General features: G+C 41.7%; 1 protein-coding gene across 5 annotated transcripts; it reads left to right on the top strand.

Moving 5' to 3' along the window:
* The first annotated feature begins 62,428 nt into the window (after positions 1-62,428).
* AK4 (adenylate kinase 4) lies at positions 62,429-140,957 on the top strand. 5 transcript variants are annotated; one of them, XM_074265738.1, is made up of 7 exons: positions 62,429-62,579; positions 64,540-64,663; positions 66,097-66,370; positions 107,798-107,917; positions 133,686-133,858; positions 136,613-136,731; positions 139,145-140,957. In XM_074265738.1, the coding sequence occupies exons 3-7, from the start codon at positions 66,226-66,228 to the stop codon at positions 139,254-139,256; spliced, it is 669 nt and encodes a 222-aa protein (XP_074121839.1). In that variant the 5' UTR covers positions 62,429-62,579; positions 64,540-64,663; positions 66,097-66,225; the 3' UTR covers positions 139,257-140,957. The 5 variants fall into 5 exon arrangements, with proteins under 5 accessions (XP_074121839.1, XP_074121838.1, XP_074121837.1 ...); XM_074265737.1 differs by lacking the exon at positions 62,429-62,579 and adding an exon at positions 63,917-64,013; XM_074265736.1 differs by lacking the exon at positions 62,429-62,579 and adding an exon at positions 64,208-64,240.
* Positions 140,958-144,179: the final 3,222 nt, after the last annotated feature.

The following is a 144,179-nucleotide window of genomic DNA, read 5'->3' as shown; positions in this document are numbered from 1 at the left end:
TATTGTAACACATGTAAAATGTATGGTATTGCCTGTCGTCGGGGGGAGGGAATAGAGGGAGGGGAGTAATTTGGAAAAATGAATACAAGGGATAATATTATAAAATATATATATATATATATATATATATATATATATATATATATATATATAATAAAAAAAAAAAGAAAAAAAAAAATAAAATGACTGTGTCCAGAACACTATCTTAGGCACTGAGGGGGATAATAGAGTATAGAGAAGCCTTCTTAGAGTTAACCATCTCAACCATCAGCAGAGAAATGGTTGCTGTATTTGACAGTGAAAGACATTTATATGGCACTTGCTATAGGAAGACCCAGTGTTGGAAGGGGAAGGAAGATGAAAAGATAAAAATTTAGATACCCTAATAAGCTAAACCATAAATATGGAGAGTCACAATGCAGTCCTAGTAAATGGGTCTGGCTTTTATGAAACTGAGGACAGTGTGAGGTCCAAGGAATAGAGAAATACAAGAGAAGCCAGAGTTTTCTTTCTTGAATAATAACAGTATTAATGGAGCATCTATTATGTGCTTTAGTGTTGCTAAATCACTGGATCTCCACAAGTTCCCTGGGAAGGAGGTGCTATTATTTGTTCTTATTTTATAGTTGAGGAAACTGAGGTAGACAGAGATTAAGTGTTCAGGGCCAAACAGTAAGTATGTGAGGTGAGATTTAAACTCTTATCTTTCCAACTCCACGCTCAGGCCTCTTTCCACTGAGCCACCTATCTGTCTGAGTCTCTCAGGGCATTCTGTTTAACCTTTCCTTCAGGCCCTCTTATCATTTTCTATTATATTCCAGTGGGAATTAAATCTATTATCTGAAGGGGAGCGATTTTGTGAAATTTCCAGCTTTGTATCCCTAGCCACCAGCCCAACACTTTGCACATAGCTAACATGGTGAACTTCCTCTATCAATGTAGGTCATCATTTTCTCTGGACTTTATAACTACCCTCCCCCCCAAAATAGGCTGTACTTTTTTTTTTTTGCTGAGGCAATTGGGGTTAAGTGACTTGCCCAAAGTCACACAGCTAGGAAGTGTTAAGTGCCTGAGAGTAGATTTGAACTTAGGTCCTTCTAACTTCAGGGCTGATGCTTTATCCACTGTGCCACCCAGCTGCTGGGCTGTACTCTTAAAATACATTTACCTATGCCAAGAACATCTGTGGCAAAGGGACAGCTCCCAAGGATGGCTGGCTCTTTTTCTTCCTTCATGGAGTCCTCCTGAAGCTCCCCATTTGGTATTGTCCTCTGCTGACTGTGAGAATCAGCCTCTCTAGACTTCACAGCTGTTCCTTCTCTCTGCCAACCTTGTGACATCAGGTCCCAATCCCTGAAACTACCGTTGTGTTCATTTGACCATTGTCCCAAGTTTCCACGTGATGGCTTGAAGTTAGGAAGATTGAGGTTAAAATCCTGCTTCAGATAATTGCTAGTTGCATGATTCTGGGAAAGCCACTTGATCTCTCTTAGTGTCTTCTTTATAAAACTAGATGTAAAACAACTAAAATTTTTTTAAAAACTAGATTAAAATAGAGTTCTTGTGAGGATCCAAAGAGATCATATTTATGAAGTGCTTAGCAAACATTCATGCACTATACAAATGCTATCATCCTCATCGTCATAGGTATGTTACATCTACATGGACTTCAAAAACTGGTCCCCCAAAGCCAGTCTTATTACCCTTATTATGCCTTTCCTTCCACCTTCAAAGAAAGATAATTGTCAGCAATTCAGTTTGCTCTGAGAAGAACACAACCAATGTCAGAGGAAAATAAGATTTAAATCTGGCAGACACCCGCTGGAGCTGGGGACCCAGAATCCTCTATGGCCATAGCATTTGGCCTCCGGGCCAGTTTCATGAGATCTGAAACAGAAAAGTGCCTCCCCGCTGCTGTCAGGCCACGCCGTCTAGTTCCTTCTTCCCCAGCAGCATCGCCTCCTGCTTTCTACCCTTGGGTTTGTGTACATTGTCCACAGTACAACTTCTTTCCCCAGCCTCTTCTCTCAGACACATGTCTTTTCCCAAGCCTTTCCAGCCTTGATATCTTGGAAGGGATGTTTCTGTGATGCACTGGGAATAGGACATGGAAACCAGTAGAGCCTGATTCTGCCCTTCCCAAAACTAGATTGCATTCATCTTGCATATATATGGTCTGCCTATACTTATATGGGTTCATATTGCTTCCCATTTAAGGCAAGGGCTGTTTTGATTTTGTCTGTGGATCCCCAGTGTTTAGCATAGTGCTTGATGTAGAATAACTGCTTCATTGATTGATTGAATCTCACCCCTGTTACTAACTGTGTGACACTGGGTAAGTCATTTCTCTCTGCTTGCCTCAGTTTCCTCTTCTATAAAAAGGGGACAATAACAGCACCTTCTTCCCTGCATTATCATAAAGATCAAATGAGATTCTGTGTATGTAGTAGGAACTATGTAAATGCTAGTTATTTGTTATTATTATTGTTGTTATAATTTTTATTATTACGAGACAGTAGGATCAAAACTCTGACTAGTTCCTGCATAGCATTGGTCCTACCAAGTTTACATTCAAAAGTGACATTTCTGAGAGGTGATTTTTGTCTCAGGCAAGTCCCCGAGATCCCCAGGAAAATCACTTTTGCTCTTCGGAACATCAACGATGGGCTGACTGGACAACTTGGCCTGAATTTCAAGTCACTGAGCGACTTTTCTCCCCAGTCTTTTGAAGCTCCCAAAGTCAGATACTTCCATCTCCTTTGCTTAGAATGGAAAAGACCAAATAAAAAGGCTAATACCAAAGTCTATTTTTCAGACCCACGTGGCCTTGAAGAGGTGAAGACTCCTTAAAGAACAATCTCTTATTGGGTACTATGAACAAAAAAGTCACTAAGATAAAAAACAAAAGCAAACCAAAAACCAATCAGAAAATGAAAATCAAATGGAGCAAAGTATTAGCTTGGATTTTGAACAGGGAGCAACCCTCCTTTGGATAGTCCAACCCCATCCTCTGAAATCTGAATGAGAAATCTGAGATTTTGCTTAACATTTTGTGTTAAAATTCAAGGTTTTTTTGTTGACACTTCTGTTCATTGATTATAAAGGTATTCCTAGTAGTACTCTGCCCCATTATTGGCCCTCCTATCCTAGCAATCAGCATCATTCTGCTGAAAAAAGAAGCCTGGAGAGAAATTGGGATGATCTCCGACCTCTGCCCTTTCCCTCTCTGACTTTTGTCATCTCTAGGGTTTTTTCCAACCCCCTGCATCTACCCCCTCTTGTTTTTGATCTATCCTATACACAATTGCTTTCCCCCAAACAAGTTGCTCCTCTGACGTTTCAGAGTCTTCAGCAGCTCCCTAGTGCCTCTGCCTGGCATTTAGAGCCTTCACAGTCTGCTTCCATTTCTCTTTCCACATTGACAACACATTACTTCCCATCATGCTCTCTGTGCTTCAGACAAGCTGGTCGATCTGGCTGCGTTGTAAATAGATGTAATATATATTAAATTTTAAAAGGCAGTAACAACATTACTCTCAGGGTGTCCCTTTTGTATTTCATTTTCTACTGTTCTTTTAAAAATATATATTTTGGTGATTTTGGGGGGAGGGATGAGTGCTGGATTCTGTGTGTCACTCTACCTTTTGACTTCCCACTCTGATCCCTGCAGATGGAAGCCATCTCTTGAAATGGATAAGTCCAGCTGAGCAAAACATGTCTGAGGATAGTGCCGGGTACACATTGTGCCCTCCTGGTACAATCTGAAGTCCTTGAGGACAATTTATCTTCAGCTCTTAATGTAGTGCCTGGCACAGGACATGTCTGAAGTGGCTGCCTGGTGAGCTGAAGGTAGATTCACAATCCCCTCTGTCACTTATAAAGATAATATATTATAATTGTTACTCTGATCAATGGGTTGAGCAGCCCTGATTCCAGAAGGCTGATGAGAAAGTCTGCAAGGGGGGCTGGGTGAAACTGATTATATGTAATAGATTATGCATGTATTATAAATTTTAAACATTTCTTTATACTGTATTATATGTTTATTACATTTTACTTATTTATTTACATATTATAATGTTATTGATTTATTATAGTCTAGACACTTATTACATTATACAGTTCTGTTGCATCTTTATTGTAGTCTACATACTTATTTTATTATAATAGTTTTTTCTGCTTATTATGTTGTGTAGGTTTGTTATTTAAAATATATTTATCATAGATGATTATTATAATTTATTATTTATGTATACATAGCAAGCTGAATATAATAGAGATTCATAGTTTTTCATATTTTATTCTTTTTTTTTGTTTTCTTTGGGATATAGAAATGGCTATGTTTGGATATCGATTAAGTTCACAATAGATCTACATAAGACACCCATACTACGTGTATACATATATAGTGTCCCCAGGGCTGGCGAGGGCACATAGGTAGGGATAGTCTCTCAGTTGAAGATATCACAAAGCCAGAGCTTGGTGAGTTAGAAAGTCAGACTAAATATATGGCTAAGAGGGAACCAGCTAAAACAAAGGAGATGGTCCATTGAGAAGCAGGCAGGGAATTTTGGTCTTGGAGTCAAGAAAGGTCTCCACACTTTGTAATTGTGGGACCTTTGAAGAGTCTTTGCTTCTCTGAGGCTTAATTGTTATTGCTGTCCATCTCCAAAATGAGAAATAATAATGCAGGCACTCACTACCTGCCTCTCAGGGTTCTAGTGCAGAAAACTCTCAGACCGTCCTTGTCAGTGTTCTCCAAAGCTGTGTTCTGGCTCTTCTTGCTCTTCTCTCTGTAATCTCTTTCTTGAAGATCTCATCAGTTCCCGTGGATTCAATTATCATCATCATCATCATATATATATATATGATGATATATATATATATATATATACATATATATATATATGTGATACCCAAACCATCTTCACTTTCTCTTTGAAGAGTGAGCCTCCTATAATCTCTGCCTAGCCGTCCTACTGTGTCTTGAATTTGTGTCCAAAATGGAGCTCATTTTCCTGGAACCAGAAAGTTCAAAATTTGGAGTCTATTTCCATTTACTAGTTCTGCAACTCTGGGAATTCAATCTCCCTGGACCCTGGTTTTCTTATCTGGAAGGTAGTAATTATGATGTTGAACTTATTATTTGATCATGGCAGCAAATAAAACAAACAAACAAAAAAAGCAAGCTGGTCCTCCATCCTGTAGCCCAGTCCTATCTCTCCAGTGATCATGGCATAATGACAGAAAATACTTGATGGCAAAACTCTGTGGATCATCATCAAGATTCCCTCTCTCACTAATTGACTTCTTATTCTAATCCCTTTCAACTTTCTCACTTCAAAATTTCTTTTTTTTTTTTTTTAATACACATTGCTTTATGAATTATGTTGGGAGAAAAATCTCTCCTCCCCCCACTCAATAAACTCCAGTGCTCTCACCTCCAGGATCAAACACAAAATTCTCTCCTACCTTTTCAGTCTCACTCCCCAACCCAGATTCTTCAATGCAGTGACAGTGATCTTTTGGCTTTTCCACAAACGAGCCCCTCCATCTCCTGGCTCCTGGCACTTTCTCCGACTGTTTCCCTTGGCTGGAATGCTCTCCCTCTTCATCCCTTCTTCCTGACCTCCCCAGCTTCTTTTAAATTCCAAGCAAAATCCCACCTTCTATAAGAATCCTTCCCAATCCCTTTTAATTCGAATGCCTTTCCTGTAAAGGGCTAGAACTGAGCAATGCACTTGGATAATGAAGCATGGGAGACTAATTGCCAATTGGACGGTTCCCTATTAACTTGTTTGAAGGTTGACCCTCCCCAGCTGTTCTGTGCTGACTTGATTGGTGGGACAAAGAGGGGGAAATGACTTGTGTGGGAGAAGTAGGAGGAAGAGAAAAAACTTGGGTCGTGGAACTCACGCTCTTTTCAACTTGTGGCCTGGCATTGGAGGGGACAGTAAAAGATCTAGAATAAAGACATTTAGTGATCCTGACTCTGGCTGATTTCTGGGAAGATAGAGTTCCAGCATTTGGCGCCCCACGTTGGGCGTCATTTTCCTCTTTTAACTATTTCCTATTTATCTTTATCTATCTATCTATCTATCTATCTATCTATCTATCTATCTATCTATCTATCTATATTTATATGTCTGTCTATATATGTTGGCTTTTTATCTCCCCCATTTTTAAGAGTAGGGACTGCCTTTTGCCTCTTTTTGTGTCCCCTGTGCTGGATCCATCACTTGGTAAATGCTTGTTGACTGGCTGACGGAAGTTACCCAGCCAGCAAGTATCGGAGAAGAATCTGGCCATGGGTTTTCATGACTGTAGCCAGCATTCTGTCCAGCAAGGCACGACTGCCTCTCAGGTGGGTTCCACAATGGATCCAGGCCATTTTTACAAGTGATCTGGAAATCAGTCTCTGGTCTTGGCTCTTAGGTTACTGTGGCCTAAGTAAGGGCCAGAGCACAAATCCTTTCAGAGGGTTCCCAAGAACCAGCTAGAGGAAGCTCATACCAACCGTGAGCTGCAGTGCAATTTCCTCCAGCCGGCTCCCGGTTCTTTGTGGTTTCTAGGCTACAGGAAGAGACAAGGAACCAGATATTATCTGCATTGTTTTCATTGGTCTGACTGTCATGGAATGATGGTCATAGATCAGATCTGCGTCTGAATGATAACCACTCTCTTTAGTGCCATTAACTTGGAAGCATCATGGATCCAAAAATGACAATGACAATAGTAATAAGAAAAATCAATCAGTGATTATAACCCCAACAATCACAGTCAACTTAATTATTTAGGGACTGATTATCCAGGGGGAAAATCCTATATTTATTCAAATCCCAGTGATTCAACATATGTGATAGTTCCAAAGGGGCTAGCCTGACGTCTGCTGCTGAGTTATCTATTATGATATAAGAGTGGACGTTCACTGATTTCCCCACCTCCCTTAAAAGCAATACACTTTGCTAGGTAAGCACACTTTTTAACTGAATAAATCAGAGCGAGGTGTGAACAAAGCCTGGAAAACACCTTCTGTCAAAAACATTTCAATTAGATAGAAGAAGTTTGTTCTGCTGGATGAGAAATTTGGCAATACTTTGAATACCTTGTAATTATTTTGTCTGTTTCATATATATGAATGTTTCTCTCGACTGCAAATAATGTACGTTTTTTGAGGGGAGGGAATGTTATCTACCTCAATCCCTAGCATAGTTATCAGTCAGATGCATAGGTAATTTAAAAATGCTTGTTGATTAATTGATTAAAGAATCTATTATTGTCCAAAGAAATAAAGTGAATTGCCCAATGTCAAACAAAATATAGAACTCTAACATATTATTATGCTAATTAGATTCTCTTCAGCTGAGGAGCTTCTAAAGCACATGGAATTTCTTTCTCTTTTGCTTAAGAAATTATATTTTATTTTTAAAAGCTTTTTCTTTTTTTTTTTCTTTTTTTCTTTCTTTCTTTTTTTTTTTTCCTGAGGCTGGGGTTAAGTGACTTGCCCAGGGTCACACAGCTAGGAAGTGTTAAGTGTCTGAGACCAAATTTAAATTCGGCTCCTCCTGAATTCAAGGCTGGTGCTCTATCCACTGCGCCACTTAGCTGCCCCAAAAGCTTTTTATTTTTAAAATATATGCACAAATAGTTTTCAGCATTCACCCTTGAAAAACCTTGTGTTCCAAATTTTTCTCTCTCCCTTCTCCCCCCCTCCCTTAGATAATAAGTAATCCAACGTTAAACATGTGCAATTCTTCTATACATATTTCCACAATTATGTTGCATGAGAAAAATCAGAACAAAAAAGAAAAAAATGAGAAAGAAAACAAAACGCAAGCAAACAGCAATGAGAAATGTGAAGATAGTATGTTGTGATCCACACTCAGTCCCTACAGTCCCTTCTCTGTGTGTAGATGGTTCTCTCCATCACAAAGACCATTGGAATTGGCCTGAATCACCTCCCTGTTAAAGAGTCATTTATCAGAATTGATCATTGTATAATCTTGTTGATGTGTACAATGATCTCCTGGTTCTGCTCACTTCACTGAGCATTCATTCATGTAAGTCTCTCCAGGTCTCTCTGAAATCATCCTGCTGATTGTTTCTGATAGAACAATAATATTCTGTAACATTCATATACCATAATGTATTTAGCCATCTCCCAGCTGATGGGCACCCACTCAGTTTCCAGTTTCTTGCCACTACACAAAGGGCTGCTAGAAACATTTTTGCACATGTGGGTCCCTTTCCCTTTTTTATAATAAGGGATTATATTTTAGACAAAATATTATGAGATCAATCACAGTTGCTCTGAGCACCCAGATAAGGAACGTAGTATTTAATCAAAGATTGGACTCGATATCTCAATTTATATTTGGCTGTCTTTCCATCTAAGTATCTATGTGTATAGTTATGGATATATAGACATATGGATATGTAAATTCTAAATATACAAATATGTACATATACTCAGATCTTCCCCCAATCTATCTTAATTCTACCATCTTCTCCCTGGTAATTATATTATATTTTTCTTGTATATGAGTCTATTTGTAAATAGTCCTTACTTTTCTCTTTTCCATTAGATTGCAAACTTGAGAGCAGATTTTTTGCCTCTTTTTATTCCTAGTTCTTAGCACAGTGCCTGGCGCTTTGTAGGCACTTAATAAATGTTCATGGTCTTCCCTATTCCTTAACCTGTATCTTAGTTCTGCCACAACTCACTTTATTCTTCCTCCTACTGGTTGTCCTAGAGCTACTGGTTGCAATTCTTTGACTGGTACAACCTCCTTGCTCTCCATTTGTAGTCCCTAAAATCTTTAACCCTTTTCTTGAGAGTGCTTCTCCCTTTCATAGAAACTTTTTAAAGCACAGAATGGCTTTGGGTACTTCAGTGAGGCTCAGAAGCTCAGTTCTGCTTGATTAATCCAATCAAGGAATATTCTCATCCAAAAAAGATTACTTTTAAGCAAATAGGATAAGAAATGGAACCCCGAGTCCTTTATGCAAGATTAGAGTAATGATTAAACATAGATGAGAGAGAAGAGTGAGTCATCCCTTATAAGAAAGGAAAAGAAAAGGAGGGGGAACAGTTCAGCAACCAAAATCAGCACATTAATCAAGTTTGATGGAATATACAATATTCCACACTCAGAGTCCCCCACCTCTGCAGAGGAAAAAAAAGGAGGTGAATTCTCTACAACCTTTTTAAAGGCCCTTTCTTGACTTTTATAATTAAACAGCACCATAATTCCACTTTTTGCTGTTTGTTATTCTTTCTTGTAGTATTACAACAACTAGTTGGCCCAGTGGAGAGAGTGTTAGAATTGGATCTTTTTAGAGGCCCTTTCTTGATTTTTATAATTAAACAGCACCATAATTCCCCTTTTTTGCTATTATTCTTTCTTGTAATATTACAACAACTAGTTGGTTCAGTGGAAGGAATGTTAGAATTGGATCTTTTTTAAGGCCTTTCTTGATTTTTATAATTAAACAGCACCATAATTCTACTTTTTTTGCTATTATTCTTTCTTGTAGTATTTACAACAACTAGTTGGCCCAGTGGAGTGAGTGTTAGAATAGGATCTTTTTAGAGGCCCTTTCTTGATTTTTATAATTAAACAGCACCATAATTCCCCTTTTTTGCTATTATTCTTTCTTGTAATATTACAACAACTAGTTGGTTCAGTGGAAGGAATGTTAGAATTGGATCTTTTTTAAGGCCTTTCTTGATTTTTATAATTAAACAGCACCATAATTCTACTTTTTTTGCTATTATTCTTTCTTGTAGTATTACAACAACTAGTTGGCCCAGTGGAGAGAGTGTTAGAATTGGATCCAGGAAGACCTGAAACCTTCCTCAGACATTGCCGTACCTGGGTGACCTTGGAGGGCTTGAGGAGGGAGAAAACATTTGAAACAGACATTAGGGAATGAGATAGTCCACGGATTAGGGAGCTATGAAAACATTACCTTGTTGCATCGAGAGCCCAGGTAACATGAAATTATGTAACCGAAATTTCTAATATATTTCATGTTGTTCTCCATCTTCATGTAAAGAGGAGTGAAGACTTCATATGGTGGAATAAATCTATGACTGGATTTGATAAAGAATCCATACCTTTGATTTGGAGATTCTACTGGTAAGCATGGACACTCATTTTTTAAAAGGCTCTATATACATCCAAAGGTTGAGATAGTGACCTTTGTCCATTGGCTGGAGAATGGCTAAACAAATTCTGGTACAACAATTAGAAAATTAGGAAAAATCGAAGTTGAAAAACTGTAAAGCATCAATTTGGACTCAAAATAAGAGACAGAAAAAAAAACAAACACCCTACTCTTTTACAGCTGCTTTGACCATCTATGTTCCCCATATACTTAGTCAATGCTTGTCTTGTTGCAGGAATACTTCAATAACTGAGTATTCTAAGCTAGGACCCACTCTTCCTAATGATATTGTGCATGTTTATGGGCGCATATACCTCCAAGTTTGAAAAGGAAATGTTTTCTAGCCATGATATTTACCATGACACCTTAATAAAACACTTTTACTTTGAACTAATTATGCTTTTTGGTTTTGTTTTTGTTTTTTTTCCTGAGGAAATTGGGGATAAGTGACTTGCCCAGGGTCACACACTAGGACAGTGTTAAGTGTCTGAGACCAGTTTTGAACTCAGGTCCTCCTGACTTCAGGGCTGGTGCTCTATCCACTGCCACTACCTAGCTGGCACGAACTAATTGTTTTGATTACTCCCTATCACAGACAAGCCCCAGCACCGTCCCCATAGGAGCTTGGGAGCTAAAGTTGGAGGAGTTGATTTACTAATCATATTATTATTAAATAAATAGGAACTGAAATAATAGCTTCCATTTTAGGGACCCAAGACCTGAGTTCAAGTGAAAGAGAGCCAGAAAGGGCAACTTTAGATATCTCACAAATGCTTTTTTTTTCAAGTATTAAACATCAAGCATGATGATTACTGAATAGCATCACAAGAATGAAATTGATTATATTTGAACAGATAGGCGGAGATGGAAATCATTACTGGATGAGCTCTCTGTAGATATTCAGAACACTGACTTGTTAGAATAAGGTCAAAATCAAGCCAAAGTTGGAAGGAAGAAAAAGATGGCGGGCAATGAAGGCAACTCCATCCTGATCATTCATATAGATTATTGATAATGAAAAATGTGATGGATGGACAAAATGATATCTTGTGAAATGGAGTTATAATAAAGTGAAGAACTTACAGGAATGTTTAAATTCTTTTTTTGTATATTTTTTAAATTATTTCTATGTCTCTGTGACCTACATAAGTATGGTGTGTGCTAGCCAACATTTACTTAAACTTTAGATACAATTACTCAACCAGAGATGACAAAGTTTGTCCTTGTTCAATGTTATCAATATTTAGAAATGGCATTAGCTCAGCAATCTGAAGTTTGAAGGTCTGATGGATGATTCCTCTCAGAATCAAGGAAACTGAAAATGTTCTGTTCTAATTTGCTTTTGGCATCTATTTCTCAATGCTCCCCAATTTATGATGGAATCATAAATTTGTAACATAAACCTTCCATTCCAATCTCGCCAAATAGCAACAACCAATCAGATGCCTTCCCCTCCCCTTCTCAATGCTCTCTTATTTGTGATGTAATCTCTTGTATAAAAGCTATGTATCTTTATTACTTCTTTAGCCCTCCTACTTCTAGATTTCTCTTTCTTATCTCCCGATGGGAGGGAACCACTTTTCTGCTTTCTACTGAGTGATCTCTGAGTAGTCATTTTGGGTAATATCAACATTGATAAAAGCATTTCATAAAGATGTCTAACTGAGGTATCCTTTGCCTTTCCTGCTAAGGAGAAAACCATGGTTAGTTAGACAATAAATTCAATTGCAAAATCTGGTAGAGACTCAACTAGGGAATGACTAAATAAGTTGTCCTAAAAAATAAGTTGCAATAGTGTTGCGATGTAAGCAATGACAGATTTGAAGAACTTGGAACAGCCTTCTGAGAAGATGAGTAAACTGATGCAGAATGAAATACAGAGAACCAGAAAAACAACATGCAATGAATTCTACTCTATAAATGGAAAGAACAATAAAAGAAACTGGAAGGTTTTGTATATTCATCGCCTATCACAATAACTGCCACATAGTAGGCACTTAATAAATGTTGATTGACTGACTGGTTGTATAATTTTAGTAACCAGTATAATTTAGTTATATATTATATTATATTATTATATTATATATTATAGATATGTTATATTATATAATTTAGTATAATTTATCTAGCAAGCTTTGTCCTGGAGGAAGGTTCAGAAAATACACTTTCTTCCCTACTCTGCGAGGTGGGCAACTATGAAATGTGTGGAATATTGAATGTACTGGTACTTAAGGAGCGTATTAGTTTGGCTAAATTGCTTTTTAAATCTCTTTTGAAAAGTCTGTTATAAAGGACAGTTTGCTGGATAAAGGAGGTGGGCAGGAACAAAATTGGAAATGGTGGTAATGTAAATCCAAAATATATCAATAAAATAAAATAAAGGTAAACAAAAATTATGTCAGCAACAAGACAGGAGAAAATAAATGTCCTACTCTTAAGCTAGGTGAAAAACAAAAATGGTGTTAATAAACAGAGTTCAGTGCTCTAAATCCAAATGCAAAAATGATTTCCCAGCATAATTACTATTCTAAATTAAGTTGCCACAGAATTTTAGAAGGAAAATCTTATGGCGCAGGATGGTAGAAAAGTATAATCAGTGCTATCTCATAAAACACACCCAGGGTGGAAAGGTTTTTAAGTTGTCCATCTTCTTGCTAGCGTCAGACAATAGACTTTTGGGGCAGCTAGGTGGCGCAGTGGAGAGAGCACCAGCCCTGAATTCAGGAGGACCTGAGTTCAAATTTGGTCTCAGACACTTAACACTTCCTAGCTGTGTGACCCTGGGCAAGTCACTTAACCCCAGCCTCAAGGGGAAAATAAAATAGACTTTTAAATGCCTAAGGATCAACAATCACTCAACAAACATTTACAAGGGTAATAGCTAAAACCTGTTTAAAGAAAACTTAACAAAACCCAATTAAATAAGCTTATCCTGAGGGCATTTTATGATTAATCTGGAAGGAAGAAAGTAGATTAAAGATAGAGAGCTTCTGCAAAATCTTTCAGAGCACTCTTTTTACCATCAAAGACAATGAAAGCCATCCAGTGTGGATTCCATCATCACCAGCATCCTAGATTTACTTATATAGAAGATAGGGTTGGTGCTGGAAGGGGTCAGAAGGAAAAGTAACTGGATTAGAACAAATACACACAAAGATACCTGTGCTGGAGGAAACAAATTAGGGTACTGAGGGATGAATTCCTAAATTAAATGAAGGAAGAGAAGATACCAAAGACATGGAAAAAATCTTAGTGATTACTACTCTCAAAAAGCCATCAACCATAACACATCAAGTACCCAAATGCTTACTTTCCCCTCCAAGATGGGAATGATAGAAGCCTGAATTGAGGGCATCCTTGAGGAGAGGATTAAAAAGAAACAGGAAGGATTTCATAAATGATATTCTATAGTAAATCACATATTTGCTATTATTTAACTGACTGAAAGGTAGAGAGAATAGATTCTCATTGTGTTTATTACATATTATTATATTTATATAATATACAATATAAATATATTTATATTTATTATATGTTGATTACAAAAATCATAAATTATAAAATATAAATATAAAATATAAATTATAAAAAATTTATTTAAAAATCAGGAAATCAAAATGATATCTTAAAACCTTTGCTCCAACATCTTATCTTTTAAAAAAATCAAATAAAACAAGAATTCTTTTTTTTTCACTTAAAGTTTTTTTTTTAATAGTTTTTATTTACCAGATATTTGCATGGGTAATTTTATAACGTTGACAATTGCCAAATCTTTTGTTCCAAATTTTTTCCCTCTCCCCCCCCCCAACCCAGATGGCAGGTCAACCAATACATGTTAAATATGTAAAACAAGATATCAAGAAAAATAGCCTTGTTTGATGATTCTTTGATCATTATTCATTCAAATAAGGTATAAAAATAAACATGTATTTTTGCCAAGATGTTTGACATTGTCATGGAAGAGATTCAGCATAGAATTTAAATTGAGGGATTCCCTGTGGATAGTGAGACCCTCAAAATGTTCTTGTTTATGGATAACCTCATGCTGATCGCAACAAGACCCAGAATTCTGTATAAACTCCTGATTATGTTCTGTACTACTATTTTTAAAAAAGGCTCTTGAAATCAAGAACTAATTTTTTTTTGGTTCTGGATCTTCACCCCTGTTTCTGGAACCCACTCAATAGGCACTTAAAGGATGATAGAATTGAAGTGAAAAATTGAAAAAGTCAGAAAATCAAGGATCCATCAGAGTGGATTCTCCCCCCAGCATGGTAGCCTAGATGGCCACCTCTGGGACTCCTTCCATCTTTGAAAATTTATGATTTTAAGGTTCTATGACGAGGACCAGAACTGAGATGGAGGGAAATCTAAGAAATATGGCTACTTTATGATTATAAGGTTTTAACATGAGGGCCTAGACATGGAAATATAGAGAGTGGCTCTGAGAGAGGAAAGGGGAAAAGGCCATTTACTGCCTCCTTTGCCTTCAATTCTGAGCACAGAAAGAAGCTTCTCTAAAGTACCTCTCCAGCAGGGGGCACCCAAAACCCATGTGTACTGGGAGTTCTCGAAGTTCATTGTCCAAAGTCATTGGGAAGTGGGGCAGATCAGAGTCTGGTGTTATGAGGACGGCTGGACTAAAACAGGACAAATGCCTTCCCTCCCCTACTTTCCTTCACTGCCTAAAGATGAGATCAGGCTAGGACTTGGCCACAGGCTCCAGGAAGGGATTTGGTATAGAAAAGCAAAGTAGAGGAAGCCAATCTTTCCTTCCTTCCTTCCTTCCTTCCTTCCTTCCTTCCTTCCTTCCTTCCTTCCTTCCTTCCTTCCTTCCTTCCTTCCTTCCTTCCTTCCTTCCTCCCTTCCTCCCTTCCTTCCTTCCTTCCTTCCTTCCTTCCTTCCTTCCTTCCTTCCTTCCTTCCTTCCTTCCTCCCTTCCTCCCTTCCTCCCTTCCTCCCTTCCTCCCTTCCTCCCTTCCTCCCTTCCTCCCTTCCTCCCTTCCTCCCTTCCTCCCTTCCTCCCTTCCTCCCTTCCTCCCTTCCTTCCTTCCTTCCTTCCTCCCTCCCTCCCTCCCTCCCTCCCTTCCTTCCTTCCTCCCTTCCTTCCTTCCTTCCTTCCTTCCTTCCTTCCTTCCTTCCTTCCTTCCTTCCTTCCTTCCTTCCTTCCTTCCTTCCTTCCTTCCTTCCTTCCTTCCTTCCTTCCTTCCTTCCTTCCTTCTCTGTCTCTCTTATTTTAAAAATTCTCCTTTCTCCTTCCTCTCACCCTCCCCAAAGTTCTTTCTGGTGTAGAAGCAAGGCTGTCTTATTACCTGGATTATTCTGGGTTATAGACCAGGGAGGATTTGCAGTCCTATCTTTTATACCTAGATTCTTCACTCTTCCTTTCTCCAAGTATACTCCAGAGATGTTTGATCTGGGTGAAAATAATAATAATTAAAAGCATTTTCCTCAACTACCTCCTTTTTATGCCTACACAATCAGGCATATTTTAACAACTTTTAGATTATAAATTCCTTGAATATATGGACTATTTTTGCTCCAACCTGGCACATAGTAAACTGTTTATTTATTGGATGATTGATTACTTTAACATATAATATATAACAAGGATTTGTGAGCTCATGGAAGTAAATACAAACTTCAGTATTTGTTCAGAATTGACTCTCTGTGCTTTATCATCCTGTGTATTATTAGTCCATGTCCTCTTGTATATACTCAACTGGGGGCCTTCCTCTACCACTGTTGATATTCCATGGAGTTTGATTGCTATCTGTCGATTTTTCTTCATTCTTGGTCTTGGTCCACCTCATTTTCAGATCATGTACTTCTATGATGATATTCTTTATGCCATCTTTCTGAGTAATCCTTTCTTGATCATACCATCTACCAGGTGTTTCTCCATAGCTTTTTGGATGACCTGCAACTGTAGCTCTTCAATGATTGTGATAGTCCACAGCTTTCATCTGTGCAGAATAACAAAGTAGCATGTTATGTTAAATGAAAGAACTCATTTTAAAGAGAAACTTGGGAACGTTTGCCACCACAATGGAGAAAGATCAGAACAGAATTTCAATGGGACAGAAATGTGCTGTAGTCATAGAACAAGACAGAAAATACTGGAGCTATTAGAGAAGAAACCTACTATGTGTCTGTGATGCCTTTTCTGCTCTAGGTCAAGTATCTTTAGATAGTGTGACCTGAAGGCTTTTAGTTTGCTATTATATTTTGGATGCCGGAAATTTGTCAGAGATGTTTGATGCTTGATACAAAGATTTTTTGGCATTCAACTTCTTCCTTTCTTGTCCTATTTGTATTATTTTTATGTAGAAGGTTTTCAATTTCATGTAACTAAAATTACCTGTCATAATTAATTACCTTTGTCACTGGTTAAGAATTCATCTCCTTCCCAGAGTTATGAGAGGTCTATGATTTATTTTTGTCTATTTGCTAATGATGTTGTCTTCAATATTCAGGTAACACTTATTTTTAATTTAATTTAATTAATTTAATAATTTAAATTATTGTGGAATGTGGTGTAAAATATTGGTCTAAACTTGATTTCTGCCAGACTGCATTCTAGTTTTCTCAACACTACTTTATCAGACAGAACTATTTCCTAGTGACTTATATTTTGGGTTTTATCAGACACTGAATTCCCTTATTCCAGTTTTATTCTTCATTCCTTTGGCAATTTGAATGGACAGCATTAGATCAATAATTTAATTATGATAGCACTATCATTTATAGTATATTGGCATGGCCCAGCCATGAACACTGAATGTTCCTCTAGCTAATTAAAATTTAAAAATATTCTTAAGGGCATTTTGTAATTGGATTGATACAAATATTAACTGTATTTTGGGAGATTCTCTCTTAAATATTGTATAAAATGTGTAGTTATTTTGAGTGGATATACCTTCCTATTATTGCTTTCAGGATTTTTACATTATTATATAGGAATGCTATGGATTTTTGTGAGTTTATTATGCAGTCTGCAAATTTGTTGAAGCTGTTATGGGACTCGGTTTCTTTGCTGATTTTGTAGGATATTATGAGAAGATCATTATGTCATTAACAGAAGAAATAATTTTGCTCCCACATTGTTTTTCTTTATTTTAATTTCTTCCTCATGTTTTATTTCTTTTAACAGAATTTCTAGAATTATATCAAATAATATCGATGAAAAGGGACATTCTTGTTTTATTCATATATGTATCTTAGTATATTACCCTTGGACATAACATTTGCTTTTTGTTTTTTGGAGATTTTCTCATAATTAATTCTTCCTAAAATTACTTTTATTCATAGGATCAAGATGGCATCTTCTTCTAGGCAGTCATTTTTGCAAGTGTTTATTGCCTTAAGCTCAGAAATATAGCAGAACCTCCAGAATGAGATCCCATAGCTCCAAAGCGTTTGACTTAGTTTACCATACAATAAAAACTGATTATGTGAAGAATACTTTTGGTTGAAAACAGCTATTCTGAACAACCCAACAGAGCTCTTCAATTGGAACATATATCTTGGGCAAAGCTTTGAGTGGACAGTGCATCAGGTCCAGACTTATATGAGAGGAGAAGTTGCAGAGGACTGCTAATCATAATGATGATTCCTCCATAAGTTGTCATCACAAAATTGTCCAAAACTTAGAGGTGCCCAGAGACACAAGAAGCTGTGCATCAGAAACAGAACTCAAGCCTCGTTCTTCTTGGCTAATTTTATTTCAAGATTTGTGAGATTGCAACATTAAGTTCACTGCTTATCTATTTTCAGTCTTCTTATTTGTTGTTTGTGGTTCCTGCTAACAAGCTTTTTGAAAATTAGAAGGAACATTGCCTGGAAGTATGAATAATGAGGTTTCCTAAATAGTTTGGGGGAAAATAAAATTTCAAATTACTGGTGGAGGCTGGGGTTGGGGAACATTTCCAGCAGTATCCTGTCTGGGCTTTAAACTCTGTCCAGAGGGTCACAGGATTCTAGATCAGAAGCCTTTGTAGTTCAACCCTCTTATTTTAATCATGAGGTAACTCAGTCAGCAGAAGGCTAAATGACTTACCCACAGTCATACGGCTCATCCAGAAGCAGTTTTTTTGGGGGGACGTTGTTTATATCTTAGTCACTTCAGCTTTGCCCAAATCTGAGGCTACCAAAGATCAGAAATGGGCCTGGGCCTGCATAGACTTCTGGGATTTGGTTTTTTGCTTATAGTCTGAGGTAAGGAAACATTGTGTTATTTGATACTAGGATGGGATTTAAGTGAAAGGCCTTGAAGGAGGAGAAAGATCACTTGGAGAGGAGGGAACACCACAGACAGTATCAGCATCACCATGGAAACAGCACTGTCCACTCAGAGGTGGCCACCATCAAAACTGGGAGCCTCTTCCCTGGATTCTGGAGAGAGAAAAGCTGGAGTGGCAAGTGGCAAAGTGCTGGTTTACAAATTTTTAATTCCTAAACTAGGTGCTCACTCAGGTGCACGGAATGCTGAGGATCCTGACTCATCCTCCTGACTTACTTCAGCTGGCTAGGCTGGACATCATTTATGAATGCGACCTAGTGGTCAAGTCCATTGGCCAAACAACTCAAGATTCTACAGGGGGTAGAACTGGTGAGAATTGGAAAGGAGACACAATTGTCCTCTGGCCTCCACCTCTGAGAAAACCCTGCCCCTCCAGCTCATCCTTGCTCCTCAGTAATTGTACTAGAGACTTTAGGGAATTTTCCTTCAAGTGAGATCCAGGTCTATTGTCTCTTCCATTCCCTCCTGTCATGGATCAGGGAACACAGTTATCATTCTCCACCAATGAGGAGAATCTTATACAAATTAAGTGTATCCTTTTTTTCATGAATCTATCATGGTAAAAGGGATCACCCAGAATTTACCCTATTATTATCTATGTGCATTATGTTTATATTTACTATATTGTTATTTTTCTACATTGCCATATAATTGCCATATTTTGCTATAATTATATACATATACATACATATATGTATATATGCATATATATACATATACACATGTATATATATGTGTGTGTATATATATATATACACATGTATATATATATGAGTATATATATATATTTTATATATATATATATATATATATATATATATATATATATATACACAGCATTACAGCATTAGTGTGGCTTGGAAGGAGTACATCAAAGCAGAGGAAAGGGATATAGCTAATATTTATTACATTTCTAATACATATGTTAACAGAACTGTGGCAGGCAGTGGGGGGAGACACCAAGTATAGATTAAGTCCATGGCCTCTTGGAATTCACTCTGGCTCAAAGGGATAAAACATAAAGACCTCGATCAGGATCGGGATCATAAAGCTAAGCTGAAAGGGATTGGAGTGATCGTCTAATTCAATTTACTAAGTGTATAATGCTGGGCAAGTCACCTCTGTCTGCCTCAGTTTCCTCCTCTGTAAAATGGAAATAATAATAGCACCTCAGGTTGTTGTGAGGATAAAATGAGATAATAGTTGTATAGTGCTTAGCACAGTGCCAGGCACATAGTAAGTGCTTAATAAATGCTTATTTCCTTCTTTCAACCACCTAATTTTACAAATAATGGAACTGAAGTGAAGTGACTTATACAGGGTCACCCAAGTAGGGAACATCAAAGGCAGGCAGAAACATGAATCACAGAAATACAAAGCTGAGTGCTAGGGGCATTTCGAGAGGGAGCATCATTATCATGAGGGGCAATGGGGTAAGGCTTTCTGTCTATGGCAGGGAGTAGAATGGGGGATGGGGTGTTTGAGCTGAGCTTTCAAGGAGAAAGTAGGAATTCAACAGATTCTAAATCTATGCTCCTCTGGGCAAGTTCCTTAACCTCAGTTTCCTCATCTATAAAATGGGGGAAGGGGAACTCAATGGTCTCCAGGATTCTTTTCAGTTTTAGATCGAAGTTCCTAGAATGCCATGAGAAGTAGATTATAAGACTGAAGAGGGAAGGTCTTGAATGTCAGGCAAGAGAGTTTGAATTTTCTTCTCTAGGCCGGAGGGAGCCCCTAAATGTTTTGAGCAGAGGAATAATATGATTCTGTCTGTGCTTAAGAAACATTATTTTGACCATGGTATATTACAAATAGATTGGAAGGAGGAGATTATGGAGTATAGCATTCATTGTTTGAAGGATGGTAGAGGTAGAAGGCAAAAAAAAGGAGAGAAAAGAGGGAAGTGGGGACTGCTAACAAACTGCCTACACAGCTTGGCACTTGGTCATCAGCTTGGTCCCCAGCTTAGGTCAAGGAGCATCCAGGATAGGCTGGGACAGTGGCTAGCATCAAGGAGTCTAGACTAGCCTGCCCCGAGATAAAGGTTCCTTTACATATATATGGCAATGATAGTAACAAGCCCAACTCTCCCCAGTCCAGTGCAGGTACCTCTGGATGATTCATTAATTCATCCATCTCACCCCTCAGCCCCACCCCATCTGTCCCAAGGACCTATTAAGTAAATCATAATCTATTGCCCTGAAAGAATTAGAATGGAAACGGAAACAAGAAAGAACCTTAGAGATCACATAGTGTGATCTTTCTACTTTACAATGGGAGGTCCATTTGGGGTTAACCATTTTGGCCAGGGCCACGCAATCAGTTAATCTCAGACCTGCACATGGTACCCAGGGTTCCTGGCTGACATAGTCCAGTGCTCTCGGGAAGTTACCAAGATCATTTACTGTACAAATAAATGGGGTGAGAAAGGGGGGGGCTGAGCACTTCAGGCCAGTGGATTTGACTTTGATTCCTGGCAAAATTCTGGAATGCATTAGTGGAAGAATGCTTAATGAATATGGAGAGGGCATAAGGAAAATGGGTCACCTCAAGCTAACTTCTTTTCTTTTTTCTTTTTTTTTTTTTTTAACAGAATCTCTAGACCAGTAGATCAGGAGAATGTCATAGGTTTTTAATAAGCATTTTTAAATTTTTAATAAGCATTTAATAAAGTTTCTCAAGTTATTCTAGTGGGGGAAAATGGGGATCAGTGAGATCGAATCTACCACTTATATCAGAGAGATTAAACTTGTGGCCCTCAAAACTCCCTGGTACGGTCAAACAGGATTAAAATGTAATTGAGAAATATTTAACAAAATAAGTAAAAGCTCAATAAAATATAATTCACATTGCATTATAAGACTAAGTCAGTATGTGGCCACAGGAATCCTTAGATGTGGATTTTTGCTGTTCAGTCATTTCGGGGTTTTTTCAGCAAAGATATCAGAGTGGTTTGCCATTTCCTTCTCTTACTCATTTTACAGATGAGGAGACTGAGGCAGATGGGTTTAAGTGATTTGCCAGTGGTAGGAAGAGTCTGAGGCTGGATTTGAACTGAGGAAAATGAGGCTCCCTGACTGAGGCCTGGCACTCTATACATTCTGGTTCTCCCTAGTGGCCTGTATGGCTTGATTAGTAGCCCTGTTTCTAGTGGACACCCAACTAATCCCTATACTCCGAAATGGTAATGGGTCAATGTCAGCTTGGAAGGAAGTATTAATGGAGCTCCCCAGGGCATCCTCTTGGCTTCGGGCCATTTTTATTAATGACTTAAAGGCATAGATGGCACCTTAACCAATTGGAAGGTCATTTCTGTTGAGAAATGGCAGACTGTGAGCAGAATAATTTAAGCAGGCCATTGCATTGATTGCCAGATGCTGCCTTTCTGTTGGTCATTTTAGTAAAATGGTCGTTCCTGGTAAAAGGGAGTGTACAGATGGGTTGGAGAAGTATATCGGAAAATAACTGTGGCTTTGAAAACAGTCATCAAGAAAACAAATAAACCAAACCCCACAAACCCCAATCTGCAATTGGTGGATGCCCAGATTCAAAATACCAAAATATCTCAACTGGGTATAATACTGGTTGTGTTAAATTACGTGAGATTCAACAAGGAGAGACCCAAAAATCATCAGATCCAGATCCAGAACTGGACGGGACCCTAGGGATCCTCTTGTCCAAACCTCTCATTTTACAGATGGGAAAACTGAGGCCCCAAGAGTTTAAGTGCCTCAACCCAAGGTCATAAAGACAGCAAGGAGAAGTACCAGAATCCAAGGCTTCTGTCTCCTAGCTAGTCCTCTTCCCACTGTACAAACTGTATTAACAGGTTCTATGTGTCAGGTACCATGGGATGCTTACAGACAGGAAGACAAAAAGTGACCCCAAAAGGAGGGCAGATAAGCTGTCTGACCTGTATGTACTGAATCTGTGCCATGTACACCCAGGGGGCACTCAGATCAGAGGAGATAAAAGAACCTCATGTAGAAGACAGGGCCCGGGCCAAGTTCTGAAGGAATCTGGGATCCCAAGAGGCAGAGGCAAGAAGAGAGAGCATCTTAAGTGTGGGGAGAGCCTTTACAAAGGGTAGAGATGAGAGATGACTGGTCATGTATGTATATGGCTGCTCCAACCAAGCTACTCTACTGTATGGGGGATGGAGGAGTTCATATTAGATGAGGCAAGCCTGTGAAAAGGTGTACTACCTGTTTTAACTAATCATTTTTCTGATTCATTTGTTTGAACACTGTTGAGCAAGTAGAAGTGCTGGCAATCCCTGCTAAATCGGGACATCTTGGTTCAAAACCCCTGTTGCCCAATCTTGGTTACAGCTGTACTTCTCTCCAAAGTTCTATGGCATCAGAAACTCTGACGAGCCAATAGATGGAACAGTGGGTCTCTAGATCCAAGCTCAGATATGGGCTTTAACATGTCTTAGCTATTTGATGTTGGGAAATCTATTTAATCCTTCAAAACCTCAGTTTCTTCTTTTGTAAAAATGGAAATATTGCTATCTGTAGTGTTAGATATCTTGTGATATCACGATGATCATCACAATCTTGGGAGATTGAATAAGACAGTGTATGGAATGTTCCCAAAGTCTCAGTGCAAGTAAGTAGCTTTTATAAAGTGACTATTGAATATATATTACTAATATCTTGTAATAAATACTATTCTGCACAATATATAAGATAATCAAATAGCTCCATTAGCTCAAACTCATGTTAAGACTTTGGGGATCCCCAGGCTTGTTCACTGGTTTGTTAACTTCAAAGAACCCTTCAGTTTGGGTGGAAAAATTGGCCTTGGAATTTGGAAGGCCTGGATTGCTGCTGTGTCTCGGGCGTGGGTGGCCCCAATACAACCCTCCTAATAAGTCATTTCCCATTCATTTCCTGTCGTCATCTACTGAGGGAAATGTGTGACTGCACAAATCACTTGAACTGTTCTCAGGGCTCTAAGCAACTCCCAAAGACGAGACATTACAGAGGGGATGCCAGCCTATGTTGATATCTAATAGTGCCCTGTGCTAATTTAACCACAGGCTCAGTTCCACCCCAAATGTCAGCTCTTATTGCTTTCAATTTTATTAATCTCACCTTTTATTTTTAGAATTTCAAGTTTTGTGTTTGTCTGGGGGTTTTTAATTTGTTCCTTTTCTAGAAATTTTAGTTGTAAGCCCAATTCGTTGGCCTTCTCTTTCTCTATTTTATGCAAGTAGGCCTGTAGAGATATAAAACTTCCCCTTATTACTGCTTTGTCTGGATCCCACACATTTTGGTATGACGTCTCATTATTGTCATTTTCTTGGGTGAAGTTATTAATTATGTCTATGATTTGCTGTTTTACCCAATCATTCTTTAGTATAAGATTATTTAGTTTCCAATTATTTTTTGGTCTATTTTCCCTTGGCTTTTTATTAAATGTAATTTTGATTGCATTGTGGTCTGAAAAGGATGCATTTACTATTTCTGCCTTACTGCATTTGATTTTGAGGTTTTTATAGGTTCCATGAACTTCTGAGAAGAAAGTATACTCCTTTCTATCTCCATTTAGCTTTCGCCAGAGAGCTATCATATCAAACTTTTCTAGTATTCTATTTACTTCTTTGACTTCTTTCTTATTTATTTTGTGGTTTGATTTATCTAATTCTGAGAGTGCAAGGTTGAGATCTCCCACTATTATAGTTTTGCTGTCTATTTCTTCTTGCAGCTCTCTTAATTTCTCTTTTAAGGATTTAGATGCTGCACCACTTGGTTCAGCTCTTATTGCTATCTCAAGATCCCTGACCCTCAGTTTTTTCATCTACAAAATGGGTGTGATAAGAGCTTGTATTATGTAACTTTGGACAAATCATTTAAGTAACCTCTCCAGACTTATTTTTTTCTTCTATAAAATGAAGAGTTGGGGCAGCTAGGTGTTATGGTGGATGCTTACAGACAGGAAGACAAAAAGTGACCCCAAAAGGAGGGCAGATAAGATGAAGTCAGCCCTGAAGTCAGGAGGACCTGAATTCAAATTTGGCTTCAGACATTTAACACTTCCTAGCTGTGTGACCCTGGGCAAGTCACTTAACGCCAATTGCCTCATCAAAAACAAAACAAAACAAAAAACCAAACCAAAACAAAACAAAACAATCCAAGTATTTGGAGGTGGAATTTAGGAAAGGATTCTGCTAGGGAAGGGCACTTGAAAGGGAGTCTTAAAGTGAAAGGCATTTGATGAATGGGAAGTCTACACAGACTCATGCTAGAAGGAGAAAGAGAAAATGTGTCCTGTGATCAGTGACTAGGCTCTTTGGGTGGGAATATTCATAGCATGAAGGCTGTCATATAAAATCAGTCTACAAAGGTGGCTTGGAGTGAGTACAAAAGGAATGGAAATCCAAGCAGAGCCATTTGTATTTAATCTGAGGGAAGGGGGCAGGGGCCGGGACTAAACTGGGGTTGAAGGGGAATATCACTGTGGCAGCCACGTGGTGGGAAAAGGCAAGAGGGGGGAGTCTGGATGCAAGGAGGCCAATCAGGAGACTATTGCAGTACTCCAGGTGAAAGGGGGTGAGGATTTGCACAAGGGTTGCAGGCCTGTCAGTGGAGAGAAGAGGAGGGCCTGCAGAGAGAAGCTGTAGAAATAGATTTGGTGGGATAATCTACTGGGGTTAGCCCATCATCCTTCCCTAATGTCAAAGTTAAGAATGATTCTGATGTTGAGAATCAGGGTGCTTGGAAGAACGTGGAGGAGGGGAGGGAGGGAGGGAGGGAAGCAATAAATTCTGTTATAAATTTCTTGGGTTTGAAATGTCGTCAGGACACCACAGAGCTGTCCAGCAGATAGGTGATAATGTGGGATTCAGCACCTAGAGAAGGGCTGGAGGCAAAGGTGTGTCTGGAAATGATGGGAGCTGAGGAGGTCCCAAAAAGAACTGCCCAAGACAGGAGGAGAGCCTTACCGTAACTCAAAACCTGAGGTGATGATTCGAAAAAGGGTTTGAGAAGGAGCAAAATGAGGACCACAAATACCTAGGATCATTTCTGAGTGGGGGATGTGTTATTGGGAGTCCACATCTCTAAAAAACCTATATGAAACAAAGCTAATGATGGTGCTTCCTGGCCATGAACTCTATTTGGGGGGTGTAAATGCAGAAAACCTGGTGGAAGGCCAGGTGAGAATTCTCAGGAGAGGGAGAAGAAACAAGATTTACAGAACTCTGGAAGAAGGAGAAGATAATGTTTTCATGGGTCCAGGAAGATCCCCTTAAGATCCTCCAATTCCTGCCCAAACTAGCACAGCTTCCCTCTTTCATACTGGGAAGCTGTGACCTAGATAGTTTCCTAGCTGAGCTTCTCCTGAGAAGCCAGACGTGTAAAATTCCAGCCTCTTACAGATCTGGTGCTGAGATGAAAAACTTTCTCTACTTTCAAGTTCTTGGATTGAATTTTTGGCAAAGTCCCCTCTGTCGTCCCCTAACACAGCAGATGGAAGTATGTACCGAGACTGCAAGGGCTAGCTTACTTTCCCAGTTCTGTTAACATTAATATGCTTGATTCAAATTAATTAAAATACCTATTAATTAGATATCTGTTATGTTAAGGCATTAAGAGTTTACATTCCTCTCAAAGGGGGATAAAAATGGAAAATCAAACCAAAGGGACTTCCAGTCTATGTGTCCTGTATTGAGAAGTTGGGGAAATGCAGGATGAGATTAGATGTCGGTTAATTTATATTTCTTGCCATATGCCCTTCATCCTATTATAATTGCACAAACTTTTACACAGACATAATCTTGTCTTATTAGGGGAGGTTTATATGGAAGCAGGCAGTGATTGGCTAGCTGGCAAATCTGAATACAGTGGTGGGGACTTCAGTGATATTCGTCTAGCAATGGTGTACCTTATAGACATTTTCAGTTTCTTCGACAGCCTCTGCACAACATGGGACAACTCCGACAAATGTTTTGAAGAGTGGAGACTTCTTGAAGGCAGACATCTTTCCTTGAAAATTTATATGGCTCTCAGATTCCAGTACTAAGTTCTGCATTCATTAGTCACATAACAAATGTTTGTCATACTGAAGAGGAAATATTTGGGTAAAAAGACAGTTTCTTGGGTGGAAATGTGAATGAGTCCAGCCATTCTGGAGAGCAATTTGGAACCAGGCTCACCAACTGTCCGTGTGATCCAACGATGTCTTTCCCGGGCTTATATCCCAAAGAGACCTTAAAGGAGGGAAAGGGACCCTCATGTGCAAAAATGTTTGTGGCGGCCCTCTTTGTAGTGGCGAGGAACTAAAAACTCAATTGGGGAATGGCTGAATACGTTATGGCATATGAATGTTATGGAATATTACTGTTCTATAAGAAACAATCAGCAAGATAATTTCAGAAAGGCCTGGAGAGACTTACATGAACTGATGCTCAATAAAGTGAGCAGAACCGGGAGATCATCATACATGGCAATAACAAAAGTATGGGAAGATCAATTCTGATGGACGTGACTCTTTGCAACAATGAGTTGATTGAGGCCAGTTCCAATGATCTTGTGATGGAGAGAGCCATCTGCATCTAGGGAGAGGATTGTGGGAACTGAGTGGGAATCACAACATAACATTTTCACTCTTTTTGTGGTTGCTTTCTTGCATTTTGTTTTCTTTCTCATTTTTTTTCCTTTTTGATCTGATTTGTCTTGTGCAGCAAGAGAATTGTATAAATATGTATGTGTATATTTTAATATGTATAACATATATTGGATTGCTTGCCATCTAGGTGGGGGTGGAGGGAAGGAGGGGAAAATTTGGAACCCAAGGTTTTGCAAGGGTTAATGCTGAAAAATTATCCCTGCATGTTTTGAAAGTTAAAAAAAAACTTTAATAAAAATGTATTTAAAAAAGAAGAAAGCAGGAATCAGAATGCCTATCTTCTTTTTGAAAATAAAAAAGGAAACTCAAAAATAAAAACAAAAAGTAAAAAGGCAGTTTCTGAGGCAGTCTGGTGGCACAGATTATGGAGGGCTAGCCTGGGAGCAAGGAAAAGCTGCTTGGAGAAAGCACCTTAACCTACTTCTTTGCAATCTCCATCTGGGTAATTTTCCAAACCAAAGTACTTCCTGTATTTCGATAATGAGGTTCTTGGGACCTTAATGGAGAATTCTAAGGTGTGCCATTAAGTGGAATGTGCTTCCTCTGGATGGCCTCCAGTTCATTCATGTCCTGTGATACTTGAAACTGAACATAATACCCAAGACACGGTCTGGCCAGGGCAGGATATAGTGCAACCATCAATTTCCTGTTCTTGGAAACCGTGTTTCTTCATATAGCTCAAGATCTCATAGCAATAATTGGCTGCCATATTGGATCTACTGGATGACAAAATGGACGGAACATCAGACCTCGAGTCAGAAAGTCACATAGTCCATATTGAAACAACACTCAAGCCAGTATTTTAGACAGGATTCAAATCCAGGTGTTTCCCAGTCCAAGTTCACTATCTCATGCTACTTTAATTTTAGTTTTAGACATGGGTGTGTCCTGCTTTCCCTTCTTGTTAAAAAGATAAATTAGGGATCATGTAAATTATGAGTTATTTTAATACCTTAGAAAAAATTCACCCCAAAGCAACAGGATTCATTTCAGATTATGGTGATAAATCATTCATCAAATCACAAATATTTATTGAGCAACGATTTTATGCAAGATACTGCATTTGGCAAAGCCCCAGGGATCTGTACTTGGCCCGAAGCTGTTTAAGATTTTTATCAGTGCCTTGGTTAAAGGTATAAGCAGCAGTATTCTCAAATTGATTGAAAATACTATTCAGGAAGGGAAAACCAACATCAGGGATAACAAAGACAGAATCCAGAAAGTTTTGCTCATAAGATCCAGAAAGATAAAATTAAATAGTAATAAATGCAAAGGCCTACATTTGGGTTCAAAAAATCAACTTTCTAAGTATAAGATGGGCAAAGTATAGTAAAAGAACAGTTCATTTGAAAATGTTCTGGAGTTTTAGGGGATCACCAGCTCAGTGAGTTAACGATGTGATAGATCAGCCAAAAAAGTTGATAGAATGTCATTGTTATTGTTGTTTAGTCATTTCAATTATATCTAAGTCTTCATGTCCTCTTTTTGGGGGGTTTCCTTGGCAGAGATACTGGAATGGTTTGCCATTTCTTTCTCCAGCTCATTCTATGATGAAGAAGTCAGGCAAAAAGGGTTAAGTGATGCATCTAGAATTAGGCAACTAGCTAGCTTCTGAGGCTAAATTTTAATTCAGTTAAATGTCTTCCTGATTTTCGATCCTGGCATTCCATCAACTGCATCCTTTAGTTAACTACAACAGAATGTTCCCGCACAGAGAATGTTCCCGCACAATAAATATAAAGAACATGGAGATGCTAGGAAAGACGTGAAATGACTTGAAATGAAGTAAGCAGAACCAGGAAAACAATACAATCAAATGACCACAACAATGTGAATCTAAAGAACAATAACAATAGAACAAACAAAATAATGTTGTGAACTTATATTGACCAAGCTTGACCTCAAAAAAGAAATAGAAGAAGATAATCCCTCTTTCATGTTATTGGCAGAAGGAGAGGGATTATGGGTGTGTGATTCTACACAAGGCAGGCTTTTTTTTTTTTGTTTGTTTTTTGATGGTTAGTTTTATACAAGTTTTATTTTGTTTATCATTTTTTCCTTCTTTACCACAATTTCATTTTTATAAGGAATGGCTGTGTGTGTGTGTGTGTGTGTGTGTGTGTGTGTGTGTGTAGGGGTGTGTGGTCCAATAGAAATTGTAGATGATATAGAAACAAAAGATCAGTAAAATTTATCTTTAAAAAGTTTTTTTTTTAAATAAGTTAACTTTGCTTGCCATTCTAAAGACCAAGAAATCAAGCTTTGCATGATTAAGAGAGGAGATTAATTCTAGAGATGATAGTCATTTGTGGTTCATGAAAAGAAGAACAGATTCCCTGAAATGATAGGGTAGTTTTAGGTTTCTGATTCTTCTGCCTCTTGAGAACATTTCTCCCAAGATTCCTTTTATCTTGCCTTGATCTCAATCTCTTTCTTATACTCTTGGCTATTCAGATAATGACTTGGAAGTTCCTAATCTGTTCAAGTATTAATACGTTTTGTTGGGGTAAAAATTGATGAGGATCTCCCAAATCATCATCATAATAACAACTATACTGTATATATGTATTGATTGAGAAAAATACTCAAAAGAAAAACAAGATAGCATGAGATCACCGCTTCTTTTGAAAGCATTGTATTTTATTAAAGACAACAAACATAGTGAGATGGATATTTGTGAGACTTTATTTATACAGTCTACAGATGGTATGTTTGCTTATTTATTATTCCAGATCCAAACTGCAAAGTTTGTGTTGGAACTAAATAAAGATCACCGTGACAATGCTTAATGAGCATATCAGTTTAGGTTCTCACTCCCTACTTCCGATCAACTCCCACACCCCTACCTATCAAAGGATAGCTACACTTTAACTGGAACTTCAGTCAGCACCTAGAGGAACGGCTTTCTGATGGTGGAATTTGGGGGGGAAATATTAGCGTAGAGTTTGCAGGGTTTTTAAACAATAAATATATAATAGGAATATTTCTATGTAAGGAAAAAACAATCTGAGGATCTTGGCTCCTCCGCCTGACCTTTGCTCCCTAGGGGTATAGCAGAGATGTTCCCAAATGAAGGAGAGGGATGAAGTGACAATGGGAGTTTGCAGAAAGAGATTTCTTGGGGCAGCCAGGGAGCCCATGGCAGCAATAAGTGTGGGGATGGTGGGCACCCTGACTATCTCTACTTCTAGAATCCTCTTTGGATTTCTGGAAAAGAGCTCCCCCTTTCCCCTTCCCCTCCCTTCTCAAGGGCAGCACCCTAAGGCAAAGGCCTGCTTGCCTGCACCTAGTTCTAGTTGTGTGTTATTGCACAGGGTGAGGAGCACCCTGTGTTAGCCATTCACACTATACTTCTGCCTCTTCTTTGGATGAGCTCATCCCTAAAGGCTCAAAGATCATTGGGAAATGCCCCATCAGCCTGCACCAAAATGGCCCATGCCAGCAGGAAACCTGATCTGATTTTTCCTTTTCCTCTGCATGGAAAAATTTTCCCACCATGGTCAGCAACTGCAGTGGCTCCAGGAGTGAATTGGCCACTTGCTGCCCTTCTTCCTTCTGGGCTCCACAGGTTTCACCCAGCTCCAGGGACTTTCCCTCCCCCCAGGCTCCCACTGCCACTCCCCATGCCAGCTGCAGTAGGAGAACATCATAGCCACCTCCGAGTGGGAGGAAAGCTCTGCCCCCCAATGGGCCAAAGGCACCCCAGCTTCACTGACTCCTTTTTAAAAGCCTGTAACAAGAGCCCAGGGTCCGAGTCCTTAAGCCAGAGAAAGGATTCACCATCTGGGAAGAGCAAGGATGCTCCTGGCAACCGCTCTCTCCCTGTTCTTTGGAAAAGAAAGTCAGACAAAACCAAAATGAGTGCCCTTTTCTTTCTTCCCCACTCCATTATTCTCTGGCAGCAGAATGGACAAGGATATTATGTCCTTTGCAATTCTGCAAGGCACAAGAATTACCAGTCTGCTGAGTCATGAGAGGCCGGGCTTGGAGCCAAAGCAGAGATGGCACAAACACATTCCCCACCCCCCAGCACACACACACACCCACCCCCAGCCTGTCTAGGCCCCTTTTTCCTCTCCAGAGGCACACCCACTAAATCTCTGGCTGAGAAATACAAGCTGCTCCTCAGAGGGCTTTGGACAGAGACAGGCAACATCAGGACTGGCTCTGTCCCTTGGAGGGCACGCTGCCAAGGGAAGGGACCAGAAACAGGAGAACAATGTATGTGACAACAAGCAACTCCGAGCCACACAATGAGCCACAGAGGGCAGAGGATGGAGTGTGCTAGCCACCTCCTGTCAGAGGCAGTGGGCTCGGGGTTTCGATTGAGACAACTGGACATGAGAATTTGATTTATGGGTGCTAGAAAAGGGATTTTTTGGGAGGAGAAGAAGGAGGAAGAGTAGAAAGGGGACAAAATAAATTCATTAACTAATAAATTTGATTAAAAATTATGTATGCTAGAAAAAGGGATTTTTTTTGAGGGGAGGAGAAGGAAGAAGAGTAGAAAGGAGACAAAACAAATTCATTAGCTAATAAATTTAATTAAAAATGATGCATGTTAGAAAAAGGGTTTTTTTTGGGGGGGTGGAAGAAGATGAATAGAAAGGAAAGAAAATACATTCATTAACTAAAAATTTAATTTAAAATGATGCTCTGCATTTTTGTTTGCCTTTGTGGAAAGGTTGGAGGAAACAATTTTCTTGTGGATTCTGCTTACTACTGCTAAGAGAGAAGGATCCAAAGTATTGAGACTAAATTGAAAAAAAAATCTCGAGCCTTAATTGTGTCTCCTATCTACCCTTAGAGTTGAGAAGCTATCTATTTTGTCCAATGAACATTTATTCAATTAGACTTATTTCCCCATTTTTTTTGATGAAGAAACCAAGAGTCACTAAGTTCAAGTGACTTTCTATGATGCTGCAGCTACTAAATTTTAGAAATAGAATTTTTCACATGGGGCATTTTGATGGGCAGTCAATTAGAACGTTAGGTTTGGATTCAGGAAGATGGGAATTCAAATCTAGTCTCGGCTATTTATCGTGTGACCCTGGACAAGTCATCCAATAAGCCATCTGATGAAGGAGACTGGATAGAATAGGGTCATTGTTCAGCTCTCTGGCAAGTTAACCTGAGAAAGGCTCCATGTGAGATGGCTGAAGTCACCTCCATTTTCTCATCTGTAGAATGAGGATTATAACAGTACCTGCTTCCCACAGTTGTTGCGGGGATTGAATGAGGTAATATTTGTAGGGTGCTTTAAGGCACTAGATAAAAGTCCTCCTTCTTAATTGTCATTGCATATTTGTTGTTGTTATTTAGAAATTTTCTCTGAGTCCAGACTTCTTTTCTTTATATCACTTCTTTCTTTCTTTTTTTTTTTTTTTTTTTTTTTTTTTTTTGAGGCTGGGGTTAAGTGACTTACCCAGGGTCACACAGCTAGGAAGTGTTAAGTGTCTGAGACCAGATTTGAACTCGGGTCCTCCTGAATTCAGGGCTGGTGCTCTATCCACTGCACCACCTAGCTGCCCCTATATCACTTATTTCAATGCTCAGCTGGATCTCTTATCCCAGCAGGGCATGTGCTCTCTTCCCTTCCAGACCCCACCTCTTGGCCCTGAATTGCTGCAGATCCTCCACCCAGGCTCCATCCTAGGTATTGGAGGCTTTCTTCTGGAACCATCAGTGTTGCATAGGGGTGCTCCATAAATTCTCCTTCCTTCTTCACTCATGGGATCCCAGAACTAGAACTGGACATGAATGTATAACCATTTAATCCAACTCCTGCTATTATAGATGAGGAAACTATGGTCCAGAGAGAAGTGATGTTAAAAGATAGGTCTTTTATGCTAGGGAAAGCTTGGAATCATTCAACAAAACAAAACAAACAAACCTTGTTGCAATCTCTCAAAGGAAATCCAACCCAGTCTCCTCATCTCATGCAATTATGGATCCAAATTACTGTCTAGACACAATATACTCACTGTGTGTGTGTGTGTATGTGTGTGTGTGTACATGTATAGGATTATAAACTTCTCCATGAGATTATCTCCCATTTGTACTGTATAGATTTTGAATGTACATAATTCCCCATTAAATTATGAGGTCTTTAAGAACAGGGACTGTTTTTTTTTCATCTCTCTTCTTACACTTAGTGTGCCTTGCACACAGTAGGTAATTAATAAATGCTAGTTGTGTTTAAGTATATAAATATGCATATATGTATATCTATAAGAATATATATATATGTAGATGTGGATATATTTCTATATATATTCCATAAAATTTTCTTTTCCTGTTCTATATACATGGGAAATTTCTCTCCTCTCCCTTTAAAAAGTAATTTTTGTTAAGTTCAGATGAAAAACAGAATGAACTTTAAATCAAGCCCAAATAATCGTGGCAGATCTTTTTACATTTTCATATTTGTGGTCATCTTTCCAAATTCATCCTTAAATGCCCTCAGTGTGATCTGGCAAGTTAAGTTGAGTCTGCTATAAATGATTTCCCTCCTGTCCACTGGTCCTCTCTGTTTTATGAGGAACTGCTTCCACCACCCTGCTCTATAAAACTGCACAAACGGATTCTTTTCTGAACCAGAGATGCTTCTGGGAAATGGCACTCGGCCTGCACAGATGTCTGTGGAAGGCAGACAGACTGAAGATTAGAGGCAGGGGCTAGGTCGCCAAAAACGGCAGGTCCTTCCAAATACGATTGGTTTTAAATGAGACATTCGAGCAGGCCAGACAGCTGCAGCAGAAAGAAGCAGATCTGCTCTGAGAGTCCACGTTGTCAGACATACACGTTGGCCGGGTCCTTCCTTTGCTTAGTGGGACATGGCAGCAGGGGGAAGAGTCCAGCCTCATAACTACTGCTTATTATATTCTCATAGGCCAAGGATGGGGAGAGGAGGAGCTTGGGATAGGAGCAGAGGTTCTGATCAGAACTGATTGAACTGGAGAAAAATTGAGACTGTCCAGAAGAACAGAAAGCAGATTGGGTAGAAACATCAGGTGACTGGTTGATGAGCCATCTAGGATCCAGTCCACAGCCCTCTTTCCTAACTCCTTCCCTGGGCTGTTATTCAGGGAAGCCAGTATCCCTGGTCTTATTTGCCACCTGCTCCCCATTTTCTTTCTAACTGAAGATGATGATAATTACTCTGTATGTGTGTGTGTGTGTTTGTTTGTTTGTGTTTGTGTATGTGTGTGTGTTTGTGTGTGTGTGTGTGTGTAAAAATCCATCCCAGTTACAATGACCCCGGCCTATATTTGGAAACCCAATTTGTTTTCATGTTTATTTGTTTATTTTGATGTTTTTGGAAGCTGCTGTCCAATCACATTGCCATTTGCTCTGATTTTTGTCTTAAATAGCCAGTATAATTGGAGTTTAAATGAATGAATGGAACAGCATGAATTTACCCATTTCCAATGTCCCAAAATATAGCTCTCATCCTGCACCCTGAGTCCATAACCCCTTGGCTGGAAAATGAGTCAACATAAAAGCCTTCTAATAGGGAGGGAAAAGCTACATAGGGAATCGGTAAGTAGGTAGAGATATTCTGGTTTATTAAGGAAAGTAACAGTGAGGGAGATTCTAGGGAAAGAGATAAACACATCCACCTTCTCTGAGACCAATTTTTTTTGTTTTATTATAGTTTCAGAACTGGAAGATAAGATAATGACTCCCTGATTGACTGACTGACTATATGAATGAATGGACTAATTTTCAAGGCATTTATTAATCTCTAATGTAAAGGGAGTGGTCGTTTGTGGGGCCTGTTTTGGTTTTGGTCCATGTAGGTTATACTTGTAAACACATTAAGCTGTCAAGATAAGATTCATAGGGAGGCAAGAAGTCGTAACCAGTGTCTCTTCCTATAACCCTTCTCCAAGGGAGCCTTTGATTCCTGCCAGGAAGGGAAGCCGGAGGTTGGGACCAGAGGTGGGTCACTTTGCTCTTCTCAGAGAGAGGGAGCACTGTGCTAGAATTATATAAATACACATAAATATACAATGTGTGTATGTGTGCATGTATGGGCTTCCTTCAATAGTGTTATATTTAGAAATAGCCAGGTTCAAGCCATACTTTCTACTTGCTATTTATTGGGAAGGCTTATCCAAAGCTTAACTTCCCCCCCCCCCCCATCAAATACCAGTTCTAAAAGGAATACACATAGCAAAGAGCAAAAGAAACTCATCTATTAAAATGATATGAAAACAGAAATAATAAAAAAAATAGACATGGGAGAATATCTACCAGACAATATAGAGAGTAAGTGAGCTCCCCCTCTGGAGGTTAGATTACTCAGCTCTACCAGGGGAGAGAGTCCCCCCAGGGTAAATTCCCTAAAGTTTCTAGTGCAGCAAGCTGGGGAAAGAGAAGTCTTCTTGTTCCTCTCATGCCAGTTTCTTCCCAAAGTCTTTTTCTCCCTTCAGTGAGCTGAAGAAAGGCCAGAAATATTTATCTTTTCTCTACAAGTTGGAGGCCAGAAGAGACAAGATCTCTGTCCCTCTCAGCAGCTCCCCATGCAGGTGTGGGCCATTGATGTCTCTCAATGGAGAAACAATCCCATGGTGCTTTGAGCCAAGAGTTACAGTGCTAAGTTCTGGCAATATAAAAACAAGCAAGCAAGATAGTCCTACCCTCAAGGAATTTATCTTCTAATAAGAGAATAAGCACATGAAGAAGAACTGAAAGGGTAGGGTAAGTGCATTCTGGGGGATGGTCTTGGAAATGATGTGCAGGGGACCTGCTTCTAGGCAAGATAATTCAATTGCTCATCTGTCAGAACTCTCACTCTCAGGGAAGGAGCCGATGTTCCTGGAGCAGGGCACTGAATGAGAAGGATAGCTAAAGAACAGGCGTTATGATTTAAAAGGAGGGATGTTACTGGCGAGTGGAGTATTTAAGATCCAGATGAAATGGGTTACTGAGTTAACTAGGATAGAAGGCTGTTTGTCTACAGTTGTTTTCACGTTGTCCTTTCCATTAGAATGAGAGCTCCTTGGTAGGAAAGACTCTTTTTCATTCTTTAAATTCCCAGAGCTGAGCATCATGTCTTGCACATAACAGGTGCTTAATAAATGCTGGTCAACTTGATAGCAAAAGAAATAAAGATTTTAGAAAGTGGAGCAGGTTTTAGGGAAATGAAAGTCCCATTTTAGAAATAATGAGTTTTAGGTAAGGGAGGGAAAGAAGAGATTTTAAAAAAGAGACTGGCCTTAAAAACAGAGGAGGAACCCAAGTGTAGTTGGGAGAATTTGCATTTGGGCTGAGGAAGTCAAAACTCACATACTTCAAGGGACCTGAGATCTCCTAGATTTACTGGGACAAAGAAGGAACCAAGTGGATCTTCTTATCCTATAGAACTCTTGTCCACGCTGTGCCTAGGGTGTGCTCCCCAAACTCAGAGCTGGTTTTTTGAAAAAGTTTTGATGCCAACAGGACAAGGGTTAAACTCTAATCACTTACTCCAACCACATGACCTGTCCACTTCCTTTTATTCTATCTCTTTGCTGAGAAAACCAAATCAATCCCTAGTAAAATGCTATGGCCCACTCATAACCATTGATTTCTTTGAACAACCCACAATCAAATATATCTATCGAAAGCACCATGTGTTTTTATCCTGGGCAACGCAAAAGGGAATAGCACCGCTCCCCAGAAATTTGTTTGAATAACCCACCTGAACCATGGCTAAAACAAGCTTTCTGCCCAGAATTGATGCTCACTTCAGAATGTTTTATTGTGGAAGAGACCGTAAAAGAAAGTTCAGCATCTGAGAAAAGCAGCCAGACCCGCACTGATGGTTCATAAGCCAGATTTGCAAAGAGCCAGTTTTTCATGGTGAACAAATGGTGGTTCATACCAGGTGAATAGTAGGGAATGTGGACTTATTTATTTTCATATCTGGTTATTTCTTTACCCTTGGTGTACTTTTTATGGTAGAAAGCAGGCAGGAAAAACAAACAAGGATCTCATTTCTCTCAATCCCTTCTGTGTTTTATAAGTGAGACCTTCTGGGAGCTGTTACATTTATGTTGAGGGAGGGGTATTCATTCTGTGGCTAAGACACAGAATGAACACTCCCAGTCCCAGACCTCTAGGCAGCATGATGGAGCAATTGGTCCTGTAATAATCACAAAATGCTGAGGACATTCCAAATTCGGGGCTGGCCACTGAAAATGCAAAGACTAAGACTAAACAGGCCCTCAGAGAATCATAGAATCAGAGAGCTGGAAGAGGCGTCAGCTGCTTAGTGTCTGATCCAATCCACACACCCAAAGAATCGCCGCCATAACGTTCCCATCCTTGAAGAGCTCACGCTCTTGGGAGGCAATGTACCCACATATAAACTTATTTGGTGGCTGTGGTTCAGTCATGCTGGCTTCTTTGTGACCCCTTGGGGTTTTCTTGGGAGAGAACTGTAGTGCTTTGCCATTTTTTTCTTAAGTCCATTTTATAAATAAGGAAACTGAGGACAGCAGGGTGAAGTGACTGGCCCAGAGTCACACAACAAATTAGTGTTTGAGGCCACATTTGAACTCAGGGAAGATCAGTCTTTCTGCTTCCACAATGGATACTCTATCCACTGTACACCCAGCTGCCCATATGTAAATATAGACAGAATTTTTTAAAGTCTATGCAGAATAAATTTAAAAGCTAATATAAGCAGAATAAACGAGAGAGAGAGAGAGAGAGAGAGAGAGAGAGAGACAGAGAGACAGAGAGACAGAGAGACAGAGAGAGAGAGAGAGACAGAGAGAGAGAGAGAGAGAGAGAGAGAGAGAGAGAGAGAGAGAGACAGACAGACAGACAGAGAGTTAGTTGACATATGAGGAGATTAGGAATGGAGGACACTAACATGCGGATGGGAACATTGGGATGGCTTTGTACTGGAGCCATATTGTTACAGAAAACCCAGATTCATCTGGGGGTGGGAGGTGAGGATGGGGAAGGTGTGTACAGGAATGAGTGGGAATGCAGGATGGTCAGCCTCTATACAGGAAGGCTGCTTGTGAGCAACACAAAGAAGGCCCGTATTTTGACTGCAAGGGGAAAAAAATTAGGCTTTGGAGTCAAGAGAACTGGATTCAAGTCAAGCCTAGCTTTGTAATCCTGGGCAAGTCATTTAATGAATCTGAAATCCAGGCTCCTCAGTCATCAAATAGTATAATAATGTATAACTTAGCCCACTGGAGTGTTGTTAGGAAAGTGCTGTGGAAAACTTAAGACTGTGTGAATGTAAACGATGTTTATCCAAACTTCTCTAGTTTGTGGCTCTTCTCCAGCCTCTCTAATCTAGTTAAGGAAGCCACTGGAAAGTGGTAATATGTTAATGTACTACCCCATCCAGGTTATAGATTTACATTTAAACAGAAGTGATCTGGAAATAATAAACCCAGTTGGATCTGTTGACTCATGAGGTCTTCAATACCTGCCACGCTAAAAAGGGTCCTGAATTGGGAGTCAGAAGACTGAAATTTTAGTCTTATGATTCTTCCTGAATAACTGTGGGACCTTGGCCAAATACACTTAATGCCCCTGGGCCATTTGTCCCATTTGTAAAAAGAGGATGTCGGCTTCTTGGATCTCTAAGGTCTCTTCTCCATCCTGCCCATTTATGCTCCTTTAAAACTGGGCCCGTATAGCTAGAATGCTTCCCATGGCCCAACCTATTCCTTTAAAAAGCAACAGCCTTTATGGAATATTATTGTTCTGTAAGAAATGACCAGCAGGAGGAATACAGAGAGGCCTGGAGAGACTTACATCAACTGATGCTGAGTGAAATGAGCAGAACCAGGAGATCACTGTACACTTCAATGCTGTATGGGGATGTATTCTGATGGAAGTGGAAATCTTCAACATAAAGAAGAGCCAACTCACTTCCAGTTGATCAATGATGGACAGAAATAACTACACCCAGAGAAGGAACACTGAGAAGTGAATGTAAATTGTTAGCACTACTGTCTGTCTGCCCAGGTTACTTATACCTTCGGAATCCATACTTAACTGCAACAAGAAAAGTAGATTTACACACATATATTATATCTAGATTATACTGTAATACATGTAAAATGTATGGGATTGCCTGTCATCAAGGGGAGGGAGTAGAAGGAGGGAGGAGAAAATCTAGAAAAAAGAATACAAGGGATAATGTTATAAAAAATTACTCATGCATATATACTGTCAAAAATGTATAATTATAAAATTAATAAAAAAATAAAAATTAAAAAATTAAAAAATAAAAAACAACAGCCTTAACATGACAAGGTTCTTCAACAGGGATACAGCTCTGACTGAGAGTACATGCTACTCCCATTGTTTCCATACAAAAAGACATGGTCAGGAGGGCAAGATGTGCTACCTGACAAGGAAATGAGACATCTGCCAGATTTGAGGGGAGCTGACTCTCCAGGGGCTGCATCAATGGCTGGAGGTTCAGTCTGGTCAAACCAGGCCAACAAGCACTTAAATAAACACCTCCTATTTGCCAGGCACTGCCCTACTCCTAGAAATATTGAGGCAAAAATAGCCCTTGTCCTGCAAGAGTTCATATTATTATTTTTAAAAATATTTATTAATTTATTTATTACAAAAATTTTATGCCTGGGTAATTTTTCAACATTGACAATTGCAAAATCTTTTGTTCCAACTTTTCCCCTCCTCCCTCACACCCCCTCCCCCAGATGGCAGGTTGGCCAATACATGTTAGATATGTTAAAGTATAAATTAAATACAATATATGTATACATGTCCAAACAGTTGTTTTGCTGTACAAAAAGAATCGGACTTTCACAATTAGCCTGTGAAGGAAATAAAAAATGCAGGTGGGCAAAAATAGAGGGATTGAGAGTTCTATATAGTGGTTCATAGTCATCTCCCAGAGTTCTTTCGCTGGGTGTCGCTGCTTCAGTTCATTACTGCTCTATTGGAACTGATTGGGTTCATCTCATTGTTGGAGAGGGCCACGTCCATCAGAATTGATCCTCATACGGTATTGTTGTTGAAGTATATAATGATCTCCTGGTCCTGCTCATTTCCCTCAGCATCAGTTCATGTCAGTCTCTCCAACAGTTTCTGAAATCATCCTTCTGTAGAAATGACAGAACAATAATATTCCATAACCTTCATATACCATAATTTACCCAACCATTCTCAAACTGATGGACATCCATTTAGTTTCCAATTTCTGGCCACTACAAAAAGGGCTGCCACAAACATTTTGGCACATACAGGTCCCATTCCCTTCTTTAGTATTTCCTTGGGATATAAGCCCAGTAGTAACTGCACTGCTGGATCAAAGGGGATGCACAGTTTGATAACTCTTTAAGCAGAGTTCCAAATTGAAGAGTTCACATTCTAAAGAAAGAGACAATATATACAAGCAAGATGTAGACAAGATTAATTGGACAGAATCTCAGTGAGAAAGTACTAGCATTGAGGGAGACCTAGAGACTCTTGCAAATGGTGGAATACAAACTGAAGCCTGAGGAAGAGCAGGAGGGAATTATTCCAGATATGGGGAACAATCAGTGAAAAGAGCCTGGAGTCAAGGATGGGACATACTGTGTGAGGAACTGCCAGGAGGATCATGATCACAGAGGAGGTGTCAGGGAGTAAGGGGTAAGGAGGCTGGAATGGTAGGAGGGACTCGGGTTATAAAGGGCTTTGAATGTCAGAGCAGTTTGCTGCTAGAGGAAAGAGAGAGCCATTGGAATTGATTGAGTTTATTGAGGTGGGTAACTGGACTTTATTAAGTGAGAAAACTTTGATGGTTGAATGGAGCATGGATTAGAATAGGTGGATTTAAGGCAAACCCAGCTACCTCTCAACTATTGCACTAATCCAGGTGTGAGATGAGGACCGCCAATCCTTCATGGTGGGGGCTCTGCTGGTCATTGCTCTCACATGTACATGATTTTTCAATCACCTATTTATTTATTTATTTATTGATCGATTTATTTATTTATTTATTTATTTATTTATTTTTTTTGATCATGGCATTTACAAAGTTTTACACAGTCTTATCCATGTTCACTGCTTCTTCCCATTGCTCTTGGAGTGATCTGCAATGCTAATTCTTTGGAGATTATGATTCTCCATAATTCTTGAATCCATAATATATCCCCAGAAAAACAGAGATGACAGAAACCTGGGTCTGCGTTTCAGGGAGATGCTTGGGACAAATTGTTACCTTCCTTTCTTTCTGATCCTTTGAGAATAAAATCAATATCTTCAAAATTTGTCCACCTCCAGTGCAGATTTCCTCATTATGTTCAAGATCTGTTTCAACTGTTTTTCTTTCTTTCTTTTTTGTTTTCATTGGTGCTGTTTCTTGCTTCTTCATATGACTAATGCAATGCTAGATAAAATATAGGGAAATGGTGGACAGCAGTTGGGCTTGGAGTCAGGAAGATCCAAATTCAAATTCAGCCTTGGATATATACTAGCTGTGGTAGCCTTGTGCAAGCCACTTAACTATTGTTTACCTCCGTTTTCTTACTTGTAAAATGAGGATAATTATAACATCTAACTTGCAGAGTGATTGTGAGCATCAAATGAGATGTGAAATATTTTGCACACTTTAAAGTATATGAAACTGTTAACTATTGTGATGATAATGATGATGATATTTCACTGCCATTGATGAAGAAAATAGCTTATTGTGGAAATGTTACTATTCTTTCCATTTCCATTTGATTATTTTTAGTCTTATTTAGCTTTAGTCTTTTTTTTAAATGTTCATATCTTTCATTTTATATATCTATATTTCTGTAAAATATTCTGAATTTTCTACATTTTAAGAGAAAAAAGGAAGATGAAAATCAAAGCTCAATACATCAAAAAAAAATCTGGAAATATGTGCCATGTACCATATGTATGGACCTCCCACAGCTGCAAAGGGGAGATCGGGGAGATCTGTTCTTATTTCTCTTCTTTGGGGCCAGCCTGCTTGTTCTTTGTGATTTTGCAACATTCGGTTTTTTTTTTCTCAATAGTATTTCATTTTTCCAATTACATGGAAAGATAGTTTTAACATCATTTTTTATTAAAGCTTTTTTACAAAACATATGCGTGGGTAATTTTTCAACACTGACCCTTGCAAAACCTTTTGTTCCAAATTTTCCCCTTTCCTCCCTTCCCCTCCCCTAGATGTAGTACTCCAATACATTAAATATTCAACATCATTTTAAAAAAAGATTTTGTGTTTCTATTTTTTTCCCTCCGTACCTTACCTCCCCACTTCCAATCGGCATAAATAATACATATATATATATACATATATATATATATATATACACAAATTATTTTAAACATTTCTATATTAATTGTGTTGTGAAAAAAATCAGATCAAAAGAACATTTACTTTCAATTGTTGTTTCCACTTATATTTTTGTAGACTTTGTATATCTGGGTTTTTTTACTTAGTTTATTTCATTCTATATTAGATTCTATAAATCTTTGTATTCCTTTCTGCATTCATCATATTTGTCATTTCTTATAACACAGTACAATTCTATTGTATTCATATGCAACAATTTATTTAATTATTCCTCAATCAATGGCTATCCATTTTATTTCTAGTTCTTTGCCACCACAAAATGTATTTGTACAAACATTTTGATTAATATATGGCCTTTCAATTTTATCACTGACTTTTTGGGAGTATATGACTAATAGTATAATCTCTGGGTTAAGAAGTATAAATATTTTAGTCATTTTATTTTTGAAATTCCAGTTGTTTTTCAAAACGGCTTTACTAATTCACAGCTTTATCAATAATGCATTATCTTTCCACAGTCCCTCTGATATTATTCCCATTTTTTTTTGTCTTTTTGGGTTTATTCATTTTCTGGGTATGAGGTAAAACATCAAGGTTTTTAGATGTGCATTTCTCTTAATATTAGTTATTTGTAACATTTTTTCATATAATTGCAATAGTTAAAATTTTTTTGAGAACTGTTCATATACTTCAACCATTTATCTCTTAGGAAAGGGCTTTTAGTACATTCATCCATCCGTCCATCCATCCATATACACAAATATATGTAAAATCTGTTGTTTGCCTAAAAGCATCTGTTGTCTGGCATGCTGGTTGCCTAAAAATATCTGAGATGCCAATTCTTTGAAAAATTTCATACAAAGATTTTTTCCCTTTTGAACTGCTTCCCTTCTTAGTCATTTGTGCCAAAGCTTTTTATTTTCATGCAATCAAAACAATCTGTTTTATGAGAGTCAAACCCAATTGATAAAGAGTCAAAAGATATGAACAGTTTTCAGAAAAAAAATGAAAGCTATTTATAGTCATATGGAAAATGTTCTAAATCACTATTGATTAGAGAAATATATATTGAAGCAACTCTGAGGTACCACCTCGTACTATTAGATTAGGTAACATGAAAGAAAATGATAAATGCCAGAGGAGATGTGGAAAAATTGGGAAATTAAGGATCTGCTGGTGGAATTGTGAAATATTCCAACCATTCTGGTGAACAATTTGGAGTTACACCCAAAGGGCTGTCAAACTCTGTATATGCTTTGACCCAGCAATACCACTACTAGTTATCATATAAATGCTATAAGAAGTGACAAGGAGAATGGCTTCAGAAAAACCTTAGACTATTTATATCAACTGATGTGGCATGAAGTAAGCAGAAGCAGGAAAGCATTGTACATAGCAACTGCAATATTGTAACAAAGATGAACTATGAAAGACTTAGCTAGTCTGATTGATACAATGATCCAAGATAATTCCACAGAACTCAAGATGAAAAATGCTATTCACTTCTGGAGAGAGAACTGATGAACTCTTAATTACAAATTGCATCACATTGTATTTCATTTAATTTTTTTTTTTTGCTTTTTTTTGGGGGGGGGACAACATGGCTAATATAGAAATATATTTCCATAACTTCACATGTATAATAGGCATCATTTTTCTTGTCTTTTCAATGGCTGGAGAGAGGTACAGAACTTAGAACCCAAACTAAAATATTTATTTATTTGTGTGCATATAATAATACAAAGATTATTTAAAACTCAATACTAAACTATCAAAAATAAAAAAACTAATGCTGAAAAAGAAATTAATTTATATGTACATAATGACTAAGCAGGATTAATTGTTTATATTGATATCCAATGTTGTTTTTTGATAAACATTTCTTTTAAAAATTATGTTTTGGGGGCAGCTAGGTGGTGCAGTGGATAGAACACCAGCCCTGAATTCAGGAGGACCTGAGTTCAAATCTGGTCTCAGACACTTACCACTTCCTAGCTGTGTGACCCTGGGCAAGTCACTTAACCCCAGTCTCAGATAAAGAAAAAATATGTTTTACCTTTCATAATTGCACACAATTTACCCATGTTTGGTTAAAAATATATCTCCTACCCAGAGCTGCAGAAGTTTGTATAAGAATTAATTCTTTTCTAAAACTTTTTTAAGGCATGATCTTTAACACTCAGGTTACATATCCATTTTGAATTTAATGTAGAATATCGTATAAAATGTTAGTTTAAATCTAACTTCTGCCCAACTACTTTACATTTTCCCAGAAGTTTTTGTTGTTTTCTTTCCTAAGTAATTATTATTTGCGGGTTTGTCAATCACTGTGTTATTGAATTCCATTATTTTAAATTATATTTTGTTTCATTCTTTCCATTGATCTGCTTCTCTATTTTTAGCCAATTTCAAATGAGTTTGATAATTGCTGCTTTATAATGTAGTTTGAGGTTTGGAAGAACTTTTCTCCTTTCATTTTCTTCCTTTTTAAAAATTTTTTCCCTTAATATTTTAAATCTTCTAATATTCCAACTGAGTTTTGCTATTTTTAAAAATTTAGTTCTATAAAGCCTTTTAGTAGTTTTTACTGGTATAACATTAATCTACAAATTAACTTTGACTATATTGTCATTTTTATTTTCTTTGCATAGATCAGCACTCTATAGCATTAATCTATAAATTAACTTTGACTATATTGTCATTATTATTTTATTTGTGTAGATCAGCACTGGATAATCCTGCAGGAATTTAAATCCTTAAATTCTTTGTTTAAATCTTTTATTTTTTCCCCAATTACATGAAAAAACAATTTAAAAGTTTTTTTTTTTTAAATTTTGAGTTCCAAATTCTCTTTCATCCTCCCTCCCCTATGAACTCATTGAGAAAGCAAGCAATTTGATATGTTATACATTTGTCCATACCTGTTATACATATGTGCACTCATGCAAAGCAAATTTCTATTTTAGTAATATTGTGAAAGAAAACACAGACCTCCTCCCCCACACATAAAAAAAAATTAGCCACCAAGAAAAATAAAGTTTTTAAAAAAGAAGTATGCTTTGATTTGCACTCATACTCAATTCTTTTTTTATCATCATGAATTGTCTTAGGAATTGTCTTAGATCACTGTATTGCTGATAATAGCTGTCATCAACAATTGATCTCCATAATATCGCTGTTAATATATATAATGGTCTCTCGGTTCTGAACACTTCACTTTGCATCAGTTCATTAAATTCCATTTATCATTTCTTATAGCACTCATAGCACAATAATATTTCATTGCAAATCATCTACCCCAACTTTTTCAGCCATTCCCTGAATGCTAGATATGCCCTCAATTTCCAATCTGTTGTATGCACAAAGAGAACATTTTCAGAAATATTTTTGTATATACAGGTCATTTTTCTTTTTTGTTTCATCTCTTTGAGATACAGACCTTGTAGTGGTATTTCTGGGTCAAAGGGTATCCAGAATTTGATAGCTTTTGGTCATAGCAACAAATTGTTCCAAAAACTGGATGTTTATATCCTTTGACTATTTATCAATTGGGGAATGACTCATATTCTTTTAAATTTGACTCAGTTGTTTATATATAAGAGAAATGAGGCTTTCATCAAAGAAACTTCTTTAAAAATTCTCTCTTCCTTCCCTCCCCCAGTTTTCTGCTTTTCATCTAATCATGGTTGTATTGGTTTTGGTTTTGCAAAATCTTTTTAATTTAGTGTAATCAAAATGATTTGTTTTATATTGCTAACTGCTCTCTATCTTGTTTGGTCACAAATTCTTCCCTTACCATAGATCTGACAGATTATTCTGTACTTGTTTAATTTGTTAACAGTATCACCCTTTATGTCTAAATCATGTACCCATTTTGATCTTGTCTTGGTCTACCGCATGAGAAGTTGGATTATACCTTATTTCTTCTAAACTGCTTTCCAATTTTCCTAGAAATTGTTGTCAAGTAGTGTTTTCTTGTCTTCAAATCTTAGATCTTTGGTTTTGTCAAACATTAGGTCACTATGATTATTTATTACTAAATAGGTATACTATTGTGTACCTAAATCTATTCCCCTGGTCCATCACTCTATTTTTTAGTGCACAATTGTTTTGATGATTTTTGCTTTGTAACACAGTTTGAGATCTGATATGGCTAAGCTTACCTTCCTTCACATTTTTTCATTAATCCCCTTGCTATTTTTATCTTTTCTTCTTCTAGATGAGTTTTGTTACCATCTTTTCTAGTTCTGTAAAATAATTTTTAGTATTTTGACTGGTATGTTAGTAAATGAGTATATTAATTCAGACAGAATTGTCATTTTTATTATACTGGACAGGCTTTATTATACTAGTTTTAATTAAAGAGAACTAATATTTTTTCCAATTGTTTTGATCTGAAGTTGTGTGAAAAGTTTTTTATATTCTGTGTTCCATAAAGTCCTGGGTTTGTCCCGGCAGGTAAACTCCCAAGTAATTTATATTGAAATAAATTATTTTAACTGGAACTTTTCTTTTTATCTGTTGCTACTAAACTTTCTTGGTAATAAATAGAAATGCTAATGATTTAGTGGGTTTATTTTGTATCCTGCAAATTTGCTAAAGTTAATTATTTCAATTAATTTTTTAGTTGACCCTCTAGGATTCTTTAAACAGATGATAACATCTGCAAAGAGCAATAACTTTATTTCCTTATTACCTTTCCAATTCTTTCAATTTCTTTTTCTTTTTTTATTGCTGTAGTTAGCATTTCTAGTAAAATTTTGAATACTAGTTGTGATAATTGGCACCCTTATTTTATCCCAGACTTTATTGGAAAGGTTTCCCTCTTATTCCCGTTGCAAATAATGCTTGCTGGTGGTTTTAAATAATTTAAAAAAAAATGCTTTCTAATATTTTTAGTAGGAATGAGTGCTATATTTTGTCTGAGCTTGTCCTGCATATACTGACATAATTAAATAATTTATTTTTGTTTTGTTATTGATATAGTCAATCATGCTGATAGTTTTCCTAATATTGAACCAACTCTGCATTCCTGATAAAAATCCCACTTGGTGAAAATGATCTATTACTTTGCAATCTATTGCTGTAATCTCATTGCTGGCATTGCATTTATAATTTTTGCATCAATATTTATTAAGGAAATTGGTCTATAGCTTTCTTTTTTCATTTTTTTCCTGATTTAGGTATCAGTATCATATTTGTGCCATAAAAAGAATTTGGAAGGACTCCTTCTTTGCCTATTTTCCTAAATATTTTATATAGTACTAGAATTAATTGTTCTTTAAGTGTTTGGTAGAATTCACTTGTGAATCCATCTGGTCTTGGCAATTTTTTTAAATGGAGTACATTGATGATCCAAAATTGATTACTTGATTTCTTTTCCCAATGTAGGATTACTTAAGTATTTTTTTTTTGCTAATTTGGATAATTTATTTTTTGTGAATATTTATCCATTTCACTTAAATAATTAGATTTAATGACATACAATTGGGCAAAATACAACCTAAATGTACTTTATTTTTATATTCTTGCTGTTGAATTCACCCTTTTCCTTTTTGATACTTGTAATTTGCTTTTTTTTTTCTTTCTCAAAAAAAAATCAAATTAACCAATGGTTTATCTAATTTTATTCTTTTTTTTTTCATCAAACCTGCCCCAGCTTTTATTTTTTTAATTCACTGGTTTTCTTATTTTCAATTTTATTAACCTCTTTTTAAACATTTTTAGGATTTAAATTTTTGTCTTTAATTGGGAATTTTTTCCTACTTTTTAGTTACATGTCTAATTCATGGATCTGTACTTTTTCTATTTTGTTGATATATGCATTTATAATTATAAATTACTTCTTAAGTCCTGCTTTGGGTATATCCCATAAATTTTTGTACTTTGTCTCATTGTTGTCATTCTTGATAATGAAAATGATTGTTTCTACCATTTGTTCGTGGATCCGCTCATTCTTTAGAATTAGATTATTTAGTTTCCATTTAATTTTTAATCTACATGTCCCTGGCCATATATTTATATAATGTAATTTTATTGCATTATAATATGAAAAGTATGTGTTTAATATTTCTGCTTTTCTGCACTTGGTTCTGAGGTTTTATGCTCTAATAAATGTCAACTTTTGTGTAGGTGCCAAGTACCATTGAGAAAAAAGTGTATTCCTTTCAATTCCAATTGTTTTTTTTTTTCAGAGTTTAACATATATAACTTTTCTAAAATTCTATGCATCTCTTTAGATTTTTTTCTTGTTTATTTTTGGTTATATTTACCTAGTTCTGAGAGGGGAAATTTGAGGTCCTGTAGCAGTATACTTTCTATTTCCTCCCTAATTCATTTAACTTTTTTCTTTAAGAATTTGGATGCCATTTCACTTGGTGCATATATATTTATTATTGATATTACTACATTTTTCTAGAGCACTGTTTAGCAAAACATACATTTTCTAGAGCACTGTTTAGCAAAACATACTTTCCTTCCTTATCTCTTTGCAATAGATCTGTTTTTGCTTTTGCTTTGTCGGGAATCATGATTTTTAACCCCACTCCCTTTAATTCCAGGTGAAGCATAATAGCTTCTGTTTCAATCTGTTATCTTTAATCTGTATGTGCCTCTCTGCTTGAAATGTTTCTTGAACAAAACATATTGTAGGATTCTGATTTTTAGTCCACTCTATTCACTTCCATTTTATGGGTGAGTTCATCTCATTCACATTCATAGTTATGATTACTGTAAATTTCTCTCCATCCTATTTTTCCCATCTCTGTCTATCTATCTGTCTGTCTGTCTTTTCATCCTTTCTCTCCTCAAAAATGTTTTGCTTCTGACCACTGCATCTCCCAGTCCACCTCCTTTCTATTCATCTCCTATCCTCTTAATCCCTGTAGGTTATTTTTTACTTGACTGAGAATACTTCTTTGGGCCAATTCTTTTGAGAGTATGGATCAAGGATTGCCTGCCATTCTACTATCTTTTCCTACTATGTTGTTAAAGTTCTTTTGTGCCTCTTTTTGTGAAATACTTTATCCCATCTCCACCTCTTTCTTTCCCCTTTTCTCAGTACATCCCTCTTTTTAAATTTTATTTTTATTTATCACTCAACATAGTCAACTCATACCTGTGCCCTCTGTTATGAATATTCCTTCTAGTGGCTCTAATTATGAGAAAGTCCTTAGGAGTTATATCTTCCCAAGAAGTAATGCAAATGGTTAAACCTTACTGAATCCTTTCCTCTACCTTTTTATGTTTTTCTTGAGTCTTGCATTTGAAAGTAAAATTTTTTATTCAGCTCTGATCATTTTTTTTCAGAAATCTTTAAAATTTTTCAATTTCATTAAATGAACATTTTATTTTCCTCTGATGGATTATGATCAATTTTGGGGGTAAGTGATTCTTGATTGTAATACTAGCTCCTCTGCCCTCCAGAATATCATATTCCAATCCTTTCATTAAAAGCTGCTAAATCTTCTGACTGTGGATCATGATATTTGATTTGTTTCTTTCTGGAAATATTTTCTTCTTGACACAAAAGCTCTAGGGTTTGGCTACAATATTCCTAAGAATATTCCTAAGAGGTTTCATTTTGGAATTGATAGGGTCTTTCTATTTTTATTTTGTGTTCTGACTTTAGAATATCAGAATTTTCCTTGTTAACTTCTTAAATGATGATGTGGCTTTCATATCGTCAAACAATTCTTGAATGATCTGTCCTTAATCTATCTTCCAGGTCAATTGTTTTTCCAAAGAGATATTTTACATTTCCTTCTATTTTTTCATTCTTTTGATATTATTTTATTGTTTCTCAATGTCTCATGGAGTCATTGTTACACTTGCCCAATTTTAATTTTTAAGGAATTATTTTTTTTCATTAAGCTTTTGTACCTTCTTTTCCATTTGGATAAATTTACTTTTGAAGGAGTTCTTCTATTCAGAGAATTCTTGTGCCTCTTTTGTCATTCTATATGTTATGTTTTATATTCTGTTGTTAAGATGTTTTGTATTCTGTTAAGCTGTTTTCTTCAACAATTTATCAAGTTGATTTTTAAAAATGATTTTCTTGAAGCACTCTCATTTCTTTTCCCAGTTTTTACTCTACCTATTTTATTTGGTTTTTCAAATCTTTTTTGAGTCTTTCAAGTAGTTCTTTTTGGTTCTGAAACCTGTTGATATTTTTTCTTTGATAAATAGCAGCCTGTAACTTCTTTGAATTTGTTATTTTCTTCTAAGATTGTGTTTTGATCTTCTCTGATCAGATTCTTTTGTTATTGTTGTTGTTTGCTCATTTTCCCAAAACATTTCTTGATTTTGAACTTTATGTTAAAGTTGAGCTGTACTCCTAAAGTGGGGTTGGTGGGAAGCATGTCCCAAGCTTCAGGCCTTTCTTGATGCTGTTTTCAGACTTTTCCTGCCACACTTTTAAGTTGCTTTTGCTCAGAAAATTGTCTTACCTTTATCTTTGTAAGTTCTGCCACTATAGAAATATTTTGAGGTGTTACTTTAAAGTTGTTTGGAAGGGAATTGGGGAAAATTCAAGTGAGTTCCTGTCTTTACTCTGCCATTAAGTTCTTTATTTCTTTACAAAACACTTTATAATTGAATTTATACAAAAGTAGTTCATCTGTGTTGATAGACTGATCACTTTATTTTTGTTGTTGTTGCAATTTGGATGGTTTTCTACTTCTATTTTTTTTTTTTTTTTGAGCTGGGGTTAAGTGACTTGCCCAGGGTCACACAGCTAGGAAGTGTTAAGTGTCTGAGTCCATTTTTGAACTCAAGTCCTCCTGAATTCAAGGCTAGTGCTCTATCCACTGTGCCACCTAGCTGCTCCTAATTTGGGTGGTTTTCTAATGGAATTTCTCTTCCTATTATTGTCTCTTAGATTTTATTATTATAATACAGAAATGCTGTTGATTTTTGTATCTATTTTGTACCATGAAATATTACAGAAATTATGAGTATCTTTGCTGAGATTTTCTAAAATGAAAAATTAAATCATTAGTGATAGGAAATTTTTGTCTTTATCTGTCTTTATATTTTTAATTTCTTTTTTTCTTTTTGCTATTGTTAGGATTTCTAACATTATGTCAAACAATAGCAAAGAGAATAAGTATCCTTACTTTTATTTCTGCATTTATTGGGAAAGTTTCTCATGTACCCTCATTGTATAAGATGTTAGTTTCTAGATATAAATTGGTATTTTTACAATATGGGTAGTGGAAATGTCTAGGAAATGTCTAGGCCTTTTGTTGGGTTTTCTTTTAAAAGCAAAATTAGCATTGTACTTTGTTGAAAGTTTTTTCTATATCTACTGAAATAGTCATGCAGTTTGGAATGTTTTTGTTTTTAATATGATTATTTTGATTGTTTTCTTAGCTTTGATTGAATTTTTGAATGAATATTAATTAATCATGTTGTTGTATAATTTCCTTTCTTTTCCTTATCTTTACCTACTGTAGGTATTAAGCCTATATTGTCCCATAAGAAGAGTTTCTAGTAAAAATGCTTTCAAATTTTGTAGTATTAGTATGTAGTATTAATACTAATTATTCTTTAAAAGTTTGGTAGAATTCTACTTTAAGTCTATCAGTAGCAGGAGTATATTCCCTTTCCATTTCCCTCCCACACGTTGGTAGTGTCTTTACATTTCCTTTTCGGAGATTGGTTATTTAAGATTTGGACTTATATAATTTGAATACTTTATATTTTTAAGGATAATCTATTTATTTTGTTTATTTTAAATTTTGTTTGCAAATAACTATACACAGTAAGCTCATTTCTTTTGAATTTGTCTTGATTTCATTTTGTAAATTTATTATTGTATTGATTTGATTTTCTGCCCTCTTATTTTTAAGCAGGTTTCATAAAATTTCAACAATTATATTAATCTCTTTAAGAACTGCCTGTTCTTATCTGTCTTTTCTACTATATTTTGATTTTCTATTTGTAGTGGGGGTTTTCTTTTCTCATTCACTCTGTCATTAATTCTTTTTATAAGATTATTAATCCCATTCACATTTAAATTTATGATTTAGATTTAAATTCCCCCTCCCATTTGCTTCTCTAAAATTCCTTTTCTTTTAAAATGAATTAGATTACATCCAATGTTTTTGATAAAAGTATCATTTCTAAAATATATAGAGAACTGAGTCAATTTTATAAGAATACTAGTATTCTTATGCTTGACCAAAAAATATAAACAAGCAAAGACTAAATGGTCAAAGAATATGAGCAGACAACTTTCAGATGAAGAAATTAAATCCATCTATAATCATATGAAAATGCTCCAAATAACTTTTGATTAGAGAAATGCAAATTAAAACAACTCTGAGTAATACTTCACACCTATCAGATGGCTAAGATGACAGGAAAAGACAATGATGAATGTTGGAGAGAATGTGGGAAAACTGGGACATTAATGCATTGTTGGTGGAGTTGTGAACTGTTCTAACCATTCTGGAAAATAATTTGGAACTATGTCCAAGGAGCTATAAAACTGGGCAAACCCTTTGGTCCAACAGGGTTACTACAGGGTCTATATCCCAAAGAGATCACAAAAGAGGGGAAAGAACCCACATGTGCCAAAATGTTTGTAGCAATTGTTTTTGTGATAGCAAAGGATTATAAATTGAGTAGATGGCCATCAGTTGGAGAATGGTTCAATAAGTTATGGTATATAAATGTGGAATATTATTTATCTATAAAAAATGATGAGCTGGCTGATTGCAGAAAAGCCTGAAAGACTTACATGAACTGATGCTGAGTGAAGTGAGTAGAACCAAAAGAACATTGTACATCATAACAACAAGATCATGTGATGATCAACTGGGAAAGAGTTAGCTCTTCTCAGGAATAAACTGATCCAAGACAATTCTAAGAGATATGGGATGGAAAATGCTACCTGAGTCCAGAACTATGGAGACTGAATTTTTTTTTTATTTATTTTTTTTAATTTTAATTTTATTTTATAATTATAACATTTTTTGACAGTACATATGCATGGGTAATTTTTTACAACATTATCCCTTGCACTTACTTCTATTCAGATTTTTTCCCTTCCTCCCCCAACCCCCTCCCCCAGATGGCAAGCAGTCTTATATATGTTAAATATATTACAGTATATTCTAGATATAATATATGTGTGTAGAACCAAAATTTTTGTTGCACAGGAAGAATTGGATTCAGAAGTAAAAATAACAGTTTACATTCATTTCCCAGTGTTCCTTTTCTGGATGTAGCTGGTTCTGTCCATCATTAATCAATTGGAATTGGATTAGCTCTTCTCTATGTTGAAGAAATTCACTTCCATCAGCATACATCCTCATACAGTATCATTGTTGAAGTGTATAATGATCTTCTGGTTCTGCTCGTTTCACTCAGCATCAGTTGATGTAAGTCTCTCCAAGCCTCTCTGTATTTCTCCTGTTGGTCATTTCTTATAGAACAATAATATTCCATAACATTCATATACCATAGTTTACCCAACCATTCTCCAATTGATGGACATCCATTCATCTTCCAGCTTCTAGCCACTATGAAAAGGGCTGCCACAAACATTTTGGCACATACAGGTCCCTTTCCCTTCTTTAGTAGTTCCTTGGGGTATAAGCCCAGTAATAGTACGGCTGGGTCAAAGGGTATGCACATTTTGATAACTTTTTGGGCATAATTCCAGATTGCTCTCCAGAATGGTTGGATTCTTTCACAACTCCACCAACAATGCATCAGTGTCCCAGTTTTCCCACAGCCCCTCCAACATTCATCGTTATTTGTTCCTGTCATCTTAGCCAATCTGACAGGTGTGTAATGATACCTCAGAGTTGTCTTAATTTGCATTTCACTGATCAATAGTGATTTGGAACACTCTTTCATATGAGTGGAAATAGTTTTAATTTCATCATCTGAAAATTGTCTGTTCATATCCTTTGACCATTTATCAATTGGAGAATGGCTTGATTTCTTATAAATTAAAGTCAATTCTCTGTATATTTTGGAGATGAGGCCTTTATCAGAACCTTTAACTGTAAAAATGTTTTCCCAATTTGTTACTTCCCTTCTAATCTTGTTTGCATTAGTTTTGTTTGTGCAGAAACTTTTTAATTTGGTGTAATCAAAATGTTCTATTTTGTGATCAATAATGGTCTCTAGTTCTCCCTTGGACACAAACTCCTTCCTCCTCCACAAGTCTGAGAGGTAAACCATCCCATGTTCTTCCAATTTATTTATGATTTCGTTCTTTATGCCTAAATCTTGGACCCATTTTGATCTAATCTTAATATGTGGTGTTAAATGTGGGTCCGAGACTGAATTTTGTATCAAAGCATACTATTTGCATCTTTTTTTTTTGTTTGTTTGTTTGCTTGCTTTTTCTTTCTCTTGTTTTTTCCATTTTGCTCTAAATTTTCTTTTACAACATGATTGATATGGGAATATGTTTAAAATGATTATATACATATATAACTTATATCAGATTGCTTCCTTCTTGGGAAGGGGAGATTTTAAGGAAGGGAGGAAGAAAAAAATTTGCAACTCAAAATTTTATAAGAATGAGTGATGAAAACTATTTTTATATGTAATTGAAAAAGGAATAAATGATGTTATATTAACAAAAGAATGCATTAGAATTTTGTTGTTGTTCTCTTTTAATACACTGCTTTGCCTTATAATTATTTTTATTAATTTACCCTGAAATAGTCTTATTCCTATAAACTCTTCCCCTTTACCCTCAATTACCTTCCCATTTATATCTCCTACCCTAGCTTTAGAATTTTACCTTGTTTATTGTTTCCTTTTTCTTTCTTCCTTTAACTTAATTATCTCATTCTTGTCTTTTCCTCATTTCTTTTTTCCACTTTTTTAGTTAAGTAGGTAATTAAAATCTTGCTTCCTCTTATCCCCTTCAACTTCTTTTTCTTATTAATTTTTTTTAATTTTAGGTACCTTTTTCTAAAAAGGATTGCTTTACCTTATTCTCTTCATCAATTATCTTCCCTTTATGTCTTTTCTAAGCTTTTGCTATTTGATTCATAGTTTTATATTTATTTATTCCTTTAGGCTCTTTGTGTTCCTTGTGGAATTATAGCCTCTAAAGTCACAAATCTGCATTTCAATTTGCTAAGCAATTTCTGTTATTGCCATGTATATCTTATCCCGTCTCCATTTTTCTGATGTGTCTCACTTTTAGAATTATCAATTTCTGTGGAATATAGTGATGATAGAAAGATTGCTCTATGGTAGAAATTTTCCTGTGTCTCTCAGAGTCTGGCAAAATCATACTTCGCTGGGCCCATTGATCATTTTCTTTTCCAATTGCTATGGAAATGTTTCTCTGTCTATCAAGTTTCCTCCCCTCCCCACCTTCCCCATCTCCCTCCCCTCCCTTTCTGGATACTAGATTTCCCTGGAATTTTAGTCTTCATTCTTCCATTTACAGAATAATCTTGGGCAACTCTTTTCTTCTCTCTGTCCTCAGTTTCCCCTTCTGTAACAATAAGGAAATTGACTTACATGACCTTTAACTTCCTCTTTCTAAGTCCAAATCTGGTTTTAGACATTCACAAGTTGTGATCCTGGGCAAGTCACTTTATTTTGTTTACCTTGGTTTTCTCGCTTGTAAAATGAGCTGGAGAAGGAAATAGCAAGCCAATCCATTATCTCTGCCAAGAAAACCTCAATTGGGGTTGAGTTGGACGACTGAAAAAAATGACTGAAGAATAACAAGAAACTTTCCATCCAGTTCTAAGCCTCTGATCTTATCTTCTATTTTTCTGGCTTCCCTTTGGAATCCAGTCAATTCACTGGTCTTTCTTGGGCCCAGACCAAGGAAACAGAGCTAAAAATCTTCTCAATTTCGATTTACCGGTAGACAAGCTCTTACAGGCCAGCCTAATCCCTACCCAAACCATGGAAGTCCCCACCATGTCATCAGTCATTCAGTCTCTGTTTAAACAATCCCACCGATAAGGAGGCATTCTCGGAAAGTGCCCCATTTCATTTCTCCACAGCTCTTTCAAGTTTTTCCATACATTGAATTAAAATCTATATTGATTGCGATGTTTGGTTCATGGTAATCCCTTACAAATCTGCCTTTTGATAACTTCCACCCATTGCTTCAAGGTTGACCGACTGGGGGACAAGCAAAAAACATCGAAGATCTCTTTCCAATAGAAGCACATATTTTATCCTTTCTTTTTTTGGTAAGTAGGTGGTGTAGTAGCTAAAGGTGGGCTGAGCCTGGAAGACCTGAGTTCAAATCCCACCTCAAACACTTTCTAGCTGAGTGACTGGGCAAGTCATTTTATCTCTGTTTGCCTCAGTTTCTTTAATTGTAAAAAAAAGGGACAACAAGAGGCAGCTAAGGTGGAGAAGTGGATAGAGCACCTGTTGTGAAGTCAGGAGGACCTGAATTCAAATTTGACCTCAGACTACTTAACACGTCCTAGCTGTGTGACGCTGGACAAGTCGCTTAACTCCAATTGTCTCAGCAAAAAAAAAAAAAAAAAAATAATAATAATAATAATAATAAAATCTTAAAAAGGGATAATCAGAGTTTTATCTTACATGGATATTGCACTGATCAAATATGATAATCTTTACTGTTATTGTTTGTTCTTTTTCTTTTAAGACAAGTCTTTGTCCTAAATTTTTTTTTTATTAATGTATCTGGGATAACTATTCACATCTTTTCAAAAGTCTTCTGGTAAGGTTTAAATTGGTGGGAGGAGTCTGTTGATAATTCAGAGGAAGAAAAGGGAGCATTTCTGGGAATAGGGACAGCACCTTCTCTAAGGAGTTGTGGAATTATAATAAAATATTAATGACAGTAAGGAACAATAATAGCTAATATTCATTCATTGCTTTGAAGTTTGTAAAATGCTTTATTTCACTTGATGGGAGAGTGTCTTCTCTACTCCCAAATCTCCTCCTCCCCATGGACGATCATTCAGACCAGGAATGGCGAGGGAGGAAGAAGAAGGGGAAGAAGTAAAGAAAAAAGAAATAATGTAAAGTTTAAGGGGTTTGAGAAAGGGGAAGGGGGTGAATCCAGTAAATTGTGGCAGATACAAGTCCAGAATTAAAGTCTTCTACCTCCTCAAACTTGGCTCTTTCTTTTCTAGAGCTGAAGCAATGAAGGGACAAAGAAGTCCCCAGCAGAGAGAAAGGGAGGAAGAGGAAGAGGAGACATCATTTCTGACTGATTCTGTTCAAAAGTAAATTTGTTACCTGGTAGGAGTAACACATTAATGTTTTATTGATGATGATTCCTTCATCATCAGCTAACCTGGAGATCTGGCTTGTGAGGAGACTGGGCCAGTATGAAGTTTTGTTAATAATAATAATAATAGATGCCGCCTAAGGTTTCCAAATTCCTATCTAGCCAACCGGCTCAGGGAAGGGGGTACTTCCAATGATCTTGGCTGGATCATGGGGACAGGAGTTTATTGCTGATAGCACTTACTTACTACCTGTGTTTTTTTCTAAGCAGTCAAACAATCCTTCCTAGTCTCATTTTCCTCTTCTATAAAAGGGGATAATTGCCCCTATCTTAATCTATGGGACGTACTTGGCAAATCTTGAAATAAAATGAGTGTTAATTATTCCATGAACCATGAGTCTCTTTGTGACAACTTTGTAGGGAAGGGAGAATGTCACATATCCTCCTCTTCTCCCCCCCTCCGCCCCCCGCCTCAGCCCCCAAATACTTTAATGGAGTTCTACTCAGCCATGAAACAAGCTAGGCCCCCAGGGTCTGCTGGGGTTTAGGAGTATTGGACCCCAAAAGTATATTGGGGTTATGGGCTTGTTGGAAGGTGTTTCAAAGAATTTGTAGGCACAGACCTCCAAATCAAGAGGCAAAGGTTTTATTTTGCTGCTAGGTTTGGGCTATATCCATAAGTTTTTTTTTTTTTCATTAGGAAGGAGCCTAAAAATTGAGTTTTTGTAAAGGAAAAATGAACTGGGGGGCTGACATCACATCTTGGCTTCCTGATTGGATATAGTAATGGTGAGGTTCTGATGACTCTGTCAAAGCAAAGAAATCAGCTAAGAATTCTACCAGAGGCTTCAACCTAGGGTGTGGGACTGCCAAAAAGATCTTTAAAAAATAGATAAAATGGATAACAGGCAGCAGCCACAGCCAGAAACCCCTTTTACCTGAAATACTGGTTGGATGAACTTGATGAGAAGCATTAATAGAAGGCAGTAAATAGGCACAGGACTGGGGATGGGGGAGGCAAGACAACCATATCTTATTGGGGGGAAAACTTTTTGTGTAGTGATTTTTTTAAAAATCCATTTCTTTTGTTTCAATTTTATCTTTCTTTTTTCATTACTACTTTTTCCGTTAGTGATAATCCCCTTCCCCCTCTTTCCAGAAAGCCATTCCTTATAATAAACGTAGCATCCCCTCCCCACTTCCCAACTTCTATTTGTACTGGTGAATTCTGTCCCCAAAAGGCAGCTGACCATTGCTCCCCTCAGGGAACGCTGAGAGGATGTGGCTTCTCACATATTTTAGCTCTGAACCCATACTATCTGTTTATTATCAATCAGAATCAGTTGAACTCCATTAACTTTTAGAAAGGGGATTTATGGGTACCATGTAGAACAAAAACCATAGTCACACAAACATTTCTCCAAAACACTGAAGGTCCCTTCTTACCTTGTATATATAAGATTCCCAGAGACAGTGGGAACTTAAGGTACTATGGTCATGGGGTGCACATTTTGAGAAGTTATATGGCAAAGAATAGCTTGAAACTCCCTGCCCTTGAAGTCCTTTTCTCTCTGTGGGAAGCCCTCATGAAATTCCCCTTAGGTGTAGTTTTCTGCCAGGCTCTGAGGAGCTAAAACTTCCCAGAGACTGCTCTATCACCAAATATAATTCCTGAAGCAAACAAGTTTTTCCAGTGCCTTTCTTCAGTTCTCTAGAAGTACTTTGTCATCTGTGACTAGAACTCCAATAAATTCTGACTTCAGTTGTGCTGATTGGAGACCCCTCTCTCCCTTTAGTTGGAGAGGGCAGAAGGTGGATGCCCGAGAGCTCGTTTTACAGCCTTCATTTAAGGCGAATGCCCAGGGCAGTCACCTCATCATTTCCCATGCTAGAAGTTGTACTTAATCATGATCCCAAGCTAGGTACTCACCCCATCTTACATTTTCTTTTTATGGGTTGTTTTCCCCCATTAGATTGTGATCTCCTTGACTAAGGGTCTGGCCTCTGTATTCCCAACATTTAGACACATTAGGTGTTTAATAAATGCTTATTGAATATTGACCTCTAGATGGATCCATAAAAATTTCCCAGATTTACAAGGTTGCTACCTGGACAATTCTATCCCTGAATATTTCTTTAACCAAGATCAGAGAAGGAAAAATACTAAAAATGATGCCGTGTGCTCCCAGTGAAATGGTGGCTGGATGAGAAAAATCCAGCTCTCTAACCCTTTACTCCACTCCCTCCCAATGCTTCATCTCAGAGCAGCTCTTTGCCCATTTGCAGGTGGTAAAAGAGATTGATCTCCACCAACTAGTAGTCCCTCAGTAGTTGAATTTGGTCCCAGTTCGGCAATTCTTCACCATCCAGTCATTTAGAAGAGCTTTTTATCATCATCCAGGATCAGCCCCTCACTTAGGCCTGGCTAGAAATAATCTTCTGAAGCTCCACGTATTGGATTGGTGCCCAGCAAGGATTCTCTGTAACCCACCAAGAGAGACAAACACAAAGGCTCCGAGGATTGTTCCTTCTTATCTCATTATCCAAAGAATAAAAAAAGACAGGGAAAAGGTTTAGAAGAATTGACAAACAATTAAAAAGACTACCATTGTGGCAGTGAGTCACACTCATACTCCCTCACTTCTGCAAAGATGGGGCACAGGATACCATCAATTCTTCACATACATACGTACGTGTGTGTGTATACATATATAATATATATTATATACATATATAATATATATACATATATATTCACGTATATAATATATATACATATATATATATTATATATATATATATATATATATATATACACATATATATGTATGTATTTATATATTCACACCTGTGCCCAAGAAGTTTCATTTCTGGCTGATTCTCCCAAGGTTAGAAAGGTTGCAAGAATTGGGTTCAGTGGTAGACTGTGTGTCCTGTAACCAAGGTATAGGTGTGTGTGTGTGTATGTATATATGTGTGTGTCTATGCATATATAAACATACATATATATGTACACATATGTATATATTTATATACACACATGTATATATACATATGTGATATTTCTATATATACACATATATCTATACACACGTGTGTGTGTGTGTGTGTGTGTGTGTGTGTAATGCCCATTTGGGGGTATATTTTCTAACTTTGTGTAGCTCTAATTTCTTCTGAGTTAATTCAATTCAATTTGATCCATACAGGACACGATCTTTTCTGACAAGGACTCACCGTGCTGGGCTATTTGTGTCCATCCTGTGGCAGAGTACTCCGAGCTCGTATTGATCTGATCGGCCACGACTGGATGCACTAACTTGACTCTTTGGGTCTTCAAGAAAAAAGAAGCAGTGCCCAAAAGATATTTCCACATTCTTCATACACACACACACACACACATGTATATATATATATGTGCGTGTGAATATATATATATATATATATATATATATATATATGTGTGTGTGTGTGTGTGTGAATATGTATATATATCTATACACATGTATACACAGACACATGCAGACACGTATGCATATGTCTTCCTCCTCTTCCCAAAGAGTATTTGTACTATTAGATTTGAAGGCAGACAAAGTATAGTTCAATGATCATTTTTTTCTCTTCTTTTATTACTTGCCTTCTGAATTCTTTCCCTTCCACTCCATTTTAAATGCTTTTTCCAAGACGCTTTCCCCGACCACCTGTTTTTGTAGCAACTGATTCCCTCGAACCAAGTACATTCACCAAGCATTTATTAAGTATGCACAATTCCAACATGGTTTGAGCCAAGGTATATAGCTTACATTCTACTGAGGAGAAACAAAACAAACCCAAGTAAATTGAAAAACATATTCAAGACAATCGATCGATAAGCATTTATTGTTCATTTTGTGCCAGACACTGAGTTAGATGCTGGATTTACAAAGACAAATTAAATTAATAATGCCTGTCCTCAAGGACCTTTAGGCTCTTTTAGAGGGGAAGAGACTCATGATATTTACACAAAAAGGTATACATAGATAATACTCAGCCAGTGTACACCAATGGAGCTAGAAAATGGAGTTTATGTGAGAAGATTGTATAATAAAGTAGAGAAAGGTAAAATGGGGCTTTGGGGATAGAACACTAATACCTAGGAATATTTTAGGAGTCATCAGTGCAATCTCCTCATTATACAGGTCAGGGAACAGTCTTGGGGAAGGGACTTGTTTAAGGTCATACAGTAGAATTTGAATCCAAGTCTTCTAGCTCAGTAACCCAGGTTCTTTCCCCATACCACGGTGTCTCCTTATTTCCAGGTTATTTAATATAAATATTGTGACAGATGAACAGCTAGGGAGCCATGGACATGCACCACAGCAGCACTCATCTTATTATGACAAGCTTCTAAGAATGGCGCAGTTTGCCTCCGGATCTCACCCTCCTGTTTAGGTTGGAAGCTCTTCTGGTCCTGGCTCCTGGAGGCACTGAACCCAAGTCTTGAAGTCTTTTCAAGCTTGGAAGAACTGAAGCTTCTTGGGCCTAGTTGTCAAGAAGCCAGTGCCATCTGTGTCCCAGTGGGAAATCATTGAACATTTCTAAGAAAGATTTACCTGTTGTTTTGCTTAAGTTTAATGATTCTGAAGAAAGTAACTGAAAGGCCTTATTGGTTTTTACCTCTGGAGTAAATACAAACTCCTCTGGCTGACCTTTAAAGCCTTCACAACCAATCTCCAGCCTACCATTGGCTTCAGCAGCTGTTTCCCTTGGAGAAGGGTGGAGGCAAGAGATATTGAGAGATGTGTTCTTACCTCCCTTAAAATCCCACTGAAAACAGTCCTGGCTCCAGGATTGGATTCACCTGGGAACATCTCGTATTCCATTCGCAATTCCTGAAAGTGCTCTGAGGGAGAGCAGGCCTGATTTTTCTTTCTGAACTCCTAGGGCCTAGCTTGATTTAGTCCTGGGATGAAAAGGCTCTAGTTAAGCTTCTTGAAAGTAGGGATTTTGGCTATTTGCTTGCTTGTTATTGGTACTAGTATCTGCAGGGGGAGCCGGCCCATGATAATAGATTAGTAAATGCTCCTGGATTGATTTCCCCATATCTAGGCCCAAAGTACCATGCAATTCTCTCCCTAATGGAAGATCCATGGATCACCTCTCAGTCTTTGGGTGTGATGACATGTTCTCCGCTGCAATCCTGCCCCACATACTTACTAAAGGGTGATCTGGATACTTCATCCCAACTTCTGCTGCTTCATCTGTAAAATGGGGATAATAGTATATACCTCCCAGAGGTCTATATGTAAAATATAATAGCAGCTGCCTTTTTTTCTGGGGGGAGGATGAGGTCATGTTTGATTAATATTTAAATATATTTAACAGGAGATAGGAGAGGGTTGAGGTCATCTATTTGAATAACATTTAAATTTATTTAACAGCAGAGATGAATGCTGGTTATTATTTCAGTTTTGTAGCTTCCCTAGCATCAAACCGAGGTCTGGCCTGTGCTTTCAGCAGCTGCTTAGTTCTGGGAGCCTTCCTATGCTGCAAGTTCTCCAAGCAGCCATTGCTTTCTTACCTTTTGTGAGCTAAAGATCCCTGTGTGTGTCTGGCGAGGGCCCCCTTCTCAGAATAAGGTTTTAAAACATACAGAATCACGTACGTGGGATTACAAAGGGAAATGATTATACTGAAATAGCGGTATTTTCTCCCTTCAATCAATGGATGAGTGGGCCCCGGGGGTTAAGAAGCCCCATCCAAAAGCAACTTGTTTAATTGCATCTTACTTTGTGAATCCATTTGGCGTGTTCCTAGCTTGCCATTCCCTTCCCCGGCTCATTTTGCAGATGAGGAAACTGAGGCAAAGGTGTCCGAGGCTGGATTAGAACTCCTATTTTCCTGACTGCAGGCTTGGCCCTCCGTTCAGTAGCTGCGAGTCCCAGTGGGCTGGCCGGGGTCCAGGCCCTCTTTTCCTGTAGCCTCGCCCCCGTGTTGCTGTCTCCCTGCTTCCAGCACCCCGGGGTGGGCCAGTCGGGGCTCGGGAGCAAGTAGGAGAGAAGGGAAGCAGAGGGGAGCGCGTGGCCATCGGCCCGGGGTGGGCGGAGGCGCCCAGGGGACACTGGCCTCCCGGGGGCGGGGGGCTGGAGGAGGGTAAGCGCGGGGTCAGCGCTCCCCGCCCGCGATGACTTAGGAGGCGCTGCTGGGCTGCAGCTGCGCTGGCGGCCGCGGCCCGAGAGGCTCCCGCTCCAGCATCCGCTCCCATTCGCTTAGGGGTGTTCCCGAGCCATCCCCAGACGCAGCCCTTTAAAGGGCCAGGCCTCGAAAGGGCCTGCGGGCCGCGGCCGGCCTCCGGGGCCACAAGTTCACTTCGAGTTGGGTGGGCGATTTCTGAAACTCAATTTCTCAGAGAGAGCGGGGCTTTCCTTTGCGGTGAGGCTCAAAGGCGCCCAATCCCCGGCAAGATCCAAGCCGAGGACCAACATCCCCCGGCGTCCGGCGCCTTGTGCTCTAGAACCCGGCTGCCGCGTGCAACAATGTTTCTAAGGGCCTGGGGGCTCCGAGTTCCAGCTGGGGGCTCATTCTAGGAACGCGGCTCCCTCCAGTGCAGCCCTGGCAGCAAGATCCAGATCCTGCCTCCCCCCAGCTCCACACCACTGGTGGTGGCTCCCATGACTTGGGGCAGGGTTCTAGCCGGGCGAGGGATGGCCCGGGGGGTGCTGGGGGACTGGGCCTGGGGGAGCCGCAGGAGAACTAGGGTAGAGGTAGTGGGATGGGAAGTCAGGACTGGGCCCGAAGCGGTGGCGGGGAACCTAGGGGGGCGGGGAAGGGAAGGGGAGGCTCCCGGGCCGGGGCAGGGGGGGGGAAAGCCGGGATATGGGGTTCTGGGGCAGATCGTGCCCACGGCAAGAACAAGACAGAAAAGTTCCCCCTCCCTCTCTCGCTCCTTCCCCTATAGGGGTGTGTCCCCCGGTCGTGGGGCTGAAGGTGCAGCAGCAAGGGGCCGCGTCCGTTCACTTCCCAGCCAACCTGTCCCGGCACCGCAGCAGGCTCGAACCCCGCTACCTGGCCCTGGGGTTAAGGTGAGGAGGGCCCAGCGGGGGCGAGAACGCGACTGCCCCGGACTCCTGGCTCGGGATGAGGGCGACCCAAACATTTTGGCTTTGAGGCGGGGAGGTGGGGGATGATGAGGGAGGAAAGGAATGAAACTGACAAAACCAGGTGGGAGTAAAGGGGAGGGGCAAGGGGGGGAAGCCAGACGGGGGCGGAGAGGGGGCGGGGAAACGACGAAATCCGCCAAGCTTAGTTTGTTGTAAGGGTTGCTCGGGTGGATTTGGGAGTCTGGAAACTCGGGTTCGAGGCTTGCTTCTCACCCTTACTACCTTTGTGCCCGGGAGCTTATTACTTAGCATCTCAGAGCCTCAGTTTCCTCGTCTGTAAAATGAGAGCCGTCCCTTCCAAGCCCTATATCTATGACTAGATCAGGTGGCGTTTCAGCAGGCGTGGGAGGGGGGATGCTCCCAGTGGGGCCAGAGGCTCGGGGAGGCCGGGGCCGCCCGGACTGCACTTGCTCACCGCCCTCGGTTGCTAACGTGCTCCTGAGGTGTCTTCCTAAGGCTGCTTTTTTTTTAAACCTCATTCCCTCTCGCCCCCTCCTCATCCCCCCCCCCCGTCTGTGACTCGGGCTCCTCTCGCCCCCTCCTCATCCCCCCCCCCCAGTCTGTGACTCGGGCTCCTCTCGCCCCCTCCTCATCCCCCAGGCTGAGAGTCGGGTCCTCTCGCCCCCTCCTCATCCCCCCCGTCTGTGACTCGGGCTCCTCTCGCCCCATCCTCATCCCTCCGGCTGAGTCGGGGCTCCGCCCTCTCCCTCTCCCCCTTATCGGGAGAGGGGCCGCGGGCCGACTGGTGTCCGGGATCCATCACAGCCTGGAGGTGGGAGCGCCGCCCCTCTCCCGCCTACCCGCCGCCGCCGCCTCCGGAGATCCGGCTCCCGGGCGAGTTCCCACGGCCGGTGGGCAGCGGTCTTGGCAGCGGGCGGGCACAGCGGCGGGGAGGGGCCACGGGAGGGCTCCGGGAGGCGCTGCTTACTTAAAGCTGCCCACGTGCGAGAACTGGGTGGGAAGAGAAGAGGGACACCCCCCCACACTCGGTGCACACACAGGGCTAGAGACAGAGACAGAGCGAGAGAAGCCGGAGGGAACGGAGGGGTGCGTGGGGCGGGCCGGCTGGCACGGGGCAGGGCTCTCGGTGCATCCTCCTGGGCTGGGGACTCGGCGCTCAGAGATTCCCAAGCGCGGATCCCTCACTCCGGAGTGCTGGGGGTGGGAGCAGAGGGCTGGCTGGAATAATTGCCCTTTGACCCGGCGGGGCTCAGCTTTCCCTCCCACCCACTCCGGTGCAGGATAAGAGGGAGGGGGGTGGCAGGGGATACAATCCAGGCGGACTGGGCGGCGCGGCGAGCGGCGCTGCGGCTGGGGGTCGGGAGTGGGCTCCAAGTCCCGTTCTCTCTTGGCAGGGTAGCGGCGCCGCCGGCCAGCGGAGGGGGACGGGGGCGGGGAAGGGAAGAGAAGAGTTCTGGGCTTTTCCATCCGTCCCGGCTCTCGCGCGGCCGTCGCCTCCCCTTTCGCCCCCAACCCGAGAGGCGATGGCTTCCAAACTCCTGCGGGCCGTCATCCTGGGGCCCCCGGGCTCGGGCAAAGGGACCGTGTGCCAGAGGATCGCCCAAAGCTTCGGGCTCCAGCATCTCTCCAGCGGCCACTTCTTACGGGAGAACATCAAGACAGACACGGGTGAGTAGAGAGGGAGCTGGAGCGGGTGTGTGCGCGCGCGCGTGCTTGTGTGTGTGTGCGTGTTTGTGTGTGTGTGTGTGTGTGTGTGCGTGTGTGTGTGCATGTTTGTGTGTGTGTGTACGTGTCTGTGCGCGCGCGCGCGTGATTGAAAGGGAAAATGACCCTTAGCATTGCTAGCCCCCCGCTCCCCTCCCGCCTCCTTCCTTCCTTTTCTACGTGCTGGGGCGCATGTAGCCAACCAGCGGCCAGTCTACCGAGGCGGCCAGGGCTGCGGATTAACCGTGCCCCACTTGGAGCTGGGGAAACGGGGAGGAGTCCCTGGGGACCTGCTGGAGTCCGGGGGTGGGGGGGTGGGGAGGGAGTCCGGGGGGGTCTCCTGGAGGCGGGGGTGGGGTGCGGAGAGCACTTTTGCTGGGATGGAAACCTCAGGCGGGATATCTTTTTCCATTCCCCTTTGGTGGAGGTGTGTGTGGGGGGGGGGTAGCGCCTCTGTCCAGCCCGGAAGCTAATCCTGCCTCTCCTGGAAAAACCCCCAAAGTCAGCGGAGGATTTTCCTCTGACCTCAGAAAAGGAGGCAGCTAGCTGGCGCCGGCCCAGAAACACCGCCTTCGGCCTCAATCAAAAGCTCCGTTTTCCTCCGGCCTTTACCAGGACTCCCACTCTCCCGAACCCGAGCGGAGGCCAGGAAGTTATAAAGTCCCCTCCTGCCTCTAAGGCGCGCTGGCCGTGTGAGCGTGTCTGTGTCGGTCACTCTCCCTCGCAGTGCCCGGGCAACTTCCGAGGGCCCAGAAATGACTGGTGGTCCGGGGCCTCCATCAGTGGGGCCTCCATCGGTGGAGTCCTTGGGAAAGAAAACTTGTCTCAACTGAATTTGCACCAGTTTTAGCAATCAGTCAGCAACCGTTACCAGAGATCATTTGAGCCTCAGTTGCTGCATCCATAAAATGGAGGGGTTACTCTTGACTGGTAAGGGCCTTTAAACTCCTGAGTTTCCCATAGTGCACAGCTGATTTGCCCAGGAGGAGGCCCCGGCGTCTGAGGGGAGAAGATGCCCTCCTTAGCGGGCCCTTTTGGAACCCGTGCAGGGAGCACGCTGTGGCTCTCTCCTCTCCAAGTTAACTCTTTTCATCCTTCTTTTTCTGAAAGGCCTTTTTGTTCAATGTTTCCTCTGAGGTTTAAAGAAAGAAATTATGGAAAGTTCTAAACTTAGGGTTGGTGTTTTAAGAGGCTGGACCAATTCATGACAACTTCCAGGGGAATTACTTTTTGAGTGCTGGGGTGGAATGATGGGAAATACTCGAACCAACAGGGAGCTTTTAGTCTTGCTTTGCTTAATGCACCCTTTCTTCAGGGGCCCAAGGCCCTGTGGGCTTCTTGGTGACATGGGCCCCACCTGGGAAAGCATAGGAACACATTATAGATCTAGAGCTGGAAAGGATCTCAGAGGCCATAGTCCAACTACCCTGTTACACAGGCCAGAAAACCGAGTCAGGTCAAGGTAATTTGCCCAGTGATGGGTCAGTGATGGGATCTGAACTCAGAGTCAGCAACCTTTCCCTGTACCACACTGGCTGCAAATTAAGGCCGGGGAGTTTCAGTTTAGTGTTTTGGGGGATGGGGATGGGAGAGGTAGGCGGTAATGGCTTGGGAGTAGAGAGAGAAAGATGAATGACTTAGTGGAAGCAGGATGACATCTCTGCCATTCTTTTTGTACGCCTCAAATAAAGCATGGAGTCTCTGCTAACTTTGCCAAGCACAAAAGGGAGAAGCGGCATCCGTCGAGCTTGTCTCCGATTTTGTGTTGTGGGCAATGTTTAGTAAAACGAGCTGGCTTTAGGAAAAAGAAAAAGCAAAGAAATGTATTCCATGTGCAAATGACTTCTCTCCATGCTGAGTCTGGCATGATTTTTTTTTCACTGTGTCTTAACACTGGGGGAGTGAACTTATTGATTTCTAAGCCTGAGGGATGGAAGTTTGTTCAGGTTTCTTTGGTAATAATGGGAAACCCAGGAGGGTGGGGGGTTGGCGTGGGTTATGGCGGGGTCTTAACTCCGCCACCCCTGCCTGAGTTTCCTCCAGCAGGAAGCCTTTTGTACAGGTTAGCCTGCTGCTTTTCAGGGGGTTGTAGCCTCTCTCATTATGGGGGGCTGAGTGGGAGAGGGAATAACATTGGGGAGGAAGATGGATGTTGTTCAGCCCTTCCTTGGAACTCTGCTTCCATCTCTTTCTTATTCTTTGCTTTCCTATACCTCCCTTTTGCTATTGCAGCATTTTATTCCATGCCTTTTCACCAGAATAGGAAATGAACGCAGATGTCAAGGATCTCAGGGTTTTTTCTCTGATGGAAAAAACCTAAGGCTGCTATCTGATCATTTTTGTTTTTTAATTGGAAGACAAAAAGAAGGAAGGGTCAGTAGTTGGTTCCCAGACGCATTTACTTATTTGGAAGCTATGGGGGCTGTGAGCTGGGTTTTTTTCTTCCTCTTCCTCCTTAATCAGAGCAAGTAAAGCAGAGTTGCTTATTGAAAACAAGTAAACAGCCTATTTACATTTCTGTCTATTGGTTGTTTTCTTTGCTCTTGGGAAATTAGAAGCAAAATACCTCCTTTCTGTCTCTTGCCAAGGGTCTCATTAAGGATGCAGTCAGCTAGTGCTTACTAAGGATCTCCTAGCAGCCTAATAGTGAATTAGCACAGGACTTGGCATATAGTAGGTGCTTAATAAATAATCATTGACTGATTACTAGAACCTGAGGTAAAACAAGTTTGGCTTATGTTCTGCTCCCCATCATTAAGCATTTATTGAGTACCTCCTATGGGAGGCACCATGGATGATGAGTGGATATTGTGCTGGCCTTGGACTTGAATCCTGCCTCAGATACTTATTAACTGTCTGAATAAGTTACTGAAATTCCCTGCCTCAGTTTCCTTATGTGTCAAATTGAGGGGAATTAAACTACATGACGTCCAAAGCTCTAAATCTGTGATACTAATGGTGTGCCTGGCACTGTTCTGGGCCTTGGCGATGCAGAGACCAAAAATGAAATGACTCCTGCCCTTTAGACGAGTGGAGGGAATTATGATAGCCTTAGTAGCTAATGTTTCTGTAGCACTTAAAAGGCTTGTAAAGTATTTTACTTAAAGCAAAATAACTTAAAATTAAAGTGCTTTACTTAAAGTGCTTTACTTATTCTTTAAAACAATCCTATGAATGAAGTGCTATTACCTCCATTTTACACGTGAGGATAATTGAGGCTCTGGTTAATAAAGTGACTTGGCTAAGGTTACAGTAAGTATTCTTCCTGAGTCCAGGTCTAGTACTCACCTCGAATTGTCTCTCAGTTTACAAATATTAAACATCAGTAGCTGGTTAGTCTTACAGATAGAGGAGACTCAGAAAGTCTTTTCATGACCCATTAGATATAAATTTTTGAGTGCCCCTGAGCCCAGCCCTGTATTCTAAAGGGTATTGAGGAATCACCTTTATAATGATGGATACCTTAAGAATAACTGAGGTTTTCCTAGTTTTAATGCTGTCAGAGACCAATATTTGGAACCTGCTTTGGGTATTTCTGTTCATGAATGCTTGGATCAGAGGGAATGTTATTATGCTTTTTGATACCTCTTTTATTTCATTAGTGAGTTTGGCCCATTGCTCATTAGGGTGTTTTGACAAACAGAACTCCTAAGGATTACAGAGTGGAGAGGAGACTTTAGAAACAATCTAGTCCAATCCATTCCCAGTAGAAATCTCCCAAAACATCCCTCAAAAGAGCTTCTCCCTTCTCCAGTTTTTTTTTTTTTTTTTTTTTTGAGAGGTTTGGCAACTCGGTGAAGAAGTTGGGATGGTGATAGTAGATATATAGCCTCAAACTCCTGTCTTTCAGAAGAGAAAATTAATGCTTTAAGATAGGGAATTGACTTGCTCACAAATGTACAATATCATAGACAAAGTTGAGCCTGGAAACTCTGATGAGTCTCTCTGTAAGGAGCTAGTCAGCATAGTATAATGGAAGGAAGCCTGGATTTAGAATTTGAGGTCGGAGTTTAACTCCACCTTTGCCACTCCCTTCAGGGGTAACTTTGGGCAGCTGATTTTTCTTCTGAGCTTAAATTTCCTCATGTGCTTCTTTCTAGCATTTGGGAGAGGAGCTGATTGGGAGCAAGCACTTGGTTAAATGCTTGTTGACTTATTGTAAGTCTTAAAGCATTATTTAAATGTAGCTGTTTTCATTATTATTATTCATGGTGTTAGTATAAAGTGGAGAAGCAAAAAATACTTAGAGCTATAAAGAGCACCTTGAGATCTCTTTGAACAGTTCCTTCTCACTGGGGCCATCAGAAAAGGCACACATGTTGGAACTACTTTATTGTGTCTATTAATATAAACGTAAACATTTTTTCTCAGTTTCAGATTCTTCCCCTGTCATTCTAAAGCAAGTAAGACAAATTGCATTACAAATATATATAGTCATGCAAAGTAAATTTCCACTTTAGCTATGGTTGCAATCACCTTTTTATTCACTTAACAGGATTTTATTTTTTCCAATTTCCTATATAGTTTTCTACATTTGCTTTTATCAAATTTTGAGCTTCAGGTTTTTTTCTCCCTTCCTCCTTTCCCTTCCTCTTCCCCAAGACAGCAAGCACTTTAATGTAGGTTTTGTACACACACACACACACACACACACACACACACACACACACACACACACACACTTTAAACATATTTCTTTTTTAGTCATGTTGTAAAAGAAAAATCAAAACAAAAAGGAAGAAAAGACAACAAAAAAGGTGAAAATATTATGCTTTGATTGTATTCAGTTTCCATAGTTCTCTCTGTAGATGTGGATGACATTTTCCATCCCAAGTCAGCTGGAATTATCTTGAATCACTGTATTCTGAGAAGAGCTAAATCTGTCATAATTGATCATCACACCATGTTGCTGTTAACCGTATACATTCTTCTCCTGGTTCTCCTCACTTCACTCAGTGTCAGTCCATGTAAAACCTTTTCAGGTTTTTCTGAACTCAATCTACTGATCCATCCTTCCCTCCTTCCTTCCTTCCCTCCTTCCTTCCTTTCCTCCTTCCTTCCCTCCCTTCCTTCCTTCCTTCTTTCCCTCCTTCCTTCCTTCCCTCCTTCCTTCCTTCCCTCTCTTCCTTCCTTCCCTCTCTTCCTTCCCTCCCTCCCTCCCTCCCTCCCTCCCTTCCTCCCTTCCTTCCTTTTCTTTTTTCTTTTTTTTCTTCTTTTTTTTGGCTGAGGCAATTGGGGTTAAGTGACTTGCCCAGGGTCACACAGCCAGGAAGTGTTAAGTGTCTGAGTCCACATTTGAACTCAGGTTCTCCTGACTTCACATCTGATGCTCTATTCCACTGCACCACCTAGCTGCCTCTGCTGATCATTTCTTATAGAAGAATAATATTCCTTTATATGTGCCATAACATATTCAGACATTCCCCAATTGAATGGACATCCCAATGATTTCCAGTTCCTTGCCACTACACAAAAGGCTGCTACAAATGTTTTTGCACATGTGGGTCCTTTCCCCTTTTTTATGGTCTCTCTGGGATACAGATCCAGTAGAGACACTTCTGGATCTAAGGGGACGCACAATTTGATAGCCCTTTGGGCGTGATTCCAAATTGCTCGCCCAGAATAGCTGGATCAATTCATGACTCCACCAACAAAGCATTAGTGTCTCAATTTTCCCACATCCCCTCCAATATTTATCATTTTTTCCTGTCATCTTAGCCATCTGAAAGGTGTGAGGTTGGTAGCTTAGTGTTGTTTAATTGTCTGCAGCCACTTTAAAAGCAACTTGGGAAGACTAGCTGCAGAAAGGGAGTGATTTTAAAGGTCTTATCATTTTTTTAATGTCTCTATTAAGGAAGGATATTGACAACTTGGTTTGGGTCTTAATCAGGACGATGAGGGATGAGGGAACATGTTCTAATAAACCTGGTAAGGGTTAGCCTGCAGAATCAAGCAAGAAGCATTTAGTAACACAATATGAATCTGTATTGCTACGTGTCTGGCACTGTGCTAGATGCTGGGGATAGAAAGGATCTCAAGAAGTTCATGTTTAATACACAGGGAAGAAGGAGGGGGTCGGCTGAGGAGGAAAGGGCCCAGCGGCCTAGGAGAAGCGTTCAGAGGGTGTGGTTGGAGTTAAAATCCTTCGAGACAGAGCATTCTCAGCCAGTGTGGAGAACCCATGCAATAGTAGGGGGAGTGTTCTAGGCTGGGACAGAGTGGCCAATTTCTAGTCTTTGGATCTTAGATTAACTTAATTGTCCTTGTCCTAGGAGAAATAACACTGCATTCTAACCTCCATCTTTGAGTCCAGGAAAAAGGCTGATCTTAGGCTTGAGGAGGGACCTGGGCTTGCTTGAAGTCATCAAATGTTATGAGGGCCCACTGTGTGGGGATGTGAACTTAGCCTTGTCTTCGAATAAGTTTGAACCCAGACTGGAGGTGAGTGACCGCTGGGGAGCCCCAGTTAGTGTGTGGAGGACTAAGCCCAAGTTTTTTACTCCAAAGGCCAACTATAGAGCACAGAGCACCAGGCCTGGAGTCAGGAAGCTGTACTTTCACGAGTTCAAATCCAGCCTCAAACACTTACTAGCCAAGTTGCTTCACCCACTTTGTCTCAGTTACCTCATCTGCAAAATGACCTGGAGAAGGAAATGGCCAACCACTCTAGCATCTTTGCATTCCCTTCTTCTCTTGCAGAGGCAGCCGTGTGGGAGGTAACATTAGGGCTCACTTTGGGGGCTCACTGGCTGTGAGAGGAAAGGCCTTCTGAATTTTGGGAGACAGTTTTGTGTTTGTGTGACTTGGGCATCTGCCTTGGAGGTGCAAAAAGTGAACTTTCAGGCCTTAATTGTATTACCTTGTCAAAGGTCATCTGGAAAGCCTTTTTTGAGGCAAAAATAGATTTTCTTACTAAAAGAATAATTGAGAGGCAGTTTAGAACACTGGACTCAGACCTGGGAGCTGACTGGACTGGAATGTTCCCAATTTCAGTTGAGTGACTCTGGGCAAATCATTTAACTTTAGGAAGTTGAGTTTCCTTATTGTCAAAAATAGGGCCGCATTGGTCGCATTCCTTCACTTACAAAGTGATTTTAATCCATAAATCAGCACTTAACACATATAAGTCCTTTCTCTGTACCAGTACCGTGCTAATACTGAATATTTGTTGTTCAGCCTGTCTTACTCTTTGTTTGACCCCGTTTGGAAGGGTTTCTTGGCAAATATAACTCGAATAGTTTGCCTTTTTCTTCTCCAGTTCATTTTACAGACGGGGAAACTGAGACAAATTGAGTGAAGTGACTTGACCAGGGTCACACAGCTAACTGTCTGAGATGGGATTTGAATTCAGTTCTTCTGACTCCCGGCCTGGGGCTCTCATTATGGCATCACCTAGCTGCCCAAAATGGAGTATACAGATGTCTTCTGGGAGGTTCCATTCTAAGAACAGCACTGGGTGAGGTATAAAATGTAGAAATAGAGGCTACTTGGCTTATTGGTGATGCTGATGATAAATAAAACAGTCCATGTGGTCCTGTGGCTGTCACATTCATTTGTGTCACAAAACTATCTCACTGGGATTTGTTGCCTTTTCCCCTAGGATTCTAGAAATTTTTTTTTTAAATGAGGTGAAAAGATTCAGGTCATGTATACCGAGGGGCCTCCTAGTTGCTTAAGTGTGATGAGCTGTCGTCTCCAGAAGCTGCCGATCGCTATCTGGAAGGAGATCTGCTGTGTCTACTCAAATCTCTCAGACAGATTCTTCTTCCTGTAGAGAACCGTTGTCTCCAGGCAGTTGCCGTTAACACTTGTCTAAAGAAGTGACTTCCCTTCCTGCAGAGAGCCCCGTCAGGCCTGATGTAATGCAGAGACTTCTCCTCTTTCTGGAGTGCTGTCCTCTTTTATCCTCCCAGAGAATGGGTGTGGGATAATGCAAGGGCTTCTGGGAAGAACCACTTCAACCAATGAGCTTGCACGCAAGCTCTTCCTTAGGAATTCACAAGTCAAACTACCAGGAAGGAACTAGAGAATTGTTAAGTACCGACTTAGCACTTAGTAAGAACCTAATATCTCATTATCTCATTAGCACTTAGTAAGAACCTAACACTTAAGACCAAACCCCAACCAGTTTTACCTTTGTCAGATCTAGAACTGATTTTTGAAGATGCCAGTGCAATATATCTTCAAGGGACATTATATTTTTTCATCTGTTCCTGTGTTCTTGAAGAAGGATGGCTCCTTAAAAGTGTGTCAGGTTAATGTTAGATATCTTTTATGTTAATAGATCTTTGTATATATAGAATATATGAGAGTTTTTTGATGAAAGAAATATATAATATATATATGCATATACATATATAAAAATGTGTGTGTGTATATATATATATATGAGTTTGATGAAAACATGTGAGGTTAATGTTAGATATCTTTTATGTTAATAGACTTAATATATGTGTAGATAGATAGAGATAAATATAAAAAAGTCTTTTGATGGCTAGGTGACTGTGGAGTTTCTGAGTCCTGTAAAACCCGATCTGTGTGCTGGGAGATGCAAAGACAGAATGGAGGCTGTGCAGCCTGGAGGATGCTCCAAACCACTTCCTGTGGGGACCAAAGGCACCGTCTCAGAGTGGCCGCCTAGTCAGTACATGTTAGGTTCTTACTAAGGGCTAATGAGAAAATGAGATGTTGGGTTCTTACTAAGTGCTAAGTTGGTACTTAACAATTTTCTCGTTGATCCAATCCAGAACTCCTACTCCAGGCCACAGTCCCAACTCTGGCCCAGACTCAACTACCACTCCAGGCCCAATATTGCTTCTTTTATCCTCCCGGAGAATGGGCGTGGAATAACTCAGAGGCTTGTGGGAAAAGTACTTCAACCAATGAACTTGTTCCTCTTAAATATGTAAGCTCCTCCTCAGAAGTTCAAAGGGGTAAAAGTCCCCTTAAAGGCCGGAACCAAAAGGTGTGGACTAGAGAATTGTTAAGTACCAACTTAGCACTTAGAACCCAACATCTCATTATCTCTTAGTAAGAACCTAACAAGTACAGCTCTGAGCAGACAACCTCTCAGCATTAGAGCCACTGAGTGGTCATCTAGCTCATTCAGAGTCCTTTGGTGGAGAGAATCAGAAATCCAGAGCCAGGAAGGGCCCAATTTTTCACATAAGGAACCTCCTGGAAAGCCTGGATAGACTTCTCCAAGGTCATCTAGGGAGTCAGTCACATGTGGGGCTGAACCAAGAGGTCTTTTCATTGCAAACTCTCCTCCAAAGCCTCCGAGTCGCCATCTTGAAGGCCTTGTCATTGCCACGGCCACCCTACTACTCAAACCGTTTACACACTCTTTATCTCCTCCAGCCAAAGTAAATGCTTACTAAATGCTTGTTTGGTGACTGCCTGATGCCATTGGATTTGCCATCTGGGCCAGTCACGAGCCACAAGGAGACATGGATCTCAGGACTTTCTACTTGGTCCTTTTATCGTGACATTTGAACCCTCCCTCAGGTCAGCGCCAAAGAAATGTTCCCTTCCTGAGCTTCTAATACCTGCTTTCATCTGTGGCACTGGGAAATGCTACCGCTGCACCCTGCTAAGCTTTTCAATTCAGCCTTCAAAAGGAACACGCTGTTAGGTTTCTATTAAACTCAGGTGATATTCCAGAGCTTAGATCTATATTGGTTCTGTATTTGACCTGCCACCCCTCCTGATTGAGGATGCTGTTTGCCTTTTGTTTTGCATCCACTTGTTCTTAGCACAGGCCTGTAATACAATAAGCACTTAAAAAAATGCCCATTGATTGACTGCCCCTTTCCCATAAAATATCTTGTATTTATTTCACATATATTCAATATTTTCTTAGCTATAAAATTTAGCATTAGTTTTTGTTTTGTTTTTCCGAGATGGACTTCAAGCTCAATGAGGCTGGAATGGATCCATTCTTATCTTTGTATCCCTAATAATATTTCACACAATGTTTGATAAATAGGGAAACAGCCCTCAAATCCTGTTAGTTGAACGTCCATCTATGAGATTTTGCTTACACATTGTAAAAGGCTTTAAATAAAGCAAGTCTCCAAGATCATGGAATTCAGTGCTGGAAGGGACCTTAAAGACAATTGAGCCCAACCTCCATATTTTACAGATGAGAAGACTGAGGCAGGCAGAGGGGAGGTGGCCAGAGTCTTCACAAGTCCAGTTTTGGCATTCTCATCCCCTCCATTTCTTCATCCATAAAACTGTGGCCATGGCACGCTTTGTGGATGGTTTTGAGAACCAAATGAGATCAGATCCAACCTGGAGGAGAGAAATCATGGATGGGCCGTCCTCAGTATTGATTTGGTAGTTTCTGAAGGGTAAAATGGAGCACCCATGTCTTGTCATTTGATTTTCCTCGTACCAGTTCACATTTCTCACGTTTGCTGAAGGAAGGATTATTGAGTTTTTGTCTTTGTATTCTATCACCTAACACAAAAGAGGCGGGGAAGAAGTCATTGGAACATAGATTTGGACATGCAGGGCATCTAGCCTGCCATTTTAAAGATGAGAAAACTGAGTCCCAGAGGGAGCATTTCCTCTGTAAAATGATGAGAATGGACGTGAATGTGATTCTAAATCTAAAAATATAGGATCTTTTGACTTGCTTCGGGTCTCACAGATAGCAAGTGATCAGAGTAGACCCTCTGACTCTAAATGTGATCCTAGTTTTGCTGCGGTATCCCGCCTCTAGATGGTAGAAATTGGCCTTTATTCCCTAGCTAGAAAGAGCTGTAGAAAAAGCACTATTTAAAATCTGTTTTATTTGAAGTTGTTGTATGACTCTGTATTCTCCCCAAATCTGTCTTGTCCAGTGGCTCCTCCTGATCATCCTGGTCTTCTGCCAGTGGGCTTTTGATCATCCTGGGGTCTGCCAGCAGACTCGGCTCTGGGAGGTCTGTCCAGAAGGGCGGGGCTCCAAGGTCGAATTCGTTGATAGATTGTGTGACTTGTCATCCAAGTTCCTGCCTCAGTAAGTGGGGGGAGGTCCAGCGCCAGAAGGTTGGCCATCAGGTGATAGATGTTTCTGGCCCTGGCGACGGAGGAAGACCGTCTGTTAAGGTCTGCGACAGTGTTGGGAACGACACACTGACAAATGGCAGGGCCTCCAGCTAGAAGAGGGTGACTTGTATGTTTGGGAGAATGGAGAATGTACTTCATGGGGATTAATTGAAGGGCCTGGAAATGTTTGGAGAAGAGGAGACTTGGGGAGTATGTGCTGATCACCTTTGGATACCTAAAGGGCGGTCTTGTGGGAGAAGTGTAGACTTCAAGGGTAGCGAGCTTCGGCATAGGACAGTGGAAAGATCCCTGACCTCAGAGAGGCAGAAGGATTGGCTGCAGAACATCCTCTGATCTTTTTTGTGTGAGCTTGGACAGGTCCCGGAGCTGCCCTGGATCTCAGTTTCCTCATCTGTAAAATAAGGTTAGACTAAATGGCTTCCAAAGCCCTAGGAAAATGAACCTGTGATTGTATAATGTCAGCGAGCACCTCTTTATATCTATTTGAAAATGGAATGGGCAGCCAGAGGACCGAGGATGTGGGGCTTCCATGGAGGTCTCCCAGCAGAGACTAGATTCCATTGTTGGGAATATCATAGGAGCTCTGCAAACCTCGAGGAGTCACATAAATACTAGTTGTTATTGTTCTTATTATTCAGGTGGAGATTAGACCAGACTGCCTTCAGATCCTTTTTTAACTTTGAATTTCATCCTCCCTCTCTCCCTCTCTCCCTCTCTCCCTTCCTTCCTTCCTTCCTTCCTTCCTTCCTTCCTTCCTTCCTTCCTTCCTTCCTTCCTTCCCTCCTTCCTTCCCTCCTTCCTTCCCTCCTTCCCTCCTTCCCTCCTTCCCCCTTCCCTCCCTCCCTCCCTCCCTCCCTCCCTCCCTCCCTCTCCTTCCTCTCTTTCCTCTCCTTCCTCTCCTTCCTCTCCTTCCTCTCCTTCCTCTCCTTCCTCTCCTTCTTCCTTTTCCTCTCCTTCCTTTCCTCTCCTTCCCCTCCTTCCCCTCCTTCCCCTCCGTTCCCTCCTTCCCCTCCTTCCCCTCCTTCCCCTCCTTCCCCTCCATTCCCTCCTTCCTCTCCTTCCTCTCCTTCCTCTCCTTCCCCTCCTTCCCCTCCTTCCCCTCCTTCCCCTCCTTCCCCTCCTTCCCCTCCTTCCCCTCCTTCCCTCCCTCCCTCCCTCCTCCCCTCCCTCCTCTATCTCTATGCATGTACATGTATACACACATATATACATTTGTGTATGTCTAAATGTATATGTGTGTGTGTATGGGGGGAGAGAGAGAGAGAGAGAGAGAGAGTGTGTGTGTGTGTGTGTGTGTGTGTGTGTTAGTTATTCAATAAACATGGCAGCATGGTTTAGTGGAAAGGTGGATTTTGAGTCAAGAATCTTGGGATTCAGTTTCTATGGTAGACTCGGTCTCTAACCATTGGTAGCTGATATTTTTCTGACCCTGTTTCCTAACTAGGAGGGAATAAGCATTTATTAAGCACCTACTGTGTTCTAGACACTGTACTAAGCACTGTATTGATATATCTCAGTTGGAAATATATTAGAAACATAAAATGAGGCTGGATGTTACCTGTTAATACCTACTGCTCAGAGTTATGACAACCAAAGGCAACAATGTCTCTAACTCTGGAGTGATACACAGACGTCAGCTACCATTTTAATTTTTATTCTCATCTATTTCATGGACTTGGATAGAAACAGGCAAGTCAGAATCCTTTTATTGTTAGTTATCATTGTTGATACTATGTACTGAATACTGTGCTAAGAATCAGAGGTGAGACTAAGTTTAAATGAGACTCTTTACTTTAAAGGAACTCACAGATTTCCACAATATTTCCTTTTTTTCTTGTTTCCCATTTAATAAAAAAAATTCCCTCAGTTACATGTAAACAGATTTGTAACATTTATTTCTTCAAATTTGAGTTCCATATTATCCTCTGCCCTTCTCTCCTCACCTTGAGAAGCAAGCAGTTTGATAGAGAGTATACTAGTTGTGCATATTCTCATATTAGCCACGTTATAAAAACACGGACCAAAAAAGCAATGATGAAGTAAAAGTATGCTTCATTCTGCATTCATATGCTATTGTTTTTTCTCTGTATATGCATAGTATTTTTTTTAAATCATAAGTCCTTCACAATTATTTCGGAGCATTGTATTGCTGAGAATAGCTAAGGCATTGACAGTCGATCATTGTATAATATTGCTGTTACTATGTACGGTGTTCTCCGGGTTCTGCTCATTTCACTTTGCTTCAGTTCTTACAAGTTCTACAAGGTTTTTCTGAAAGTATCCTGCTCATCATTTCTTATGATCCAATAGTATTCTATTACATGTATATATCACAGCTTGTTTAGCCATTGCCCAACTGTTGGGCATAAGTTGGAGATCTGGGACTGCTGAGCCACCTTCCTTCATAGTTTTCTTCCATTGATTCTCTTGTTATTCTTGATTTTTTTTGTTCTTCCAGATTGTTATGATTTTTTCCTAGATCTATAAAATATTTTTCTTGGTAATTTGACTGATACAGCATTGAATAAGTAAATTAATTTAGCTAGAATTGTCATTTTTATTATGTCGGTTTGAACAATTACAATTTCTCCATTTGTTTAGATGTAACTTTGTGTGAAAAGTGCTTTGTATTGTGTGTGTGATGCAGTTCCTGAATTTGTTTTGACAGGCAGCTTCCCAAGTAGTTTATATTGTTTCCAGTTATTTTAAATGAAATTTCTATCTCTTCTTGCTGGGCTTTGTTGGCAATATATAGAAATGTTGATGATACATTTGTATCTTGCAACTTAGCTAAATTTGTTAATTATTTCATCTAGTTTTTTTAGTTGATTCCCCAGAATTCTCTAAGTATGCCATCATATCATCTGCAAAGAGTGATAATTTTGTTTGCTTGTTGCTTATTCTGATTCTGAATAATAGTGGTGATGAGGGTCATTCTTGCTTCATCCATGACCATAAGATCATGAGAAGGCTTCTAGCTTATTCCCATTACAGACATTGGATACTCATAATTTTAGAGAAAAAATACTTACCATTTTAATTAAAAGCTCCATTTATTTCTGTGCTTCCTAGTGTAACTGAATAGGAGGGAGTGTTGTTGTTTATAAAATCTTTTTCTTCCAGTATTGAGAAAATCACATGATTTTTGTTTGTTACCACAACATTTTACATCATGAGATCAGTAAGGCTAGATAGAACCTCAAAGTCTGTTTCAGATAGTAGAGGTAGAAAAAGCAAAGTAATTTTAAGAATAACTATGAAAGGACCTTGGTCTTATCCTGTGTACTTTGGCTTTTTAAAGATCATTAGATTGAACTTTGGATTTGGAGTCAGCAAGAACCTTAGCTATGCCCTAGCTTTGAGACCTTGAAGAGATCATTTAATTTCTTGGTTTCCCCCTTGAGAAATTAGTGTTGGACTCCATGGCCTGTAAAGATTTCTTCTAACTTTAGGTTTAGGATGCCAAGATCTTTTAGGATTATAATTCAAAAGTTCTTTCTTGTGTGATTTCCTGGGGTCTCATTGAGGTTGGTATTGTATTTGAACAGTTTTGCCCTCCGTTTCCAAGTAAGGTGGTCAGCTGGTCAACAAGTATCCTTTAGAGGAGTTGGGATAAAGAATCTTAACTCCAGATAATCAAGAAATCAAAGGTTTTCTCACCTGTCTCAGGGTGGGCTTATTGGATTGCAGACATCATTGCCTGTGGTCTTAGCGCTTTGTCAAGCTTGTTCATTGAGTGTCCGTTGAGTTCATTGTCTTTTGAGTTAGAGAAAACTAGCACTTCACAAACTTCGAGGTCTCAGGATTCCTTAACATTCTCAACAATTACTGAAGAACCTCCCAAACCTGTCATTTTTCTGGGTTCTAGTTTATGTATGGTATTGGAAGAACCCTTGAAAAGGTCTTGGGGACTCCAAAGTCCTGAGATCATTCTTTGAAAATTCCTAATCTAAACCAACTTCTTGGGTTTGCTTAGGAACTTCCGACCCCTTTTCACTTGTAGCATTCTTATCAATACTGTTATAACTCTAAAGGCTTCTCAGTTTATTTCCTTATTCCTTTATTCAGTTTTTGGGAAGAGATGGGTCATTCTCCGACTCCCAGATTACTAGGTAAAGAGAGAACTGGGTAAACCCAAAAGCTCCACTGAAGAGGATTTGTGCACTTTATCATTAAGCTTGATTCAGTGAAGGGCAGGACAAGATTGGGGGATTGGAGTCAGGAGATCCTGCTTCAGATCTGCCTCCCATTGGATGTTCAACTTCACATAGGAAACACCTCCCAAAGGGTCCAAGTCCTCTGTAGCCCTCCATCCATTATCCTGTGACTTCCTTTGTTTCAAAGTATACTGGATGATTTCTCAGTCAACAAGCCTACTTCTAGGCACTGTCCTACCCTTTGGAATATAAAGAAAAAACATTATCTTTCTCCTCAGTTCCCTCAGGGAAGGTCACAACATACCCTGTGTATAAGATATAAGATGTAAGGGATGATCATTTCAGAGGGAAGGAAGGGGTTTTGGGGAAAGAAAGGCAATAGGAAAGGGACCTGCAGAAGGTGGGATTTGATCTGAGACTTCTCTTGTAATCTGCATATAGGGGCTTTTGCTTTGGGGCTATTTTATTTTTTCCTTCTAGCTTTCAAAATCATTGTTGCTACGTCTTTGTCAACCCTAAATTGATGGTGATAACAGTAGCCAGTGTGATAGCTCTAAGTAGTGATAATGGACCTTGCGAGGCAGTGTGCCTGAGTAGATATCTCCAGACTTTATGAATAATGCACTCTTTTCTCTGATCTTTTTGAGCATGGAACCTCAATATGTTATAAATTACATAGATCATATACTACTATGCTTTGTAAAGCAGAAACAATTAAATATGGATGAGATAGAGACAAAATGGTATTTAATTTTAGACGTAACAACCACTGAGCTCATTGGGGTGAGATGCAGAGGTGTGACATAATCAGCACTATACTTCAGGGCTATGACTCTGGCCACTTGGAGAGAGATTGGAAGCAAGATAGCCAGTGAAAAGTCACTTTGGGAGTTTAGGTGGGGGTGCTAAGGGCCTGAATTAGAAAGTTGGGTGACAGAAGGTGAGAAATGATGGAGACGTGGCTGGAGACTGGATGACTTGGGGGACAAAGGGAAGACTGGAAGATGACAGTGGATTCTTGACATTTGGCTGATTGGATGGAGGCAGAAATAGGGAAGTTCAGGAGAGTGACTCTGCTATTTGTGCTTCTGTTGGTTGTTTATGGCTGTAATTAGCCTGGACAAATATCCCTACTCTGGGTACACAGGTACTCCTCCCTCCACCTGTTCATCTCTGAGGGTGCAGCTCCTGAAGGGGAGAAGTGAAGCTGTGCTGCAGCCGGGACGTGACGTGTGGGTTACAGTGGGGAAAGGGACTGCTGCCTCTTGGCGGTGCTGGAAGCAGTTTGGGAGCTTATAAGGACACCAGAGAGAGCTGTGCGTGTCGCAAGGGAGGATTCACTGATAGTGAATGAAGGATGGGGACAGTAGTGTGCTGGAAGCAGATCCTTCAGCGGCCTATTAGGGGATGGGAACCATGATCCTGCCTCATAATTGGTTAGCCATTGAAAGTCAGGCCCTGGTCCACCTGGGCCTCCCATTATGGAATTGCTGAGATGGGCATCTGGCCTTCTCTGGCATCTTCCCTCTGGGTAACCAATAGTCAGTTATTGCAATTCTCCAGGTCTATTAACTCATCTGTAAAAATAGAATTGAAATCTTTTTAAAATCCATGCAATTGTTACAATGATGATATTAATCATCATATGGTAATAAGTAGTAATGATATTAATAATAATGGTATATCGAAGGTGTTGGGTAAGCTGTGTAAGCAATTATCTAGTGGGGAAATCGGAGATCCTGAAAATATTGAAGGAAAATTTTATAAACATTTTAAAACAGCTGTATCACAGATGTTAGAGTCTAATGCCTGGGGGAGAAATCAGCATGGTAGAGTTGATTGGGTTGGCCTTGGAGCTAGGGAGGACTTAGCTTGGAGCTCAGCCTCTGACGCATACTGGCTGGGTGAGGTAGGTCAAGTCACTTAACTGCTCTTTGTCTTAGGAAGCTAAGGAAGCTTAAGAAGCCTGTAGGTTTCAGAGGAATGGCCGGTTGACATTATTTGGGGCACTTTCCACGCTTGGAGTTTCCCATAAGACTAGACCCACATCAATCCTTATTCTCTTATCTTTAAATATTGTCTCAAGCCATAATCAGGTGATATATCTATATCTATCTATCTATCTATATGAATGTGTGTGTGTGTATATATATTTCTGAAAGGGGGCATAGAAATGATTTCTTATTGTGTGTATGAGAGAGAGAGAGAGACAGAGAGAGAGAGAGTGAGAGAGAGAGAGAGAATATATATTTACACTATAAGCTATGAGCCTTCAAATTAAAATCAGGAGGCCCTGAGTTCAAATCCGGTCTTCCCAACTGTGATCCCGAGCATTCTGCCTACCTCAGTTACCTCCATTTGTCAGGATAACCAGGATAAAGAGGTTATTGTGAGGATCAAATGAGATACTAGTACTTTACTATAAACCTTAAAGCACTATAAAAACGCTAGCTCTTATTATAATATCCTCACTGGTTCTCCCACTAGATATTTTCTGTGGTTGAACAAGCCTCTGTGCAGGCACACAAGGTACAAATAAAGACACTCCCTACCCTTAGGCAGCTTATGGCTGTTTTGGGGAAGTGGCCTTGGGCTCTCCCAGGCTCTCCCGGGTTCTCTCAGGCTCTCCCGGGTTTTCTCAGGCTCTCTCGGGCTCTCCAAGCCTGTAGGAACTCCAGGTGAGTCTGGAAATCTGGGAGTCCTTTGGTTGGGGGAGCAGCGATGGGTTGGTTCCATGTGATCCAGGCCCACGAGTCAGCCTACCTTGGTGTAGAGGGTTCAGGAATTTAGAAAAAGGCACAGATGGATGTTAATCTCCATAGGTGGAGGGAAGAGCACCTGTGTGCATGAGGACGACCTCATAGCTCCTTGAGTTTCCAGAATAAGGATATTTGTCCAGGCTAATTACAGCCATAAGCCCCCATAGAAGCACAAATAGCAGGGCCACGCTCCCATCTCACTTCAAAGGCTTGCAGTCTGGGGCATGGCTGTCATATCTGTTCTTCGGGGTTTTTAGGTATTAAAAAAGGTCAAAAATTAAAAACAAAGCCATTTAAAATGCAAATCACTGAGATTGGAGTTCAGGGCTTTTCTACTGTGCTGTGCTGCTCACATCCCTATGTGATTATCTAGTCTTTGCTTGCATACTGCCAGAAACAGGGCGCTCATCTCCTTACAAAGCAGACCATGTTGATTTTAGATACTCCCAACATTTTCTTGCTTTTTTTTCATCTTCTTCTTTGTCACTTAAAAGACTGACAGAAAAGAGCTGTACAGGACTGAGAACCACTTTGTTCAGTGCGTTGTCATGGCCACAGAATCCCCCCCCCCATCAGTAGCCTGTTAGTGATGTTCCCTCAGTGCTGAACTGGTCATTGGGTGGGAGAGAGGCTTTCCAGTTTAGTCAGATCTTCTCAGGCTTGGACACTGCTGATATACCCATTTAGAAACTCTGTTGGGCTCAGTTCAATTCATTTCATTTCAAAAACTTGCTGAATTTCCCCAACATGCAAGCTACTGTGCTGAGCTCCATTACTACAAAGGCAAAAACCAGTTAACATATGAACCTTTCGTTGATCACCTGGAGCCAGCTAGTGTTGCTTAAGCACCTGGCGTGTACCAGGTCCTGTGTGAAGCACTGGGGGTACAAATCCATGAAAAAAGAAAGATGCCCCCTGCCTTGGCAGTGGGCATTCTAATAGGGGAATCTGAAAAGTGAACAGAAGCATGAAGGCTGGCCATCCTGGGCCCTTCTTCAAGATGGCGGTTTTGGGATAAGTCACCAGTGGGACAAGGACAGAGCGAGAAGGTAGCTAAATCACTGTGGTTTTATCTGGGGAGACAAAAGAGGGAAACAGTCCTGTCCTCATGGTGTTTCCATTTTATTGAAGGAAAACATTGATACAGAGGAGCAAATTTGAAAAGCAATCAGATCAGTTAACAGTCATCTATTAAGTGCCTTGTGTTTATCAGGAGCTGTGCTGTGTTCTGGGGTAGGAAGACAAAAATGGAATTAACCCTGCCCTCAAAAAGTTTCCATTTCACCGGGCGGAAACGACGTTTGGACAGAGAAAATAAACAGAAAATGAATGCCAATCATTCAGTTTCCATTTATTAAGTGTGTGCTAGGAGCTATGGAATTTGATAAAGGTACAAAAACAAAAGGATTCTTCCAGATCTTGCATTCTAATGGAAGGTGCTGGAAGATTTGGGTGGTAGGTCACTTCTGTCTGTTGAAATTCTGCACTGTCCTTGCCCTCCGACCTTCAACTTCTTTATCACTGGTCAAAGTCCAGATAGACTGAGAAGGGATGACAATGAGAGCCATAATACCATTAGTCATATCAGATTCTAGGTTTAAAGATGGGAAGGGCCTGGGAGGCCATTCTAGTTTAGCCCCATTGGGCCAATCCATTGGTGTTGTGTCCATTGACTAGGCAATAATCACAGAGTATGGGAAAAGGAAAAATAATGACTCATGAGACTGGAAAAGCTTGTTCGGATTGTGAAGGACTTTAAAAACAACATGGAGGAATTTGTATTAAATATGAAGATCCCTGATAAAAGAGGAATGGCTTGTGGAGTTGTGATCCATATCATGTCCGACTTTTTGATTATTTCTCAGGCCAGTCATCCCCTGGGCCTTTTTTTAGTGCTAAAGTTGAAGAGAACTATCCTGTTGACTTTGTCTATAAGGCCCTGGCCTGTTTTTATAAGATTTCTCCATTGTGTCATCCTCTGCAAAGGCACTTAGCCCACAAGTCACTCTCTGTTTCTGTATTTTCATTGTGTGCTCATGAAATAGGGTTTGTATGACCTTTGGCTATATGGCGAAGTTCCTTGGCTGGTGAGCTTCCTTTCCTCTCTGAAGAGACCTAGCCGAATTCCCTTCTTGTTAAGCTGCAGCTCCTTGGTTCTCACTATACTTGTGTAGACAGGGCTCCTTTCTTCCACTAGCACATCAGCCCATTGTTCATTGGACAAATATCATATGTGGAATCCCAAAATTTAAATTTGTGTCTTTAGGAGGCTCATCATATGTGCAGTTCTTGACACTTTATGCAGTCTTGCAACATTTGTCATTGTAGTCTAAAGACAGCCACTCAAGATGGAGCACTGTTTGGAATTATTGATCCTGACATAGGTTATTGTGGTATCAAACTTTTATTAGCTCATGACAGGCCTCCCCCTCTGTAGTTGGCTGGTCCTCATGCAGCAGACTCGATCGCAGGGTCCTTGACCAACACTGTATTATGGATCCATCTGAACTCGTACCCCAGTAACATAGTGTTTGAGGAGCTGGCCAACCCCATTTCTTGTTGAGGCAGGAAGAGTGACAGACCAATTAAATGTCAACTCACAGCAATGCAAACTTAGATATAATAAAGAAGGAATCTAGCCCTGCTCTTTCATATTATTGATGAGGGAACAGAGTCCTGGGGATAGGAATTAATATATTTTAAGATGAACAAAGTATACCACATATCTTATCTTGAACCTCACAGTAGCTTTGTGAGGTTGGGGCTAAAAGTACAAAGGGGGAAATTGATGCTTGTGAAAGTAGTGACTTGCTCATGGTGGAAGGGACTATATATACATAATTATATATATATATATATATATATATATATGCATATCTATATATATGCACACATAAATAAAAGAACACAAATACAATAAATTAAAGACTTAGAAATGTTTATATTTAAAATTGAGCCTACCAAATGCCATAATTTTTTATTTATTCCTTTCAAGAATCCGTTAGGATTTCTTTATCAATTCTTTCCCATTTTTTCTTATATGGCTGTAACTAATATGTACTCTTATCTTCATACTGTCTCCTTTTCCCCCCTTGCATTACTTCATAAAGGTTTTTTTAGATTTCTTTATGTTATTTATACTTGGGTCTTAATTATATTAAAATATTTAATTTTATTAATTTACTATAATTTATTCAATTATTTCCCTATTGTTGAATATTTAGGGTTTTTTAATCTATCCAGTTAAGTAACATTGATATGAAAATCTTTGAATTGATAGCTTTATCTATTACTGGGCTTCTTTGCTAATACTCTAAGGGTATATTCCCAGCAGTGGACGTGTTGGGTCAAAAAGGATTAATTTTATAGGTTTTACTGAATATTGTGAGAGTTGTCATCCAAAAAGATTCTATCAGTTTGCATTTTCCCCAGTAATGGATGGATGAACCAGTTTCTGTACAGCTTTACCCAGCAATGAGAAGCCTCTAGTAATAACCCTATGTGATTCTTGCCTTTGTCTTTCCATGCATCCTTTGTAGAGGATTAGTGCCAGAAGCCTTCCTCTGCATCTCTGGCCCTTTTCCACTTAGATATGTCCTTGGTGCTATTTCTCGATTTCTACTATTAGTCATCACCTTGGTGATGAATTGTAGCATTCTTACGCTTGCTCACTGGTTTTTTTTTCTCAGCACTTTTGGGGTCATAGTTGGAATGGCTCAACAAAATAATTTCCAAACAGATTTATGTAATTCAGTCACCTTTGCATCAATTTTAGAAAGCAGCCTATTAGTTTCCTTGACTGCCAAGTACCCTGTCAGCTTTTCAGCTTTCTTAATTTACTTAGGTGGAAAAGGTGGAAAAAAAGGGTAAAAAAAGAATTTGGATGTGACATCAGAGCCAAGATACTGGATATCAGGTTGAAATTTTAGATAATATGGCAAGAATACGCTCTTGAAGAGAAGAGGGACTGCCATTAGGAGAAACATAGCTTTAAGGAATAGGAAGTCGATAGATCCCTGGATCCTGCCCAGTTCTGGACTTCACAGCTTGGAAAGGATATTGATAAGTAGAAGGGACTTCAGGGAAGGCAGACAGAGTCGAGGAGGGCTTTGAGTCCTTGCTAATTGAGAATGAGTTGGATGACCTGGGCATATTTAGTCTAGAGAGAAGAAGTAGGGAGACATTTGAGAGTTAATTTTTAGTGTATGATGAGTTGTTTGTCATCCGGAAGAGAGACTAACCTTGGTCAATTTGGCCCTAGAGGACGTGACTAGGAGCTGTGGTTAGGAGGTACAAAGAGACAAATTTGGGAATGATACCAGGCGAAAGTGCCAGATCATTGTAGATGTGTGTGAGATCGGTTGCTGTTTTTGCATCTTTTTCACTGGAGAAGTCATCTTTCAAGTAAAGTTTAAATGACCACTATTGGAATTGGGATTCTTTGTCCGGTACAGATTAGATGGGACAGTTGCTTAGGTGCCTTCCAACTCTTGAGATGGTACTGGAATTCAAGGTCCTTGACCATCAGCTAATAATAGAAATGGTTCCTAATAGCTCATACTTAAAGAATGCATTGAGTTTTACAAAGCTTTTTCCTCTAGAGACCAGACTGACATTTTCTTTGACTAAGAGCTCAATATTCTACAGGACGGTATAGTTAAACAAAAGGCATGGGGTCTGTCCTACAGGAGATTATATTCTTTTTTTGCATTTAATATTTTATTTTCTTCCAATTACATATTAAGATAGTTTTGCCATTCATTTTTGTAAGATTTTTTTGAGTTCTGAATTTTTCTCCCTTTTCCCCCTTCCCTCCCCTCTTTACAAGACAGTAAGCAATTTGATACAAGCTCTACACGTAGAGTCATGTTAAAAATATTTCCACATTAATCACGTTGTGAAAGAAAAATCACAACAAAGGGAAAAACCACAAGAAAGAAAACAACAACAAAAAACTAAAAATCATATGCCTTTTTCTGCTTTCACACTCCATACATCTTTCCAGAAGATTACATTCAAAGCATCCTAACAGGGTTGTGCCATGGAAAATGCTATCTTGAATCAGTAGACAGAGTTCAAAATTTTAACGGGTTGATGGAAAAATCACAAGCTTCCAACTTAAGTTTGGACCATGAAATCATAGGATTGAAAGACTTGGAAATGACCTGTAAAGGTTCTTTTTTGCACTCCTGTCACCATTTTACTAATGGATGTGGCTGTTTTCAACATTGAACTGATTCAGGCCAGTTTCAATGGTCTTGCGATGGAGAGAGCCATCTGCATCTAGAGAGGGCTCTATGGGGAGTGAGTGTGGATCACAACATAGTATTTTCACCTTTTTTGTTGTTCTTTGCTTGCATTTTGTTTTCTTTTTTGATTTGTGCAGCATGATAAATGGAAATATGTATAGAAGAATTGCATATGTTTAATACGCAATTAAACATCTAGGGGGATAGGGAGGGAGGGAGAAAAAAATGGAGCACAAGGTTTTGCAAGGGTGAATGTTGAAAGCTATCTATGCACATCTTTTGAAAATAAAATCTTTATTAAAAGAAGTAGCATGGCGAGAAGTTTATAGTTGGGACCCTTTGGAAGATGAGATGAGGGCTGGATGAGGTGACAGTGTTACCGGTACAGGTAACTGGTGGGTAGAAAGCCTATACTAGTAATACCAAGCTAGTAATAGCTGGCATTTATCTAATACTTTACATTTTGCAAAAATTTATACTGAAGATATTATATCCTAACAACAACTTTATGAAGGGGGTACCATTATTAACAAACTTTTTATATAGGAGAAATAAAGAAAGAGATTAAAGGATTGCACATGGTCACCTATCGATGGCTAGGTTTGAATGCTAGTTTTCCTGACTCCAAAACCAATGCTTTGAGTGTAAGGCAAAGTAAATGATTTAAATAAAACAAAACTGAAGACAGAATTTGGAGGGCTTCAAATGCTAAAGAATAAAGAACAATAATTAGTTTTAGGAGTGCTGCTTTTTTTTTTGTTTGTTTTGCTCAGAGAGAGTAATTTCTGAGTTTGGGATTTTACTCACAGTAGGAAGGCCAAATAATGTGTAAAGTCCTTTCCAACTCCAATTTGTGAACTATAAACCTGTAGTGACTTGTTCAAGTTCATCTAGGTAGCAGGCAGATCTGGAGATAAAAAAAGATCTTTTGCATTGCAAGTTGAAATTCTGTACCCTTTTCTCTGCATTTTTACCTTTTGATTTATATATATTTTAAATATATATATAATTTAAGTTTTTCCAGGTGTTGCAATGGATTTTTTAAGCATAAACAGATGTTATATTTCGTTAATTGCTTTTCCTGTTCTTGTTGATAGTGGGTTGGGGTGATTTTTTTTTTTTTGAATGATTGCATGTTGTTGTTTTTTTTCCTAATGTTGAACTGTCTCTGCATCCAGATTTAAATCCAAATTGGTCATAGTAAAAACGTTTTTAGAAATATGTTTGTAGTTCCTTGATTTTCTTGTTTAAAAGGGTTGTAAAAAAAAACCAAATTCTTCCCTTTCCTCCTCCAATTTTGAAGTAGCTAAGATGAGTCAGTGTCTTCAAGATAAGTATATGAAAACATGTTAGATGTTGGATTACTGGTTCAGGTAACCAGTAATCTGCAGCATCTTTTGGTGATCAGTCATTCTATAGTATGCGTATTTTTTATTATCTTGCTCTCTCTCACTCTCCCTTTTGCTTTATGTCCTATATATAATCAAGAGACAATTCAATGCATTCTTTGGCCTTAGCCCCACTAACATCATTTTAAAATTAAAAACATCGTTGGCCCTTTCTCACTTAAGTTGTATCTGATGCTATTTATTCCTTTCCTTCTTAGTATAATGTGAAGAACTTGGGTTTAGATTTATAAGTTTGAATCCTGCCCCAACAACTCACTATAGTCGCTCTCACCCTCACTTTCCATAAAGGTGGATCTCTGAGATCTTTTCAGCCAGATATCCAGTTCCAGAGACAGGAAATGGAACAGCTCTCATATTCTATTTGATTATTATTACATGGGGATTTACTAATTTCAAATGTTCAGGGCTGTTGAGAATTTGAAGTCCTACATTCCAGAGCTTCAGGATGTAGCTTACTCTTGTATTTTACTCCTATCACAAAACACCGGTGACCTATTTTAAAGTTTTCTATCAAAAAATTTAACCAAATTTTATTTTCTGGTTTACAAAATAAACTTTATTCTTCACAAGTTACCAAAAACACTTCCTCAGTCACTTAACATTTATTAATCACTTTGTGCCAGGCAATGTGCTCAAGACATAGCGAGATCATGCTTGAAAGTATTCCACTTATAGCATCTCTTTGCAGGTAACTCTTGGTAATGTCAGCATTTAATATAAACACAACTACTAAAGTTCTTTTGAATTCTTATGGCCCTTTCAGCATTTTTAAATGAACTTCGTTATCTTCCTATCCAGAATCCCATAATAATTTCTAAAAGGAAATGATGTAGGAGGTTGTGACAATATGATTATATCGCTTAAGTCCTGAGTGGAATTTATAGAGAATGTAGATTTAGTCTTGTTGAGAAGGGGAAAAACTTCTTCAAAATTACCCAATCAGGGGACAGCTTGGAGAAAACAGGTCTTGATTAGTTAGGAGGCTACAGAGAGGTTCCAAGTTGAATGGGGAGCACCTCTGGGTGATGAGGTATCAGATATCCCAAGTTGAAATGAGCTGCTTTGAGAGATTGTTGGTTAGCCTTTCCCCGCTTGACTAGCTGTTTTTCTTTTTAAATTTATTTTTATTATGAATTAATCTCATCATATGAGATGGATATTTCCATATACACAGATGATATGTTTTTCTAAAGAGAATCATAAGTAAAACTGCAGATCTTTATTGTCTATCACATTTTGTCACATATACAAGAAACTCATCCTGGAGCTTTCAAAGCTATCCTCCTTGTCTGTGCTCCTTAATGATCCTCTTCACCACATTAAAAAAAAAGTTGCTTCCATGGCAATTGGTTCCTTTTCATTGAAAGTGAACAAAGGCTGAATGGTCCATCTTGGGGGATGGTGGGGAATGGACTGTTTTTGTTTATGTTTAGATCAGACTTGGTAGCATTGGAGATCTCTCTCAGTTTTGGAGATTTATTGACCCTCTATTCCTTCCCCAAACTGCAGCCTGCCTTTTGCAAGATGGCAGCAGGGAGATGCTGAGAGGCAAATGTTTTGAGCGTTCTTGCCATTCACCCTCTGGAGAACAGGGCCAAAAAGCTGATGGAAAGATGGAAGCAATGGCAGGGGCAGCGTTCCCAAGTCATCTTGCCTGAGCAGATGGTGCCGGGGAGAAGCGACTGAGATCGTGCTGCTCCAAAGGAAGCAGCCAAGTTAGCACACGAGCGCACAAGCTGGGCAGCTGATGAGGACCAGGGACTTGGCAAGGTTGAGAGCTGTGTGCAACCCAGGGGCCTGTGGAAGTAGAAAGAGCTTACAAACAGCCCCTCACCCTCTTTGGTGGCTGATTACAAGGGACATGATTTTTCAAAGGATTGTAGCAAAAATCCCTTCATTTCAACATTTGTAGCCACTCCCCTGAAAGGCGGAGGAGAGGAGTTTTGGAGACTGAAAGAACGGAATGATTGGTAGATGAGGAGACTTTTTTAGACTAATCCTCATCTGTGATTTTGGATAATTCTTAAAATCAAATAGCGTTAAGCATTTATTAAACACCTGCTATGGATCAGGCATTGCACTTATAGGGAGAAAGACCCAAATCAGTCCTTGTTCTCAAGGGGCCCACGATCTGATGGAGAGACATGAAAACACCTATTACAAATAAATAGGATAGATTGGAGCTGATCCATCTGGGGAAGGATTTCTGGGTTACAGTGGAGGAGAGTTTAGCATGGAAGAGGGTTGTTGGGAAAGGCATAAGGTGGGATCTTAGCTGGAGGAGACTGAGATCAGGAAGCACATGTCAGTGGGGAGAAAAACGCCTGGTGGCTGCAATGAAATACGTTGCTTTCCCCCTTCATCCCTAATCCTTGACTTCTTGTACCCTAGTTTAGGAGTCTGAACGAGGAAGCAGGAAATTCTGAACTTGTTTATCTGTTTTTATTTTGACGACATTGAATTTCAGTATATTCATTTCCCTTGTGATCCCCTCAATTGTGTGCATTTAAGTAGCAGAACCTGATTCTTGGCAGGACTCCACAGACTTTTCCACACTCACTGTTCCTTGACATTGTAAACAGCTTACTAAGGTCTTGTGGTTGAGTCATGTCCATCATGGCCCACTCTTTGTGACCCCGTTTGGAGTTTTCCTGGCTTTGATTCTTGAGGAGTTTGCCATTTCTACAGTGTATAGCAATCGGTTGTCCTTCCTTTTGGAACGGGTGCAATTATTATCCCCATTTTGCTCAACATACGTTGAGGGTCTTGTTCAAGGGCTTGCCCTCTCCCAAGGGCTTTCCCCTGCCTTCAGATGGGATAACGAAAGTGGATTCTGGGGGCTTCCCACTGTCAGAGGAGGAAGAGGAGGATGCTTGGGGCTCAGTTTTATTCTTAGCAATCAGTCGATCAAGCAGCATGTATTACATGTTGATAATGTGCCAATCACCATGTTGCTGAGGGGGATACAAAGGAGTCGTTGGTTTATAGAAGTAATTTACTGTGACCTTGGAGTGGTATGTGGCCGCTTTGCTGGGATTTGAACCCGAAGCCCTTTGATTCTGCAAGCCCTTTTTGCGGTATGTTTTTTTTTGACTAATAAACAAGTCGTTTATTTATTATTTCTTTATTTTGAAGGCTGTCTCCCCATCCCCCCAGGCTGAAAGGGCAACAGGGCCCTTGGGGGACCCATCTTGCACTTCCAAAAGCTTGGATCTGTACAGTTTCTGGCCTGGGCTGGCTCGTCCTCTTTAGGACTGTGGTGCTCCCGTGGCTCACTCCGTTGGTGCCAACTTAGTGCAGAGAGCCAGTAGCAGGAAGTACTGGCCAACAAGTATACACTGAGTACCCACCATGTGGCTGGCACTGGCCCAGGCAGCTTATATTCCAATGGAAGGAGAGGAGGAAGAAATATGGGATGACAAAATATAAGCCAAGTAAAGGCAGAGTAATGTTTTTGGAGGGTTGGGGCAGGGGAGGGGGAGAAAAGGAGGGGCAGAGGAGGAGGAGCTACCTGACCTAAGTCTTGAATGGAGGCAGAGATGCAGAAAGTGGAAATATGGAGCCAGACTGGGAAAGGCTTTAACTGCCAATCCCAGGGGATCCCCCGGAGCTTCGTGGGGCCGGGATGACACCATCAGGCTTTGGCTGGAGGATGGGGAGCTTGGCAGCCTTGGGGATGACAGGTTGAAGGGGGGTGGGAGTGAAACTTGGTTATATTCAGACTTTTGACTTAGAGAATCATTGATTTACAAATAAGTGACTCATTGAACAGTGCTTCGGGCCAGGATTCTGCTGTCTAAAGAGCCCAGTTGGACTTCTGTTCCGAGCTGAAAAACAGCAGCAAAGTTTTTTAGAAAATAATATTTCCTTTGGACAAAGTTGTTTGCCCAGAAGGTGGGAGGCGGGGGGAGCTGATGACGCTCCAGTTTCTAGAGTCTTCTCCCTTCAGTGCGTCAGTGCAGCGTCTGCTACGTGTTCAGTGCCTGCTAGGGATAAAAAGATCAAGAATACAGTTTATCTTCCTTCTAGGAGGCTGGCGTCTTCTGGAAGGAAATGCCGTAGAAATGACCCAGATTGGCAGACATTTGCTAAGCATCTTGTCTGGTCTGGGGTCACAGGTCAGAGGGCTTGGACCCGTGGCCACCAGGTTGGGGGACAGAAGGAGACCCAGGCCCTAAAGGAAACAAACCAAGGACAGGACAAGCTGGACTTCTGTTCAGCTCTGGGAATAAGCAAAACAAGGCCTGTCCTCAGGAAGCTTATACTCCACCAGGGGAAACAACACTGGACCTAAGTAGAGTGGGAGAGAATGCTCATAACTGGGAGGAGAGCAGGAATGAGGAAGGGCCCTGATGGAAGGAGGGGGAGCCTGGGATTTGTAAGATTTGAACTTGGACTTTCTGTACTTCAAGCCCAGCACTCCATCTGGTGAACCATCTAGTTGTCGCCACCCTGGCATACAGCAGGTGCCTAATAAATGTTTGTTGTCTGATTTGATCCCTCATCACAGGATGATGATTTATCAGGAAACATGGTCCAACATGGGGATTCTTAACTTGAAGTAGCTGCGTAGGTCACACTTGGGAAAAAACGTGAAAAATTATCGCATCTTTATTTTTATATAATTCCAACCAAAAGGCAGCATTTCCTTCAATTATGAAACTAGCAATAAAATATTGTTTTGGAGAGGGTTCCCAGGCAGGTCTTGGGCTTACTAAGGACTTCTTAAGTTCCAAGCATCCCCTAGTGGAGTGCCTTCAATTGACAAGAGAAAAAGGAGACCCACAATCAAGTGACTTGGACAAGATAACGCAGATCATTGCAGCCAGGATTCAAACTCATGTCCCTTGACTACATATCTTTTCCATTGTGCTCTGCTGCCTCTCATCAGAGCCTCTGAGGCTGCCTGGCCCAGCTTCTTCACTTCATAGATGCAGGCCCTGAGGCCCTAAGAGAGAGTGTCTTGACAGAAGATCCAAGAAAGGGTCATTCCAGGTGCTTGTGGGAAGAGGGGAATTTTTAACAAGTTTGTTAATGATTAGTGCTCATTTCTCAAGTGATTTTTGAGGTCAAAGTGTCCTTTTCCTCCTCACAACATTTAGGCAGGTAGTGGAAATGCAAAGCCTTCCAAAAAACTGTGTTCAGTGCCAGGCCGTTAGCGTTGACAAGTCCTTAAGATTTTGTAGTTTATTTAATTTTTCAGCTAAGGAGAGAGGGGTTCAGGAGGTTAAGCAGGCTCCCCAGGATCACACAAATTCGGCATCTTAGAGAGCATTTATTAAGTGCTTACTGTGTGCCAAACACTGTGCTATGGCCTGGGAACCAAGGTGACAAAAATGAAACCATTCCTGCCTTTAAAAAGCTTTCTGTCCAACAGTAGGTTTTAGGACACTTAGAAGCTGCTTGAAAAGCGTTCCAGAATCCCACCATTTGTTTGCTGATTGGTTCCTTGAACCTCTCAGAAAAGCCGACTTTTAAAAGTCTGGCACTCCCCTCCCCACTCCAGTCCCAAGTTTGCGGCCGGCTGCATCATCTGTTGAGGAAGGGGCAGCCGTGGAGTGATGGCTCCATGGGGGTGAGAACTGGCTCTCTGTCCTCCTCTTCTTTCTCTTCCCTACTTTTCCTTTCTCCTCCTCCTCTCCAGCTCCCCGCACCCATCCTGAACAGCCACAAGGGGAAAGATTTGGATGCGAGTTGCTTTTTCTTCGATTCTTATCTTTAGGGAAGATGGGAGCGTATGCGAAGGAAAAGCCATTCTGGCTGGGACGGTGCCGTTGGAAGGCGGCTGCATCCTGGGCATCTCGCTCCGATGAGTCATCCTCCCTGAGAGCCGGAGGCCGCTTTTGCCACTTAAAATAGCATTTCTCCTGTTTGTCTCTAGATGAGAGGCAGTTTGGCACCTTGACTTTGGGGATGCTTTTAAAGAAAAAAGATAGTTTTATCATCTTGGGAGTCATCAGTGCATGATAAGGAAAGTGCTTCCCAGAAGTGGGCTTGGGCTTTTCCCCTCTGGGTGCAGTGGAGCCCAGTTACTGGCCACCGCCCCTCACCGAGGATGCTCCGGGGCCAGTCGCTCCACCTTCGGCGGGTGACTAATGCCCCTTTGGAGTCGGCAGGGCCCCGACGGCTCCGCTTGGCTGAGGTGTGCCTTAGCAGAGGCCATGTGACAGCCCGGCTCATGCGCTCCCGGGATTTCTCCACTAGCTCCCAGCTTCCCTCTTTGGCCTTTTCAAGCATTTCCCAACTCTTCCTAGAAGTAGAGAATTCAAGGGAATGTTCCCCCTCGGAGGGGAGTCTCCCGCCACCATCGTCACCACCTGGACCCGCAGCTAGAAAACACCACATGTGTCCCAGTCGCACGCTCCTTAGACCGTAATTACAATTTTAATTTCCTAAGACCTGCCGTGATAAATTAAAAGCAGCAGCAATAATTACTGGCAGATAGCGCTTGTCAGGTTGGCAAAGGCTAACGTAGAGTGTGATCTGTGCGGTAGCCCTGGGAAGTTGCTACTGAACTTTCATTAACCCTTTTATGGATGAGTAAGTGGATATTAAGGAGAGGAAATGATGTGCCGTCGGTCACGCTGTTGATATGTATTCTGCCTCGCAATGTACTGGCTGAATGGTTCTGGGCTAGTCATTTAACTTTTGTGCCTCAGTTTCCCCATCTGCAAAATGGACTTTTGAGATCCTTGCCAACTAACAATCTTTGATCCTCTGGTCCCAAGAGGTAAAGTTTGAACTTCACATCAACCATTCTAAGCCTTATGAAGCCATTCTGGCTCCCTGTAGGTTTTTTTCCCCCCCAAGGGAAGCTTAGAGATTCCTGTTCCCAAACTCCTTCTAGACCCTGAAGCAGGTTTAAGTGTACCCATTCACTTGAGTCTTCAAAAGATGAATTTCAAGGATGCAGGGGCACTTTAATGCTCCCCCTTTGCTGAGACCTTTTTTCTTCCTGTCTGAAATCCAGCTATACTTTGGCCACAATGTCTTAAGGAGAGCTTAGAGGTCGTGGGATTGTGGGTATGGCGCTGAGAAGGGCCTCTGGGGCCATTGAGACCACCCCCCCTCATTGTATGGAGGAGGAAACTGAGACCCATGGGGATGAAGTGATCTGGTCCCCCAGGGAGGGAACAGTGGAGCTGGGATTTGAACCCAGGTTCTGTGATTTCCAAATCCAATGTTCTTTTGACTGGATCAGCTTTGAGAAGTGATGATGTTGTGTCAACCATTTTCTACTTTTCAAAACGGAATTCTTTCAGCCTGGGTTTACTTGAAGGGCCCCTTAGTCCGTCTCCTTTCTGGTGCTGGATGCTCCAAGGACCCTTTCTCTACTGATATCCTACAGCTCAGGCCTTCTTCAGGACTTTCTGCCCTAGTCATCCATCTGCCTTCCACTCACCAGATTTTCACCCCACTTCCTTGAATGGGATGGGGCAGCTGGGTGGTGCCGTGGAGAGAGCTCTGGGTTTGAAGTCGGGACCACCTGACTTTAAACCTGACTTCAGACATTTATTAGCTGTATGAGAAGTGACAAGTTTGCCTCAGTTTCCTCATCTGAAAAATGGGGATAATAATAATACTTCTCTCCCATGGTGGCTGTGAGGATCATATGAGATATTTGTAGAGCACATAGAGCAGTGCACATAATAAGTACTGTATAATGTTAGCTATCATCATCCTCACTGTCAGTCACCATCACCACCACCATCATCTCCTCTTGTAGTCACTGAGACAGCTGTTCCCCCCTCTCTCCCCTTTTTGACCTTGTTCTGCTTTTACTGCGTCCCTCCCGCTGTCCCTCCATCTGTCTCCGGTTCTTCTCTGTCTCCTTATCTGCTGTTCTCAAGTCCTCCCTTCTCATCACTCTCCTGCTCTGCTCAAGCTCCTCTCCTCTCCTTTGGAACAGCTCTTTTCTCTCGAAGGCGTCCAGTTCCCTGGCGTTGCTCCCCTGACACCATCTGCTTCCTCTCTCCCTGTTCTCCTTCCCTCTCCCTTCTTCCTTGCAGTTTCTGACTCAGTCGGCAGTCAGTATTATGGCTCTTGCCTGATTAAAAACAATGACATCCAGAGGTTACTTCGAAAAAAATCCCATTTTTCTTTCTATCTCACCTTCATTTTCTCACGTGCCTTCTAGGTGCCATCCCTTTATAAAAAGAATAAAAAAGGAGGGGGAAGCAGGTCAGGAAGGCCGCCCATCCCATCAGCCTCCGTTTGACGGCATTGCCAGTCTTTCCACACCCATCATCCCCTGCTCTTGGCTTTGCTTGTCTCCCCTTTGGTATGGCCTTGATCATTACAATTACACCGCCTTCAGTTTTGATTGAAACCCTCACTCTGAGTGTCCATGCCGGAGAGTTACTTAGAATGGGGGCAGCGCGACACGATGAGTGCGGGGCTGAACCGTTCCATGGATGCTTGTTAGCTGGGAGGTCCCAAGGAAGTCCAACATCTATGAGCCCAGTTTCCCATCTGTAACCTGAGAGTGATGATATTGTCTTGGTATCCACCAACTAGAGGCAGCACGGTGCAGGGGGGAGAGACTCGGCAGGACCTGGATTCAGCTCTGCCTCTTGCATACAAGCTGTGCCTCCTGGCCAAGTCACTTACTTAACACCTTAGTTTTTTCATCTGTAAAATGTGGATAATATGCAGGTTATTATGCAGGTTAATTGTGAAAATCTCAAGACATAATATATATATATATACACACACACATATGTATATATATATTTATAAATTATATATAAAATAAATAAATGTATATTATGTATATATTGCTTTTGTAAGCCGTACAGTGTTATATAAATGAATATAATTATATATAATAATATATATGCATATTAATATATATAATAAATGTTATATACTACACATTTATTAAGTGCTTATGATATGCCACACACATATTATACATATTATAATATGTATGTATGTATATAGTATTATACATATTATAATATGTACTGGTTAAAAAGAAGTTAAAAAAAAATCCTGTTCTCTTGGTGGATACCAAGACAATATCATTACGCTCAGTTTACAGATGGGGAAACTGGCCTCATAGATGTGGGACTTTCTTGGGACCTCACAGCTTACAATCTAACAGAGGGAGAACTTCTCACAAGCAAACAAATTTGTACCCTGAACTACATGCACCATAAATAGGGAGTAATTTAGTGGATAGAAATTGCTGAAATTAAGAGGGGTAGGGGAAAGCTTCCCGTGGAATGTGGGATTTTAGCTGGGACTTAAAGGAAGCCTCAGAGGTTAGTAGTTGGTGTGGAAAAGTGTGGCCAGGTTAAGCCAGAGGCGACGCTTGGAGCTGACGGTGTTTTGTTCATAGAACAGCCAGGACGTCGGACTCTGGATCACAAAATACACCTGAAGGAAGAAGGTCTAAGAAGGTTAGAAAGGTGGGGGTGCTAGGTTAAGAAGGGCCTTTGGTATTTCATCCTTGAAGTAATAGAGAGCCCCGAGAGTTTATTGAGTAGGAACATGACAAGGTCAAACTTATGTTTTAGAAAAATCCCATTAGTGGCTGAATGGAAGGACTGGAGTGGGATGCAGGTAATGAGGGTCTGTACCAGTGGGAGGGCGTGTCAGAGGAGAGGCGGGGCTGTATTGGAGAGATGCTGCAAAAGTGAAAATGCCAGACCTTGGCAATAGTTTGGCTCTGAGGGTGAGAGAGGGGTAGGAATCCAGGCAGACTGCTGGGTTGTGAGCCTCAGGGACTCAGGGTGGGGTTGCTGGCCACAGTAACATATAAAATGAAACCTCTTTCAGTGGGGAAGCATTTATTGAGCTCCTTCTGGATACCAGGCCCTGGGTAAGCTCAGAGTGGACCCTTCTGTCATGGAGCTCCCATTCTACTGTGAAGTATTACCGAAATGCTGATTACAGATGAGAAATGGTACAGGCTCAAAGAAAGGTAAAACTCAATCAATACACCATTGCTATCTGCTACATTTTAGACGCCATGCTAGCTTGTTATGTTGTTGAGTGATTTTTAGGTTGTGTAGAATTCTTCGTGACTCTATTTGGGATTTTCTTAGTGTAGATGCCGGAGAGGTTGGCCCTTTCCTTCTAGTTTTACAGATGAGGAAACTGAGACAAACAAGATGAAGTGAGTTACCCAGGGTCACACGGTGAGGAAGTTGCCCTCTACGCATAGTGCTGGGGCAAGTGCCAAAGACAAAACCCAAACCAAATGCCTGCCCTCATGGAACTAAGTTCTAAGGGGAAACCATGCCACCAGAGAAGCACATATAAAATGATTTGAGGTGAGTTAGGGCACTAAGGACAGGCTTCCAGGAGGAATTAGTACTACTGATTTCCAATCATTAAGTTGTGGGTAAAACCGAAGAAAAATAATTAACCTTATCCTAACACTCCTAATTAACTCTGCCCTAGCTGCAACTATAGTTCTTATGGCCTTTTGGTTACCCTTCATCTTGGAGGTGGAGCTGAGCAGGGAATGGAGGAAATTAGTTTCCCAGTTCACGAAGACCTGTTGATTCACACCCCTTTGGAAGCATTCTGGCCTCCGGAATGTTGAAATCAGTGACCTTCTGGGTGCTACTTTGTTTTTCCATCTGTCCGATCCATTTAGCGTTGGCTTGACCCGTTGGAACACTGCCTTTCTTTTCTGCGGTCACACCCAATCCTGTACTGAATCCAGCCAGCATTTATTAAACACCAACATTTGCACAGGCACCTTGCTGTGGTAGATTTAACGTCACACCTGGGGCTGGATTTCTGTTGGATAAAGGGGCGTCTTGAAGAGCCAGAAGTCCGCTTGCAGGTGAAAGGCGTCCTGAGTTAGGGTCGGCCCTGCCACTGTCTGAGCTTCTCGGCCAAATGAGCAGCATTTGCTGATGCTTTAGTCTTTTTCCAGCCCCAGATACAGAGATCATTTTTTTTCCCCCAATGCGTTTGGATCACTCTGGTAGTCTGATTTCAAAGCAGAAATGAAACTTTCTGCCAGTGGTCAGTGCCAGCTGACTTGTGGGACCCTTTATCAGCCTTAGAGTTGATCAAGGGAAAAAATAGTTCTAGGAGAGAAATGTAAATAGTTCTTCATGATCAGCTAGAGACTGAAGAGCAAATATTCCCAGTGCTTTTCAAGAGCCTGTGAGCTTCTTTAATTGAAGTTTAATAGGAATTGAGCAGAATAAGCCATTAGTTGCTCTTATTTTTTTCAATAATTTTGTAAAACTGTTGAAAGGTAATTTGAGATCATGGGGAGATTACTGGACTGGGCTGGGAGTCAGGAATATTTGTATTCAGATTCTGCTTTCCCATATCTACCTTTTCTGTCTCTCTAGAGAAGTCCTGTCACTTCTTAGGGTCTCGGCCTATTGAATGGGGCTAAAACCCTCCCAGGATTGGCCTGAGGACCAAACAAGACCATGGATGGCAATGCCCTGCCAGGCTTTGGAAGTGATCTGCAAACAGAAGTATTATTACATTTGCTAATAATGATTAGCATTGTACAGTGAGGTTTCTCTAGTGCTTCACTAGGTGTACTGTTTTTATTCCCTTTTTATAGAGGAGGAAACTGAGGCAGGCAGAGGATAATTATCCCTTTCAGCTTCAGATCAGCAAGTCTGTGATTATGTACATGCTTGTAACTTGGCGTGTTTTGTAACCCAACACTCAATTCTTCCCCTGCTGGAAGGGATGCGTTTCTGACATATGGCCTTAATCACCTTGGGGTACTCGGAAACTTTTTGTTACAAAAATAAACAAAAAGGAAAGCAGGAATTAAAAGCTGCCAGCCTATGTTGGTCACCTCATATTAGCCAGGAGATGTTTTACCACAATCTGGTCTATTGCCGTGAGTTTCAGGGACTCTGTGTGTCATTCCCTATGAATACAACTTGGTTGGAGATTCCGGAGGCCAAGCCTGGAGGACTGGGCCTCTCAGGGAACATGATTGACGAATCCCTTTCCTAAATTTTGCCCTGGCAAACTGGAAAGAGTGGCCGGAGGCCCGGTTTCCTGGGATGGCCCTCTCTTTTCCGACACAAATATTTGCACCTAAACTAAGAGCTCCTCCCCAGGAGCAGCCTCCTCACATTCTCTGACCTCTCTGGCCTGAGCAGCTTCCTGTTGTAGAAGGGGGAGGGGAGGCTGATGTTATCTTTTTCCAGGATGGAGGAGGTGGTTCCTTCTTTTTCCTGCTCCGGAGAGGAAAAGCTGAGGCTGCCAGGAGCAGCTGGCCTGGTGGGAAGGCCGCGGAGCAGCTTGAGAACCTGTTCACAGAGAGGGAGTTGTTTAAACTGCACTTGCTGATGTTAACTTAGGGACAAATAGGAGGCTCCTTGGAGAAGGCAAGATTTGGCACTCAAGGCCTGGATTTTGAGCCTCAGTTTTGTCTGTGAAATGAGAGTCTTGTCCGTTCTCCAGTTGATAAATGGCCAAAGGATATGAATAGATAATTTTCAGATGAAGAAATTAAAATCATTTCTAGTCGAAGAAAAAAATGCTAAATCATTATTGATCAGAGAATAAGACAGTTCTGAGGTACCACTACACACCTCTCAGATTGATTAAAATGACAGAAAAAGGTAATGATGTCTGAGGGGATGTGGGAAAACTGGGACACTAATACATTATTGGTGGAATTGTGAACTGATTCAACCATTCTGAAGAGTAATTTGGAGCTAGCCCAAAGCATTCTCAAACTGTGCATATCCTTTGATCCAGCAGTGTCTCTACTGCATCTGTAGCCCAAAGAAATCATAAAAGTGGTAAAAAGAATCCACATGTGCAAAAATGTTTGTGGCAGCCCTTTTTTGAATTAAAGCTTTTTATTTTCAAAACATGTATGCATAATTTTCAGCATTCACCCTTGCAAAACCTTGTGTTCTAATTTTTCCTTCCCTTTCCCCATCCCCTCCCCTTAATGATAAGTAATCCAGTATATATTAAACATGTGCAATTCTTCTCTACATATTTTCATCATTCTCATGCTGCACAAGAAAGAAAAAAATGAGTAAGAAAACAAATTGAAAGCAAACAGCAACAAAAAAATGAAAATACTATATTGTGATCCACACTCAGTCCCTCAGGCCTGTCTCTGGGTGCAGATCATTGGAACTGGCATAGCTCACTGTTAATGTAGCAGCCTTTTTTGCAGTGGCAAGGAATTAGAAACTGAGGGGATGCCCGTCAGTTTGGGACTGGCTGATCTAGAGCCATTCAATAGCTCAGAGAGCAGTCCAACATCTGCATCTGACAGACAAGTGAAAAGCCTTCCCTAAAGTCCCACAGATAAATTAGAGGAGCTGGGAGAGAGAGCTAGACAGTTTCAGAAGTCATTCTAGCACAAGCCCCTCATTTTTTTATAGTTCCTGCCCTCAAAGAGTCTTTTTTCTTTTCTTTTTTGTTCTTAATTAAAGCTTTTTATTTTCATAATCCATGCAAAGATAGTTTTCAACATTCACCTTTGCAAAATTTTGTGTTCCAAATTTTTCTTCCTCCCTCCCAGATGATAAGTAATCCAACAAAGGTTAAATATATGCAGTTCTTCTACACATATTTCCACGTTTACCATGCTGCACAAGAAAAATCGGATAAAAAGAAAAGAAAACGAGAAAGAAAATAAAATGCAAACAAACAACAAAAGAGTAAAAATGCTATGTTGTGGTCCACACTCAGTTCCCACAGTCCTCTCTCGGGATGCAGATGGCTCTATCCATCACAAGATTATTGGAACTGGTCTAGATCATCTCATTGTTGAAGAGAGCCACATCCATCAGAGTTGATCATTGTATAATCTTGCTGTTGCTGTGTACAATGATCTCCTGGTTCTACTCATTTCACCCAGAATCAGTTCCTGTCAGTCTCTCCAGGTTGCTCTGAAATCATCCTGCACCTGATCATTTCTTCTAGAACAATGATATCCCATAACCTTCACTCAGCATCAGTTGATTTAAGTCTCTCCAAACCTCTCTGTATTCCTCCTGCTGGTCATTTCTTACAGAGCAATAATATTCCATAACCTTCATATACCATAATTTACCCAACCATTCTCCAACTGATGGACATCCATTCATCTTCCAGTTTCTAGCTACAACAAAAAGAGCTGCCACAAACATTTTGGCACATACAGGTCCCTTTCCGCTCTTTAGTATTTCTTTGGGATATAAGCCCAATAGCAGCAATGCTGGATCAAAGGGTAAGCACAGTTTGATAACTTTTTGGGCATAGTTCCAGATTGCTCTCCAGAATGGCCGGATTCTTTCACAACTCCACCAACAATGTATCAGTGTCCCAGTTTTCCCACATCCCCTCCAACATTCATCGTTATTTGTTCCTGTCATCTTAGCCAATCTGACAGGTGTGTAGTGGTATCTCAGAGTTGTCTTAATTTGCATTTCTCTGATCAGTAGTGATTTGGAACACTCTTTCATATGAATGGATATAATTTCAATTTCATCATCTGAGAATTGTCTGTTCATATCTTTTGACCATTTATCAATTGGAGAATGGTTTGATTTCTTATAAATTAGGGTCAGTTCTCTATATATTTTGGAAATGAGACCTTTATCAGAACCTTTAACTATAAAAAATATTTTCCCAATTTGTTACTTCCTTTCTAATCTTGTTTGCATTAGTTTTGTTTGTACAGAAACTTTTTAGTTTGATGTAATCAAAATCTTCTATTTTGTGATCAATAATGAGCTCTAGTTCTCCTCTGGTCATAAATTCCTTCCTCCTCCGCAGGTCTGAGAGGTAGACTATCCTCTGTTCCTCTAATCTATTTATGATCTCATTCTTTATGCCTAAATCAGGACCCATTTTGATCTTATCTTGATATATGCTGTTAAGTATGGATCCATATCTAATTTCTGCCCTTGATCTGTTCTTGTAAAAGGATTTTCTTCATTTGGGACTTCCTTTCTTATGCCTTTTTCCTCCCTCCTTCCCTCCTGTTTTTCCTTCCTCTCTCCCTCCCCTCTGTTCTTTCTTCTTTCTTTCCCTCCCCCTCCTTCCCTTCCTCTACTGTTTCTCCCTTTCTTCCTTCCCTTCCTGCCTTCCTCTTCTCCCTTTCCTCCTTCCCTCTCCAGTGCTAGTACCTTCTGTACATTGATCACCCCCAGGTCTATCCCATTTGCATCCAACACACTCTTTGCTGTTGTCTCCGGCACCGGACCGTGTGCTACTCGAAGGCAGGGATCGCCTTTTGCTCTTCTTTGTATTCCTGATATTCAGCATGGCGTGCCTGGCACACAGTAAGCACTTAATAGATGGCTGTCGCCTGACTTTCCACCGCAGGGCACGGTCTCTGCCAAACCCACAGCCTGCAGCACGGACTTCTGCAGAGAAGAAAACCCTCCTGGAGATGTTTACTGTGGAAAAGCCAGATTTGGGTCTGAAGGGAAAACTGCTGTGTATTTCCAGGAGGCCGAGAACAAGAACAACAACAACAGCCTTCCCAGGTGCATGACTCAGGCTTAATTGCTACCATCCTTGGGCTTGGACAATTAGTTTTTCCAAGAAAACCTTGGCTAGAGAGGGCCATGATTCTACATGCAAATTCCACGGCACATTTCCATGTTGAGAAAAGGTGCTTCGGGGGCTGCCTTCCCATCCTCTTGTGGAGTCCCTGGAGGCTGAGCCATCCCTCACTTATTGGTGAGGCTCTTCGGTGTGGAGTCTGTAGCAGGGGGTGCCCATGGAACTTAGCCTGACCCCTGAGGTCCAGAAAGACAAGGCTCTGCCTCCAGACCTTTTCCAGGCTTAATAGAAAGTCTGAGCTTACTGTCCTCCAGATCTTTTCCAAGCTCATCATCTTTAGCAGTGCGGGCCTTGTTGTCTTTTGGGAGGATGTAATCCAGCTATCTGAGCAGCACCACTTAACCGAATAGCTGAACCTCCCCTCCTGATCTTTTCCAGATCTCCTCCAGATCTTTTCCTCTTTTAGAAGAACTTAATAGAACTGCCTGAGCTTCCCCACTTAAGAGAAGAGCGGATGCTCTCCTCCCTGGAAAGAACACAGTGTATCTCTTGTTAGGAAGCTTTTTCAAGAACTTAGTATCCAGATGGCTGCCAGTTTCAATGTTGCTAATAATTGGTTCAGGAAGTTCCCACTTAAGTTCTTTTAGATAAGAATAGGGCTCAATCAATGTCCCTTCCTCAGCTCCCCTTCTGGTACCCTAAGACCCGGTGCTTAGGTGACATCTGGGGCAGCTAGGGGACGCCACAGGGCACAGGCTGGAGGCAGGAAGCCTCATCTTCCTAAGTTCAAATCCAGCCTCAGGTACTTACTCAGTGTGTGAGTCTGGGCAAGTCACTCCATTCTACTCAGTTTCCTCATCTGCAAAATGAACTGAAGCAAGAAATGGCAACTGTTTTAATAGCTTTACCAAGAAAACATAAATGGGATCATGGGAAAGTCAGACATGACTGAAAAATGACAGAACAACAATAGGGTCCCTTTCAACCCTCAGTCTACTTAAAATGTTTCCAAGACCTAAGTCACCAAAGGAGCGGAACGGGGCCTTGTGAATTCCTTCACACCAGCGACTCCTTGGGCCAGAGCCTTCTTCCCAGCACATTGGACATCAAAGACAATAAATGCTGTCGCGACTCGTTTTAATTGTTTTACTCCATTAAAAAGGTCACCTGTTGAATGGTTCCCATGGGAGGTGAGCATGGGATGGAAAGAGAAGACCGGAAAATGGCGTGAGAGAAGTTGTAGAAAGCTTTGAATGGACTTTCCCCTCTAACTCCCTATTTTCTCTTTTACTAGAGTTGGGCATTCTGGCCAAGCAGTACATACAGCAAGGACTCTTGATTCCGGATCATGTGATCACTCAGCTAATGATGAGCGAGCTGGAGTCCAGGCGCGTCCAGCCGTGGTTGCTTGATGGTGAGTGGGGTGAGGGCAGCCTGACCGGCGGAGGGGCGTCTTTGTATCTCTGTGTACAGTCTTGTGCATTCCAAAATACGGCCTCAAAATGTTTCAGTGATTTAATGGTTAAACGGGGGGGGAGGGGAGTGGACAGCTCCAGTGGCATTCAGCTCCATCCCTGTCTCCAGCTTAGCGCTTCAGGAACCTTTCTGAAAGGAGGCCTTTGCCATATGGTCATAGAGCCAAGCAGCCCCTTCCTATCGCTCCTAATGCTCCCCTCGGAGACCGTCTCCGATCCTTCCTTTCTCTGGCTTGTTTGTATCCTGGCTTCCCCATGGAAGGCCCCTCGAGGGCAGGCCGCAGGTTTCTGCCTGAGCTTGTATTCCCAGCACATGGCATCTTACCTGGCACGTGATAGGTGCTTAACAACTGCCTATTGAATTGAGTAACAGCAGAAAGAAGGCTTTAAAACTTTAACTTTTTATAAGTGTATATGCTCATATCCTCAGCTTAAGGGCTTAACTCTGTGACGGTTAGGGCCCCCATGTTCTTTCCCTGTTCTCCTTGTGCAGGTGACAGACATGACGTATATGCACATGGACACAAAACATATGTGCAAATATACACCTATACTTAATGTCGTAATGAGTCACAACATATAGATACATGTGTATGTGGTGTGTGTGTGTGTGTGTGTGTGTGTGTGTGTGTGTGTGTGTGTGTGTGTAAGGTGGTTAAACGAGGGGAGGTCAAGAAAAGAATCGAGACTAGAGCTAGAAATTTCCACCATCCAGATGGCTCTGAAGCCGGCCATCCAGCAAGTGGCCAGGGAGTAGAAGAAATGAGAGCCTAGAAAAGACCAGACAGGTCTCGAAGGGTGGGGGGTGCTTCATGAGGCACATGTGGGACCTTGAGCTAGAAACAAGCTGCCCTCGCTCTGTCCATTCGGCGTCTTTAACGACCGACCCTCGTCATGATTGAGAAGAGGGTGTCGGCAGCTTGGCGTAAATTTAAATCCGAGATTTCACATTCTCTCTGTTAAACTCTTGAGGGCTATGGAGCAGGATGAAGAAGTAATTGGGAAATATGTAACAAATTAAATACAAATACAAGACAGCCATAATGTTAGTTTGGGGTTTTCTCCATCGGTATGACAGGAAGAGAACCATTTCCATTGACTTAATCTGTTAGGGCTTAACTCTGTGACTGTTAAGGCTTAACTCATATGACTCTGTGGTTCTTTGGATGATATTTTGGCCCAAATGCCACCTCCTGTGAGATGCCCCTTGAGAATTCCCCTTGCTGAGGTGCTCCCTCTATGTTCACATGGTATGATGGGAAAGAGCCATGGGCTCCTGCTTCCTTTCTGTATAATCTTGGGAAGGTCCCCTGACCTCGATTACTTCATGTGGAAGACGGCCTCTGGGAGACTTTCCAGCTCTGGATGCAGGGCCCCATTCTCTTGTGCAGAGGCACCCTGGGTAACCGGCCTCAGAATCGGGAAGATCTTCATGTGAGGTCCTGCCTTGGATGCAGACTGTGAGAGGCACCCCTTAGGACTACACCCTGCAGAGAGGTGCAGATCTCTGTTGGTGAGGGGAGTTTGTTTAGTCAGAGTTCCCGAGCCAGTGATTTGGCAGGCAGGTCCATCCCCCCACATGTGATTGCATAAACACACATGTACACATATCTATCCATGTTTATCCTTGTACATCCCACTCCATTAGAGTATCAGCTCTGTGCCTCAGTCTCCCCATAAAGCCGGCCCACGCTTGCGAGAATATGGCTAGTAACAGTGGCCTCCCTGTTTCACCTCGAGAAGAACTCTCCAACTCCTGACCCAGGACAGCCATTTTCCTGGCTGTCCCCCTAATGTCTGGTATTCTTCCCCTTCCTCATCTTCACCTTCCCGCTTCACAAATCAACTAAAGTTCCAACTTCAGAAAGAAGCTTTTTCTGGTGGTCCTTATCCTTGGGGCCTCCTTTGGGATGGTTCCCACATCATCCCATCTCCAGGTGGTTTGTCCATGGTATTTTTCATGTCATCTCCCTCGTTAGATTATAAGCTCTTTGAGACCAGGAACTATCCTTTGTATCTCAAGCCTTTAGCCCAGTCCCTAGCATACAGTAGGTGTTTAATAAATGTTTGTAGATTGATGACTAGCAAGAGCTTAATAAATACTTATTGATTTGACATAGGAAGGAAATGTGCTGTTGGCTTCACTTAGTGCCTTTAATTAAATTTAATTAGGAAATCCAGGTGAATTCCTTGCCAATCCAACAGCAAACACTTATTAAACACCGACTATGTTCCAGGCACTTACTATGAATTTGAGATACAAAAATGATGACGAAGTAGTCCATGAGGCACTAACATTCTACGAGGGGAGTCAGGTACAAAGTAACCTCACAGTAATTATGATATGAGGGGCTTGGGGGAGAAGAAGGCGGCACCCGCAATGGGCAAAACGGAGGGGTTTGATTTTAGCTTTGAAGAAAATCAGGGCTTCCGTGAGGTGAGAGGGAGAAGAAAGAGCATTGCAGGCAGGAGTGTCTTTTCCCTAATAGGATTATTTTGATTCGACTCTTAAGACGTTGTTATTAAGCAACCTGCAGTTTTTATTTGAAAGATGCTAGAAAAACTAAATAGAATGCGTTACGTTTTTATAGCCTTGAGCCTTGAAGATTATATATAAACATGACTTGAGAAATGGGCTTCTGGGAACCAGTGACCATTCAGATTTTATTGAAGGGTAGGAGCTAAATTGAATGGAAGGAAATTGGTTGAAAGCTACTATAATTAAAAAACAAACCAACAACTTCCTCTTATTCCTGAGTTAGTGATGGAGTGACTACTGTGGAGTGACTTTCTGGGAGCACCTCACTGGTTTGGAGCAGGGCGCTGACCTAGGTGCTGCTGCGTGGGCATTTGCTGGAGCCGTCCGCCCTTCCCTGGATTCTTTTGGTCTTAGCACAGAAGCAGCAGGATGTTGGGGTGAGGGATGCTGAGGGTTCTGGTGTGAGAAAGGCTGAAGTTGGAGATAGAATAGGAGGAGGAGGAGGATGATAATATTAATAATAGTATTTAAAGTTTGCAGAGTGCTTTCTTATTTGATCCTCCCAATGACCATGTGAGGTAGATGCTATTATCTTACATTTGTTGCAAATAAGGAAACTGAGGCAGACAGGTTAAATGCCACTAGTCACTTCTTAGCACTGAGCTTGTTCACAGTAGGTACTTAATAAGTGTATTTTTTCATTCATCAGAGGAGTTAATGACACTTAGATCACATTAGGAATTAAGTCAGCATGTTTTTCTTCAGCACCCATTATGGGTCTGGCCCTATGGCTTATGGATGCTGTATTAAACACAAGGATGTAAAGGAGGATGAAAACCAGGATCTGCCCCCAAAGAAGGCAGGCTCACAGGGGGAGATATCATGAAAAGAGTTATGTACAAGTCAGTTATAAATGCGCAGCTAGGTGCAGTGGACGGAGTGCTGGGCACGGAATCCAAAGGACCTGAGCCATGATGGTGGCAGCCTCGGGATGTATACAGTGGAGACTAAAGGTGCTGGCAAGGTGGAGGCAGTAAGACTTGGTATCAGAGAAAGAGTTAAGGCTGACGCGGAGGGAGGCCTGGGAGGGTGGTGGTCCCCCCAAGTACATTTGTGCTTGGCAATTTTTTGGGCAAAAGTCATGGCAAACTCACTTGATGTTTTTGTTTAGCAGCTCTTAGTATCATTAGAAATTGGCACAGGACAGTCCTGAGGTCATTCATGCATGCTTTGTCTTGTTTTTGGCTTTCGGTGACTTTGGGGAAGTCCCTCAACCTGTGCACCTCAGTTTGCTCACTAGTAAATAGGAATGATAGATATTTGTAGAGATCTACACACAAAGGGAAAGAATAGATTTTGAGTCAAAAGACCTTGATTCAAATTCGGCCTTTGTCTCCTGTGACCTCTGTGACATGGAACAAATCATTTATTCTCCCCCGGCCTCAGCTTCTCATTTATAAATTATGGGGATGGACCAGGGGTCTCTGATAGCTCTAAACAGATGCTCCAGTAATTACATGGACTTTACGATTCCTATCAGCCCCAACTCAGTCCATGTACTTATCTATCTCCATCCATATCTATCATCTCTCTCCTCATCTTAGTCTATCAATTATCCCCATCTATCCATCCATCTCTGTTATTCATCTATCACATCTCTATCACCCCTCTGTCTCTGTTTCTCTGTCTCCCTCCCTTCCGTTTTCTCCGTCCCTTCACTCCTTCCCTCCCCTTCTGTCTCTGTAGTGCTCTCTCTGTCTCTCTGTCTCTGTCTCTGTCTCTCTCTCTCTTTCTCTCTCTCTCTTACACACACACACACACACACACACACCACATCTCTCTCTCTCTCTCTCTCTCTCTCTCTCTCTCTCTCTCTCTCTCTCTCTCTGTCTCTGTCTCTGTCTCTGTCTCTGTCTCTGTCTCTGTCTCTGTCTCTCTCTTTCTCTCTCTCTCTTACACACACACACCCCACATCTCTCTTTCTCTCTCTCTTTTTCTATCTCTCTCTTTCTCTCTCTCTCTCGTTTCTCTCTCTCTCTCTCTCTCTCTCTCTCTCTCTCTCTCCATATTCTCTCTGTCTCTCTCTCTCCATATTCTTTCTCCCTCTCTCCCTCCCTCCCTCTCTCTCTCTCTCTCTCTGTCTCTCTGTCTCTCTGTCTCTCTGTCTGTCTCTGTCTCTCTTTCTTATGCACACACACACACACACACACACCCCACATCTCTCTTTCTCTCTCTCTTTTTCTATCTCTCTCTTTCTCTCTCTCTCTCGTTTCTCTCTCTCTCTCTCTCTCTCTCTCTCTCTCTCTCTCTCTCTCTCTCTCTCTCTCTCTCTCTCTCTCTCTCTCTCCATATTCTCTCTGTCTCTCTCTCTCCATATTCTTTCTCCCTCTCTCCCTCCCTCCCTCTCTCTCTCTCTCTCTCTCTCTGTCTCTCTCTCTCTCTGTCTGTCTCTGTCTCTCTTTCTTATGCACACACACACACACACACACCCCACATCTGGTACTACCTGCCCCACTGGGTGGTTGAAATCCAATCAGATAATATATGTAAATTGCATATTTGAAAGCCCTCCACAGAAGTGAACTATTATTAGCCTTCTTCCTGGCCCCCTTCAGAGTGTGATTGGATTGTTTCTAACCCTTTAAGGACCGCTCCCCCTGCTCCCCAATCCCCACGATCTGTTCCTCAGTGCTCTTCTCCAGACCTAGGAGAGGGAACAGGAACCCAGATGGTTTTGCCCTGTGCCCGTGGTGGGCAGAAACTTCCTGCCTCCTCTCTGAGGGGGAGAAGCCATTTATCTTGGATTAGTAACAGAAAGCGCATTCTTCCTTTATTTTTCCTCTCTGTAAGAGGCCTAAAGAGGAGAAGGGCAGTGCACAAAGAGGCTGCGCTGACACAGATCCAGAATCAGGCGGACTTGGAGGCTCCGTGGATGGTGCTGCCCAGTCAGAGGAAGGGCCTCGGCCAGTGAGGGGGCAACGGCAAAGGAAACATGATGCTTTTTGTCAAATGATGAACTTGCAGGAATGGTCTCAGACATCACAAGGTCTTTCCCCATCAGTGTTCTTCCTTCCTTCCTTCTTTCCTTCCTCCCTCCCTTCCTCCCTTCCTTCCTTTTTTTTGCAAGGCAATTGGAGCTAAGTGACTTGCCCAGGGTGACACAGCTAGGAAGTGTTAAATGTCTGATGGCAAAGTTTTGAACTCAGGTCCTCCTGACTTCAGGGCTGGTGTTCCATCCACTGCACCACCTAGCTGCCCCCCCCAATCAGTTTTTACAGGTGATCTTTGCCAACTTGCCTAGGGTCATCCAGGTGTTGTAAGAGGCAGGATGTGAATCTATCTCTTTCCTCTTCTGACTTGCATTGAGTGTAAGTCTTTTTCTCTGAAGCTCCCCCCTCCCCATCCTCCCTGTTTTCAGTTCTGCCCTCTGGGGGTGTATACATCAAACAAAACACTCTCCTTTGCTCTGTCTGTGACCACCTTTCTGCTTCCCGGCAGCCACTGCCAACTTCCACTCCGGATGGAGGCACTCACTGGCGGCTCCCCAGGCGGCTTTATTGCCTAGACAGCCACTGAGTGAGGAAGGGCATCTTTAGGTTGTTTTGTAAACTCACTGCTCTTCCACACACTTGATTGTTTACTTTTTAATGTCCTAAATTGCACTTTCTGTTAAAAAGAGGGGCCTGAATGGGATGACCTTCAAGGTTCTTTTCCAGGCTTAATTTTCTTTGAATATTATGGGGATTTTTTTTTCAGCTCTCAAAGCTGGACTGCCAGATGTGGGAAAGCTGGGTTCAAATCCTGTCTCAGATATTTCTTTGCTCAGTGACCTGAGTAACTCACTTAATATTCTAAGCCTTAGTTTCTTTATTTATAAGTAATAATGCTTATCTCACAGAGTCATTGTGAAGATCAAATGAGATATGTGAAGCACTATGCAAACAAATATGTTAGGAAGCCACTATTAAGTGCCTTTTGTATACTATGTGCTGGGGATATAAAGAAAGGTAAAAACAGACCTTGCTGGGAAAGTGCTTCTAGTTTAATGGAGGAGGCAACACTGATTCACTGAATATATCCTCAGCCTTGGGGTCATTTAACAGCTAAAGGAGATCATTCTCATTATAGTTTTCCTTTTTGTCTTTTAAAAATGATTAGATATTTTTAACCTGTTTAAATATATCAGATTACTTATCATCTGGGGGAGGGAAATTTGGAACCCAAGGCATTGCAAGGGTTGATGGTGAAAAATTATCCATGCAAATGTTTTGTTAATAAAAAGCTTTAATTTAAAAAAAAAGGAAAAGAAAATATTAAAAATAATGATTAGGGAACAGCATGGATGGCAGACGGTGAGTTCAGAAAACGTCATGGGTCTGCCGTCTGTCCTGAACTTCGAGCAGACCTCTGGAGCTCGGAGCTGACTTTCCCATTTGGAGACGAGCTTTTCACAAAGGTCACCTCCACAGAGGAGTCGGGAGGCTCCGTGTGGGCCTGGCGCAGGGATGCTAGCTATCTGTCTTCCTTGTCTGCATCCTGGCAGTGATGGAAGGCCTTGAGATGCCCATCGCTCCTAGCAACCAGTGCCCTGTGACTTGTGGCTCTCACGGAGATAACACTGTAGAGAAGGAAACGGGGGGTTTGGGAATATAGAGTCCTAAAGCAGTGAGCTGGGATCCAAAGACCTGGTTTTTAAATAAGCTTTGATAATTGCGTTTCAGTCTGATTTGTGGCTTTTGTAATTGAATTTTCTCATCTTCACTGAAAAAATATTATTTTAGCAAGGGGTCCACTGGTTTCCTCAGCCTATTAAAGGGGCCCTGGACCTAAAAAAGGGTAAGAAGTCCTCGGAGGCGTGGATAGTGTGCGGCCCTTGCCCTGGTTAAAAGGGCAGGAAGAAGGGAAAGAGCAGCTCTCTGAGCTGCTGATGTGGACAATGGCGTGGGGATTTCTGTATCATCTATCCAGCAGAAGCCCAGCACTGGGGAGCACTCGGAGGCCTCTCGAGACCATCTCTAAAGTGCTGTATTGAACAAAGAAATGATGAAGCTTTTGTTAAGTGCTCACGTAGTAATCTGCAAAACCTTCTGCTGAGTCTTGGGAAAAGCAGGAGGAGGGAGGCAGACAGATTTCAGCTTCCAGGCCGATGGAAAGGCCCAGTGGGCCCTAGCAGGCAGCCTCAAAGCGGCTGGAAATGGACCTTCCTTGGTGTTGTCAATTAAACTTTGATTAAGTATCTACTATGTGCCGGCCACCCTCATGAGCACTGGGAGGAAAGGCAGCAGACAGAGGGTGGTACCTTATCCCAAGGAGATTCTAGACTAGGGAGATCCATCATGGAAACACTTAAGCATGATAAATAGGAGAAATAGGCAATATTCAGCAGCGGGAACAGGGGAGAATCATTGAGAAAGGCTTCCTGCAGGAGCAGGGATTGAAACTGGGATTTCAGGAAAGCCTGGAGATGACGAGGAGGAGGGAGAACATTCCAGCCACGGGCAACAGCAGAGAAAGTGGCCAGAGCTGAGAGATGGAGGCCCTGCTCTAGGAAACCAAGAGGCTGAGCGTGTGTGTGTGTGTGTGTGTGTGTGTGTATGAGTGTGTGTATGAGAGAGAGTGTGAGTGTGTGTGTGTGTGTGTGTGTGTGTGTGTGTGGTTTGAGAAGACAGGAAAGGTCAGAGGAGGGATTACATTGTGGAGAGGTCAATGTCACAAAAACCCAGAGAGAAAAGGGTCTGCTAAGGAGACGGGGATGAGGGACATCTTCAAAGGTTGCAGCAGCAAGGTCATAAAGGGTGGGGACTTGGAAAAGGGCTGGGTTTGGTGATTGAGAGACTGGTGGTCACTGTGCAGCAGCTTCAGCGGAACAGTCGAGTCAGAAGCCAGACTGAAGAGACATCAGAGGAGAACAAGAAGAGGAAAAGCGGAGGCCTCCTGACAATCCTCAAAGCTATCAGCCGCAAAGGCGGGAAAGATGTGGCTGAGACTGAGGGGGAAGGAAGGATCAAGCCATGTTTTTGGAGAATGGGGGAGACACGGACACGTTTGTAGGCAGCAGGGGAGCAGCCAGGAGTGGACAAGGAAAGACTGAAGAAAAGTGAGAGCAGTGACAATGGAGTCGGGAGGAAGCTGAATGGCCGCCATCACTTGTGTGGATGGGCAGGCTTGTCTCAGCAAGGAGGATGGGGCTGCCTCTTCTTGGCGACCAGGAATGAAGGAGGAGGTGATGGGAGGAAGAGGAAGTTCTCAGCAAATGGTTGCTTTCTTCTTGCAATTAATATGAGGCAAGGCTCTCAGCTGAGAGGGCAGAGAGAGGGTGAGCCATGGGAGGTCCGAGGAGGGAAGAAAAGTGGAGTCACTTAGATAGGTGGCTGGGTGGTTTGATCTCCAGCATTCTCAAAACTAGAGTTCAAATCTAGTCTCAGATACATGACTATGGGCAAGTCTCTTCTGCCTCAGTTTCCTTACCTGTAAAATAAGTATAATAACACCACCCACCTTTCAGGATTGTTTTAAGGATCAAATGATTTAATATTCCATTCTAAATCTTTCTCAGGAGTCAAAATCAGACTCGCTAGCCTATAGTTTATACTCTCTTCTCTTCCATTTTTTAAATGGAACATTTGTCTTCAATGGTGTGATATTTCGTACTATTCCCTTGGTCTTTCAGGTATTGTTAAGAACAGATCCATAGTCCCATCTTCCTCGTAGCTAACACTTCTTTTCCCTACTCTGCGTTCTTCCAGTACAAAGATGTCCCTTCATTCCTTGACCGCACTTCTTACTACCTCTCAGGAACCTTAGTTTCCTTCGGGATTTAGAACAAGTGCCCTTTTCTTTCTACATGAAGCCTTTCTTGATCCTTCCCACTTCTAATGTCCTCTAAATTATTTTAATAGGTATACACACACACACACATACAAATATATAATGCTTTCTCAAAATACATACATATATATATATATATGTATATATGTATATATATATATATATATATATAATGTTCTTTCAAGATATAATCACAGGTTTCAGTGATCCTTTTAAATAGATTTTTTTAAAAATCAAATTGATTGCTGCTTTAAAAAAACCATATGTATATACACATACACACACACATATATTAAACTTACCTATATTTTATCTTGGTATCAATCAAGTTCTTTCATTGTATACTTTACTACAAATCTCCCTTAAATTACTTTTTAAAAACTCTCCTATCTGTTTGTAGAAATTTTCTCTTTGATGGAGCTTCTCTTTCAGGAATATGCAAAGTGACTCTATTTTGTTTGATATGTTTAAATGGGCAAGTAAACAAAAAGGTAAGAGTGGGGGAAAGCAAGTTAACAACCCTTATCAACATCTGCTAAGTCTGTCAGTGTTCCATCCTCACGCCTAGTCCTGCGCTGCTGCAAAGAAGGGAAGGAGACACCTTTTTCTTAGCGCTTCTCTGGGGCCAAACTTGGTCATTACTTGGTCACAGAACTTTGCATCAATTTCAACAGCATAACAATACAAATTCATCAAATGAGCATCTTTAACTGCGTTTGTTGCTTCATCCAGCTGCAGTGCAAACTGGGAAGATTTTGATTTCTCAATTGACTTCAAAGCTCTTAAGACCTAATAACAATTCTTGTCACAGTATTATCTGCAGTTGGAATTCTACTAACTTGTTTTTCATTGTATCAATTGCTCTAGGCAACAACAGATAGTAAGTGTCTATACTTTGAGTATGACTTTTTACATTTATTTTATTTTATTTATTTATTTATTTTTATCTAGGGAAGTGGTAAGTGTCTGAGGTCAGATTTGAACTCAGGTCCTCCCTACTTCAGGGCTGGGTGCTCTATCCACTGCGCCACCTAGCTGCTCCCCATTTAGTCATTCTTTATGCAACATTATATAAGAGGAGAAAATCTTTTCATGTGAGAGACGATTTTTATTTCAAATTTTTGTTTTGCTTTTTATTAAAAGCATCAATTTTTCTCTGGAAAAATTGTCTTTCCACATGTATTGTTTTAAAATACATACATACATACATATATATATAATTTTTGTTTATTGTTGTAATTAGTGGAGTCATACAAAATCAACATGGTGCATATTTTTGATTCCATCAGTAACAGGACTTGTGAGTCCTGGTATCTGGGACGCCATGTAGCTCTATCTTTCTCAAAAAGTTATCGTTGGGCCAGAAGTGATTGAGCAGAGCTGAGATGGCCACTTGCCGAGGGTATCGCAAAGGGAATAATGGTTCCAGTTGGGCTGGGCTTTGAAGGCCTTTGCTCTGTTTCAAGCTAAGCTTCGAGCACCTTTGGATGATTCACTTCCTTGAACTTCATTTTCTTCCTCTGTAAGACAAATGGGTTGATCAGGCTGACCTCTTAGATCCTTTTTAGCTTTAGACGTGATGAGCCAGGAAGGCTTAAATCAACATTTGGTGAAACAGAGACAGTTTGTCACTAGGGAACAAATCGAGGGGCTGCCAGCCAAATGGAAAAGTCGGGATGCTCAGGGTGACGGAGATCATTGGCCGTTGCTTACGACATCTGTTGACATCTGGAAGGCAGTGTTACTTGGCTTGTTCCCCACCCTTACAGCTTCTGCTAATAAAAATGAAGTTTTAGGTAGTTAGAAAAACATGAAGAATTCAGGTAGGTGTGGTAATCTTGGGACCCGAGGAAGAGACGGTCAAAATAAAAGTCCTATTTCCACCATTAGTGACAATGATCAGTAGTAACTGTGGGAAAAAAAAAAAATTGCTTGCCCTGCTGCCGTTCGAAAGAGAGTGAACGGGGGCTGGACCAAGCCAGAGTGAAGAGAAGAGTCATTTTCTATAAAATAATCATCTCAGTAATAAATTGCATCAATGTCTTTTGTAGTTCTAGCTTAGGAATGTCTGGAAATATTCTCCAGTCTACTCTCCACCAGAACAATCTAAAAAGAGCCTCCATTTAGAACAAAAAGAGAGCAGAGACCTGGGCACAGTGACCCCGTGTCTACTAGTAGTCCCTCACCTCTGCTGAGAACAAGGAGGTATGTTCCATTATTTGTTTTCCAGAACCACTACTGGATTTTTACCTTCTTACATTATTATATTATATTATGTTACGTTACATAATATTGTATCATATCATATCATATCACATTATGTTACATTATGTTACATTATGTTATATTACATTATATTATGTTATATTTATTATGTCATATTATGTCATATATTATATTATATTATATTATATTATATTAATTATATTATATCCATTCTGTATTTTTCCAGCCTGATTTCTTCACTTTGTAACATTTTATATAAGATTCCTCTTTTTCTTCCAATCCCTTTTATTTTTCCAAGTTATTTATGAGTCAAAGCAACATGCATTTATTAAATACCCACTGGATATCAGGGATTATGCTAAGTACTAGGATACAGAAAAAAAAAAAACAGAAAATAAATAAATAAAACAAACCCAGTCCCTGCCATCAAGGAATTTATAGTTTATTGGGGAAGACAGACAACATGCAGATAACTATAAATCAACATGCATTTATTAAGCACCTACTGTATATCAGGTACTGTCCTAAGTGCTAGGACACAAAGAAAAGCAGAAAAAAAAAATAAAATAAAATAAATGCAGATCCTGCTATCAAGGAATTTACGTCTAATGGGGAAGACAGACAATATGCAGACAAGTATAAATCAACATGCATTTATTCAATACTCGCTGTATATCAGGTACTGTGCACTAAGATGCAAAGAAAATCAGAAAAATAAAGATAAATCCAGTCCCTGCCATCAAGGAATTGAGTCTAATGGGGGAGACAGACAACATACAGACAACTATATATGATAATCTAAGAAGAAAGGCACCAGCCTCAAAGGAGTATGGGGAACATTTCTTTTAGTGAGGTATGTCCTAGATGCTCATTTCTTCCATCCTTGATATACTAAGGAGTTATTTTATTCAATTTTGGTATATATTTGCCCTATGTTCTTTCCAAATAAAATGTAAACTTCTTGAAGACAAGGATTATTCTATTGTGTTTGATGCCCCAGAGTCTTTCAAAGAACTTAGCACATAGTAGGTACTTAATAAATGCTTGTTGTTTGCCTGCCCTCTGTTGCCCCCCCCCCCAGTTATTTCCCATATTCCATTATTTCAGCCTGTTCAGCCACTTCTTTACCAAAGGGCAGCCATCCCCCTAAGTTCGTTGCCCCTAGTATTTGGGTATCCTAGAAAACCTCTCTCTTTTTTGCCTTTGACTCCACTAGGTTTGTGCCCAGGGGATCAATTCCTGAGTCAGGGCCGTGGACAATTCAGAGATTTTTCTCTCATGAAATCCCAATTGCTTGTGATTATGTTACTAATCCTTAGACTGAGTGGCAGCTATTTTGAGTGTTTGGGGCAGCTGGAAGCCGGAGCTTTCCAAATAGTTTTTACCACCAGACTTTAAGAAAACGACCCTTGTCCTTCCAGCTCTTGGGAAGATCTAGGACCCTGGTCTTCAAGAAGCCTTGGGTTTCCATCAAGTCAAGCTCCTGTTTCCTGTCCTGGAATGGAGTGGAGGCCTCTGGCCCGGCTCCCTCCTCCTGGGCTGAATGCTCTCCAAATTAGAAAACCAGAAGCGTTTGCCTTCTCTCTTCCCCCTCCATTGTCCCGACTTGTTGCTGAGGCACCTCCCGCTCACAGCCTCGGAGCTCTTGGCATTGGTGGGTGGGTATGGTGCCAGGCCAGAGTGCTTCACTCGGGGGGAGGGAGGTTCCACGCCGAGACACGGGAAGTCGACTCTTATTGTACTGAGGACACAGTGCTTGGAATTTACAGAATGGCTCCTGTTGAGATGTAATCTCACGAAAAACCAAAATATTATATGCTAATATTTATCAATCCTCGTTTTACAAATGGGGAAACTGAGACTCGAGGTTTTTTTGCGAGTGATCACACATGTAACAAGTTTCCGAAAGCAAGGCTAATCAGCAAATATGTATTAAGCACCTACTATGTGCTAGGCACTTTGGTAAATACTGGAAATAAAAAGAAAGGCAAGAAATAGGCCCTATCCTCAAGTAACTCGTAAGCTGATGTGGAGACAACTTGCAATCAATATTTTAAAATATGCTGTATGGGGGATAGATTGGAAGTTATCAGTGGATCTCAACTCAAATCCCACCTTCTACCCGAAGCCTTCCTGAACCCCTCTTGATTCCAGTGCTTTCCCTCTGTTAATTATTTCCAAGTTATTCTATCTAGAGCTTTTGGGGTATGTGTCGATCTACCTTCTCCGTTATATCATAAGCTTCATGGAGGAAGACATTACCTTTTGCTTTTTTCTTTTAGTTTGTTTATTTCCCTAGTATTTAGCAGCGACTAGCACATAGAAGGTGCTTAATAAATGTTTATTGAATGAACGAATCAAGATTCAGATGTACAGGTAAGCACTTGAGGCGTATTTTCTCCATTCTGAAGCTGATAAAGGCTGACTCGCTCAGTCACTTCTCTAACATGCATCCAAAGCAGAAATGTTCGGTTCGGTCCAAAAACAACAATAGCATAGTCACTGAACCAGGGATTGTAGTCGTGACACTAGAAACCATTTGCTTTTATTTACTTGCGGCTTGCAGTCTCGCCTTTGTGTTTAAAGTAGACCCGACAGCTTCTCCAGGATCCGTGGTTTGGGTGGCAGCCATTCATTTGGGCTGGGAGGTCATGGAAGGAGCTTTGGAGCTGAAATCTGGGGGTTGTAGTCTGAATCCTGGCTCTTTCCCCTGCTAGCCTTTTGATCACGGGTAATTCAGCAGTTCAGCTCCCCCAGACATTATGCACCTACTGAATACAGGTCAAAAGGAAATCCCATAGAGGTGTAGCCATGGAGTTAGGAAAATGTGGGTTTAGTTGCTCTTCTGGATATGTATTAGCTGCATGACTTGACCATGCAAGTCATTCAAGCCCTGTCGTGTCCTCGATAGTTCTCGAAGATTAGAAGTTAGGCACCTACTGAATACAGGCCAAAAGGAAGCCCACATAGCTGTTGCCACATAGCTGAATACAGGCCAAACGGTAGCCGACACAGTCGTATCCATGGGTCAGGGAAACGTGGGTTTAATTGCTGCTCCTGACATGTATTAGATGCGTGATTAGATGCAAGTTATTCAAGCCCTGTTGTGTCCCCGATAGTTCTTGGAGATTAGAAATTCGTTGCAAGAAAGACTGCCTTGCTGGGATGGGCTGAATATCCCTTCAGCTCCTTCCACTGGGGAAGTCACTGGTCCTGAGCCAAAAGGAAAGAAGTCAAGATCCCAGGCTTCCCGGATCACCAGTTTTCTGCTGTGTAAATGAGGAGAACGGATACCTTGCAGCACCAGGCCCCATTCAGAGCGGGCGTTCTGGCCGGGCCTCTTCCTTTTGGCCCGGGAGGTGATCCATCTTGTCCACATTCACCCAGGAAATGCTCATGAGGGGCCCCAAATTGGGGGCTTTTCCTCCTGAGCCTCACTGACAGAGGCACTAAAAGGACCCCCCCCCCCCTCCGCCTTTAGCAGATAACTGTTCAGATGAATGACGGGACTCAGATCTGCACCTGGAAAACATCGTTTTGGTTTGAGCCTCAGTCTCATTTTACAAATGAGGTCATCCCACAGGGAGCCAGGGGGAGAGCCTGGAGTCGGACTCACGAGCCCCTGTGACTCCGGGATCCGGCTTGGGCAGAGGACGGCGGGTTTTCCCCTTCGTTCCCTGGGCACTGGGCTTTGTGACGTCAGTGAGCATGGCGTCCCGCCCTGGTGAGCCTTTATTTTCCCATTTCACTTCTGTGTTCCCTCCTGCTAACTCCTGGCCGTGATTCTGGACAGAGGCTCTCCCCCAGGTCGATCCTTGATATGTTTACCTTCCAGGGGCGTTGGCAGGGCTCCGGCAGCAGATGCCGGGAAGGAATGTCTCCCCTCCAAGCTGAGATTTCTGAGCCGCCCTTGTCCAGCTCTCGGGGAGGGCTCCCAGAGGGAGGGGAGGAAACCTCCCCTGGCAGCTTCTTACAGAACTCAGGAAAATCTGGTGCGAGAGGCAGCAGAAAGAGGGGGTTTGTGGGCAGGACGGGCTCCCCAGCCGAGCCTCCCTGACCAGCGCACCGGGCCTTGGAATCCTGGGAGGCACATGGTCACTTGTGCAATGTCAAGGCCGGACACAAGCCCTTGGTGAGCTTGGGGAGGGCCAGGGAAGGTGGTACCCATTCTGTACCATGTGAATTGACTTGGCAGCTGCCAAATCTGAGTGAATTACTTTGCCTCCATCTTTGGGGCCAGTGTAAAAGATGTGGGCTTGAAGTCTCCGTCTGCCCTAGGTGATTTTATCTGTATCCCTGTCTGTAGGTGGGGCAACGAGATGACCAGTAGTTTTTATTCAGGAAAACTCATCTGCCTGAATTCCAATTTGGCCTTAGACACTAGCTGTGTGACTCTGGGCAAGTCACTCCATCCTGTGTGCCTCGGTTTCTACATCTGTAAAATGAGCTGGAGAAGGAAATGGCGATCAACAACAGCAACGGTATAGCTCAGTATCTACATTGATAGATATCTAATAGATTTCTAGATTCATAGATAATCTAGATTTAGAGATATCTATAATCTATTGATACCCATCTAGTAATAGAATGATTGATGAAGATTGATAAATATCTGGATGATGGGGAGATAACATTGAGTGGGACCAACAGCTTTAAGAAAATTATGAGGTACAGGGAATAGAGCACTAGCCCTGAAGTCAGGAGGATCTGAGTTCAAATCTGGCTCAGACACGTAACACTTCTTGGCTGTGTGACCCTGGGCAAGTCACTTAACCGCAGTTGCTTCAGCAAAAAAAGAAGGAAAGGAAGTTATGACTAGAGTAGGGGAGGAGGTTACCCTGCATCTGTTCATTTAGCATAGAGCTGGTATAAAACTCTCATTTTAGAAACTGAAGGAGAGCGGGCTCTGGCCTTGCTCACTCTCTTCCCAGTGTGTCTCCCACGTGCAGATTAAAAATAAATTATGGGAAAATAATTGCCATTATCCCTTGTTTTTGTAGAAAGTATATTTATGGAATTTTTAGCTTGCAGAAGTTATCAAAGTAAGGAGTCCTACAAATATGGAGTGATTTATAAATATCATCTCAGCCCACGGAGATAGGTGTTTTTAGTGTCCCCCTTTTACAGCTCAGGGAAACTGAGGCAGCCGAAGATGAAGTGACTGAACACGGGTCTTCCTGGTCTTTCTGCTGTTTTCACCTGGTGACTGGACCAGATGTTGTTGCATTTGTGAGATACTTCTAAGTAGAAATAATAACGGCGCTTCAAGATTTGCAAAGCACTTGATTTATGGGATCTCGCTTGAGCCTGTCGGCAGGTGTTTTGGGGAGTATTACCCTCATTTTACAAGACATTTTCAGCTGGAAAGCTTCAAGGACTTGACTGATGAAGAAATCAAGTCCCAGAGGCCGGAAGTGATCTGCCCATAATCCTTCAGTTATGAGATTCCTAGGAGTGAAATGCGGGCTTGTGAACTCCAAGTTTAGCCCTTCATGGGCCAGGGCATATGGTACAGAGCCAGGACACTTCTTAGCAACCCGTGTGATCTTAGGCAGCTCCAGGTTCCCTCTCTGTGACATGGGAGAGGAAGTGGACCAAAAGCTCTAAGGGGTTTCTACTTTGGCCTTCTGGCATTTTGTGACCCAGCCTTGTCTTTGAGCTGAGCCTGAGGAGGGACCAGATATATGCTTCCTCCACTATTGCCCCTCACCCACTGCCCCTGAGACCCCCTTTCATTCCCACTGCACTTCTTTTGCACACACAGTCCTTTGGGTTCTCTCCCCACTAGAACGGAAGCTCCCCAGAGACAGAGCCTGCTTTTTGCCTTTCTTTGGGTTCCCGGATCTCAGCGCAGGACCTGGCCCGTAGTGGGCATTGAGTGGATGCTGGTAAAGTGACTGATGGGATCGAGGCAGGTCACATGCTTCAGCTCCTTCCTGGAGACAGAGGAATTGTGGCTTCCTCATTTTCACAGAGGAGTTGAGCTCGAGCTCGTGTCGTACGAATCATTGGCTCTTTTCCAATCCGCGTGATTTTGAGCTGCTTTCTGGCACCTTTGTTCGACATGGATCTTCTCTGAGAAAGCATCATCTTCTTGAGTCTTTTAACTTCTCTGTTCCCTTGTTGAGTTCTCTGTCAGTTCTTCTTCCTGCCATCTCCCCCTTCTTTTTCTGCCTTCCCTGTGGGGATCTCATCCATTCTCATCTTTTTATCGATCATGTCTATGCAGGAAAGTACTGGATTGACGTCCTCCTCCCTCGGCACCCCTTCTCGTTAACAGCTCCCGGTCAGCATCTGGTCACCTTGACATCTTCCGTCTCTCAGCTCCAGACGTTTTCCCTGTCTCTCTTCTATATTTGGATTGCTTTATTTCATCCTCTCTACCTCCGACTTCCTTTAAGTCCTGGCTTAAACCCCACCCTCTACAGGAAGCCTTTCCCACTCCCTCTTCATTCCAGTACCTTTCCTCCTTATTATCTATGTATGCTGTCTCCCCCCTTAGGGTCTGAGTTTCTTGAAATCAGGGGTTGTCTTTTGCTTTTCTTTGTGCCTGACACATAGTAGGCACTTAAATGCTTTTGATTGACTGACTGACTGATATGGGCTGCCATTCAAAGCCCTTTGTGGAATACCTCTAACTTTTTTTTATCCTTATTTTATTCTCCCTTTCATTTCAACTGGTTTTTGTCCATCAGGCTCCTCCACCTCATCTGTTTCTCTCTCACTTGTAGGTATTTATAACTGTTGATTCTCCATGCCCCCCAATCCCCACCATTTGAAATGGCACAGCCTCTTCCCTTGATTCCCTTAGACGAAACGTGCTGTGATGGAGCAATGGCAGACCCAAGTTTCAGTTCTTTCCCAGAGATTCCGCAGCAGTGGGATCCAGGGCAGAGCTCTTCACTGCTCTGTGTATCTGTGTTCTCATCTGGAAGATGCAAAGTTTGCATGCGATACCTTCTGAGATCCCTTCCAGTTCTGTCCATATAAGCCTATGGTCTCAAATGCACTGGTTTTCCTTCGTAATTTCAATCCTAGTAAAAGGTGAAGAAGAGAAACTTGAATTCCTTTCCACCAGGAAGGTGGTTGTTGAAGCAAAAGTCATGGGAACGTTGAGAGGGAGCCCCGGCGGCTCTAACTTGAAATTTGGGGTTGAGGGGGAGGGAAGCTGTCTGTCTTATTTTCCGGACTTTGGCAGGGCCAATTTCATTATACTCCGGGTAAGATGGGTGGGATCCATTGGGCTAACCGGGTTCCAGGGAGCAAGCTGTCTATCCTCAATGCTTCTTTATATTCTCAGATTTAATAGTGACAGGGGCAGCTAGATGGTGCAGTGGAGAGAGCACCAGCCTTGAATTCAGGAGGACCCGAGTTCAAATGTGGTCTCAGACACTTAACACTTCCTGGCTGTGTGACCCTGGGCAAGTCATTTAACCCCAGCCTCAGAAAAAAAAGAAAAAATTGATAGTGACAAAGAATGGGGGGAGTTGTTTGTGGTAACTGGTGCAGGTGCACAGGGAACTTGCTAACCAGTGGAACGTGGAAAAAGGACCATCAAACAAGAGACTTCTGCTTGGCGATCCCCCTATGATGGGTTGCTGACCCAGATGCTGGTGATATCCAATAGCAGGGAGCTATCTATGACTTGGCATATAACGGCACTGCGAGATTAAGGCTAGGGCTGCTGACGTCAGCATCGAGCTGATTGGGGTGGGAAGCTAAGAACAACAAACCTTTTCAGGCTAGTGTAGGGAAAGAGAGGAGCATCCGAGAACCCAGGGCCGCAGTGGAGCAGGGTAACAATCATTAAATCTAGAGAGAAGGCAGAACTTAGCCAACCAAGAGTTTGTGTTTTTTCCTCAAACCAGGGGGCATGTGGTTTTTGGACAGAAAAAGTCCATCAATGGATATTAGTGGTTGGTTTAAAATCAGCCTGTATCTTTTATACAGTAATTGTATTTCTGCCCAATCATGCTATGTAGAATAAGGCTAATTCCTTTTCCACGTGACAGCATTTCAGGTACTTGAAGATCATCACGCCCTCCTTGGGTCTGCTTTCAACAGATGAAGCAGTCTTTCCTTCTTTCTCTCCCCTCCCCCAGCCTTTCCTTTTTTTTGTTTTTTGTTTTTTGTTTTTTTTTTTTAAAGCTTTTTTATTTTCAAAAGCACATGCAAAGATATTTTTCAACATTCCTTGTGTTCCAATTTTTTTCGCCCTCCTTTCCCCCCATTTCTTCCCTTAGACATCAAGTAATCTATATATATGTATATATATGTATTATGTATATTAATATATACATACAATCATATATATACATATATACATGCACCTCTACATATTATATGTTATATATATAAACATGTGCAATTCTTCTGTACATTTTCCCACAGGATCCCCCCCAGCCTTTGCTTAAAGAGCTGGCTCCCCGTCCCATTCGGCCTCCCTCTGTGTTTGTCGATCCTTAGAACACACATTCTGGAGAACAGCAGCCCCGGGCTAAGCAGGGCAGCACTGAGCACTTTGTCTCAGAAGTTTGTGGCAGTCGTTGGGTCATTTTTCAGTCATGTCTGATTCTGGTTTTTTCTGTAAATGCTCCTTTCTTCACTCTCCATAGTGCTGTGCAGAGAAGGATAGACGTGAGCTTTGTGATACTCTGAGGCTCCCTACATACGGGCCCTGGACTTTCTCTTCCAACGTGCCTCTCAGCATGGAGTTTCCCAACTTTTGGCAGGTGCTTCCTGAACGTTTGCGGATTTAATGAATGAGTCGTCCTTCTGCCCGAGGGCTGTGTCCTTTCCAGACCGGCTCTCACCCTGAGTTTTCCCACCGACCTGTGAGGAGCTCGGAAGAAGCGACCTTGATGTCATTCTTGACTAACCAGAGAATTTCCCCATTCCACTCTTCACCCCCAGCAAACACCCTGGCCCTTCTGCCTTCCAGTGGCAAGTGTTTTTCTTGTGATCCCAGGCCATTCGGGGCCCGATTAATCTTCCTAATATTGTACAGGCCTGATCATGTCTCTGACGTGTTCGGGCCCTGGGGGGGTGGATTCCCAGGCTTTGCCAGCTCAAGCCCTAGTAAGCTCCTTAGGCCGGTGCACAAGGCCTTCTCTAGGCTGATCCAGGTTGGCTTTGGGAGTGAGGAAAGACGGGGTTTGAATTCCGCCTCTGTTAGGGAGCTTAAAGCTCAACAGCACCCTCGCCTGGACCAAGCACCTGGAGGGCAGGGCACCCGAAGCCACAGGGATTCCAGGTCTCAGCATGATGCTGATGGCAGGCCGGGCCCTCCCGGGCTGATTCTCCTCCTCCCCGTGACATCTTCCACGGTCACAGTCCTTACCGTCCTTCCCCCTTCTCATCCAAGTTCACGTCTGAATCTTCAAAACTTGACATTGAGGGTAACAAATATATTTTTGCTTAATTCAGCAAAATTGATATTTGACCTTAATCTATTGCCACCAGAGTCAAAGCATCAGGGTTCCAACATCATCTCTGATATTCAAAGTCCTGCCGTACATCCCACAGCCTGAAACAGTCCTCCCAGTTAGGAGGGGAATCTCCCTTGCCTTCTTCCCGCTTTCTCTTGCTTTCTCCCTCCTTCCTTCCCTCCCTTCTCTCTCTCAGTTGCTTCTCATTGATTAATTATACTCTGTATTTCCTCCCTGGCTTATTGGTTGTTATTTCTGTCTTTTGATCCAAAGGAAGTGTAGTGTATGAGGGCAGAAAGTCTTTGTTGTGTCCATCTCTTCATGAAAAAACTGAGGGCTTGGAAGGAGGGAGATGACTGCCCACAGACTCACGCCGGTTAGTGGTAGAGTTGTGTTTTACACAAACACACACACACACACACACGTATGTATATATACATGTAATATATGTGTACATATGTATATAGACATGTGTCTCTCTCTATATAGGTATATGTATATATGCTCCTGTATACATATATGTCTATATACTCTTTATCTATATGGAGATGTATATTCTCTCTATATGTAGACATATATTATGTATGTCTCATACTATTTACATGTAGATCTCTCGCTCTCTCTCTATATGTAGATATATATCTATACACACATCTACACACTACATATATTTCTATAAAAGGGCAGAGAGCTATGGATTAGGATACATGTATCAGACTAGCCACGTACACAGGTCTTCCTTAGCTTTCAAGAGATTCGGTCATTCGTACGTTCATTCATTCATTGAGCCACCCGGAGCCAGGTGGAGAGTTTTGTCAGCTGTGATCATCGGCCCAGTACTCATTCAGCTTTCTGCTTTCTCTCCATTTTGCATCCTGGGACCCTTTTCAGACCTCTTTTGCAGCACTGAAGGCAGTTCTTGGGGTGTCGAGTCAGCTTGGGATGGCAAGGTCTGTCTAGAGGCCCCGTGGGAGCTGGAGGTAAGGACTTTGGCTGTAGGAGGGGGTTGTTTCGAGGATTAGGGAAGTTTAGGTCAGTTTCATCCCAGCCAGACCAAACTGGACCCATGGTGCTTAGCATAGGGCCTAGCACACAGTCGGTGCTTAATAGATGCTTATTGACTTGCTGACACATTTTAGGAAGGACATTGATTGATCAGATCATTTGTGTTGAGAGGAAAGCAGGGGAGAGGATGGGATGTTGTTGGAGAACTTCCCAAATGGAAGAAGATTTGTTATATTTGGTCCTGGAGGGTAAAAGTCTGGGTCGGAGGAGTTTTGGGCCCGGGAAGTGCCATGGTCTCCATCAGGGATGGTTTTCAGATTCAGCCTTTGCCTGGATGAATTTTCCTTCAGGTACCGGTGGATCAAATGGCCAGTGATGTCCCTGCTGCCTCAGATTCTGGTCCACTGGTGCCCCGAGGAGAAGACATTTCCCCACCTTTGAAATGGTTCTCGCAGAGCAGTGGCTCTCATTTTGTGTATTTTCACTCCAGAAAGCCCATTTTAGCTGGTTTCCTAAGTAAGATTTAAAGTGCATTAAGGAAATGTAGCCATAGAGCTCAAATCCAGTTTCCATAGCAACGGGGATCTGGGGGGAGGATTTGTACCAAATAAACAAGGGCCATACATTTGGTATTAGGAGCATATTAGGGGATGCTTGGCTGAGGAGTTGGATGGACTGGGAGGGGGGAGGAGACGGGCTTCTGGTCTAGGTGATTTCCTCCAAAATGGGGTGTTGGGTCATTTTAGCCCCAAAGGGGGCACCCAGAAAGCCTGAGCTGAAAGACAAGCAGCTGAACCTGGGCAACAGATCCATGGAGGTCCTGCCCTTTCCCCTCCTGCTCAGGAGGCTCTCAACCCCTGCCTAAAAGCCAAGAGCAACTTGCAGTTTTCCCTCCACACTTAGACTGTTCCATTACCGAATGAATGCTGGCCACGTGAGCCTTAGCCATTTCCAAAGTCCTTTAAAGTGTGGACTTGTGATACCTGAGGCACGTGATCATCTTCTGGCTGGATCATAAGCTCCTGAGGGACAGCTCCTCTGTGACATGGAGGCGTTGGACGGGATGTGGCCAGGGGATCCTGGGTTCCCCAAAGGCTTACAGTGCCCGACACATAGTAGGCACTTAGTTAATTCTTTGTTGATTAATAGAATACAAAGCCCTTGAGGACAGGAACTATTTATTTGTGGGGGGGTGAGCCCAGCACCTAGTTAGATTAAACTAGCAAGCCCTCGGTAATTAGTCTGCAAACATTTATTACCATGTGTCAGGGGTTGTGCTAAGTGTCGGGAATACAAAAAAGGACACCAGTCCATAATTGGTTGTTGGGTGTCAGCTTCTCGAAGGCAGGGAGCGGTTCATTTTGCTGTTTTATTCCCAGCTCTTTGTTGAATTAATGTTCTGGGTGCAAAATACACCCCGAGGGTTCCTTACATAGGAAAGGACATGGCAGAGTCCACACGGCTCAGGGTACGAGCCTGTTTCACTTTGGCCGCATCTGAGCCGTGAGACCTTGGGCAGATAATGGATCTCCGAGTTTCATTCTCCTCTAAAAGAGAGATGGCAATGTGGCGGCCCCCCGATATCTGCCTGCTGTGAAATTCACCAAATTGGGGGTTCAGCACATTTCACAAGGAAAAATGCTTCTGCGCTCCTCACACCAGGGTGTCGCGTTGTTGTACGGGTTGTATTAGCAGTGGGGAGGTGACGCTGGCCCGGGGTACTGTCCTGCCATTGCTCTCAGCTTGGGCAACTCCTCCCCTGACCGGAGGGGAGCACTAGACTGCAAACCAGAGGGGAGGACCACGAATCCAATCCTCTCTTTGATATTTAGGGGATTGGGAACAAATCACTTCTCCTCCAGGGGCCTCAGTTTCCCCTCTGTACAGTGAGGGGTGGTCTTGTGGCCTTGCCTGATGAACCTGTGATACCATATGTGTGTATGTAATAAATGTACACACGCGTACTTATGTGTATACATGTATTCATACACATACTTATACGCACAACTTTGTGTGTATATGCACATAAACACATACTTACATGGATGTTTGTATACATCCATCTACATGTACTTACATATGTGCATGTATGTATATATGTGTGTGCACATATTGGGGGCTTTGTAAATGCTTATTGACTGATTGGTTGATATATTTAGGGAAACACGGTGCCGATTCCCTTCCAAGACTCGCACTGCAAGAGATCAAGGAAGGAGGACAAGGCTCTAAATGCACGAAATACTCGTTTATTCTTTATCTGATAGCAAAGGACCAGAAACCAGGGGCACCCCCCTCCACTGGGGGATGGCCGCCCAGATTATTCATGTCATTGTGCTGTGACGTGTGAGATAAAGGAAAGTTTCCGAGAGGTCCTGGAAGACCTGGACGGACTGGTGAAGCGAGCAGAAGCAGGGGGCAGTTAGTCAGCAGACATTATCGAAGCCCTGTTACACGTCAGGCACTGGGCTGAGCGCTGAGGATGCAAAGAATGGCGGAAACCCAACAAGCAGCCCCTGCTTCCCAGGAGCCCTCAGTCTGTCTGCTGAGGGACTGGGGAGAACATGCGTGTTCGACTCCTTAGGATGTTTTTTCCATGGGATTTTCTTGATAAAGACACTGCAGTGGTTTGCTGTTTCCTTCTCTGCACACCCCCCTTTTTGGGGGGGTCAGCCCTCTCTATTATAACTGTCCGTCTTGGGTAACCCTGACTGGCATAGCCCTTCGTTTGGCGAGCCACAACGCGGTGATCTCAGGAGGGGCGCATTTAGGGTCCCTTAGATAGTGACTGTCTTAGGCTGGATGTAGTCAGGACTAGCTCTCCGACCATTTTGCCAGCGAGTTGCCCCCACAGACAAGCCACAGACAAGATAAATTGGAGGCAATGTCAGGGGGAAGGTGCTAGGATTAAGGGGGACGGAGAAAGAGCAATAACTTTGAAAGTGGTGAGCTAGGTGAACCAGCCGTGGAACCCGATGGAGAGGTGATGGGGTCTTGGGAGAGGGGGGAAAGGATTTTCCCGGGAAGCGGGGCTGTTCATGCTGCCAAAGTGGGAGTCTGCAGCTGCCGTGCGGGGTTGTCGGCAGGAAGGCGCCCGAGCGGACAGTTGGAGATGGTGAGAAGCCAAGGGATGCCATCCACCAGTCAGAATGCGCTCCTGTGGGAGCGAGTGGGTGAAAATCCTCATTAGGAGTCATCGATTTCAAGCTGGGAAGGACCTGCGAGGACTTCAAATCCAAAATTACAAATGAGGAAACTGAGACTGAGTGACTTCCCTGGAGATCCGACAGCCAGCCTTCTTACTCTCCTTTGTAAATGAGTGGAAGATATTCCCACATAGATATAATTTGGACTAAAACCTTCGTCAGTGTTATTAATAAATTATTGTTAATTCCATGTGACAATAACTTCAATAATGGTAGTACTGATAATAGCTAAAGCTCATTATTCTTACAGCTTATGGTTTTGAGAAGCAGCTGGGTGTGCTCCATAGCCTACAAAGTGCTGGACTTGAAGCTGAGAGGATCTCAAGTTCAAATCTAGCCTTAGACATTTCCTAGCTTTGTTACCCCCGGCAAGCCATTTCATTTCAGCCTGCCTCAGTTTCTCATCTGTAAAATGGGGATGATAGCACTTACCTCCCAAGGTTTTGACAAGGATGAATTGGTATTCACTTAGTACATAGAGAGCGTGGCATGTAGTAGGCGCTAGATAAATGCTGCTTCTCCCTTTGATGGCGTTTAGGCTTTCCCAGGACGTTAACGCAGGCCGAAGCCCTGGACAAGATCTGTCAGCCGGACCTAGTGATCAGCCTGAACATTCCGTTCGAAACCCTCAAAGACCGCCTCAGCCGGAGATGGATTCATCCCCCAAGCGGGAGGGTCTACAACATGGAGTTCAACCCTCCTCAAGTCCAGGTAAGGGCCGTGGGTGCTGTCCGGCTGTGAGCTTCAGGGGGTCGTTGAGCTGGAGTCCACCTCAGCATTTTACAGAAGAGGAAACTGAGTCCTGAGGGAGCCCCTGAGGACAACTTCAGGTCCCACCTCCCTCTCCCATTAGATGGAGAAACTGAACCTCATACAGGCGACCTGCCCAAAGTCACATGGGTGATGATCCTAGGAGGGGAGGGAAGGAAGGGAAGAGGGAAATGGAGGGAGGGAGGGAAGAAGGAAAAGAAATACTAATTAGGTCATTAGATTGAAAGCCCCTTGTGGACAGGGACTTTTGACTTTTTGTATCACCAACACTTAACCCAGGGACTGCATAAAATAGATACTTAATGTTTATCGCTTGATTAAAATATCAATTTTGAAATAATAATAGAATAAAAGTAAGACATTAGAGAAGGGCAGCTAGTTGGAGCAGGAGATAGAGCACCAGGCCCGAAGTCTGGGAAAATTCTCTTCCTGAGTTCAGACATGTCCTGGCTGTGACCCCGGACAAAGCCCTTCACCCCGTTTCTGCCTCAGTTTCCCATCTGTAAAATGAACTGGCAAGAAAACTCCGAATGGGGTCATGAAGAGTCAGACAAACTGGAAATAGCTGAATAATGGCAAAACCAAGACAACGGATAGAAATTTCCCTTCCTTTGCTCTCCATGTGTCTTTTATGGCCATGGCCATATTCTCTTTGGCATAGTCTGTCTCTGTCTGCCCTGTCTTACTCTCTCTGGCTGTGGCTCTCTATCTCTTTTTCCCCTCCATCACTCTCTCTCTGTCTCACTCTCTATCTCTCTGTCCCTGTCTCTCTTTATTCCTTTCTTCCCCTCATCTCTCTGTCTTTGTCTGTTTTCCTGGGATAAAGTCTTATTATTGTCATTTACCACGGCACTTCTGTCTTTTTGGAATCCTCTTCGATCTCATCGACCTTATTTTTAACGTTTCATTTCCCTCTGAAATTTGTTTTCCTTGATACAATTTCTAACCTTGTTGAGTTTCTTTTCTGAGTTTTTATTCTTAGATTTCCTCTCATCTGCCAGGTCACGATTCTCCCTCAAACTTGACTGTTTTTCATGGATTGCTTCCGTTCTAGGGAGTCTCGGTTTCGTCCCTCACAGACAGGCCGTGCCAGACAGGAGATCTCTGTGAATCATCCTCTTGCTTATGTAAAAGCTCGGGTGGCTGGGTCTTCTGATTCCCTTCCACTTTTCATCTTCCTGTTCATTTGCCACTTTCCCCCTTGCCGCTCGCTTGGAGTTGGTGCTGTCTCAGCAATGACAAGCGGGCCCTCGCGGCCTTGGTCTCCCCGCCCCAGACTATTCTGGATCCCCTGAGACACTGGAGAAAGTCTGCATCCTGGAGAGGTGTCCGTCTTTCTCTGTCACTTAGGTGGAAGCATCTTGTCCACAGGCATTTCGGAATGGCCCCTTTGAAAACCAACTTCTGCTGTCCCCTCGCCATGTCCTTGGATTCCTCGCAGTGACAGATCACTGCGGAGAGTATTTATGGAGCTGATTTTTTATTCAATTACCAAAAGCACTGAATCAGTTCCATTGGATTTCCTCTTGCTTTTTGGCCCAGCATTCCATGGAAATGCTCCCAGAATTTTTGCCTAGCATAGGAGAATGAAGGAGTGACTTTCTTGGTCCAGAGGCAGCCGGGAATGCTATTTAAAATTTATTTTAAAAGCCTTTTTCTCTGTAAAGTACTACTCTGTGCTAACCTCGGATGGTAGAAGACTTTGCTTAAGATCAGGGGAGCTGGGAAATTGGGGGGGAGCTCCGCAGAGAGCCCTGACAACAGACATGGAGGATCCATCACTTCCTGGTGAATGATCGGGTGAACCAGGATAGAATGGTCCCTTTCTTCTTCCTCAGGTTATTGAGAATCATGTAGATTTTAGGAAGGTATAAATGGGTATCTAGCTTTGGTCGCTGGTGCTGCAGTGGAGAGAACACTAGGCCCGAAGTCAAAAGACCGGAGTTCAAATATTTATTGGTAGCTGTGTGAACTTGGTTAACCCCTAGTTCTCTCAGTCTCCTCCATGTTAAATGGGGATAACAATAGAACCTGCCTTGTTGTGAGGATCCAGTGAGATAATCTTTGTTAAGTGGCACCTAGTGGGCACTGTCAAGTGCTAGCTACTTTTATGATTATTATTCTTGTTGTTGCTATCATATTCTCAATGTGAGATCCTTGTGCGGTGACCAAAAACTTAATCAATTTGGGAAAATGGCTCCTCTGAATTTGAGGGAAGCTCAAAGGTGGTCACAGAAAGCCGTGTCTGCTCTCCACCGTCTTCGAGAAATAGACTCCTCAATCTTGACATTTTGCTAGAATGAGTTGAAGTGATCCGGCAGTTGTCTTTAACCCTCCAGTTTTGTTAGATTTTGGAAACAGTTATGGAAAAAAATACAGTGTCCCGCTAGCCTGCCCTCACACTAGGGATATCCTACCTAAATCTCTATGTTATGTTCATGGCTCCTGACTCCGCCCCGGCCCAGCCGGGCCCTTGTCTTCTTGGCGATCCCTAAGTCAGAACCGCTCTCGTTCTGTGCCCACCCACGCCCTCCTGAGTCCTTTCCTCCATTAGCATCCCTAGGGGTCTCATAATGAGCCCCTCCCCATCCTTGATAGACCCCTGCTTCTGCTGCCCCCTCCCTTTGGGTCCCGGACCTGTTCACTCTCACCAGGGCGTGGGCCTTTTTAACCGGCTTCTTCTCTCACTTCCAGGGAATTGATGATGTCACTGGCGAGCCTTTGATCCAGCAAGAGGAGGATAAACCCGAGGCTGTTGCTGCCAAGCTGAGACAGTACAAGGAGGTCGCAAAGCCCGTCATAGAATTATACAAGTGAGTGCTGCCATCTATTCCGTCCCCATCCCCTCCTTGAGAGCAGGGACTCTGGGAAGCGGGGACAGAAGGGTCCGACCAGTGAAGGGCAAGTCAGAAGTCCTGCCAGAGCTCCTGGGCGGAGCCGAGAGACGCCCTGCCGGCACCCGGCCCATGGTGGGCGCTTCGGAACTGTGTGCGATTGAGCTGCCAGGCGGGGAATGCGGAAATCAACAACAATAATAATAATAATGGAATCAGGCAATTAATAGCTATAAAACAAGAACAATAATGCATAGTAAGATAATATAATAATCTATAAATATAACATACTTAGGCTCTTAAATTATGAATCATAATTAATGATAATGGCAGTAGGGAATCAGACAATTGATAACTATAAAACAACAATAATATATAGTAATATGTTATGATAATATATAATAAGATAATATAATGCTATATAGAGGGCCTCTATAAATATAAATAATATAGACTCAGGCTCCTAGGTTACGAATCACAATTAATGATAATGGCAGTAGGGAATCAGACAATGGATAACTATAAAACAACAATAATGTATAGTAATATGTTATGATAATATATAATAAGATAATATAATGCTATATAGAGGGCCTCTATAAATATAAATAATATAGACTCAGGCTCCTAGGTTACGAATCACAATTAATGATAATGGCAGTAGGGAGTCGGACAATTAATAACTATAAAACAAAAGCTATATGTCATATGATAATATATAGAAAGATAATATAATGCTATATAGAGAGCCTCTATAAATATAAATAATATAGACTCAGGCTCTTAGATTACAAATTATAATTAATGATAATGGCAGTAGGGAGTCAGACAATGGATAACTATAAAACAACAATAATATTTATAGTGATATGATATGATGATATATAATAAGATAATATAATGACATATAGAGGGCCTCTATTAATGTAATATAGACTCAGGCTCCTAGATTACAAATTATAATTAATGAAAATGGCAGTAGGAAGTCAGACAATTGATAACTATAAAACAACAGTAACAAAGCCCTCGGTGATGAGCTCACACCTTTTACTCCGATTCATTTACAAGAAGGAGTTATTTTATGCCCTTGTGGAATCACAACGAATGTTCAACCTAAAGAAGCGTCTGCCAGTGAGACAGACGGGAAGAGCATTGTCAGAGATGCTGCTAAGAGCCCGGGGCTCTGACTAGGCGGGAAGTAGGGATCTCAGCGCGGGGGGATTACAAAGCTCCAGAAACACAGATGAGTCAGGATTGCAGGTAGGATCTGGATCTGGGACTTTCTTGACTCGAAGGTCAGCCATTTGGCTCAAAGGTCAGTCATTTGGCTCCTCTACCATATTCCTTTTCAGTTTCTTAAAGTCCAGAATCAAAATACAAATGAAGAGAAGTCGATAAAAATAAGCATATTAACTTTATATTAACTCGTAGCCCTCCCGTCCCCTAACCCTGATCCGTCACTACAAACCTACATTTTCCTTTGGATTCAAAACTTTGTGCAGTTGGGTTAAACAAGTTCTTGAGCTTGGCTGCTAGGGGGAGCCATAGTGCACAGAGTGCTGGACCTGGAGTTCAAATCTAACCTCAGACACTTAGTGGTTGTGTGATCCTGGGCAAGTCACTTAACCCTGCGTGCCTCAGTTTCCCCATCTGTAAAATGAGCTGAAGAAGGAAATGGTAAACCACTCCACGATCTCTGGGGTCATGAAGAGTCAGACATGGCTGGAAAATGACCACCAAAATAGCTCGTGATCTTTTTTCTATCATTATCACCACAAACTCTGTCTTGTCCAAGGTTAAAAACAGGCTCATTTCCATTTTCCTCTAAGTGGATTTCCAGCCAGCCTTCAGTTGTCCCATTCTTGGAATCACACAGTCAAGGCGTCTTAGAACTCCGCTCCCTGGATGGAGGCTTGGTTGAGGACTGAATGTGAGCAGAGGCCGGTTGTTTGGTGTCCCCAGTGCCTAGCACATTTCCAGGCGTGTAGTACAAAGTTAGTATCTCTCTAGTGAGATTAATTAAATGGACCCTAAAGGACCATTGGCCAACTAGTGGCCATGTGTGTTGGTTTTGGTTATCCTGAGGACCCGAACTGTACCGTAATAGCATTTTATTTTCAAAATGTCTTCATGCTTCTTATTTTCATATTAAATGCTTCGTCCCCTTCCCTTCCCGGAGAGCCTTACCTCTGAGCAAACGGTTCAGGACAACCAACCAAACTCCTCAGCATTTCTTACCCAGAGTCCTCCAGCCTTCATCCAGAGGAGGAGTTTCCCCCTGAAATTTGTTTTCCTTGATTCACTTTCTAACCTTGTTGAGTTTCTAGAGCGAGCAGATCATTTTCAAAAGAAAGACTAAACGTGCTTTTATTTTGTGCACCTTCTTTTTCAGGACCCGGGGTATCCTCCACTCCTTCTCTGGGACAGAGACTAACAAAATCTGGCCGTATGTTTACTCACTGTTTTCCAGCAAGATGGCCTCTATTGGAGCAAAAGAAGCTTGAGAAAGAAGCTTATAGCACAGAAGGACAAGGAGGATGTGGTTGTTCATTAAATTGTGTGTGTAGTATTGGTGCTGTGTTCAAATTAGAAGCTAATCGAGATCACTTGAAGCGCCTTCCTCGGGTATCCAGGGAGTGGATATCAGCAGGAATCTGTATAGCGAGGTGACCAAAAAAGAGGGCCCTCTTCCACTTAGGAAGGGCGTCTCAAAGGATTAAAAAACATTTTTCTGCCCCCAGGCTGTCTAGTGCTGGATGACTTCTCTAACCTGTAACTCATTTGGAATGGCGTGGGGGTTTCCGTCCGGGCGGTCTCTGGGAGGTGCGGCAGGCAGCGGGGGGACGGTGCCCCGGGGGCTGCCACAAAGCCCACGCATGGACTGGAAACCTGGAACCCAGAAGATCTCGATGGCAGAAGCTCTGCCTCTGTCTTTGCCCTTGTAGCCCAAGCCAGCCGCTCCCTTTGTCCCGTGATTCTCTGGGATTCTGGCCGATGTCTGCTTTCGTTTTCTGTCTTTGGGATGTGAGTGCTTTCTCATCCTCCTCTGGCTCCAGAAGATTGTTCTTCGTGCCCTCCTCTGAAAAAAAGGCAGAAGGACCGCTTTCTCCTCTGCTGCTCCGCTCCCTTTCCCCAGGACGCCGCCATAGCTAACGGGGGAGATGGCTGCCCCTTTGAAACCTCTTGAACGACTAGAATCCATTCAAACCCAGATTTGAGTTCCCCCATGGCCCCTCGGCGTCTCCCCCAGAATACACCCACGGCCTCTCAAGTGCTGAAGATCACAAATTAAAGCAGTTAAAAATACAACATTGCAGGGACTCCACTAGGTGCAGTGTGGTACAATGGCTAGAGCATTAGAGGTAGGTGGTAGAGGTGTCCCTGGGCTCCTCATCTGTAAAATGAGCGGTTTGTGTGGATGACCCCTGAGATCCATTCCAGCTCTTAACTTCTGGATCCTACTAGAGTAAAAAGATGTAGCTTTTCTTCAGAATGAACTAAATTAGAAGCTGCTAAATGAGTGTTGAGCCTGGGAGGTGGAGGGGTCTGGAGCTTGTTGTAGACACTGCACGTGAGTCTGTGCCCCCCTGGAGAAAGCCTCTGCACTAACCACGTCTAGACCAAGTATGATAGCTTTAATACCAGAGGGCATCCACATGGGGAAGGGCCAAAGGATCCCAAAGGCTTCTTCCCTTAGCCTTGTTTCCTCTGGAAAATGTAGAAAATGATATTTATTCCTGCTGCCTTAGAGCTCACGAGCGTCCTCTGCCCGTGACTTGGGGGAAGAGGGTGCATTTCCCCAAGGAAATTCTCTGCTGGTGTTTCTGGGAAGGAGCCTTTCCCCCACCCCCACGCCTCCCTGCCCACTGATGGAAAGAGGGCCTGCTCTCCGGGCTTCAGCTGATGGAGCCGAGATGCATTATTTACTCAGCGAAGCTTTCCTCGACGTCTCCGCAACGCCCCTGCCGTTTGGTGGCTCAGCATCAGTGAACTGGATGTTCTCTATATTTTAAAAAAGTTTTTTTTGCCAAACTGACTTTCCTTCTCTCTGCCCTCCTGATTGAATATATTACTTGTGTTCTCTTCTCGCTGTCTTGATGGGGAGCCAAGTTTTCTACTATTTTATTGGGTGAGTGGGTGGGTGGCGGCAATGGAAACGGAGTGTTAATTTTTCCAATTTGTGTAATTAAAATTCCTGCTCCGGGCTTCTGAATGTGGTCATTGCCTGATGGGGCGCTTCTGGGGAGGAAGGATGGCTGGGTGATGGGGGAGGGCGCCAGGGGTGAAGCGGGTAATCAGCAGCTCTTCCTGGATGGAAATCATCAGCGGAGTGAAGGAGTCTGGGAGCAGGGGAGTGGAGCCGGCATTTATCTAGGAATGGCAGAACACCGTAGCAATGGCTGCAATAGTAAAGGTGCTTCTGAGGTCTCCAAATGCTTTATGGGTATTTCATAGATGACTCTCATCTGCCGGTGATCAGGAAGCCCTTTCATGCTTTCCCGGTTTTTCCTTTTGCTCCCTAGCTTCCTTCCAAGGCGACTCTTTGAGGAGACCTTTCCTGACCTCAGTAGTCCCTTCACTGGGCATTTACCTTGGATCTTCCTGTCTGTATAAAGATATCAGAATATAAGAACCTCTCCCAGCCTCAGTTTCCTTATCTCTAGAATGGAGACAATAGCACCCATCTCCCAGAGTTGTGTGGACCAAATGAAATCCCATTTGTAAAGGGCTTTGCAGACGGTGAAGGCTCAATATGGATATTAATTCTTAATGATGAACTCCTTAAGGCGCCCTTTGGTCCGCCTGCCGGGGCCTTTCATGCTCAGTACCCAGAGGTCCTTGGGAAATGCTTTCACATGTGACTGATACAAGGAATTGCCAAGGATTCTCTTGTTTTCAGGGGAAGAGCCCGAGCTTCAGCTGTTTAGATATGGCCATGGAAAGAGCTTAGTTTTCATATCATTTATCCTTTATCTCTATAGTGATGTCTCTGAGAAGGGGAGCTCCAGAGCTAGCCGCCATCCGTCTCTGACTGGTCAGTCTCTGGCCACCTCCAGTCCTGGGGCATCCGTGTCCAGGCTCCCGAGGGTGGAGCTGTCCAGCACCACCGATGCATTCCGGGTCTCTCCCTTTTCTTGAAGAGTCTGCTCCTCGTGTCCATAGTCTTTGGCTTAAAGAGCCCGGGGAGAGTGGTAAAGGGAGCTCAGTCTGGGGCTGGGGGGCTGGCTTCCATCATGCTGGATAACCCCATTGAGCCTCAATATCCTCCCCATGAAATCTCTGCAGCTAAGATTGTAGCCAGGTTGAGGGGACTAGTCCTAACACAAAAAAGGCCAGCTAGGTTTGTACCCCATGGGACGTTTCAGCTGACATTTATTAAGCCCCTATTGTGTCCTAAGCACTAAGGGCACAAACAGGAAGCTCCCTCCTCACAAAGAGCCTCCATTCTGCAGAGGATGATGCATTCAGATCAGTGGTGTGTACATAGTCATTTGACAGGGGGAGGCTTGAAGATGAGGGCCAGTACAAAGCCCGTAAGTTGGTGAATGGGGGACAACGGAGGTGGGAAATGGAACGTCAGTTGTGAAGACAAAGTGAAATGGCTTGTGAATGGTGTGTGCTGGGAATAGGGGCCCGCTTTGGTTTCTAGCTTCCCCATCCTCTGACAGTTCCTGACGCCTGGAGGCTGCCAGCTTGGTCTGGAGGCAGACCAGTGGCAATGGCATAAATGTTGATCCCCAACCTCTCGATTGAATGTTCTTTCTGTGACCCAAGGAGCAAGGCCTTCCCGGACTCTCCATCTCGGTCTTAAGTGTGTCCTTGAAGAAGCACCAAGAACTTGGAGATCTCCATGGCAGCTTTCCCCCTGAAACCACTTACTCCAAGGACAGTCTCTGCAGATGGACGCGGAGTTGCTCCGGGAGACCGTGGCCATACGCCCAGAGAAGCTGCTCAGAAACAAAGGCCGGACTCCGGGTCTCAGGCCCTGGATGGAACAGCACTTGCCTCAAAAAGAGTGAGACTCACCATAGCATTTCCAAGTTCAAAATGAGCCGGGAGCATCAATGCATTACTCAGAGGGTCCGTTATACGGGGCAAAAGAAATCCAAGGAAAACCAGTCCCTGGTTTGGTGTCTGACAAGATATTCCTGATCCTATCCAGTAGGCTATATTCTTATTCTGACAAGATATTCCTGATCCTATCCAATATGCTATATTCTTACACTTAGGCTACCTTAAGAGGAGACAGGGGTCCCATGGCCACTGTCAGAGGTTGGGCCCAAGCCTTATTTTTCCTAATATTAGATTCTCCGCTAGCCACTGTTTCTGCAACCAACCCCTCTGCCTGCCCAGAAGAAGGTAGGTAACCACGAAGTTGTCTTATTTCTAGTGAACTTGTTATACAGAAAGAGGGGAGAAGATCCAGTCTTTCAACCTCAGTTCATAACTATAGAGCTGGACAGAACCTTAGAGACCAAAGATGAGTCAACTCAGAGTGTAAGTCCCTTGCTCCCGGTACGACAGGCGATAAACAAGAGGCCTGAGAGCAGAGCCAGTGCTCCTTTATTAAGCATCTGCTAAGTGCTAGACCCAGGAATAAAAATCAAAATCAAGTTTCTGTTTCTTGGATACCTCTGGTTCTCTTACACTGATCCCAAGGAGTCATTCTTTTCTTTCTTTTCTTTTCTTTTTTTTTTTTTGCTTGGATACCTTGAGTGATGGAGATCTCATTTCATGAAAAAACTCCTGCCATTAAAAAAAAAACAATTCTAACAATTGCAACAAAACCTGGTTCTTGGAATCTTGTACCCATTGGTCCTCATGTTCAGGGATAACCTGGAACAGTCCTTCCAGTGTGAAGTCTCCTTCCCTATTTTCTTCCTGTGACACGGTCCCTCCCTCGTACCACGCTCATCCCGATCGCCTTCTGAACACTCCCCACTTGTCCGAGTCCATCAGAACCAGTTTAGAACTGAGCCCCAGTTCTGGCTGCACTCGCTGCTGCCGTCTCCCAATTTCTGGACACCAGGACCGCTGGTTAAATCAGGAACGGGTGGCTCAGGGGAACGCAGTCTACGGGCAAAGGCTCCTTAACAAGACGTGGGTTTCCTCTGGTTTTAAGTTCACTTCAGGCTGATGAGGAAAGTTCAGGGAAAGCATTTTCAGGATCCCTCCTGCTTCCAGTTCCTTAGATTTCACAGTTGACCTGATTTCCCCTCTGAGCTTTAGCATCTCTGGGTGCTGCCCTCTGGTGCTGAGAGAGGGAAAAAGCAGCAGAATTGGGCGGCCCAGCCTGCCTTTCCACCCACTAGGAATTTGGAGCAGTTCATTTCTGGGCGACTGGACTTTTTGTCCCTTTCCTCTCAGTTGCTCCACACCCTCTGTCTCTGCAGCAGACGCTGCCCTTTGAGCAGAATTTCCCTTTG

The sequence above is a fragment of the Sminthopsis crassicaudata genome, chromosome 4, assembly GCF_048593235.1.
Source record: "Sminthopsis crassicaudata isolate SCR6 chromosome 4, ASM4859323v1, whole genome shotgun sequence".
Taxonomy (NCBI): domain Eukaryota; kingdom Metazoa; phylum Chordata; class Mammalia; order Dasyuromorphia; family Dasyuridae; genus Sminthopsis; species Sminthopsis crassicaudata.
Note: the sequence above shows the minus strand (reverse complement) of the source record. Positions and strands in the feature narration are given on the sequence as shown.

Bases quoted from the DNA above. Each gene is read 5' to 3' on its own strand.
- AK4 (XM_074265738.1), top strand. From the start codon at position 66,226: ATGGCTTCCAAACTCCTGCGGGCCGTCATCCTGGGGCCCCCGGGCTCG. The intron at 107,918-133,685 runs GTGAGTGGGGTG...GATGGCGTTTAG, and splicing joins CCAGCCGTGGTTGCTTGATG to GCTTTCCCAGGACGTTAACG. The intron at 136,732-139,144 runs GTGAGTGCTGCC...CTTCTTTTTCAG, and splicing joins CCCGTCATAGAATTATACAA to GACCCGGGGTATCCTCCACT.